At 55.1% G+C, this 135326-nt stretch overlaps 17 protein-coding genes across 17 annotated transcripts in view; 7 read left to right on the forward strand and 10 right to left on the reverse strand.

Moving 5' to 3' along the window:
* The window catches only part of VOLCADRAFT_105672 (uncharacterized protein), a gene marked incomplete at its 5' end in the record, with an annotated part of 26679 nt that extends 12757 nt beyond the window's left edge, over nt 1–13922 (reverse strand). Inside the window, 31 exons of the mRNA XM_002952805.1 lie at nt 1–471; nt 644–733; nt 883–962; nt 1074–1420; nt 1602–1725; nt 1961–2206; nt 2466–2579; nt 2711–3137; nt 3355–3563; nt 3878–4685; nt 5073–5380; nt 5523–5712; nt 6073–6261; nt 6442–6604; nt 6824–7361; nt 7511–7849; nt 7941–8055; nt 8210–8312; nt 8581–9047; nt 9179–9634; nt 9862–10290; nt 10677–10778; nt 10945–11070; nt 11248–11382; nt 11541–11756; nt 11964–12086; nt 12218–12451; nt 12527–12691; nt 12785–12913; nt 13272–13597; nt 13880–13922. The exon at nt 1–471 is cut by the window's left edge and continues 39 nt beyond it. Coding sequence (XP_002952851.1) covers nt 1–471; nt 644–733; nt 883–962; nt 1074–1420; nt 1602–1725; nt 1961–2206; nt 2466–2579; nt 2711–3137; nt 3355–3563; nt 3878–4685; nt 5073–5380; nt 5523–5712; nt 6073–6261; nt 6442–6604; nt 6824–7361; nt 7511–7849; nt 7941–8055; nt 8210–8312; nt 8581–9047; nt 9179–9634; nt 9862–10290; nt 10677–10778; nt 10945–11070; nt 11248–11382; nt 11541–11756; nt 11964–12086; nt 12218–12451; nt 12527–12691; nt 12785–12913; nt 13272–13597; nt 13880–13922 — 7812 coding nt within the window. The remainder of the gene's footprint in view (nt 472–643; nt 734–882; nt 963–1073; nt 1421–1601; nt 1726–1960; nt 2207–2465; nt 2580–2710; nt 3138–3354; nt 3564–3877; nt 4686–5072; nt 5381–5522; nt 5713–6072; nt 6262–6441; nt 6605–6823; nt 7362–7510; nt 7850–7940; nt 8056–8209; nt 8313–8580; nt 9048–9178; nt 9635–9861; nt 10291–10676; nt 10779–10944; nt 11071–11247; nt 11383–11540; nt 11757–11963; nt 12087–12217; nt 12452–12526; nt 12692–12784; nt 12914–13271; nt 13598–13879) is intronic.
* A 1104-nt stretch (nt 13923–15026) lies between these two features.
* Nucleotides 15027–16390, reverse strand: VOLCADRAFT_75495 (uncharacterized protein). The gene is made up of 2 exons (XM_002952806.1): nt 16001–16390; nt 15027–15780 (listed from the first exon to the last, which is right to left on the reverse strand). Exons 1-2 carry the CDS (start codon nt 16328–16330, stop codon nt 15544–15546), a joined length of 567 nt encoding a protein of 188 aa, XP_002952852.1. The 5' UTR covers nt 16331–16390; the 3' UTR covers nt 15027–15543.
* A 317-nt stretch (nt 16391–16707) lies between these two features.
* On the forward strand, nt 16708–23116 carry VOLCADRAFT_93508 (BRCA1-like protein; the record flags this gene model as incomplete). The annotated part of the gene is made up of 11 exons (XM_002952736.1): nt 16708–16787; nt 16868–16921; nt 17158–17306; nt 17458–19725; nt 19822–19941; nt 20332–20480; nt 20950–21227; nt 21309–21477; nt 22082–22199; nt 22456–22811; nt 23036–23116. The coding sequence occupies 11 exons, from the start codon at nt 16708–16710 to the stop codon at nt 23114–23116; spliced, it is 3822 nt and encodes a 1273-aa protein (XP_002952782.1).
* Nucleotides 23117–24383: 1267 nt separating this feature from the next.
* VOLCADRAFT_105674 (uncharacterized protein) lies at nt 24384–27580 on the forward strand. Its single transcript, XM_002952737.1, has 6 exons — nt 24384–24511; nt 24580–24818; nt 25015–25031; nt 25372–26443; nt 26821–26901; nt 27084–27580. Exons 1-6 carry the CDS (start codon nt 24439–24441, stop codon nt 27213–27215), a joined length of 1614 nt encoding a protein of 537 aa, XP_002952783.1. The 5' UTR covers nt 24384–24438; the 3' UTR covers nt 27216–27580.
* Nucleotides 27581–28299: 719 nt separating this feature from the next.
* VOLCADRAFT_121093 (uncharacterized protein) lies at nt 28300–37805 on the forward strand (the record flags this gene model as incomplete). Its single annotated transcript, XM_002952738.1, has 19 exons — nt 28300–28525; nt 28603–28646; nt 28713–28790; nt 28880–29051; nt 29215–29378; nt 29563–29697; nt 29790–29918; nt 31989–32489; nt 32684–32737; nt 33094–33132; nt 33639–33679; nt 34099–34117; nt 34395–34448; nt 35158–35318; nt 35536–35545; nt 35852–35954; nt 36151–36245; nt 36632–36904; nt 37689–37805. Exons 1-19 carry the CDS (start codon nt 28444–28446, stop codon nt 37803–37805), a joined length of 2271 nt encoding a protein of 756 aa, XP_002952784.1. The 5' UTR covers nt 28300–28443.
* A 22586-nt stretch (nt 37806–60391) lies between these two features.
* Nucleotides 60392–64760, reverse strand: VOLCADRAFT_81979 (uncharacterized protein; the record flags this gene model as incomplete). Its single annotated transcript, XM_002952807.1, has 8 exons — nt 64533–64760; nt 64229–64295; nt 63423–63650; nt 62672–62796; nt 62037–62145; nt 61536–61676; nt 60991–61143; nt 60392–60571 (listed from the first exon to the last, which is right to left on the reverse strand). Exons 1-8 carry the CDS (start codon nt 64604–64606, stop codon nt 60392–60394), a joined length of 1077 nt encoding a protein of 358 aa, XP_002952853.1. The 5' UTR covers nt 64607–64760.
* A 171-nt stretch (nt 64761–64931) lies between these two features.
* Nucleotides 64932–67695, forward strand: mitc14 (mitochondrial substrate carrier). Its single transcript, XM_002952739.1, has 9 exons — nt 64932–65028; nt 65434–65583; nt 65786–65941; nt 66070–66168; nt 66271–66335; nt 66459–66561; nt 66665–66762; nt 66909–67042; nt 67114–67695. Exons 2-9 carry the CDS (start codon nt 65434–65436, stop codon nt 67209–67211), a joined length of 903 nt encoding a protein of 300 aa, XP_002952785.1. The 5' UTR covers nt 64932–65028; the 3' UTR covers nt 67212–67695.
* A 3768-nt stretch (nt 67696–71463) lies between these two features.
* nvlA (uncharacterized protein) lies at nt 71464–73717 on the reverse strand. The gene is made up of 6 exons (XM_002952808.1): nt 73517–73717; nt 73365–73443; nt 73109–73257; nt 72751–72966; nt 72317–72520; nt 71464–72149 (listed from the first exon to the last, which is right to left on the reverse strand). Exons 1-6 carry the CDS (start codon nt 73691–73693, stop codon nt 71964–71966), a joined length of 1011 nt encoding a protein of 336 aa, XP_002952854.1. The 5' UTR covers nt 73694–73717; the 3' UTR covers nt 71464–71963.
* A 1153-nt stretch (nt 73718–74870) lies between these two features.
* On the reverse strand, nt 74871–78991 carry VOLCADRAFT_81984 (uncharacterized protein). The gene is made up of 11 exons (XM_002952809.1): nt 78643–78991; nt 78495–78551; nt 78329–78391; nt 78070–78161; nt 77790–77874; nt 77349–77426; nt 76454–76643; nt 76179–76302; nt 75871–75970; nt 75647–75739; nt 74871–75576 (listed from the first exon to the last, which is right to left on the reverse strand). The coding sequence occupies exons 1-11, from the start codon at nt 78757–78759 to the stop codon at nt 75493–75495; spliced, it is 1083 nt and encodes a 360-aa protein (XP_002952855.1). The 5' UTR covers nt 78760–78991; the 3' UTR covers nt 74871–75492.
* Nucleotides 78992–80867: 1876 nt separating this feature from the next.
* VOLCADRAFT_121096 (uncharacterized protein) lies at nt 80868–84406 on the reverse strand. Its single transcript, XM_002952810.1, has 6 exons — nt 84279–84406; nt 83845–84021; nt 83372–83482; nt 83186–83246; nt 82215–82519; nt 80868–82045 (listed from the first exon to the last, which is right to left on the reverse strand). Exons 1-6 carry the CDS (start codon nt 84393–84395, stop codon nt 81464–81466), a joined length of 1353 nt encoding a protein of 450 aa, XP_002952856.1. The 5' UTR covers nt 84396–84406; the 3' UTR covers nt 80868–81463.
* A 4812-nt stretch (nt 84407–89218) lies between these two features.
* VOLCADRAFT_105682 (uncharacterized protein) lies at nt 89219–100813 on the forward strand (the record flags this gene model as incomplete). The annotated part of the gene is made up of 25 exons (XM_002952740.1): nt 89219–89365; nt 89449–89558; nt 89642–89756; nt 89869–90189; nt 90320–90525; nt 90630–90708; nt 90859–91071; nt 91169–91242; nt 91410–91518; nt 91650–92243; nt 92474–92626; nt 92753–93467; nt 93804–93981; nt 94302–94438; nt 94487–94635; nt 95096–95158; nt 95397–95511; nt 95883–95911; nt 96223–96345; nt 96949–97101; nt 97527–97650; nt 98616–98713; nt 99077–99147; nt 99572–100287; nt 100453–100813. 25 exons carry the CDS (start codon nt 89219–89221, stop codon nt 100632–100634), a joined length of 4974 nt encoding a protein of 1657 aa, XP_002952786.1. The 3' UTR covers nt 100635–100813.
* A 3221-nt stretch (nt 100814–104034) lies between these two features.
* On the reverse strand, nt 104035–106627 carry VOLCADRAFT_93520 (uncharacterized protein; the record flags this gene model as incomplete). Its single annotated transcript, XM_002952811.1, has 5 exons — nt 104035–104166; nt 104608–104684; nt 104823–104933; nt 105404–105611; nt 106364–106627. 5 exons carry the CDS (start codon nt 106625–106627, stop codon nt 104035–104037), a joined length of 792 nt encoding a protein of 263 aa, XP_002952857.1.
* A 323-nt stretch (nt 106628–106950) lies between these two features.
* On the forward strand, nt 106951–108859 carry VOLCADRAFT_93521 (uncharacterized protein; the record flags this gene model as incomplete). The annotated part of the gene is made up of 6 exons (XM_002952741.1): nt 106951–107091; nt 107449–107526; nt 107678–107770; nt 108102–108188; nt 108533–108628; nt 108752–108859. The coding sequence occupies 6 exons, from the start codon at nt 106951–106953 to the stop codon at nt 108857–108859; spliced, it is 603 nt and encodes a 200-aa protein (XP_002952787.1).
* A 374-nt stretch (nt 108860–109233) lies between these two features.
* Nucleotides 109234–111707, reverse strand: VOLCADRAFT_105683 (uncharacterized protein). The gene is made up of 6 exons (XM_002952812.1): nt 111473–111707; nt 111289–111400; nt 110653–110818; nt 110307–110437; nt 109945–110000; nt 109234–109761 (listed from the first exon to the last, which is right to left on the reverse strand). Exons 1-6 carry the CDS (start codon nt 111536–111538, stop codon nt 109690–109692), a joined length of 603 nt encoding a protein of 200 aa, XP_002952858.1. The 5' UTR covers nt 111539–111707; the 3' UTR covers nt 109234–109689.
* Nucleotides 111708–112091: 384 nt separating this feature from the next.
* Nucleotides 112092–121484, forward strand: VOLCADRAFT_105684 (uncharacterized protein; the record flags this gene model as incomplete). Its single annotated transcript, XM_002952742.1, has 16 exons — nt 112092–112136; nt 112288–112741; nt 113142–113288; nt 114000–114232; nt 114477–114635; nt 115360–115583; nt 115981–116140; nt 116526–117080; nt 117229–117348; nt 117839–117953; nt 118352–118506; nt 119018–119168; nt 119294–119509; nt 119764–119918; nt 120160–120368; nt 121125–121484. The coding sequence occupies 16 exons, from the start codon at nt 112092–112094 to the stop codon at nt 121204–121206; spliced, it is 3180 nt and encodes a 1059-aa protein (XP_002952788.1). The 3' UTR covers nt 121207–121484.
* A 3545-nt stretch (nt 121485–125029) lies between these two features.
* On the reverse strand, nt 125030–127491 carry VOLCADRAFT_44554 (uncharacterized protein; the record flags this gene model as incomplete). The annotated part of the gene is made up of 6 exons (XM_002952813.1): nt 125030–125177; nt 125247–125350; nt 125778–125900; nt 126170–126250; nt 127075–127173; nt 127417–127491. Coding segments are annotated over 6 exons (630 nt in total), but the record flags the coding sequence as incomplete, so codon positions are not given.
* A 5104-nt stretch (nt 127492–132595) lies between these two features.
* On the reverse strand, nt 132596–135034 carry VOLCADRAFT_93525 (uncharacterized protein; the record flags this gene model as incomplete). The annotated part of the gene is made up of 6 exons (XM_002952814.1): nt 132596–132907; nt 133302–133499; nt 133769–133849; nt 134246–134344; nt 134554–134626; nt 134922–135034. 6 exons carry the CDS (start codon nt 135032–135034, stop codon nt 132596–132598), a joined length of 876 nt encoding a protein of 291 aa, XP_002952860.1.
* Nucleotides 135035–135326: the final 292 nt, after the last annotated feature.

The following is a 135326-nucleotide window of genomic DNA, read 5'->3' on the forward strand; positions in this document are numbered from 1 at the left end:
ATAGGTGCTCGCCTGCCCAGCAACCCCAGAGCGCTGGCTGCTGCCGCCCAAGGCACCGCTCGACCGAGAGATGTGCAGCGCCGCGCCCTTGACCTCGTCCTCGATGCCGGAGCTCGCGCGGCTGGCAGGCCCTTGGGTCGTGTGCGCCGCAGAGCTGATGCGTTCCTCGGAGACGGACTTTGACCACCGCGAACTGGATGCCGGTTGACCAGACGTTCGTTGCAGCGTGGATTGTGAAATTTCGTCGATGACGGAAGATGACGATTTCGCGCCCGGCAACGATGGTGCAATGGCCTCGGTAATGGATCCGCTGCCGGCGAAGTCTTCCGAATAGGAGTACGAAGTGCCAGGCGTGCTGTGCGACTGCGGAGGTGGCGCCGCTTCTGCTGCCTTACCACGCGATTCCGACGTGGTAGAGAGCGGGGCTTTTGAAGCTTGCGATGAAGGTGCCTCAGCTCTGAGTGATTTCAACTGCAGGTCCAGGACAGGGACGATGCAGGGCACAAGCAACACACCAAGGCATGCCAAGTTTACCAAAGGATTGTAAATAGCCGTGTACATACGCGTTCTGAGGACAGGTGAATTCGTAGATATGCCCCATCACTCCATCTTGCCTCTTGTAGTCAGTCCTACATAGACATACCTGGGCCTCTAGCTTGACTTTGTGGCGCTGCATCGCCTCTATGCGCGCCTTCTTCGCGCGCCGAACCTCCTCCTCCAGGACCGCGACCTCCTGTCACGCCGGAATCCATGGGCAACAAGGTAAATGCATGCGGCCTTTGTGGTGGCGACCGATCGTATCCGAGGAATGCCTGGACACATCGCCGCCACAATCCACTACCAGCGCACAACCCCTCTGGAACAGGTGCGCATGGAGCTCACCCGTTGCATAGCAGCTACTTCTGGATCAACGGATGGCACTGTCGATGTCGTGTGCTCCGCGGATGCGCTTGCAGCTGTACCTACAATTGACATAACAGATGCAAGGGCTGTTAAATTCGCGTGAAAAGTGCAGACAACACACACGCAGTACCAAGATAAAGAAATGGCCCCTGGCGTGCTTCCCTTCCCACCGTTGCGGCTAGGCATACTGCTCTGCGTAGGTTGTTCTTCATCTTTGATGAAGTCGTCGTCGTATCCATCTTCTACCTCGTCGGCCACTTCTGATTCCTCCGTGGACGCTGCATCCTCCCGCGACGGCACCTCGGAAGCGATTGAGGGCACTTTGCTGCCCGAGTCAACGACGTCCGGCTGTGACGACTCGCCAACCTCATCCTCAACAACGGACTCAGACTCCTCCTCTGTATAGGCCGAGGGTTCACGCTTCGGTGCTGCTGCTCGAGGCGCAGGTTGACCTTTGAGGGCCGCCAGCTTGGAGCGCAACCGCTCCACTTCCGCCTGCTTAGCAAGAACCTTGGCCCTGAAAGGCACATGGCGCAAGGAGCAAGAAGTTCCGGACATGGCAAGCTTTAGTGTTGCGCTGCTAAGCGCCTGCAGCGGCCCAAGAGGCAGGCCAAGGCTCTTCACCCGTGGGCCCAATGCTGGCCCTGTGACATGCAGTCTTAGTGGAAGCTCTCGCTAAAGCGTAACCTGTACTGTACCTGCGCCGCTCCTTTTCCTCGCGCAGCTTGCGAGCCAGCTCGACCCTCTCGCGCTCGAGCTTCAGAGAAAGCACCGACAGCTCGCTGTCCAGGTCGTCACTCCTCGCCATGCTTGCGCCGGGACCTGTGCACACATTGAAACATGCAAATGCACATCAGAGGACAGTATGGGCGAACAAGTCACTATGGTTGGGGCACCTGCAACGGGCCAGCAGTAGCCACCACTTCCCATACACGCTTAACTACAAACCACCATGGTAGTAATGCCGAGATCCCGCAAATGAGACCAACCTCTTTGGTTTCCAGGCATGCAAGAGCGACCAGCCCGCCCTAAAGGCTGGTCGCTTATTTGAACTTACGTTCTGCACTGTGTGACTGCAGCGGCCTTGCGCTGGCGTTGGCCCCATAACCGGCGAAGTCTTCACTGTACGGGCTTTCAATTGCCGCAGAGCCACCGACTGGCTGCCGTGTCTTGGCAGGAGGGCTTCCGGATGTACTGCCAGACCGCCGGAAGGTGTCCTCGGTAACCACAGATTGCGACTTGCTGCCGGAGGTTCCCAGGCGACGGCCAGAGAGGTTCTCTTCGATGTCGTCGACAATGCTGCCTGCTGGCACAAAAAAGCCGACATCAAATGCGCATTCATATGCAGTCGGCATCTGTGTGGCCACCTCCATGGCCATAAAGAATGTCAAGCTGCAAGCAAGCAGGCCTGCTTGCAGGCCACGGAAGCCATCTGTGCATCCCCTTCCATATTCCGCTGACAAGCAAACGCCCCCAAGATTACTGCATCTTCGAGGCACGGTCTGCCCCAAAGTCATGAATTAGCACAATTCCCACATGGGTCACGCTAACACCCAGCTCACTCGGCTGTTGGCTAGGGCGGGATGACCGATGCAGTTGGCTCCTCGATGACCGCTTTAGGCTTGAGGGCTCAAACTGGGCACTGTACTCCTCCGCAACCTCTGTTGCCCCGGAGCCTGCCACAGGAGGAGGCCGCAAGGTAAGCAAAACCCTTACCGCTGAGCCAGAGTATCATTACAGCTTATTCCAAAAATAAAGCAACCAAAGGCAACCAACAACAAGCTGATCCATGAAACTCATGGCTCACCTCCCGGGATATCTTCGGCTACGCTGCTTGAGCTGGATGCCCGCCGCACGTGCTGCGAAGGCTCCTCTGCAATGCTGCTAGTCGTTGAGCGTGCACGGTGCACACGTACCTCCTCCGCCAGGCTACCCGACGCAGACGGCTGCTGCCGCTGCACTGCCACATCCTCAACGCTGTATGAACTGGATGCATGACGGTCCCGGTCCGCTGCACGCGGCTGCAGCGTTTTCGCCGACCCTCTCCCGCGATCTGCATGGCGGCTATCACCTGCTGGCGTGGCGGCACCGCGTTTTCCCGCCAAACCAGTCCCCGAGCCCGTGAGCTGGGCCAGGCGGTACAGACGCTCCAACATGAGCCGCTGACGTGAGTAGTCGGCCTTAATGGCGCTAATTTGCCGTTGAATGTCCGCAGCGTCGGCGTCGTGTTGAACCTATCAGCGTTGGAAACACAGAGGTTAAAACGTAGTTACGGAGTTATGGAAGCCGCGACAAGGGGCCGTAACCACTGGGCGCCAGCGGGTTGCCTGGAACACAGCCGCACACATGGCCGCGGCTACACAGCGCAACGAAACGCACACGCCAAGGGTACATGTGTGGCATGAAAAGGGTTTAACGCTGGCCCATCAGCAATATCGTTTAGTCGTGTACCTGCAATAGTCGCTGCGCACGTATGAGCGCCTGGCGCTTCTGCGGTTGCCTCTCCGTGGACAGCTCTGCTTCCAGTTGATCCATCTTCGCGTCCGCGCGCCTGTTCATGTCTTTCAGACGGTCCTGCAGCAGCGCTACCTCCTGCCGCATGCGCCTCTCCGCGTCCGCAGCATACGATGTCATCACATCATCATCCAGCTCCAGTCCTCCTACACAAGGCCATAACGACGTATGCACAAATGTGGGTAGCAGCAGGGGACCTTTATCGGGGCAAAACATGTATATATCACAGTTGTCTCATCAGCTTGGAAAAGGCGGTGTTGCTGGCGTCGGTCAGGGGCTCAGGTGCAGCAAGCCGGTCAGGGCGTCAGAAGTAAGGGAAGACAATGTGTATACCGCACACTTGTACCGCATGCATACTGCGCTGTGAGGACCACGACTCCCTACACAAGCAAAAAGCCTATGCGTTCCCCTTAGCCAAATCATTAAGCTGCACGCTTCACTGCAGTAACAAGAATCGCACCGTCAAGGGAAGCTCGCAGGCTGAGTGGTGAAGCTCCCGGTACCAAGCTGTCGTCACGACGTGGCAACGTCCGAACGCTCGGCGGTGTGGCCATCACACCGGCCACGTCGCCGGGGCGCTGGGCATCCCTTGCCGTCGGCGCCGGGGAGCTAACCAACGCCTGTGGTCGACCGGGACCCCGCTGCATGCTGAGGCTGCTGCCCGAGGCAGCCAGGCCTCTGTCCTCTTCAACGTCCTGGCTGTAGCCTGGGGAGGTGCCACTCGGCATAACCTCTTCCACCTCAGTGGACTGCACGGAGGCAGAGGCGGATATGCGACGTCGCTGGCTGGAGCGGTGGCCGGATGGCTCACTCTGCACCTCCTCAGTGCTGTAACCTCTGTCGTCTGTGCGCATGCCCGTCCGGCTGGATCCGGCTTTCAGCTCCTCGGAAATATGTTCGTCCTCGTCTTTTTCAAACGTGGTGCTGTAACCGGGTTCGCTGGGGATCTCCTCAATCGCGCTGCGCGGGCGGCGTGAAGTGCCAGAAGCGGTGGACGACGGCCGGTGCAGGCGACCCGGGGAATGTGAAGGCAGGCTCTCCTGGATGGAGCTGTAGGGCTGGGTGGTCTCCCCGCCGGTGATGGAGGAGTAAGGGACGCTTTCTGTGCCACCACCGCTGTCACCATGCGGCGTCGTGGAGCGTTCGTAGCCAACGCTTTCAGGAACGGAAACAGTGCTTTGCTGCCGCAGCGCCGAGCGAGCCGGCTGGTGGCCGTGCAGGGAGGACGGTTCTTCATCGACGCTTTCGGGAACGGAAAGCGTGCTTGCCTGCGCGGGGAAAATAGATTTGGATGTGTGATAGGCGCTTCACGGACGCATCTGGTTTTGTCATTTGCCGATGTTATATGCGCGGATGTAGGGATGCAAGGGGCCTTGTGCAGCATACATAGAGGACGACGGAGGACCTACACATGGTGGCCCAGAGGGAACCTAAATACTATTTTTTATATATCAACCGAGTAATTAATTTTTTATGCAATCTTTTATAACGTAAAATTAAAGTACATTTTTATTATGTAAAAATAATTTAAAAAACAGCTTTCTTGTGTGACTCTTTTAATTTGTTTCAGTAAAAATGGGCTGCTCGCGGCGGATCGTGAGATGTAGGAGCAGCGCTGCTATGATGCAAGCCTGTTGTGCCTTAATAGAACTAACCTGCTGACGAAGCGCTGATCTGGAAGGTGGGCGCTCGGAGAGAATGCTCTCAGCGACGGATGCGAAGCTGGTCTCGGGCTCGGTGGCGTGCGAGGTCTGGCGGTCACCACGGAGGTCCAGAACGCTTCCGCGCATTGACGTCGCCGTGCCGGTGCGCAGTGACGGCTCGTGGCGAGAACTCATTTCCTCTTCAATCTCGCTACTGCTGTCGCTCCTCTTATTGTCCTCCTCCTCCTCCTCCTCCGAGATGCTCTCGGGCACAGACGCTTGGCTGGCCTCTCGAAAGGTTACCCTGGACGCCGACCTCCCTGGGGTAGGAGTACGGGTTCCTCAAACCTCAGCTGCCAGACGTAACTTTTCCGGGTTCACGCAGCGGCCCCTCTTTGCACTATTTGCACACGACTAGAAAACGCATCAAGAGACATAACGCGGACATGCCAGGCAGCGCACCTGAGATATAGCTGCTCTGTCGAAGCTCGCTCTCCTCGAAGTCCGGGGAGTATTCAGTCGTCGGGTTGCTGAGGTTTGAGGAAGGCCGCTGGAAAGAGACGGAAGAACTTGGTTTGCCACTAGGCCCGGGACTGCCGCCCAGGTTAGATGGCCTGTCGTGTAGCGCAGCTGGCTGTTGCGAGGCTGGTTGCTGGGGTGGTGAGGCACCCCGGAGTGACGTCCGTGGAGGAGGTGAAGGGGATCGTGAGGGCCGCGGCTGGGGACTGCTGCTCCGTAAGATGGAAACAGGATGCTGCCCCAAGGGTGCCCCGACCTACAGCACAAGAAGTTGGCAAGCTAACGTTGCAGGAGTTGAGGGTGATCGGTTGGTACTCTAGAAGGATGGAATGTGGTGGGAGGAAGTTTTGCCCGTCAACAAGGAGGAGTTCTCGATTTTTTGAGGATTCACTCCTGCACGTCCTGCATTCAGTGATATGCGGCATTACTCTAAGCTCGTAACCCCGACTACGTCACCCGCTCACGCCCCGAAGCAGTGTTTGCGTTGTGGTACCTGGACGCCAAAGTTGGGTCTGGGAGGCGATGGTGGTGGCGGCGTCGTCTGCACCATGCTGTGGGTGTGCACGACCTTGTTGCGGCTGAGCTGCTCCACGAACAGCGCCGTCACGTCATGGAGGTGGCCGAGGCTGTCCTTGCGGACTTCATTGCGAATGTTCTCCTCAAATGCATGGAGTTTCGCGTCCTGCCAGGGGCAAAAGGAATAAGTCCACACCGCACAGCTTAAGACCAACGAGTCGCACACTTGCAGGCACAAGAACACATGCCGCCCCAAGGTAAAGCGCTGTTAGTCGGTTGTCGTGTCTACATGTCAAGTCCGGCAATGATAGCTCATCCTGTCGGCTCGCATTTGCGTGCCACCCACCATTTCAGCTTGTGTCTGGGCAATCAGATGCAATTGGGCCTCCGCAGCGGCAGTCTGGTCAAGCCGCTGCGCAATGCGATGTGCCTCGCGCTGGACAGCAGCAATTGCACGTGCATTCTGTAGCTGCTGCAGCTCCAGCTCTGCCGCGTCGAGCTCCTCATACCTAAATGCACAAAACCAAGACGCGCAGGACAAACTAGGAGCCAGGGCCTACGAAGTATTATCAAGCACTGCATTACGTTTACGAAGCTTAACATGCCATCGTGAATTCAGACGGGAAACAGGCAACCATTTCAACATGAGTGTCGGCGCCAAGTCCCCCAAAGTCCAATGCCACAATCACCCCCTAGATTGTGGAATTCATAAAATTGCCGACACCTACGTTTTCAGCGTGGTCTGCATCTGGTTGAACAGCTCTCCAGGTGCCAGGCGCACGCGCTCTGGGGGACCCTGGGCCTCGTCCAAGAACGTCACCATGCGGGGCCGCGGCTGAGGGCTGCCCATCGCGCCGAGCAAGCCGCTGGCCCCGTCATCCGGCCCTTCAGCCGCCGCCGCTGCCCTCGCTTGCACAACTCCCGCACTGCTTTGCTGATGCGCAATGGCGGCCACAGACGACTCAGACAGCCCCCGTTCCTCAAGCTGCTGCAGATGGAGCTTCCGCATGGCGTCCACTTGCTGCTGCATGGAAGCAGCCGGGCTGTGTGCGGAGGACGGTGCAGCTGACCCACTGGTATGATGATGCATGGTGCTGCTGTCGGCTGGCAGGTGCGGGCCCTGCTGCGCCACCGGCGGCGGCACGGCTGCCACTGATGTCGCCGCGGCCGTTACTGAAGTTGTGACGATGACGAAAGGAGGTAGGCTGTCTGTGAGCTGCTGCGCGGATGACCCGTTTGGGTCACCATGACCGATGCGTCCTGGGCCTGTGCAAATACACAAGACACCAAATTCAGGCCTCACGATGTTCCAAAAATCCAACCAAATGCACGCAAACACACCCCAGCCCCGAGCTCATTTTGCTTCCGGGCCGTTCCCCTCAGCAACACTTCGGTAGGCTTGCGAGCTCGCTTACCAGGACTTGTCTCTTCGCAGGTCTTCCTCGACGACAGCATTATCCTGGGCTGTTGCTGCAGCTGTGGCGGCGGCGACTGCGTCAGCTCACGTGACAGAACTACTTGGGGCCTTTTGGACCCGGACGTGAGCAGCCCTTCGCGGCCCCGATGAGGCGATGGCTCCTGCGCAGGTCCTTCACCATCACCTGACCGTGGTGCAGTTTGGGTTTCCTGCTCCGTTCTGATTGGTGAGTGGCCGTGGGCCCCAGGCACTGGCGTTTCTGTGAGCTGAATGATGGTGGGCCGAACCGGCAAGCGGCCCTTGTGTGCGATTAATTTGATAACGCTCAATGGATCGTCTGCGCAGGGACCCAAGGGCACGAGCTCATGAACTCGCGACCATGGGAACAACGGGAATAGGCATAAGGTCGCGTCTAGCAGGAATCCTACCTGCTTTCGGAAAGGGCAAGGAGCTGGGGTTTTCGGGCTCTTCGTCCGTCTCCGATTGGCCCTCTTTCGAGTCAGATCCTTCGAGCCGCTCCTCGGCACGCTTAGCAGCCTGCGCCTGCATTTGCACAGCATCCGTAAGCCCGTACAAATTACTGGGTTCACACCTTCCGCGCGAGCCATGAATGTATAGCCAAAGACATACGCAAATGAATTAGGCCAATAGCTCTGCAGGGCAGACCCTATCCCATCGCTCCAGGCCCTTTCCACACCTTGAGAAGTGCAAGCTGAGCTGGCCGGGGCCTCAGCAAGCTATTCGCCTTCTCGTACTCGTTCACAATAGCGTCGCAGGGCCGGGGTGGCGTCCCGCGGTCACTGCATCCAGGTCCCGGCAGATGCAGGGAATCCCATTATAACGGTTGTATATAGCACAATTTACAACTGCACCAATGCGTCACTGCTACTGGCGTCTGTGCAGTATCATGTACCCAGTGCGTATTGCATCCATTCGCCTGGAAAAAATAACTTCTTGTTTTGTTAACATGGGGCCGCTGATTCCTTGTACAAGCAGCGGATGTAACACACACACACACACACTGCATCCATTACGAGTCCAGTGCACGCAGCAGGCTAGACACCGCACCTGTCATCCGAAGTTCTTCCAATCGACGGGCTAGACGGAGCAGCCTGTTGCCAGTACCGCAGGCCGTCCGCGTTTCCCGTGCTTCGCCGTAGCATAATGCCACTGGTCCGAGACGGCGAGCCCGAAAGGGCATCCTCCCATCTATCCCGTTCTCGATCCAGCGACAGTCTCTGCGCCAGGCGAGGATTCTCATCCAGCACACCGTGCAGCTCCGCAATGGTCAACACACGTTGACCGTACATCGATTCCCCGCTGCTGCTGCTGCCGTCGTCATCCGCACTCTCCGCACTGAACGTTGCGTTATCGTAAGGCAGCCCGGACACCGCGGGCTCCACGCCCTCGGCTGCGAGGTAAGAAGTCGCTGTTGGGAGCGGGATTTGGATGATGGGTGCTGCTGGAACAGCCTGTTTACTCGGCGAGCTAGGAATGGGGGCCGAGGAAACGGAGCGTTTGCCGCGCCGATGATTCTGCACGGAAGGAAACGGCGCGGGGGCAGGAGAAGTCGGGTCGATTCTAGAAGGAGACAGTCTGCCAGCGCCTCATATCTACCGCCCGGTAGCTCCAATCCTGGCCCCCCCGCCACAAAGCATCTCCATACCTCAATGGCGTTCTTGGATAGCTGGGCTGGGCTGGCTGGGCCGCTCGTGCCATGCAGCGAAGAGCCGTCTTGGTCACGACTGTGCGTGCTGAAGCTGCTCTGGCTTGGCATGGAGGACATATTTGCCAGGAAGCTGCGCGTCGTTCCTACGGCAGTCGCACCACTGGCAGGGTGCAGGCCGCTAGTCAGTGTGCTGTCCACCTCATGCATGGCTGTTGTGTCCTCATCCGAGGCAAACACACTGCCGCCTTGCTCTCCACGGCTCTGGTCGCCCACGCTGCTATCGCCGAACGTAGACGCCCAGCCGCCGCCGGTACGACCGCCTTCGCTGCCATCCGCGCCGACGCCCGCGCTGCTGCCACCTGTGGTACGCGGTTTCTTGTGCGCGGCGACGGGCCACGATGCCTCAGTATTGAACTCGATGTCCGCTTCTACGGCTTCGTCGTACTGTTGCACCTGCCGAGTACCAGCCAAGTCCCGCAAAGGCGAGTGACAGGATTTCTGGCAGGTTGTAGTATGCTTAGATGCCAGGGGGCAAAACCTTGCTCGGGCTCCTCTCGGGCACCAGCTGAAAAAGGTTCCTATTAATAGGTAAGCGCCCGGCCCTTTGCACTTATGCATGCATACTAGTTCCTATTACTTCAGGGGGTTCCAGATCTGGGCCAAACCTGTGTTCCTCGCACCTGAAACTCTGGGCCGAGCTCCATCGGCAGTCCTGTTGGTACGACAGCAACTGGCGGCGGGTACGGCAGCAAGGGGCCGGCCATGGAGTCGCGGAGCGAACCGCCTGGCTGTTGCTGCTGTTCCAGCTGCGCACTGGGATCCGGCCAGGCCTGGATGGGCTGCTGAGGCAAGCCTAGCATCCCCTGCCGCTGCAGGGCTTCGAGCCTCACACTCAGCTGCAGAGCTAGGTCCCACAGGTTACCCACGTGCCGTTCGTTGCGAGCCTGCTGCAGCTCTGCCTGCACAGCTGTGGGATAATCGTCTGGCATCCGCTGCTCGGGGTCGCGGGGCGGAGCTGCATTAGGCGGGGGTTGCGGAGCGGGTACTCGCCGGTTTGCGGACCCCGTGCGGGGTTCGGAGCGTGCGCGGCGCATCTGCTGCTTCACCCGCTTCGGCGGCGAGCGGGAACGGGAATTGAGAGAGGCGGCCTCGTGCTTGCGGCCTGCGATTGGACTCCGCTGACGCCCGCGGGAGTTGCCCCGACCTCGCGATGTGTCGCGGCCGCAGGATATATCACGACGTTCCGCCTGAAGCAAGGTGCATACGCGCATTTGGGTTTCGGGCGCTTTTGACTAGCGTGCCGGGTGCTTGCCAAGCCATAGTCTCAGATGACAGATTTTGCGATGTGGGCCGTGGCATGGAAAGTAGTGGAACGCTTTTTACTCTCGAAAGGTTATAAAGTGCGAGGACATTTTACGAGGACATTTTACGCATCACGCGCCTCCCGAGACGGAGAAGTTCAGCTTGACCGCTTGTGACCCAAAACCCTCCTCACCGCTTGGACCTCTCGCTGGTGCTGCTCGTACTTCTTGCGCGCGGCAATACGCGCCTCAACTTCAAGCGCGCGCAGAGTTTCCGGCGCGATGGGATACCCCACCTACGGCAGAGCGACCAGAGCACAAACAGGGCTAAGCAACTGGAGTCATGCTGTACGGAGACGCAAATATTGCCTGTGCGTAATGAACACAAACACAAAACCATCGCCAACAATGCCCAACAATGCAACATCAACGCAGTGGAAGCCTGACATGCGCTCGTCCCACCTGCTGCCTTGCAGCGATCTGTGCGAGTGCTTGCGCGGTGTTCATCAGCGGCCGGCCCGGACGCGCGGAGCTGGATCGGTAAACCCGCGCCGGTTGCTCCGACTCTGGGTCTTGGACACGTACCACCTGAAAGTTTAGAAGTTCAGCCCAGTACACTTGAGCAAGCGGCTAGCGCCGGGGGTTTAGGTCCAGAAGAACAGTAGGGCTTGGCATATAGGCCACTGCGGGCTGCCTGGTGACAGCGACTATTCATCCCTTCCGTCGCGGGAAGTCGAATGTGCAAAAGAGAGTTGACTGCCCCACCTGAGGCCCGCTGCCCAAGTCATCGTCGCCTATGGAATGTCCGAAGTTGTCCACCAGCACAGGATGGCCACTACGCGTGCGGTCCGGAGACGACAAATCAGCTCGCCTCTCTTGCCGCCGGCGTTCTGTCGCCTCCTGCGCAACCAACCGTGAAGTGATAGTGCTATTCCAGGCCGTAAGCTCCAATCACCCCTCCATTTGCTCTTAACCGGTTTGGCCCTACGAGCCCAATGGGAAGCCATTATAGGGCAGTAACTTTTCTTTTGCGACACTAGACCCGTTTGTTATCATACCATGCGCATGGCATCGCTCATGTGGTACGGCATCGCCCTCTCCGAGACCAACTCTACATCTGGTGCCCCCGCAAGGGGCCGCCGCGATGGTGCAGTACGCGCCAGCGCTACCGCTGCAGGGCCGCCCTCCGGCGGCACGATGTCAACCCATGGAGGGCGAGGCCCCTTAACGTCTGGCGGATTCTCCTTAGCCGTCTCAGCGTACTTCTGAGCCCGCTGTAGGAGTTAGCAACCAAACGCATTGATAGGACAAAGGAACAGGGCCAGCTAAGCATGGCTACTTTTGCTTGCGTTACGGAGAAAGGAACAGTCACATTTACAGCAAGCAGAGTCCGGACACGTGCTCAACCATACGGACGCGGCAACGTTGACAGGTGAACAACAAAGTTTAGGCTCAATCCGATGGTCGAAAGAACAACTTACATCTCGCGCCTTGGCCATCTCCGCCTTAAGCACCCTAAGCTGTGCTGTCTTCGCCTCCAGCTGGGCGGCCCTCTCCTGCTGCTGCTTCGCAGCTGTTTCCTTGGCTTTTCGCTCCATGAATTCCTAAGGAGTTACCAGGGCGCAAACAGCAAAGGGCAATAGTAGAGCCATCCGCAAAGTCATAGCTTGCCGCAATTGACCTCCATGGGCTTCGCAGGCCCTTCGCACAAAGACTCCCTTGGCCATAAGCCCACCTTGAGCTGTGCGCGGGCCACCGGATCTAAGGTCTTCGCCCGTGCAGCGGCTGCGCCAGGGCTAACGTTTCGTGGCGGTGGCGGCCCCGTGGCTGCCCTGGCCGCAACCTCCCGTGGTGCACCAATGGGCGCTTCACCCGATACAGACGTGTTCTTCTGTTTCCGCATGTTGTGCCGCCAAGGGCGCGGGTCGGCCGGCTTCTTCTCAGGGACATCTGGACCAGTCGCAGAAGCCTGCGGCAAGAGTGCGCACCAACACATTCTTAAGGAACTGCAAGCGAGGAAGAGAGCCCCGCCGAGTCTGTTTACCTGCAAGTCCTTCAACGCTGCGTTCACGCTGCTCAAAGCAGGCGCTGCCTTCTTACGCCTGACAGAAGCATGTTGTGCTTCAGGGACACGCGTAACCTCCGCAGCTGCTGTCCTAATTTCTTTCGATTCCTCGTCGAGCTGGGCAGCCAACGCATCTTGCTCAGCCTGGAGCGAGGGCACCGAAGAATTACTTATTATTCCGTGGCTGTGCCTGCGCGTTTCGTAGCTTGCCAAAGCATCCCCTGGCTGCCTACTCACCTTGAGGCGCCGCTCCTTCTCCGCGCGGAGGCGATCCTGCTCCCGTTGAAGCCGCTTTACATACGCCGACACCGCAGCCTGCCGCTGTATCACCTCCGTTTGCTTCTGAGCCACTGGGTTTGGCAGGATCTGCACACCAAGTTGTATCGCCCATAAGGGTTAAACATAACTAATCAAATCATGTGCTTTCCTGAATAAGGAGTTTTAGTGCTATCGGGGGAACAGCAGCACTGCTTACGTTGACGTCGCGCTTTATTACCGCCCCTTTTGCAGGGGCAGCTGGCAGATGGCGTGTTGCTGATTGGGACCGTATCCTGCCCGCAGGCGCTGCCATGGGCGGGCCTGGGCCCCTGGTTGCGTCTGCCGTTGACGGACGGACGGGCCTGAAATGGGCAGGCTCCAATGGCTCCTCCGGTGGAAGAGCCCCACGCCTGCTCCCCGTGTACTCCGCTTCGGCATTCAGGGACTGCGCGTTTCTGTCACCTACCCTGTCCCCTGCCGCGTCTACAATCTCCACAGCCGCTGCAGCTGCTGGTGCATGCGCTTTTCGAATCCGTGCTTTCTGCTCTGCGGCCTTCAGCTGGGCAAGCTCAAGCGGTGCAAAGCTGGCCACCAGCTTCACGAGCTCCGCGTTTATGGGCTGTGGACGCCGCTGAGGAGGAGATGCTTCGTCAGAGTCCTCGCTTGAGAGTGCCCAACCCGACGACGCTGTGGCACGACGACTGGGCCCGCTGCCAGCCGACGCTGATGCGCCGGGCCCTGGAAACCCCAAATAATGCTCCACAGTCCTCCGTAGCCTGGGCCGCTCAGGGTCTGCGGTGTGGCAGTAAGCAGCCAGTATGGTTGTGCTTGACCCTTCCGCACAGCACCCCATTTTGTGCTCCACGGAGAGAACGGAGAAAGCATACCTTCTATAGGCCCCGTTCGAGCTGATATGCCATGGACAACACGCCCTGACACGTGACCTGACTTGCTCCGAGTGCCTGCTGTCCGAAGGAGGTCCGCACGGCTCCGTCAACGCTGTGAATGACACAACTACGCTCCGGCCCAAGCCAGCGCAGCCACCCAAATACAGTGTAGCAGCAATGTTCTTACCGTCTCCTTCGCTATGTCGCACAGGAAGAGCCTGCGACGGCATTGCCGCGAGATGTTATTGGCTACACTGTCATACTTGCCTCGGCTCAGATGCATTAAGCAGACTTGACTACTCCTTTGAAGTATGTACTGTTACAAATATGCATTTATCACCATCTGTGCATGATAGGCAATCAGCTGCCTAATAATAATGTCACAAAGAGCCTCTTTGCCACTGTATGGGTCAAACACTAAAAATCGCATTCAACAGCTTTGTCGTCATGCAATGCAGCATGGGCAAGACTGCATGGAGAAACGAACAATGTACGGGATCCACGTTTTAAAAAAGCCAACGTAGAGCCAAAGATGTCTCAAAGAAGTTGTATTCAGCTTAGTTACATCTCAACTGCTTATGGACGCATCAAGGCGCTTGTTTCCGCTATCCGTTTAATGTCAAAGCCGCCAGCAAGGCACGAGTTGCGAAACAGCATGGATTCAGGCTTGATGTGGATCCTCCATTGGCAGTTCATGCCATGGTTATCATACTCTTGAGGTTTGAAACATGGTTGGCACTCCGGTTGGCGCTTTGCCAGGGACGTTGCCTATGTTTCCAGAATGGACCTCCAACATATCTTTGCTAGCAGTGTACAGTGGGCATCATGGTGTTTAATACTTCACATCACTATTAAGTGGGCGCCAACTTGCTCATTTGACTACGCCAACTTGCTCACTTAACCGTCGGCTGCGTACGTCGACAGAGCGATATCTTCTATCTACTTGGCCATGTCGCTCCGCTGTGTGAGCTTGTATTCTTCGCCGAGATTTTAAGCTGTATGTAACCCAAATTCAGTACAACAGGAAGTTTTCATCCATAACCGTCGATTAGCGTTACTGCAACAGGCACGCGTTATCGGGTCATAGGGTGTATTACCCGTAGCAGGCTCTCCGCTGCGACTCGTCTTTTTCACAACCATTAATGACATAAATAACACAACATGCATGACACCATGGCGGGCCTGGGTGGTGGAACTGGATGATAGAAAACCATTTTCGTTTGTTGACCAACCGTCGACAAGACACACTTGATGTCACCTCATTGAGAGCAAGCAAAAGAACACGAAATGTACCATTAATGACCCAGGTTGCAGCGATGGAACTCAGGACTGCTGTTGGGTAGCACTGTTACAGTTTAAAATCTCTGGAGCACGAAAGGGGACAGCCCACCATCAACGTAACCGAAAGCATTTCTGACTAGGGAAATGATTTCGATCAGAAATGTTTTCGTACATTAGCTGCCGCGGCACAATCCTTTGCACCATGGCCTCCTTGCAACATATTTACGAGAAAGCATAACAGGCAGCCTGTACGTCCAAGCAGTTGGGACTAAATGTCCAGTTGCGTTAATACCGACATCCCGCCAACATCTACAGACTGCATGCTGTAGATTATTCATGCACATTCCTTGATGTACCGGTGTTCGGTTTCTGTGCATATCAAAAACACACCAACGACATAACCCACTTCTCACCAGTCCCACGACAGCAAAAGTGCATGCACACGTGTGTGTACTCACAACGACATACCATGTAACTCAAAAACGCAAACAAATTAGCAAATGCCATCCCTCTGCCGAAAGGGACATATTACCAAGCTGCCAGCTGCCATAAGAGCTCTATCGCCTGTGATTACGCGGGAACAGCCCGCGAGTCCTTCCAGGCCGACAAAAGGGTTTTAGCCTCGTCCTTGTACTTTTGCTGCTCCTCGGGAGATAGTTGCTTCCAGAGCGCGCCCATAAGCTTCCCAACCTCCGTCACGGACTTGTTTGGGTTCGCCGCCACCACAGCAGGCCGGTTCTTCTTAACGAACAAAATGTAAGCTCCAGGCGGGCGTGCCTTTGCCTTTTCCGCAGCCTTCACCTCAGCCTGCGACGGAAACGCCAACCGACAAGCGGCCAATTTGAAAAACAAAACGTCAAGTGGCGACAACGCATGGGGAATGCGCCGATTGAATAAACAAAGCTCTATAGAAGTTGTTCGCATGGGTTGAGGAAAGCCACGTCTGCAGGAGCAGCCGCCTTGCGACGACATCATGCCGAACAGCTAGAAGATTGCATTAGTGATGCGATAGCTCAAATTAACGTACCCGTCTAGCAGCCGCAATCGACTTTAGCTTAGCCGCCTCGTGCTCGTAAGGGGCCCGGACATCCGCAGGCGACGACAGCCACATCTCCTTAACCTTCTTGGATACATCCGCAAAGGCAAGTCCTTGATTCTCCTTCTTAATTGCGGGAAACATGTCCTTAACGAATAGGTTAAAAGCGGACGGAGGCCGCTTTACTTCGGGTTTCGCATCCAAGACTGCCTGCTTCACGGTTGCCTTCTTTAGGACGCTGGCAGCATCCTTGGCTTGACGGGCAGCGTGCACACAAACAGTCCGCTGTGGCGCAGGGGTGAACCGCAGCAGCGATCGCATTTTGTTGTGTCGGAAGTCTTGAACTTTGATAGGAAGTACAAAATCCCTGCTTCCGCGAAACAGTATATATGGACACGCTTATGATCCGCGTACCGCTTGCCGTGTAAATGCACAAACATTGAAAAAACCCGCGAGTGGTTTCGAAGCGGATTGACAGGTCGATTTTCAGTCGTCCAAAATCAGAAGACCAGGCGCAAACGATGTTTCAAATACAATATTACCTAATTATCTAACTGGAAGGAGCGGCAGTCCGCCAATTATTTACTGATTATCAGATGATAGCCGCTAATCCGGATCCTGCTTGCACCCGGCAAGCTTTGGCAGAAGCAAGTTTGTGCAGGAGGTGCTGTTAGCTGAGCCAAGCCACGGGGTTTGACATGTTTACGTTGGCGCCAGACATTCGCGCTTTGCAGGCAGCTTGCAGTGCCTTCGTTGACGCGTGTAAATGCCCTCTGTGGTAAGCTACTTGCTGTTTGCCATAATGTATGGGCGCATACCCTGCTTCACCCCTTGGTCCTTGACTCACCTTACCCGCAGTGGCCTACCGTGGCGGAAGGCCTCCACCTTCCCTTGCGGACACACGTTTTGCTAGTAAGTTTTTCGGGGGATACAAGTCATACCGCCGGCACACGCATTATGTGGAGATGCGATATAGTTGTCTGCCGGAGCGCCGGTGGCGATGCTCCACGGGCACCTTATCGTACTGATTGCCCAGATGAGCGGGCTCAGGGACATACGTTTCCCTCCTGTGCTGAAATGTGTGTATGACCCAGATGCTGTATACCTCTTTGCAAGCTCTGCGCACCTCTGTTGCTTGTTGGCCTCAGTGAATGTGCCATCGCAACGCTCGAGGGCCCCGGCATCAGCCAGTCCGAGTGCCCAAAATGCAAGGCCAAGTACTGGAAGCGGGATTTGAAGCCCAACCCTCAGATGATGGCTGTTGTGGAGCATACGCAGAAGATTCTGGGCATAGGAGGTGGGGTAGGCGGATGTATGCACTTGGTTCCTTGCTGGTCCCAATCCCTGTCGAGCTTTCCTGTTTTAGGAAACAGTATGAATGCAATGTGTTCAATTTCGCCGTAAGTGCTAAATCCCGCATTTGCTGTTGCCGATCCCGCCACAACCAGCGCTGCACGCGGCGGCGGGAGCTGCCGGCAACCGCAGCAGTGGAGCGGCCCCCGAAAGTGATGCAGGCTGTGAAAGCCCGTTCAGAGGCTGCAACAGCGCTATTGGCCTCAGCCTTTTAGCCCAAGCACGGGCCTGCACTAATGCGGCTGGCTCGGCAACCGATGCCGTGAAGACACAGGATCATGGGCTTGAACAAGGCGGAGCCGGCGCAACTTCACCGGGACTGCACAGCACGCAGGCGGCGGCGGCGGACCGGCACAGGGCTGTGGCACTGTTGCCGGCCATGGCTGGTGAAGCAGCACTGCAGCCACTGCATGCGGGATCTGCTACTAAGGCTACTCCGCATCCTTGCAATCCTGTTGATCAAGGCAGTGAAGGCCAGAGTGCCGGCACGGTTCCCATGCTGCAGCGGGCTGATGCACTGCCCACGTGCGCTGAGGCAGCCCCTCCTGGGCCCGCGCCGGGGTCGCCCTGGGTCGATCCAGGGGCGCGGCCGTTGGCGGCGCAGGATGCTTCCCGATACGACAGGCTGGGGCCTGCTGGCCCTGGACACGACCTGGCGTATGGGGAGTTTGTCACACCCAACACGGCGGAGGTTCACGGGGCCACCGGCGGTCTGCCTGATACACCGCCAGTGCTGCGACCAGTAAGCTTGGCGACAGGCCATCATGTGCTGCCAGCCGCCGCTATGCATGAACTCCCGCACACGAGCCATGGCCCCCTGGTGGGAGCGGGTGGCGGGTGGTGGGAGTGGGTGCCAAGCCGGCATAGCGCGGAAGGTGCGCTCCAGGTGCCGCCGCTGCTGCCGTCAGTTGTAGCCACGACGCCGCTTGCGCACGGCGAAAAGCAGGGGCCTGTTGGGCAGGAGTGCCGCCCGAACCGTTCCTTAGGAGTCATTGCCTCTTCGGTCGCCGTGGCGACGCCGCTTGAGCAGCTGGTACCGCAACCGCGATCACAAGCTCCAGCGGCCTGGGCGTCTACGACGCTGTTGAATGGGGGCCCCACAGCCGTCACGGCCTCGGGTACAGGTACGGGCGGCGCCCCTCCTCTCCGCAGCTCCGTTGTGAGCATCCGACGTGGCACCCCCAGTGTTAATAACGCCTATCTGGGCTTCCATGCGCTGCTGGAGCACCCTTTGGGCTGGATCAGCAGGTCGCAGCCCGCAGGCCAGCTCTTGGAGGTTGCCCATGCCGGTCGGGCGCGTGCCGGCCCTCGCTGGGGCGACGACGAGATTGGGGAATTTGACGAAGCTGAGTGGTGGCTTCGCCGTCTTGGTGAGCTAGCTGGACCCACTGATCAGGAGCGCGAGGCGCTGGAGTTTGAGCTTAGTATCGTCAGTACATTTCTTGGGGAGCTGGGGGAGATGATGGCGAAGCAGCTGCATCCTGGCTGCTGCGGCGACGTGGTGGCAGCAGACGGCCGCTCTGCCAGAGCAACAAGCGGAGAAGTGCCAAGAGGAGATGCCTGCTTGCCGAGCCTCTCGGCCGGAGTGGGTCTGCCAAGCGAGCAGGGCTGTGAAGCGCGTCATGGCACACTGCCGGGCGCTGATCTTTGCCAAGGGGACGCGACTTGCCCAGTCCAACAAGTTGGCGACAGTGGCATTTGCCCGCCTCGGCACACAGGCGATAAAGCCGCAGAAAACGAGGCACCGGCTGCATTCGACGGTTTCAAGGCAGACCGGCTTGCAGCCCCTGTCGCACGTCAGCACCCGCCGAAGCCGCATCGGGAGCTTCCATCCCAACAGCGCATGGATGGCGATGCAGGGTATCCGGCGTTGACCAGCGGCGCAATTCAAACTTCTTGTTCCAGGGGAGTTGACAAGGAAGACAGAGCCGCTGCAGCATGCAAGATACCGACGTCAGAGGGCATAGCCGCGGCCACAGGGCCTCGTGGTGATGGCGCCGACGAAAGGAGTTTTACGCACAGAGGCCGCAATAAGAGCAGCGTCCAGAAGCAAGTCGCATGCGACGGTGGCACAGGAAGCGGCCGTACAAGCTGTACTAATGCGATTGGGTGCGATGGCACAGGCGCAGCGGCCGCGTGTGCAGGATTGGTAGTGCTACCGGCAGCGTGCGAGACGGGGCCGGCATTGCGCTGTGCACACGGAGGCATGGCGCCGACCTGCACGAATGACGCCGACGCCGATGATGTAGAGGCGAGTAGGCGTGGAGCGTGCTGCAAGAGGGCCCGTACTGAGGCCGTCAGCCCAAGGTTGGCTGCGCCGCCAACGTCGACGCCGCCGACGCCGACACGCATACCGGAATGCGGTGAGGCGCTTCCGGCTACTGTATCGCAAGGCCGCACGGAAGGAGCCGCGGTAAGACAACCGCCCCTGGCGTCCCCGCTGGTGTCATCTGCCGCAGGCATTTGCCCTGCTGGCCTGGCTTCTGGCCATAAGCATGAAGGGGAGGCAGTTGTGTTGTATCCCGGCTGCGGCGATGGTGAAGTGACGGAGCGCCCGGACGGAAGCATCGCTAGGCCAGGTGGGGAGTGCTGCATGTGTGCCGGGCAGGGCGGGATATGGTATGTTCATGCCCGTGTTCAGGTACATGGCGTGCACAACAGGGTGATTGGCGCAGCAGTATTGGTTCCGTGAATTTTACGTGAGGCTGAATCGCTTGAGGCAGCAGCGCAGGTGTAAACTTTATGCAGCAGCAAGGATGCGAAAATGAAGGAGCAGCTCGCAGGACGCGGGAGCGCCTTCGAGGCGCCACTACATCACGCTAACCCACGAAGCTCCCTTCCGTCACACCCACATATCCATCTCATGGTCCAGAAGGCACGGAATCAGGTGGCTTGTAGCCATGCAGCGTATGGAAATGCCTAGAAAGCCACGAATCCCGGTGCCGCGTGCTCCTTGCGCCTGAATGTAGGGCATTCAAATGGCGCCAGCGCTGTCCAGTTGCAGGCGCCGCCTGCTGCGGTGTTGCTCCGACCGCCGTCACCCACGCCTTGCCCCCATCAGCTGCCCGAATGTGGGGTGGACGGGGCCGCACCTGTGGCAGGGCCCAGCGAGCCCAAGGTGAGCCTGTCAAATGCGCTAGCTGAGGTAGCTAAGCATTGAACAGCATTGTCCCCTTCCCTGGAAATGTATGGCAAATATACGAAAACGAACTGAACAGGGTGCATGGTGTTGCATCGTATGATGTATGATGCTCCCGGCTTCAGAGAGGTTTCGTGCGTGTTGCCGGGTACATGTCGTTTTCTTGCGCCTGCGCGTGCCTGTGATATAACATCCTTCATAGACTGTAAGCCCTCTTGCTGTTGCATGAATGGCTTACAGCCCAACCCGGCCAGTCTGCCTCCGATGGCAGCTTTCACAGCGCATAAATTACAGCTATGTATTGGATCGTAAACATGTGCCATATGTCCACTGTGCACAGGGTCCGGCCCAGACGAACGTGTTTCGGCGACGTGACCGCGGGTCTAACAAGCGGCACCGCTCGGAGCCTGTTTATCTTCCCCTGGAGCCGCTGTCTCTCAACCCACAGATACCGCAGCAGCCACAGCCGCAGCCGCACGTCAAGAACGCACCGGCCAGTCAGAGGCTAGCACGCCGGCCAAAGCCGCGTGAGCGCGGTTCCGCGGCAGCAGCCATGGCGTCACCAGAGCCAGCGCTGATGCACGAGCTCTCAGCTCCGGGACCCTCAGCACGCCGCCCCAAGCTGCTATACGTGCTGCCAAGCGGTCTTGGCCCAGAGGAGAGGGCGAAGGTGAAGGAGCTGACGAGGAACGTGCGAGGACTCGAGCTGCTGAGCGAAGTTCAGCCGTAAGTAGCTGACGGGATGGCTCCGTTTTTTGCACTTCCTCCCGACTGCGTTCACCTGCCTCCCTTGTTCCTGACCCCCAGACATCTGACGCATTTGGTGGTCCAGCTCAATGCGGAGCGCCGAGCTGTGGGCCGCACCATAAAGTACCTTCGAGCAGTCATTCAGGGCTGCTGGGTGGTGGGCATGGACTGGGTGTGTGAATGCCTGGCTGCCGGAAGGCTGCTGCCCGAGGGACCCTTTGAAGCAACGGTGAGGGGAATAAGGAAAGACGAGCGATCCCCAAAGGAGCCAAAGGAGCCGAAACGGGGAGGCTCGGGAGGTGAATGCGAATGTGCATCTGTGAACTGTCGTCGGTACCCAATAAACAAAAGCATCAAAGGGAGGGAAGGGGGAGGGAGGTAGGGTTCGTGTGCGTTGAGCGGCATGCAGCTGGATTGTGCCGTGGATGGGGGTTCACTGATTTGCTTCCTGCCGCAATGCAATTGGTGGGCTCCAGGGTAGGCGTGACTTGAAAAAATTACTGCACGGCTGGGTTCTCAACCGTTCCGTTGATTTGCCACATGAGGTGTGCGTGTGTATGTTACACCTTGTGTTGCGTTTCCCTCGAAAGGTGTAACAGGCCCACACGAGCCATGAGGGGACCCTGACCAATCGTTGACGCTTTCCTCAATTTCTTTCCAACAGTTGATGTAGTAGCCTGCGCCTGCCTGTTTTTCATACTGTTTAAGCGAGCCATGCTGCCTGTTTTCATACTGCTTATCGCAACAGTCCTCCTAGGACCCTGCTTGCCTACTGTTGTCATCATCCACCGCGGGGGTCCCTCTTGGGCTTACCTCCTCACCTCGCCTTGTAGGGTGATGCAACGCACGCCGGGACGCCGACCACTACACGGCTGCGACTGGAGCGTGGCGACCCGCCGCTCTTCAGCGGCCTCAAGTTCTGCGTCACGTTCCTTAAGGGCAGCTTTGACCGTTGAGTAATCCTGCGTCTGCTTTGTTGCGGCTGTGGGGGCATCGCGGCCAGCAGCTGCTTAGGGCTAAGCCAGCCAATCCCCAGTTTGAACAGAGACAACAGCGGTAAAGGGGCGTATGCGCCTGGCGCAGCAACCCAGCTGGCGGCATGCTTAAGGCATCGGACGGCGCCATTGTGGGGTCCTTCGGGGGTAACGAATACGAGGATGGCCATGTCGCCGCATAACCTTATTGACCTCTAAAATCCGTCCTACAGGGGGGATTACCAAGCCTGAGCTGGAAGCGTTGCTACTAGCTGCTGGTGGCACTCTGGTCCGCCGCCCGGTTCACCGTGGCGGCGGAGGCGGAGCTGCTGCCACTGCTGCCGCTACACGGGTGACTGCAGCGGCAGCGCTCTTCGGCGCCGCTGCTGCCGCAGACCTGTACGACGCCGGCCCAAGCACGAAGCAACCATTTGACGGTGAGACGGACGGTGGCGGCGGGTCGACGCCGCCGCTGCCGGGGTTCCCGCAGGTGCTGGTGCTGGTCACTCCGCAGTCAAGTGTGGACGTGTCGCGGGTCCTTCGCGAGTGGGGCTGCGCGCCAATCCAGACCCAGTGGGTCTACGACTGTGTAAGTGATGGATGCTTGCTGAGTCTGTATAGTGGGGGAATCTGCAAACACCGTGCAGGGGATCGCGATTGCCTGTATGCCTCGTGGTGCAGGCTCGTCAGCATGTTCCATCGATGTTTCATTTGGAGGCATCCCGTCGAACCTCTGTCTTGCTCTCGGCCGCAGCTTCACGTTGGAAGGATGTGCGACTTGTACGCATGTGTGTATATGTGCGTGCGGTGCAGATCTCGCATTACAAGCTGCTACCGTTGGAGGGCTTCACTGTTGGCCTTCCACCGCACGGCAGCACGACGTATGTGTCCTAGGACGCCGGGGGGCTGTATACTGGAGGGCGCGCCTACGTTAACTACTACGACACGACGAACATTGTATTTGAGCTGCTTTGGGGCAGATTTGCATAGCGGTGCCGCCGCCGGGGCGGTATTAGTCTCCCTTGCTAGGACTGGCATTGTAGATAGGAACCTGATCTCGCGTCATATGACTGTAGCATCGACAAAACATGTGCGCACGGCAGACTGATGATACACTGAAACACGTGCATTAATGTGCATTCGGTGCCGCAATGCTTACTACGTTTTAACTCCTTGGTCTTAGGTGCAGGTACAGGTGCAGAAATTGCAAAAACGTGCCTTGAACGACGTCTCTTCAGGGGCATTATGGAATGGGGCTGTGTGTGGGAAGCTTTACAGACGCCGCTGGTTGCGCCTCGTCTCTTTCCTTTGCCCTGCACGTGCTTCCGTAGCGTTTCACAGTAGGACCCAGACTGCGATCCAACGAGCTGCGTGCGTGTCTCGTGGCACCTGAATATGTCCATCATCGGCATTAGATGTAGCACGCATGCCGTGAGGTATGAAATTTCTATGCAGGTGGCCAACGGGCATTTGTGGCAAGCCGGCAGGGCCGCAATGCCTATAATTGATGTGCTATACTCCTGCTGGGCGGGCTAGGTTTTAGATGGGGACTAATTGGGTGTCCTATTTGGCTCTTGGAGATGTAGAGACGGACGGGAGGAAAAGGGTCCACTCCCTCTGCCATTTCTTAGCTTAAGGACAGGAAAGGGGTTGCGGAAAGCAAGTGGACGAAGCGTTCAATTCAGTCCGCCTGATATACTTCAGGTCATTGAGGTGCAGTGAAAACAGCGGCACCAGAGTATCTCTGCGCAACACCGAGTTGCCCAGGGGCTGTACCCATAGAGTTAGCTCTACGACGCTTGGCAGACTATGCGGAGGTCCTATAAAAATGCATTAAATGCATGGGTATATATCCACACCATTATCGTGAATTTGTGCCACTTGTTAAGCAGCCCCTTCGCACAAATGTGTCCGGTCGTACTGTGCCGAATAAACCCTCCGTACAAGACGCCCAAAGCCAGGAGCGAATTGTACCGCGCGGATGCGCGCGTGCGATTCAAAATGCGCGCGTACAAGTGTATGTATTGCTGAGATGGTCAAATTCAACAGGCAAGGTCCTCTCGTACTGTAAGGTCATGCCACGCACGTCACGCACGACGCGTCCTTCATGCAAGCTGTTTTTGGGGAAGGTTGTGCAGTCAACTTACTCTGCTGAACATATATCCGGAATCATGTCTTGTATGAGACCGGTCAACGCGTTGTAACATGAAAACAGTATGATGCACATACGACTCAAGTTTGGCCAGGGACTGAACTTTGCAGCTCTGGGGCTGCAAAGCGGTGAAGAGTGTAAGCACTTATTTAAGCAAATAGCTAGCATTGGGTTACCGGCCCCATTTTTCCTTGCTGTCTTGCAGGGACGTTCCATGTGGCACAGGATACCTCAATTGAGGACCTTAAGATTGTGTTGTTACAGCTGTGCGGTAATAATCTGAGCTTTGGTCAGCTGCGCCTGCGGAGAAATGGCAGCCCAGAGGAGCTCGCGGAGTACATTGGTGCTGAGAAGCCTTGCACCTCGACATACCGACCGCGACCATGCACTCTTGCACATCATGGGATCGTTAACGGAAGCATTCTGGAAGTTGATATACTGCTGGTAAGGGCTTGCTGAGTGGACCTGTCAGACCACCTTCTTTGGTTGTGTTTCTACTCGCTAAGAGTTACGGCTCCCCAAGCTCGGTAAAGCTATGCAAGGATGCCTGGCAAGTTCTGTAAACCAGCCTTGTTGCCATATCCAAGCCTGCTCATGCTTGTTGTTTAATGCTGTACACGGTGGTTAGCTTGCCACGCAGGGCCAACCTTGGTGTCGGTAAGGTCAGGTGGTGGCAGTTATGCTGTACTGACAGCTGTACTGACCTTCGTCGGCCCATGGTTCGGGGTTGGGCGGGGACGGCTAAACTGTGACGACAAGGTGAACTGAAATCTTACAGCGTCTAAGAGGTTCCAATCTTTGCATGTACGTATTCCCAATCAACGTTGCGTTCGGTGCGGCCAAGGCAAAACGCCCTGCTGCTGCTATGCAGTCAGAGGATGAGAGGGCGGCGGTTAAGGATATGCATGCGCAGGCGGAAACCCCTCCAGCTCCACCTGCAATAGCTCAGGGTAAGCCAGGCGATGGCCAGGTGCTTACGTAAGCTGCTTGGCCACAGGCTTCTATGTAATCAGCATAAAGCTAACAGCATGGCATTCTGGTCCCCGCAAGGTGGCCGGCAAGATATAGATGGCAGCCATGAAAGCGACGATGAAGTCGTGATCCTCGACTCGGGAGCGCCTACCAAGCATCGGAGGGTCAGCGTCGCAGAGCACAACCACGATGCCATAGATTTGTCCTCCGGTCAAGATAACCAGGTTCCACGGCAACCGGTAGGGGCGCCTTCGCATCGACAACGTCGCACGGTTCCTCAGGTATCCGACGCATTAGATGACAGTGATGTCGAGATCCAGGAGCCACCAAACGTTGCGGCAAGGCCTCGACGCGTGGCACCAGTCCAACGGAACCATCCAGCACAGGGTATTCAGGAAGAACAACAGCAGCAGCAGCAACGGCAGCTGTCCGTACCACAGGCGGCACCGGCCCTTACAGGGCAGCAGCCGCAGCAAGCACCGGCGCCTCAGGCGACGCGGCTGCCCCTTCCACAAACGATGCAAAGGGAGCTGCGGCCAACGGCTCAGTCACAGCAAGGAGACCCAGGACGGGAGCAGCCGCAAGGGTTACAGGGCCGGGGGCAGGAACCTTCAGAACGTCAGCAGGGCCGGATATCGCAGCGGGAGCAGGGCCGCTCAAATGGGCTGACGGAGCTGCAGCCGGGTGCTGGGGACCATCAGCCTCTGTCCCCGCCTGGACTAGAGCAGGAGAATCAGCCGCCACATGAGCCGGAGCCGCGGCCATCACAGCTGCCCACGGTGGAGCGACAACCGCAGCAGCAAGGGCAGGTGATCCAGGAACCACAGATGGATGCGATGAAGCAGCAGCAGCAAATAGACCCTGAGCAGCGGTGGCAGGGGATGCCTCCGCGGCAGCAGCAGCCTCAGCGGCAGCCGCTGCCAACAGTTGTTGTTGGACAGGCGAGGGGTGCGCAACGGCAGCAGCCTGGGACTGCTGCCGGCACAGGTGCCTATGGAGGCGGGGACGCTGCTGAGCAGAGAGATGATGAGAGACCGGCCAGCCCATCTGCGCACAGGACTATAACAGGGCCCTCAAAGCATTGGACAGTTGTAGAGGTACGATATCGTCACGGGTGGAAAGTTTCGTGTACGTGGTGACGAACATTTGTAGATTGCAGCATTGATAATACTTATTATTATTATTATTATTATTATTATTATTATTATTATTATTATTATTATATGAATGGATTTTGTGCGATATCCGGACCCGAGAGCCGGCGCGTCATGAGGAGCAGGGGCTCCACCTGGAAGGGTTCGCACCCAGCGACAGATTGCATCCTTGGTGAACCTGCGCCGGAGAACGGGCATGCCTGATGCCTTGCCTTTTGAGCTGCAGACTATGGTGTCAGCTGCTCACACTGTTCCCTGTGTTGTTCATTTCCTTCAACGACGGCCCTGGCCTGTGTCCACTATATTGGCGATCTCCAAAGACCCAAGCTCTGGCGGACGCTATGGAAGAGCACGGCAAGCGCTGGGCCGTCATTGAGCGGGAAACCAAGCTGCGCGACCAGGTACATAGGGAGGTCCTGGACCGGTTGCCTACAGTCTGCTTTGCAGAGAGGTCTTTCGCTCCCCCATAAGCAAGTCGCCAGCAGTCCTTTGCATTAGACTGCATGCTGCCCGTGCAGTGCGTCCTTTCATGCCGACGCGGCTCTTTTGTATAATGATTTCCCACGTTGGCATGCGGTTGCAGAAGACGCTACGCTATAGGTGGCGCAACCTGGTGTCAGCGTGCAAGACAGGATGGGTGGGCACGCGTGGCACACAGCTGCCGAAGAGCCTTCGGGACCAGATCACGGACTTATACAATCGCCTTGGTGCTTGAGAGGCAGCACCAGTGACGGGTTGGATGCAGGTGTTGGGGATGTAATATCTGGCCCTGTTACAGCAACCTGGGACGGGTACAATGGGCAGGACCCCTGTGCATTGTGTTGAAAGTCCACGTCGAGGATCTCCTTGTGGATGTGTACATAGCGCTTACAGTACCGAAACCCATAAACAAAGCCGTCCTCACATGGTCCTAGGTTTACGTTCGAATGCACAACTTAGGAGCAAGCAGCTACTGGGAAGGGTTTTACCATCTCCCCAAGTAGCAGCATCTCCCCAAGTAGCATCCGTGCCTCACCGGCCTATATTGCCTGTAGTGGTGACGAAGGCTACAAAATGCTTCTGTAAGCCTTTGCCAGGTTTTATCCCGCCACGTCCCGTCCCAACATAGTCGGTACGTGTTATGTGAGTCTCGGAGGCTTTCATACACGCTGGCTCTTCAACAACCGCTATAAGAACGAGGTCTGGCTTCTGGAATGAGGCCCTGTGAACTACGCCTTTAGGCATAGTCGTAAGGGTGTATAGATCTCTCTATCTCTCCGCCATCACGACCAAACATTACATCTGTTACCCGTAGCCTTTGGCCATTTTGGAGCATATAAATTAGGCCTTCGACTGCCACGCCTTACTGAGCCTAAATCGGAGACTGGGGAGCGGTCGCATGGGAACAAGTCGTGGTCTGCGTGTCAAAGTTTTAGGGTAGGGGCAGAGTCACGTCGATGCCTCACGCAAGGGGCATCTGCCACACCAATCCACTTCATATGTGGCTATCAAGCCAACGAACCCCTTAACCTCTTAATGCATCTTTGCGTAGACACGCCGCATCCCGGGTGGCACACTGTTTCAGATACTGTGTTTAGGCACAGCATGTATGTTAGAAGCATTCCCCTCAGGTTCTGATATGCAGAGATCGGGTGGGGACAAAGGTGACACTTAACTGGCAATGCACAAAACCTCATGTTCACAAGGTCACGGTCGTACCAAATTCACCTGGCGGCAACTGACTCACGGTAAATTCGACGGAAGGCATAACTCATAACTCCAGTATTTAATTAGTTATATGCATGTACTTTGCCCTTTCCCACCACTTCGATGAATTTGAATTGACAGCTGTCCGGTGAATAGACTGAAGTGCTGGATAGATAGCAGCTCTTCATTGCAATATTTCCATTAAACATAACGTTTCAGGCTGGCAAGAGGTCCAGGTGTGAGTGCTGGCACACACGATGGACAGTTTGGCTGATTTGGGTGCAGCATTATCCGAGCGCATTGCAGAGCTTCAACGTCTCAGCTCTCTCCGTTTGGATGGCAAGTGTGCTCAGAGTTGTGAGCGCAGTGGCTTGCCGGGTCATGCGATGATCGGCACCTGCGCCTTGTTCTCATAGATCAAACCAAGGAGTATTATCACCAGGATCTGTTAGGCCTCGAGGTGAGCTTTGCTGTGTAGACGGGAAGAGGTTGATGCGTAAATACTGATATTCTGATGTTTCCGCAGGCAAATGTGCAGGCCTTGGAGGAGCAGGTCGCGGCATTGAAGGCCTTTGTTCAGAGCGAGTTGTCTGTCATGCCGAAGGTGTAACCATTGCAACGTCACGGGAGGGTTTACGGTGTCCCTCCAAATATTGTTCACCTTCCGGCGTGGAAATCTACTTGTACGCACAGGTGGAGGCCCTGATTGAAGCCAGCCGGATCCAGAGCGAGCGTACGAACATCGTCGCCAAAAACCTGCCTGCGCGCCTTCCACGGCAGGTGGCCTGCAGCGTGCAAGGTGTCTCACTTGCACCGTCTCGCCCCGGGGCGGTTGGAGCTGGGCAGCTGGATGCTTTGCAGACAGGTGACTGTTTCTCGTCTGGGTCCGTAAAATGGATACAACAATGAGGGGATATAACATAGGCACAGCCGAGTGCCATGCTATCCCTTCCTATCCAGGATAGGGCCCTGGATTTTTGCATAATGCTGTTGAGACCTATGCCTTTCATGTATTCGCCGCTTTGTAGGCTCCAAACTGGCCGCGGGCGGAACTGCCGCTGGTACGGGTGTCACTGTAAATGGTGGTGAAGATGCCGGCCGGCGGCGGAAAGAAGCGCCACGCTGGTACGTCACGGAGCGGGAGTTCGAGGCCGCGTCGTCATACCTCCGTGGCCGCCTCCAGACCGATAAGGTGCGCTGTGTTGGGGGCAGGGCGGAGGGGACGCGGGCAGAGTTGCATGTATAGACCAGCGATCTCGCTGTCCTGAGTGGATTTCATGATTGTCTTTCAGGTTGTCAACTGCTCGCAAGGACATTGCATTGTGGTTAACGGAATTCAAATATTCCATCAGCCTTTCTTGTGTCTATGCCTTTAGGTAAACGCTGCACTGGATGAGCTTGCCGGCCACGCACTGAACAACTCCAAGTTAATCGCGGCGGTTAAGGGAGGGGGGACTAAGCTGGCGCCGGCGGATCGCAAACGAGCGACTGAGCTGTTGCACAGCGTCGCGGTGCGTACGGTTCTAAACCGCGTTTTTAGTTTCTCCTGATTCGTTTCTGCGTGTCTTACGCAAGGGCATGCTGGCATTGGCTATAATGACAGATGAAGGATGGCATCAAGGGTCACTACTGGTTCCTGGAGTCGGACCTGCGCGAAGGCACGGCGATTAAGCTGGATAAGACGGGCAAGTCGATGCTTACGTTGTTGCGACACCTCGGCCGCCTACAGGAGGTAAATATGTTAAATTATGTGTATGTATCGTTCTGATCCTACATATGAACTTGTAGTGTGACTGACGCTTCGGGGAGGAGTAAATAGTGGGCCCTTTTAGGTGGCAAGTTACCCGCACACAGACCTACACCCGAGCTGCCGTTCCGACAGGTTCGTTGCAGTATCGATGGTGCCGGCACGACCGTCTACGTTTTGGTGGAGGATCCTCGGCGGCTTGGACCATGACATTGGCCTCAGCGGAACAAAGCTGTTGCTCGGAAATCAAACATGTTCTGAATGCAGGATCAGGTCGCAGGCGTCGGTGCAGCAGGTTGTGGCTTGGCAAGGGCGGCGACCATGTGCCATGGGAGCTATCACTGTGTCAAAACTTATGGTGATTATTAAGTAGCAGGTGGTGATAATTTGCGGCATTGTAGCACTAATCGTGTGGCCGGCGATGACCGTTATGCAGGCAAACGGCTCCATGTGACGATGGCTGAGCGGACATATGGGCCACGGTAAACATATGGTGTTATATCTGTAGACCCCTGGCAGGCATCCCTGCATGGCCCGTTGGCCAACAGGAGCAAAGGGAGCAACACTGGGTTTGTCTGGTCCTGTCCTCTGCACGATAACCACCAGACATTGTTTCCGGAACTCCTCCTTTTTGACACATATATGAACGACGCCGCATGTGCACCCTGCCCAAGCAAGTGTGACGGTACGTGCAGCTCTACCAGTGACAAAAGAGTGGCAAGCTATGGACAGAAATGAAACGAATGTCATGAGTAAACGTTCTTGCGGCTCGGGGGGTTCGGCCTAATCGTGTTGGTTAGTACCCGTCCCATTGGGAATACTGATGCCAGCGGCGACCTTTTGCAAGAGTGAAGAATGGTGTTTAGCACCGCACTGCACGTCCGAAGCAAGCCGGAAGCTTGCGTCCCCTCGCTTTTTTTCTTCACGGGCATCATGGCATAAGCGTATAACAGAGTTCGGCTGACTAAAGCTGCGTGCAGCTTATTAAAAAAATATAGATGAACGTGCCTTACCAATCACAACATATTTGGAATGCAGGTTGAGATTACTATTTTTGGACGAAAGATTTGTTGCGAGCCGAATCTGCCGTAGACCGACTACACAAAAGGAAAGGCGACAAGTTGCTAGAAACGTTACATGCTTCACTGACATTGACTTGCGAGGCCTTGCTATGCGTGTTAGTTCTATTGGCGTAGCTATCCACTTTGGTTAGGATACGTTCCCTTACTAACTGCCATTTGTCCCGTACATAGATTGCAATCTTTCCCATAAGCCATCTCACCCTTTCTCGTGTGTAGAAGTTGCACACCGGGAACATAGCCACATTTCGAAGTACGGCAGTGAAACCGTTGTTCCCTTTGTCTCGTACCTGACCTGACCGAAATATCTTGCCATTCGCGTAGACAACAGCCCTGAGGCTCACGGTCTGTTCTGAACAGGTGCTGCGGCAATAAAATTTTGTGGAAGCGCCTTGTGGCGTGTATATGCTTCACCTCGTTTCGTGACCTATCGGACTCAACATGCCTAGTGGAGGGGCATTTTTGGGTTCAATTAGATTGCTATTCAAAACATCGCGCAATGGATGTCAAAAAACGGAGGATTCCCTTACTGCTATCGCGCCGCGTGCAGCGGTAGCAAAGGACACAGACGACAGGTCTCCACCATTGGCAGCGACAGGCAACCAGTACACTTGCCAAATGAAGTCTGAAACAGATTCGCTTCAAAACGGAGACAACATGCCGTCCTCATCGGGAGCGTCGCCGAAAGCTCTCCATCGTAGGCTATTCTCGCCATCTTTCCTTCGGGTCAGAAGTCCGTTGAGTACTTCAGAGGTATGTGGTTTATTATTAACTGTAACCATCGGCCTTCAACGCCAACTCGTTCGGGTTCGGCGACGACAGTTTCGTCTTTCGCAGCCCCTGTGTCGCATTGCTGCAGCTCAACTTCTAGCAGCTTTCGTCTTCTGCCGGCCCCTACAGCCGTCCATGAGACAGACATCCCGTTAAGTGCCACTCGACCTGCCTGCCGTTTCTTTCCCGTGGCTGTCCTGGATAGGCGGCGATCTGCCACAGCCTCTCTGTGCCGCTTGAGGATCCATCCAGCAAGGACGCTACCCAGCCACGGGGCACCGGCGGCCGAACTGAACGATCCAGGCCGCCAAACATGTCGCGACTCGTCATGCGGACGCGAGAGTGCGAAAGCAACGTCATGCCGTCGGCAGCGATGAATACGGCATCATGCGCTACGTACGACAACGCAAGGCGTTGCTTATCTCTAGACATCCCAGCGGCCGCATTATCATCGCCAGCTTCTCTGAATTCCTGCCGCAAGCCACGAGCACTAGTACCGTCATTGATGGCCAGCGCTGATGTAAGCGGGGAGATCCGATCCTCAGAGCTGCAGAGCCTGTCCCCCCGTTACTCTATGGATATGACGACTTTGGAGACGCCGTCAGCCGGTGGCGCACCGCCGGGCACCCTGCCATCCCACTCGACGCTGCTGGCGCTCTGTCCCGGTGTTCCAGGTGCCATGCGCAGGCAGAGGTGGTGCATCGAGGTGAGAGAGGGAAAGTTGGTGGTAGGCGTGGTACGTGTAAAGGCTTTGCTCTGGCCCGCCTGCTCCCTTGTTGGTCGGAGCTCTAGCTGCCTACTGTTGTTTGTAACCCCAACATTCGTCTCTTTAATTCCGTTGTTGGAAAACATATGCCATGATGACTTCGCGGCTTACATCGCAATGGCCCTCTCTCACAGGATTACCAGATAGGTCGCAAGCTGTATAAAGGCGCGACCTCATCCGTTTACAAGGTGCGCAACATACATGTTCACCAGCGCACGCACACCACACCTAGCTTTTAACTTCGCAGGCTCCGTTTCCGGCGTTTTAATGCCGTACTAGGACGTTTGACGGCCGTTCTGGCGGGCGGAACCACTATCTTGGATCTTGCAGTGAATGGGGATTCGCCCATCATCATCGAGCACTGGCCCGCCGTGTCGACCCTCGCTAGTTAGTCATCAGGAAGCAGCGTGCAGCTGAGATCTAATAGCATGCAACTGAAGCGCATCAACCGAAAACTGTCGGCTGTAACCTCCTGCCGACGAAACTCCCTGTCTGGACCCACCCTAATTGTTTCGTATTGTATTGTTATTTAATTGTGTTGCAGGCCACTTGTCGGCACTCCTCTCTGCCAGTGGCCCTCAAGGTCAGTTTGTCCGTGTCGCAGTAGGCCCTCCAGGCCGCTACATAGATAGATAATTCGCAGAAGCTTCCAGGAGTATTGAGTCGTGCAAGTGCCACGGTACTGCGTATCCCGCTGCGCGCCTAACAGGGCCGTCCGTACTTGCATGGCTTTTGCGTGCATATGTCCGGTCATGCCCGCAATGCAGTTTCAAAGTCGAATCCCTTTTGTTTCCAGCCACTGGTCCACACGCCGAGGATTTGTGGCACGGCGAGATGCCGCATGTGTCCCGTAGGTGAAGATGGCTGCTATTTTTTTCGTTGACGCACCGCCTCCCGAGCTATGTGTGTATGATGATTATTGAGGAATGGCTCGCGCCTGAGGTGGCTCCTGTGGCCCACTGTGGGAGGGACACGCCCGAAATGCGTCATTCCCACCGCGGCATCCCCTCGATGAACCCCTTTTCCCTCCCTCCCTCCCTCCCTCCCTCCCTCCCTCCCTCGACCTCCCTCGACCTCCCTATCTCTCAGGTATACTTCCTATCTAAGGTCCCCCGAAACGTCATCCACATGTGAGTGCTCTGGGTTGTCTTGATCCGGGTTTCTGCCTCTTCTGGGGTCATTTGCCATTGGTTCCATGATCGTGTTGTCTTTCTGGTAAAGCCGTTTGCGTCGGCATCTTTTGGCTGTTGGTTAATTGGAAAGGCCGTTGCCGTGTGCAGATTTTAGTGCAAATTTCCAGCCAGATTACCCTGTTGCGCTACTTTCTAAAGCACTTTCATTTGGGCTGTCTGCACGTGCCTTGGCGGTTTCTTGACATGGCGGTTAAGTAAGCGTTGAGCAGCTTGTTATTGCCGTTTTGTCCTGCGACATCGCGTGGCCTTCACTGCATGCTGGCAAAGGAGGTGCACCTCGGGCTCCTTGCGTTGATTGATTCCCTCCCTGCTCCCCCGACCCCCGACCTGGGACCTGGGACCGCACGCGAACGCAGGATTGTGCGCGAGATTAAGGTGCGTCGGCTCCTAGGGTGTGGGAGCGGCACTTTGGCCGAGGCCTTTCCTTGTCTGTCCTATTTGCAATGCAATGCTCGGGCACTTGACGCAAATGCTTCTCAGGCGCCTGTGTGTGTGTGTCAGGATACTAGGTAGTTGCACTCGAAAACATACCTGTGCGTTCAGGACCTGGCCCAGTTGCCTTGTGCTGCTGTCCCGAGGCGCCCTAAACATCATGTACGGCCCGTACTGACCTGTGCACGAACCCCTACATGCATGTACGAACTGAACCCAGATCCACGTGGAGCTCGTACACAAACACATCGTTATGCTGTACGGCGCTTTCCAGGTGAGTGCAAAGCGCGAACCTGATCTTGTGTCACCACTGACTGATTCGCGTTGTCCGGTAGCCGCTAAGGAAGGTAATTTGCTTTTGACTCCCGAATGGTTGCCTGCACGACACCGCCATATCGAAGGCCAGGCTGTCGACCAGTGAGTGAAACTGATCAGTATCCTGCTCGACAATATAAAGGAACAGAGAATTAATGCATTGCGCTAGGGCTGGTCCGCCATTACCAAACTGCCAGTCCCATCCTGCCCCCGGCCGTATGAACTGCCTCCGCACGTCCGTTGCCTTGCGTTTAAAAGCTTAAACAATGCTAAAATAATAAAAACCTCCGATTTTCAATTACCCTCATGGGTCCGCAGGATGAGGTACGCGCTGGGTTGTGGCGGGTTGTGGCCACATCATGGCGGGAGATGAGATGACGTCGTACGGTTTCGGAGGGGGAGTCCGTGAGGTCCCGGAATGGGGATGACGTGGATGGGCGGATGGATGCTGACTATGCGGGTTATAAATGGAGGAGTGCGGCCGAAGCTCTCAGTAGTAGTAGCAGCAGCAGCAGCAGCAGCAGCTCCCGCACTGTGCTGACAGCTCAGTCAGGCCGGTCGCGACCAGGCCCGCAACCGATAGGTGGAGATCAGCTGAGGTTCTGTCCAAATCAACATCGGGCACCGGACCATGTGTTGCGCGCTCGGGCTTCCACTACCCAATGCAGAAGCGATTGGTGCTCGTCCAGGAGTACGCCGGGCGGGGCGACCTGTACGGCATTTACCGTTCACTCAACCGCCGCATGACGGAGGCCCACCTGGTGTTTCTGGTCCTGGCGCCCTTCATGGACGCACTCTCGTACCTTCATGCCAAGGGCATCTGCCACCGGTGAGCAGAAAGAAGTTTGAAATGTAGTTCATAAAACGAACTCTATTGGGCGTCGTATAACAAAGATGTCGATCTTAACGAAAAAGGCTGTCCGGGGATCAACTAACGGTGTGAATGTCGAGAAATCATTGACCCGTCAGCAACTTGACATACGTTTGAAGTTTACTTGCTTATTCGTCTAACTTAGGGTTTTGCTTCCGGCTTGCTGCTTTTGCAGGGATATCAAGGTGCGTGGGTGTGGGTGTGGGTGTGTTGTGTGCGTGTGAGTGTGAGAGTGTGAGTGAGTGTGTGAGAGTGTGAGAGGGAGTGCTGCCCGGCCTACAGTACTTCATTCCTCCTGTCACGGTCCTGGAGGGGAGACGGAGAGGTAGAGGTGCAGGTCGACGGGTAATGCGCCTCGTTTTGTGTTTGAAGCTGATCACCTTGCACCGACATGAACATCGCTGTGCCCGCCCCGCGCTTTCGATTTGAATCTTGCTTAGCAATCCAGTAGAGCACCTGCAGATCACTCTGGTTGTGTTCTTCCTCTGCAGCCTGAGAACATTTTGTTCACAAACGACTGGCGGCTGCTGTTGGCGGATTTCGGCGTCAGCATTGACCTGAACCAGGAGCGAGCCGTCACCCGCGCCGGCACATGTAAGTCGTACAAAACCCTGTAAGAACCCCGTGCATTTAGAGACGAATCTGTCTCTTCTGTGCTTATCTTACATGTTTCACTACGGTAATCCCATCCCCATTCGTCCCCATCCATTATCCCTGCCCTCAACCTCCCTCAACCTCCCTCCCTCCCTCCTCCCTCCCTCCCACACACCCCCCTCGCCCCTCGTTTCAGTGGAGTACATGGCGCCCGAGGTGGAGCGCTGCCCCCTCAAAATGCTGCCCGAGGAAAACAAAGAGAAAATGGACCTGGCGTACACAACAGCCGTGGTGCGTGTGTGTGTTTGGGGGGGAGGTTGCGGTGTTGGCTTGGACCGCGTGGTGCGTGACTGCATGTAGAAATGGAGCGCAGTGGGGGGTCCTCGCGAACTGGAGATGAGGATTTGCCACGCGATATGGCGGGCAGAAAGATATCGCTTTCGTGTGTAGAGTTGATGCCCTCCTCTCACAGGCTCCCAAGCCGTGCAAACTCTGAAACAAACGCTTTCGCTATTGTGTTGCGTTCGGACACTGCCGCGCGGATGCACCCACTCCGGGGTCCGCACTTCCGGGGGAAGTCCGCTGCAACACCCAACGACAGCGCTCTCCCCCACCCTCACCTTCACGCCATGCCTAAGACTCCCTTCCTTCCCTGAACCCGTGATTCCCCGCCACAGGACATTTGGGCTACCGGTGTACTGGCGTACGAACTGCTGGTGGGCTTTGCCCCCTTCGTGGGAGAGCGACCACAGGCGCCCACGACCACGACGCACGCTGCTGTGGGCCCCATTTCGCCCAAGTTTGCTGGGGGGAAGAACATGAGCTTTCCCTCGTCCACCTCCCCCCACGCCCGCGACTTCATCAGTTTGGCGCTGGCTGAGGCCCCGGAGGACCGACCCACATCACTGCAGCTGAGCCGCCACCCCTGGCTCGGGTCGCTCATGCAGCAGGTGGGTGGTATGTGGGCGTGTGCGTGTCTGGGGGTGGGTGGGACAGAAGGGGGGAATGCGTGTATGCATGTCTGGAGATATCTATGTGTTTTTCGTTTGTGTTGTGATGGGGCGGATATGTAACTAAGGACGGATATGTGGGCCCTGTATGTGCAGTGCAATATCACTCGCAAAATGAAGCGTATCCTGGAGCTCCTCTACCCTCCCTTGACACCAAACAAGCAGTGCATATGTAACGTTTCTTCGCTAACCGTTCCTGTAACCGTTCCTCTAACCGTTCCTCTAACCGTTCCTGTAACCGTTCCTGTGACACTTGTCGTCATCGACGCCGTCGCCGTCCCCGCAGTTCTGAGGGCACCTTCGGGAGCAGGGGGCAACCGGTCGCCTGATGTGGGCTGCGGACAGTCTGAACCTGCAACTCCTCTTGTCCAATACGGGCTGATGGTGATGGTGACTTCGGGATGCCGGGATGCTGGCTGGCTGGCTGGCTGGTGCCTTACAAGACACCTATCGACATATACATGCTGGTTGATTGTGATGTGAGGACGTCGGTACTCGTACATGTATCCGTACCCAGCTGGGCGTACAGTATCCGTATCCGTACCCAGCTGCCCGCGAAACACATGGTCACTTCGGTCGTCGTCGGTCGGTCCAGTTGGATCCCGAGCAAACCGCTTTTAGTACTGCTGCTGCTACTATTGCTGCTGCTGCTGCTACTGCTGCTGCTGCTGCTACTGCTACTGCTGCTGCTACTGCTACTGCGGTTCCTGGACGGGCCCAGCAGGATTCCCTCAACCCGTTGGAGTCGGTTCATAGCCGGAAGTCCACGGAAGCTGTCCGAGTCATCGAGGGCAATGGTGACCGCCGGCGGGCAGGTCCAGCAGCCGCTGATCGGATCTGAGGGGCACATGAGCCAATGCCGCTGAATGAGCACCACCACCACCACCACATGGACAGCAGCACATCGCCCGCCCGTATCGTCCTTTGTTGGCCCAGCATGGTCGCTGCTGCCGGCTGCGAGGATGCGGTTTTTCACCCTCTTGGGGTCACCTGTGGTGTGGTTGTGGGTGAGCGGGTGTCGTATCACGACTACAAAGAAAAATAGTACCGATTGGCGGATGTCAGATCCCGTGATATGCCCCCTACATAATACGACTCTGGGAACATTTATGTGCATCCATCATGACTGGAGAAGAGGTACCTGGGGAAGTGAGGTTGAGATGGGTGTGTGTGTGTGTGCATGTGTTTGTCTGTGTGTTTGTGTGTATATATAGGCCGCCGGAAGTTCCGGAAGCTCCGAGAAGCGCTCCTTTCCTGAAGAGCATGACTGGAGGAAAGTCCTTTTATGAAATGTTTTGTTGTTATTCCTCTTGGTGGGTAAGGAGCTGTGTAGCTTGCCTGGTTGTTTTCAAGATGCTGTTTGTTGCTGATGGTGGGCTGATGCTGTCATGATGTTACCCTTACTATTAATATAATAATAGTGATGCCGGTGAAGACGCTGGTGCTGCTTCTGGTGTTGGTGCTGCTAAGGATGATAACTTTATGCGGCAGGATGGTGGAGGTTCCCTTGGTTGTGGTGATATCGGTGTTGATTTCGCAGTGGCGATACCACCACCCCCGTGAAGCGATACGGTTGTGAAGCAGCAGCTTGTAGTTCGGTCTGGACACCCAAGCAGCATTCGATTGGCATTCGATTGGCATTGACCCATTGTGGCAACGCGACAGCGACAGCGGCGGTGCGCGGTGGCGGCTGGCACTGAGCAATATCGGCGCCAGCTGCTGCTTTTAGGTGTACGGCGTTGCGTGCACGACTGGGCGAATGGTGGAGGAGGAAAAGCGAGGGGCATGCTGGCGTGTGACTGTCGGCTGGCAACAAACCGCACACACATACATACATACACAGGCATATGCAGTACATTATGGTGTACAGTATGGTGGATGGTTATATGCGTGAAATGTTCATAGTAGTGCGGTAGTAATGGTGAGTGTGGTGGGCAATGGGTGCGGCTAAGCGGGGTAAGATCGAATGACGTTCTGTATGAGAATCAGTCAAGATCATCACACGAATACTGTTGTTGCTGCTACTGTTACTGCTACTGTTATTGTTTTTGGTATTGTTTTCGGTACTGCTGGCGCTGCTCTTTCGGCGGTGATGGGCGTCGGGGGCTCTGGGCAGTGCCAGGTGCTGCGGCCCGCTGTCGCGCACTGTCTTGCAGCATACCGTTCGGTTGTCCATGCATGCAGTGGATAACGGAGTGCATCGGACGGGTTGTGTCACACGAAACCTCAACTGGTGGAAAACAGGAGCCCGAAGGGTGCTACCTGTCGGTGAGGGTGCTGGTGCTGTCCTTTCCATGCAAAAGCCGCGACGCACTTGCAGGTCCGGACGGACGGTCTTCAAGGACTGAGAGGGTGAGGTGCTCGAGATCAAAAATATACCCCTTTGTTATGGAGGGGCAAGCTGTGACGGTAGTCGAAAATTTACGTAAGCTATGCATCAATGGTATAATCCGCAATGAAAGTGCGCCGGAGCCTGCCCAGCTAGGGTGGCGCTGTGGAAGCCGAAAAGAAGTAAGAACTTACGATGTGCTTTGCTAACGGTTAAACAATTCGTTTGTTAGTTGGCTAGTTGATTGATCGGTTAATTGGTTCACTCCTGGCCTTGTTGGCTGGGGTTTGTTCGATGTATGGTTGGCTGTTCTGATATAGCGGGTTTGCAATTTTGCTTGCAAAGCAGGCATCTGGAAGAGTGTGAGGACGCGTATGTTCTCTCGTCCGTGTTGTGTTTCTTTTGGTACCGTTCGGTGTCCCCGGAAGAGAACCCGCCCACGGTGTCCACGCCCTCTCCGTCGGCGGCGGCCCCGCCCCGCCTGTGGCGTGTGACCACAAAGGGCATCATTTCAAACTGGCTTCTATCTGGATTTGATTCAAATTTCATATCTGCACTTCCGGTCATCACTTGAGTGAGCTGCCGTGCTACCGGTTCCGGTAATGGAAAAGACAACGCGTTCCTATCGTGAACGGCGTTTTCTCGACGAATCCGAGCATCTTAAATCCGAGCGGTGCTTATTGTCTCTCCGTGTCTTCGTGGAGGACATTCTTGCTTGTATGCTTGCATGTCCAACACGACGGTTGCAGCTGTGCAGTTTTGGCTAGCCCGGGGGGCAGCTCCTCTGCGCGGCATTCCGTTTCGCCGGTTTCGTGGCCCATCATCAACCACACTGGGTGTATACACACACGCAAACACACACACACAGATGACGTCAAACACATTTCTTCTACGACTGTGCTGCTGCTGCTGCTGCTGCTGCTGCTGCTGATGATGATGATTGCGCGGTGGTGTCTGACCGAACTGATCCTTTATTCAACTCCTGGTAGCCCCGCGACGTTGCGTCGCACTCCGGATTGGCTGTGAGCAGGTCTTTAGTGCTGGACACGGGTTGTGTTCTCGGCGCCTGTGTGTATGCGTCTAAATGATCTGAGTCTGTGTGTGTCTGTGTGTCTGTCTGTGTGCGTGTGCGCGCGCTGTTAGGTAATCAAGCTGGTTTAGGGATCCCGACCCTTTAAATGTATGTCCTCTGTTGTCGGCATGCACGCATATTCGGAGGGGGCGAGTGCACTGGGGGGAGGAGGGGAGGAGTCAACACGCCTGCGACCTGCAGGTCGGCCTCATCCGGAAGCGCCATTCTGCTCACTCTGTGCTCCTTACAGCGCGTTCTCGGCGTTGTGCGATGACGTGCGATAATGCTGTGTGGAGAGTGGTGTGGCCTGGGGTTGACTGTTGTGGTCTTTGGTGTGGTCTCTTTTGCTCCCTAGGTTACATTTCGTGGGGACAAAGGTGAGGAGCGCGCAGTGGATTGGGCCAGTCCTTTCCCTGCCCGTCCAGGGAACCTTTCCAAATGGGTCCCGCTCTCCTGCTTCGTCTGGTAACGCCCTGGGGGCTGTGCATTCTCGCTGTCAGATTGGACACGCGTACAAACATGGCAACACATATTTCATTCCGCAGGCTAGGGTTTACGGTATGTGCATCCGTACGGTGCTGTACATTTCGCGCCGCCGGCAATGCCGTAGCCAAGAAGCAAGATCGATTACCTAACATGACATGTCTTGGCTTTTTATGGCCAAAATGATGCGACTGTCACAGTGATTCGCTGTTTGGAGCTTACTATATTGTTATGTATTGCATCCCATGTGGTGGTGTCTATGTTTTGTACGAAATGCCATGCAAGCTGCGCATCTGGGTCCCAACGCGAGTATTTGTTTACGGTGCGAACTTCGAGATGTTACGTTGCGGCCGTCATAAGCGCTGCTGTTGCGACCTAAAGGTTTGGAAAGCCAAAACTGCTATGTTTTCTGCGGACCGAAATGATTAATTACTCTGTGCGATTGCTGATAAGCCGTTCTTTATTGGTCGATGTCAAAGGCTGTTAAAAATTCCAATTTGCATATATATTTGTGTGCGGGCCAAAAGGGCCAACCTAGATGCGTTTGCAGGGCGTCGTACTGCATCGCTGCAATGAATAACCCCTGGATCTTACCTGGCTTTTAGCCTTCGCGGAATGCAAGATGGCATGTTTCCTTCCAGTCCCGTCAAACAGGACGGGCCCAGGGACCAGTAGTGCATGCTCGACAAGGGAAGGACCAAACGCGGAAGGCCCTGGCTGCTGGCTGGCTCAGGATGTCGCAAGGCAGAAGAGGATAGCAGTGCGGGACCCTGTGGATAATTGGTTGCAATTTATGGAGCCCTAGCGGCAATTTATGGAGCCAAGGCGGCTTCAGGGCTCGTCTGGGTCACCCAGTGGAGGTCCTCAGCAGGCACCTGAGGGGGCTGTGAGAGGAAATCGATGAGGCCGGGATGGGGTATCTGCATCTCAAATGAGTGTTCTGGACGAGGAACCTTCCGCGCTACTTATCGGTTCCGACTGCTGGGATTGGCGGACCGGACCGTGCGGTTGATAACCGTGCGGCGTTCAACATTTGATTGCCAAAGCTTTGCATGTGCGTCAGCGAGGGTTCTGTAGATTAATTATATCAAATATTATATATCAATGTATATTATATTGTTATACTTATATAGGTATAGATATACGCAGTGATAGTCGATTTCAATTTTTAATGTGACGCACTCCGCTGTGGTAATCGTCGTCTGTAAAATAATTTGAAAGGAGGGAATAAACCTTTTGATAGCTGTATTGAGGACGAGGTGCAAAACGGGAGTTGATGAATGCCTGGCCGTGCTGCTGTCTGCAGCCGCGAGCTTGCACAACCGATCACCAAACTTAACGTCGAGGATTTGAAACCACAGCGGAGCTAAGCTACGTTACATATCCAAGTGGGAGCTGCTGCTGGTGCACCGGTAGACAGCCCCGCGCCAGGCCCCATTTTCGGCTGCTCTGAATCGGGTGCTGCCATACCCACACCAGACCGTCACCAGAAACATGCGTACGAACGGCACAACGTTCACTTTCTATGGGGTTCTAGGAAGCCCCTGCACGCAGCGAAGTGTTAGTTCGAGCGGTCCGGGATACCCGCAGCTGTGTGTGGGGCCCCAAATTGGCAGCAGGTGGCTAATAACAAGAGAGGCTAACAGTATCCACCCCAGGATGGAAGGGTCGCTCGAGGTGTGCTGCCCACACAGGTCGGCCATCTGCAGATCAGCACCCCTTCCGCGCCGGCAGTAGCCGGTAGCCACCGGGCAGGAGCGAAACAAGGTCACATGCGGAAACCCCACCGGACCGCGCGATGCGTTTGTTATTAGTTCCTAACTAGGGCCGCAAGTGACTGAAACAGGACACACGCAGCGGGGGCTGCTTGGCACGTGTCCTAAGGAAGCTGCTGCCAATCAATCAAAAAGGGGACAAGGCACCGGAGGCCTTTCTCTTTGCGGGCCTGCTGGCTCGTCTGCATGCCTCGACTCAAGGACCATTGCTCAAGAACCACACTCGTGGCGACATGTGCATGTTGCGGTTTGCGATGTCTCTTGGTTCGCTCCAGATAACGCCCTTAGTACTTTCGCTAGTGGCAACGGAGACGGCGAAAAGAATTGCTCGGGCAGTTGGCTGCCTTATTAGCTGCCTTACCATACGCGCTCACTAGACAACGTTTGTATGTGACGTGTACGGGGGTGTCCGCTACGGATGCCGCATGAGTGGCTTGCCGGAATCCCTCCAGCCGTCTGCAGGTGCGGCAGGTTGTCTCAGCTAGGGCCTTGGAGTGTGAGGTATATACTACTACAGGGCCCACGTCCAGCCGCCTGGCGATAGGTGGGGATGTTGTCGCTGGTGGAGACCTAGGCCAAGGCCATTGGGGCTGCCGACCACATTGCATTAGCCCATGACATTTATAAATGTCATTCGAGTCATGTGGGGCTTCGCTCCCGGCCCGGGTTCCATCACCTTATCGGCTTGGAATGTAAGAAGAGTCGGGCGTCTCTGGTTGGGCGTTGTGCGCCCGACGCGCGGCGCCTCTTGCAGCTACTGTTAGCCACTTATGTTGGAAAGTGACTGACAGCCCAGTGTAAGTGAACGGTGAAACCAAGTTCAGGTGGTGTCGAGGGGTCTGGCGCTTTGCCATATCTTTTGAGCCCCTATAATGCATGTCGCAGTGCACCGAAAAATCGCCGATTCGACTCCCGCTTGCTGATATTGCCCAAGAAAAGAAGAATTGGGAAGGGGCACGAGGAGACGGCCCGAGCGAGGGGATGACGCTCTCTTGGGGATGCTAGTAAAGCACCATCAGTCATATTAAAGTGAATGGTGACAGCAAATAGGACTCGGGGGGAGGTTGACGCTTTGCTTATTGAGAGTTTTACAACCTAAGCATGTAATAAGTGAAGGGTACCCTAAGTTACTAGACTGTGATGAAACACGTCGTGCCTTGGACATATAGTTTGGTGGTGTTTGGTGGTGGCCCTGCCCGCATTCAACACTCCGGGAAATCCAAGGAAACCAAAGGCTTGTTCGTTGTTGTTATTGTTGGTTTTGGGATCCCTCCCCCACGTAATGCCCGTGTTACATCTTACAGGAAGCAGCCATGTCGAGCCACTGACAGCAGGGTTTTGTTCTGCCATTCAGCAAGCAGGGAAGGCGGCGTAGCCAAGCCTCGGCTCGTAATCCTGCCTTCAAGAGGTAATGACAAGGTTTACCATGCGCGTTTGGGTTCGCGCAGCGCTGGTAATCCAGTTGGACCCACCATAAGGCCAAGGAATCACTTATTGGTCCATGCATACATACATAACTTCAAGAAAGGGACAGACTTTGCCATCCTTGGCCAAGCCAGCAATTTTGGTTCAGTAGGTCAACATGCTAGGCGTGGATTATCGCAGCGCAGATTTCGTTTCCAATATGTGTGTGTGTGTGTTACATGGTTGGGGGTGCGTGACCCCATACCTGTAAGACTACCCATACGAGCCGAGGGCCCAAGGGCAATACTACAACGCCTAAAAGCCACGGAGAAAAAGGAAAAAACACCGCACATCAGCCCAGACTAACGTCCAAAGGGGGTAATTGAGTTTCGGTGAGCCCACATACGTTCCAACATCCTCGTCAGACGTGCGGGTTCCCATTGCATGGCCTCCAACATACTCTGTTGATGATCGAATCCCTCTTCAGCACGAATATCATTATAGGCTGGGCATTCCAATAACACGTGTTTTTCATCCTCAATTCGGCTATTAGGACCACAACAGTGGCAAAACCGCTGCCCCCTGGGGACATGGTACTTGCCCCTTCGTGCTCTGTTCGCCTCCAAAGCCCAGCAACATAAACGAAACTGCATTAGCTTACGATGTGCTAAACGAGGAATGAAAACCTTAGCATGTGTTGGCCACATGACGGCTGCGGCTCCCGAAAAGGGCAGCCCCATCCAGTGCTTATACTTCGCCATTTGCACTCCCGGTTGCTTCCCATCTGATGGGTACTCCTCTGGCAAGACAGTCAGACGCGTATGGTCCCAGCCGCTCATCAAACGCTCTCTTAGTGCCGTTATTATCGCTCCTTCTGGTAGAGGTCTACTCAACAACCAGTCAACACGCTCCTTTACCCCCACGACTTCTTGCGGTATTCCGCTCCAAATGTTGCACTCCAAGAAGGAAAACAGTCGTAACATTGAGATTCCCCAACCCTCCCATTCCGGGTTGGTCAGGGCATCGGTTATCTCCTGCCGTAAAACTGCATGAGCAATGGATCCCACTTGCTTTTGGAGGCGGTTCCAGAAACGGAGGATCTGCTTCACCATGTAATATTGTAAGGGGAGTTCAGCCAGCTCCGCGTACAACAGCCTGTGGGATGGCCGTGCCGTCCCCACTACCTGCCTCATGAATAAAATCTGCAGCTGGACTGCACTATCCTTCAAACAGGCTTCGAACATGCCCTCCGCAAGGTTGGCTTTATCCCGCCGCTTTCCCGCCCTGTCCACGACCTCTGCCAGCGCAAAAGGGCCCCACGCCTGGCAGCCATACAACAGAATTGCTCGGACTTGGATTGCAAAACACCGCATTCGCACATCGGGGGCAAACAGCTTCATTTTGTCCAGCTTTGCGCTTAAGGAAAACATAGCGGACCGACCTGTATCACACAACTGCTGACGGCACGCACTAAAAGGCCGTTCTGGCCCATATACCAAGCCCAGATAGCGAGCGCTATCTTTGGCAGGTACTACCTGGCCTGATAGCCGTAACTGTTGACATCTCCCGCTAAGTTCCGACTGCTGGGTGCCGTCACATGCAAAAACAAGCCTTTCACACTTTGAGACATTTGGTCGCATCCCAAAAGCTTCACAAAACAAGTCCACAAGATGTAGCAACTCAGACATTCGCTCTACTGACGTCGCTAGCAGACTAACATCGTCTGCATACAACAGTATGGAGACGCGCTTGCTGTCCACAAGGGGTGCGTCACACTTACGTGCACCAGCTTCTACAAGGTCATGAGTATCAATCAGATCGGCTAGTGTCTCGATGAAAAGTCCAAACAACTCAGTAGATAAAGGACACCCTTGCTTCACTCCTTGCTTAGACTCAAACTCTCCCCCCACTTTCTCATTTACCTTCATCACCATGGACACCTTCCAATATGTCACTAGCAGTCGTTTTTCCCCTTCTAAAAGGAAGCTGAAACCTGCTGGGGAAGCTTGTCCTCCTGGCCTGGCAGAGACGGCTCATGTTGTGAGGGGGGAGAGGTGTGTTTCCAGCGGCTTAGTCCCCGTTTGTGGTTTATGGATTTTGCTTGGTATCATAAGGTGCCAGGGTTGGCGGCAGCTGGCACTGGGGCCTGCTCGCGGCCTGCTTTTTCATGTCCCAATGACCATGCGCACCTTGCCTGGACGCTTGAGTTTTCAGTTCCCGATCTTCGTTGGGGCCGTTGGATTGGCTCCCAATTCTGTGCAACGTGTGGCAGTGGGAAGCTCCGTACGTATGATCATCCCAACACCACATCGGCAGAAGTAGGACAGTTTTGTTTAAGAAGGCGGTTTTCAGATTTCGGTTTTACGGTGGGTTTGGCTTTCCGTGGCTTTCCCATCCCCACCTAAGCTCGCTCCAACTGCATATCGTACCTTTTGAATGTTTCCTTGTCCGAAAGAAAACCATCGACACAATTACTAAGACGGAATGTGGGTTTACAATGCTGTGTTTTCCGTCTGCATGGCATGGTGTGTGCTGACGGCTCGGAATCCGCAATCATGACTCTGGGAACAAGAGCTACTGTGCATGCAGCCACTTGCAGCAGCAAGCCAGGTGAAATGTGTCTAAGAACCTGAAGACTGAGCTCAATCCTCGGGCACAAGCTGCTTTCCAAGGCAATCCAAGAGGCCATGTCAGACATGCAGCAGGTACAACGTTGAGTAAAGCAGCCGTGGCCGGTTCCGAAAATTTTGGCATTGCAATAGAAGGGGAAGTGAAGTTACCACGGTCCAACGGGGTTTATCCATGATAACTTAATTATATGATTTTGTGCACGAAAACGCATACGGAACACGCTTTCGCAAATGGCGCCGCAATTCTTAAAATTGCGGCTTCATGGCGAGTTTCATTTTGCATGTAATGCAACCTAATGCAACTCTTCAAGGTAGCTCTTGTCTCTACCTGCTTACCAGACATGAAGTTCACGAATCCCGTGATGTGAGTACGAGGCGTTATCCTGACGTCATGTTAGGGAATTATCTTTATACACAATGTACTCTAAATGTTTCGAGCAGTATCCCAACCGGGTGGAGTAGAAGTTGCATTTCGTAAGGACTAACTGCCTTCCCGGTGCAAACGAAATTGTGGCGGTTAACAAGTACGTCCTTAGGTGCTTGGTTGTCTCTATTAGCATATAAGCAGTTATGTCCGCGCTCTGTCGTTCACATTACACAAACGCTACGCTGAACGGATTAAGCACAAGCTACAGGCTAGTGCTAGCATTCTTAGGCATAATTCTCATGACCTATACCTGTGCCTCTGAAGCAACTGATATTATTTATATATTTGCAGGCTGCTGACGTTTGACACTACGCCTTTCCTTCGCAAATCAGCGGTTAGGCACAAATATGTCAACCGTAGGACTCGAAACAAGAACAAGCCGGCCGAGGAGCAGTAATTTCATTGGCACATTGAAGCGCTTTTTTAAGGCGCCTCATCGCAGCGAAGAAGGTGCCCGCGTAGGTGGTGCCGGCGTACCGGGCGAGACGCCCGCAAACTTGTCGCATTGTAGAGCTCCACAGTCAGAAAGATGCAGCCTTGATACCCAGACCTGTCAGGATCTCGGAGCTAGCGAGGCGTTTGCGTCGCCCTTTACTTCACGGAAGTCAGCCGACCGCTCACTCGACCGTCAGTTCTTCGCAAGCAACAGCGGGCCCTTGGTGTCAATGATTCACCGCTTTACAGCTCAGGCAAGTCACGGTGGCTCAACGTTTGGTCTCTCCTTTGGTTTCGCGGCTGGCAGTTGGGCTTTTTTATGTTCGACCTCCGCTTGCAACGGTCGGACATGCACCATATGCCTTAATTTGTAAACTCAGCAAAATAGCGTAGTAATCTTACTCTACGTAGCCGCCGCTGCTGGACGGTCAAATTCGCCCGTCACTTTTACCGTATGCGAATGACTAACAAGCGTATTTGCGTGCTTTTTCACATCCCGTTCTATCTTTTGTTGCTGCAGGCTCCCCTACACCACAGCATTTCAGATACTTGCGAGAGTCCCTTTGTTCAAGTGAACTTGCAGCGGCAGCAAGCGGACGATGCAAACTGGCCTTGCGAGCAGCATAAGCAGCTTCACGGGCGCCGTGTCCGCGGCGCTGCACTCAAGTTAACTGTCCACTCCGATGCCTCTCTACCGTCGCTTTCCAGAGGCGCGAGCCGCTCGTCCTCCCTGGACATCCAGAGCACAGCCATTTCGTCGCCTGTGGCTGTAGCAACTAGGCCGGCTGTGCCGGTGTCGCTGCCGAGCGTGGAGCCGACCTCACAGGCCCGCATGTCAGCTTCACAGTATGTACAGCACCTCACACACCAAAGCACTGAAACGCCAGCCGCGGAGTCCAATGCTATCCCACCCAACACGATTTTGCTGGCTTTCTGTCAAGGCGCCCCAGCAGCCATGCGGCGACGAAACTGGTGCCTGCAGGTGGTGGTGGATTTAGGGGAGGAAAGAGGAAGGTGGAGGGGTGGATGGTCGTGTTTAGCGGTTTGGTGTTTCAGAGCCTGGCAGGCGCACATGCATTGCAAAGGGAGCCATGCTTCGCCGTGCGCTCTGGGCTGCTGCCGTACCCATTGGGGAGTTGTCCAGTAAATAGCCGTTCAGCACCCGTTTAGGAGGTCGGTTTATGACAGGGTGGTAAGTGAGGATAATTCGGGGAAGTGTTATCATTCGCACCCTGCTATGAGAAAAGCTTCACAAAACTGCACAACTTTGCTGTGCCGAATGATCAACACAGTGCTCCCGTGCACTGTGCGCTCTGGAAGCTGTAGCGTCGCATGCTTAAACAGGCAACCCGACGTATTGCACTGTTGCATGAGTGGAACAATATACAATAACAGTCTGGAGACAACCTCTGTATTATTATACGTAAAAAATATCATACTGAATTATAATAAAGGCACAAAAAGCTGCCAAGTAACCCGAGTGCCTGCGCCGCCGAGCAAGCCGCGTTGTGCCTCCCGCTGTGCCGCGATACGCCCGTGTTCCGTGCTCCCGTAAGCTTGTACTCGTATGCTGTTGTACATTTGTAAGCTGTAGGCCGTATGCTGGGAAAGGCCACGTTAGGAAGGCTTTCATCTATGCCCCTGCTCCTGTCCCTTTCGCCTCCCTGCAGGATTACGAGGTCATCCGCCGGCTGTACAAGGGCTCCAGTTCCGCCGTATACAAGGTGAGAGAGGGATGGACTGCGGGAAAAGGGAGACGCCTTCCCCAATGGCGGGGTCAGTGACGGCTGCATGCAAGCTGTTGGGTCCCCCTTCCCTCGCCCCACCACTTCTCGGCTACCCACGTAAGAGCGACCACATGCTCGGTAAATTGCACACATACAGCGCATTACTGGCCTGAATGAGCCACGTTACCAATGACTTCCTACTGGACTGTGTGATTAATCCCAGAAACCGCTACCCTGCCGCCAGCGTTTAAGTAATATATTACTTAAAAGGAATAAATTGACATTTTGGCCTCTGGAAAAAAGGAATAAATTGAGGCCGACCCGTACATTTTCATTCCTCCAGCCAAAAATGTCCATTGCTGTCAGATTGCTCCGTAGTGTGCAGAACTTAGGGTTTGCAATCAAAGAATAGGTATGAGGGGCCGCAAGAGGGTCAAGCCCGTGAGTCAACGCGGCATAGCAGCATGTATGACCAGTTCTCACATAGCCAAACACGCACAAGGCAATGACTCGAACGTCGAATAGACAACTAAACAGCAAGATAAGCCTGGAATGTTTCCTGATGAAGCCATTTGGGATGGCGTGCTGTTGTCGGTAACTCAGTGGTCTACAAGGGGAGTTGTAACTTATCGGGGGGGTCTGGGGGGGGGGCGGAGGACCCCCCAGCGCCTCACAATCAAGGAATAAATTACCACAAACCTAGTAAACTTGTTACTTAGGTTGGAATAAATTGAGACTCGTCCTAAACGAAAAGAAATTCACTGCCTGCCGCAGGCTACTTGTCGGCGTTCCGGCTTGCCAGTGGCCCTCAAGGTGAGCAGTTCACGACGTGTGGGGGAAGACAGGACAGGACGGGAGCGGATGCCACGGCGGCACAGGACGCGCTGGGGAAAAGGGCTATGTGCAGCAGTAGTGGAATAGGACGGATACGCGTTCCGCGTCTGCAGCCGTTGGGCAGTTGGGCCTCACACGCGTCGGGGCCTGGGAGGTTAAGGGCGGGCAGCCGACTGAAGTGGGGGCGGCTCCAGGGGAAGGGAGGCAGTGAAAGAACAGGGTGTTTAGTGCATCGCCGGCAGGATTGCTTGCAGCTCGCCCTTCCACTCCAATAGCACCAGCAGCACCAGCAACTGTTGCGGTACAAGAAGACATGCATTCGCCGGAAGGAGGCCCGCTGGTGAACCGGCATGCAGGTGTCCCAAGGTGTATAGCCCCGCCTGCCGCTTCCCGTGCAGTGCCTCTGTGGCATCAATCTAAACAGTGCTCCAGAAGTTTTCTAAAATCACGTTGGACCGCTTTAAACGACGAATGTTGAATTGTGGATGGAGGCTGACACCGCCCCCGTTCGATTTCTGCCTATGCTACAACTCTGTTGGTTGTTTGTTTGCCGCAGGTTTATTCCTTGTCACGAGTACCCGCCAACGTGGTGCACATGTGAGAGCGTTACCTTACGCCCCGGGTCTTGTCGGGTCGTTGGGGTCGTGTTGACCACCTCCTCCCTCGCAAACAGACCGCCGGTTGGTCAATTAGCCAGCTGGTCAGTCCGTTCACCTGTTCGCTGGTCACAGCTGTACTGCTGAAGTTATATCAGCGGTCATGTGCCGCCGTGTGTATTTTCAAGCGCACTCCAGGAGTGTACGGCGCATCGTGAGTCCATGTAAGGCCCATTAGGTGGCTGTGTGTACCACCGACACCAGAATGCTGAGTCCTTTGTGGCCGTTCTGGGCCAATGACGATTGAGCAACGAGCACCTGATACAATAGGTGCCAACCGCCAGCGGTTTTCATCTGACGCGGATGGCAGCTGGCTCACTTGCTGTAATAACATGCCTTGCATGTCTCTGCACGGCTTGTTTCCTGTTTTCTGCCGGCCCCCAGGATCGTTCGTGAGATCAAGGTGGGTGGCAGCTGGCGGATGCTGTGGAAAGAAATTCGACCAGCCTAGCACTCGTGCCTGGCGACTAGGGCTGTTGACACCACAGCAAGCGCAAGCCTGCATGGTTGCATGGCTGCAAGGGGCCCCGCCGTACAGGACAAGTTGAATCATATGCCTGTCGCGTGCCGCGGTCTATGCACACAGCACGAGTGATTGTCGTGGCGATTATCACGCAACGTGTGAATCAAAGCAAACATACAAAGCAAGCAACACGGACATGTAGTTGCGACCACCATGGATCAGCTTGTGAGTAGTCGGTCATGCTAACCACCGGCTTAGCGCGGCAATCCGATCACAGGGATAGGCGGAATGAGACGGGGCCTTATCCGTGCCCTTGTTATTGCAGTGGCTTATTGCTAGTATCCCTCTGACAGAAGTTGTGCCTGATCACTTATTTCACGGGGAAGCACCAGATTCCAAAAGTAGTCGGACCACCCGGCCTGTCACGCGCGCATGAATGCACTCGGCGGCTACTGCTGAATGGCGATGCATTTCCACGTCTTTTGTACGATACGACTCGTACTGACCTGTGCACGAACCCCTACATGCATGTACGAACTGAACCCAGATCCACGTGGAGCTCGTACACAAACACATCGTTATGCTGTACGGCGCTTTCCAGGTGAGCGCGAATGCGACCCCGGCACATTATCGTACATTTACGTATGCTTTATGGAAGCCACCGCAGCAGCAGCAGTTGTCGCCACCGCCACAGCAGCAGTTGTAGTGAGAGTGGCAACTAACTCACCGCGACGTTGGCAGCAGAAGTGGCAGAACTCATGTCAGCAGCTAGTATTGGCAAGATTAGTGATAATGGCAGCGGTGGGGCCGCGGCCAGCCACTTAAGCGGACATGTGCTTTACTATCGGCCTTGCTACCAAATCTTATCCCTTAATTTTTTGCCACACCCCTTATCGGCATTTCTCCTGCGGGTCGTGCAAGGGTCCATGCACTAGCTGGCGGGGCCTGTTTGCTCACTCACAGCTAACTCACCCCCTGGCGCCCCCCCGCGCCCCCGACCCCGCAGGACGAGGTACGTGGGGTCGGGCGGCAGCAGCCAGCCTGGACCGTTGGGTTTCGGAGGCGCGGACGATCGGCACGGTTATTCCATAACCCTTTCACCAGTCGGTCTCCCTGAGGGCAAACACTCGCCAGCTCGTCCATCGAGTCTCCCGCAAGAGAAGCTGAATGCGGCACCTCAAGAGGCCCTATGGGACCACCCTAGATCCAATGGAATAGTTGTAGCGACACCCTGTGCCCACACGCTTGACCCGTTTCGTTCCGTTTCTTGCGCCATCTTGCGTACTGCACCGCAGAAGCGATTAGTGCTCGTCCAGGAGTACGCCGGGCGGGGCGACCTGTACGGCATTTACCGTTCACTTAACCACCGCATGACGGAGGCCCAACTAACGCACCTGGTCCTGGCGCCCTTCATGGATGCGCTGTCGTACCTGCACTCCAGGGGCATCTGCCATCGGTGAGCGAACGAATTCTTGCTTTGTTTGCATGGTTCATACATGCATTGGGATGTGTCGATCCAGTACGATACGGGAAGTGATCATGACCCCGAACCCAACGCGCGGCAATACGTAATATATCCTAACAGCGGGTTTAGTCTCCAAACCTACAAGGTATTGTCAAGGTAAGTGCTGCCCCATTGTGGTGTGGCACATATAGTTAGATGTCGCCCCCGTTTACTGGACCGAGGGCGTACTTGGGCTAGGGGCTTATTCGTAATGATTAACGCATCTGCGGCTGCATGTCTTTCAAACAAAGGAGCCATCATTTATGCGCATGTCGGCGTGGTTCTTCCTGCCAGAAGCTGCGCGTATGTAAGGATATAGATGACCGGTACAAATTGATCATCATTTCCCACTTACCCACACACCTCGCCCCTTCATCACCCTGCCCTGCTCATTACCTGTTTACGCATGTTCCTGCTGGTTCCGCCACCATGCTGGCTTTGGAACTGCTGACGCAGAGATATAAAGGTGCGCCTGGTTGAGTGGCTTAGGGAGACTGAATGCTTTGCTCAGCGCTGTGCGTCCTTTACTATCCATCCCGGTTCTTTATTGGGGTCCGCATGGTGCTGTCCGTCCGGCCATCCCTTGGTTGGCCGCAGCATTATGGGGAAAGAAACTGGACCGTCTAGCCGGCAGCTCGGGACACAACGCTTTGATTGATTGATTGATTGATTGATTGATTGATTGATTGATTGATTGATTGATTGATTGATTGATTGATTGATTGATTGATTGATTGATTGATTGATTGATTGATTGATTGATTGATTGATTGATTGATTGATTGATTGATTGATTGATTGATTGATTGATTGATTGATTGATTGATTGATTGATTGATTGATTGATTGATTGATTGATTGATTGATTGATTGATTGATTGATTGATTGATTGATTGATTGATTGATTGATTGATTGATTGATTGATTGATTGATTGATTGATTGATTGATTGATTGATTGATTGATTGATTGATTGATTGATTGATTGATTGATTGATTGATTGATTGATTGATTGATTGATTGATTGATTGATTGATTGATTGATTGATTGATTGATTGATTGATTGATTGATTGATTGATTGATTGATTGATTGATTGATTGATTGATTGATTGATTGATTGATTGATTGATTGATTGATTGATTGATTGATTGATTGATTGATTGATTGTGTGTGTGTGTATGTGTGTGTATTACGTTACTCTTCGGGGGTATAAAGGGCCCATACAAGCCGGAGGCATTTATCACCGAAGCATTCATGCAGAAACGGCTGTGGCAGATATGTAAGGGGTGCTTTCAGGTTTTGAGCTCCCCTTGCACAATGCTTCTGCGTATTGGACATCATGTATATGTGTGGCACGTGACACAGGGGATCATGCACGGACTTCTGTGGTTGTGTTCTTCCTCTGCAGCCTGAGAACATTTTGTTCACAAACGACTGGCGGCTGCTGTTGGCGGATTTCGGCGTCAGCATTGACCTGAACCAGGAGCGAGCCGTCACCCGCGCCGGCACATGTAAGTCGTACAAAACCCTGTAAGAACCCCGTGCATTTAAAGACGAATCTGTCTCTTCTGTGCTTATCTTACATGTTTCACTACGGTAATCCCATCCCCATTCGTCCCCATCCATTATCCCTGCCCTCAACCTCCCTCAACCTCCCTCCCTCCCTCCTCCCTCCCTCCCACACACCCCCCTCGCCCCTCGTTTCAGTGGAGTACATGGCACCCGAGGTGGAGCGCTGCCCCCTCAAAATGCTGCCCGAGGAAAACAAAGAGAAAATGGACCTGGCGTACACAACAGCCGTGGTGCGTGTTTGTGTTTGGGGGAGAGGTTGCGGTGTTGGCTTGGACCTGTGCGTGACTGCAACTACGGGGCTCGCACGCCCCTGTTTCCTGTTTGGCTCGCTGGACACCTGAACGGCACATGTGTGCCCGTATCAGTTGCCACCTCCGACCTCCGCTGCTCCCAATGCCGCTGCTCTGTCTGAAGCACACGCACAATGAAACGATCACCGGGGCAAACCTGAGCTCCCGGCACGTTAGTTACAGATACGTTACGTACAGACATCCTCACCGTCATCTTGGCCGCCTTGCGCACCGATAGAAGGTGGCACATGACCAGCTTACAATATCCATCATAAGCGATTCCGCTATCACCGCGAGAGCCCACCACCGCCCGCGCTCTAGGAATGCGTGTGTGTAGGAATGAATGTCATGATTTAGAGTGCCCCACTCCGCACTTCCGGGGGAAGTCCGCTGCAACACCCAACGACAGCGCTCTCCCCCACCCCCACCTTCACGCCATGCCTAAGACTCCCTTCCTTCCCTGAACCCGTGATTCCCCGCCACAGGACATTTGGGCTACCGGTGTACTGGCGTACGAACTGCTGGTGGGCTTTGCCCCCTTCGTGGTGGACAGGGCAGCGGCTGCAGAGCCGGCCGGCGGCGGCACCTTCCTGTCGCAACATGCCAACCAGCGGACGCTGAGCTTTCCCTCGTCCACCTCCCCCCACGCCCGCGACTTCATCAGTTTGGCACTGGCTGAGGCCCCGGAGGACCGACCCACATCACTGCAGCTGAGCCGCCACCCCTGGCTCGGGTCGGTCATGCAGCAGGTGGGTGGTATGTGGGCGTGGGGGGGTGGGGAGGGGGGGTAGGGGGGTAGGGAGGGGGGAAAGGGGACAGGTATGTGATGGGGGTAGGTAATTAGGGTGGAAATCGGTTACGCAACCCGCGAGGTGCAACAACGGGAACAATCCGAAGCACTGTACACTCACACTGCTTCGCGCCCTCCCTGCTCGGCCAACCACCCGCCACACCCGCCCCGTTGGGCAGCGACCCTCCGGAACCACGACGTCGCCGCTGGCCCTGAGGGCCGTCGCCGTCGGCCAGCTGGGCACCACCTTCAACGTGACGCCCCTCTACCCCTCCAGGCTGGGCAGCGCCTCCTTGGCGTCGGGGCCCAGTAGCGGCGCGGTGCCCGTGCTGGCTGGAGAACTCTGAGTCTCCAGCCAGCATGGTTTTCCCCCTTCTCCCCCCTTTTCCACACGCACACTGACTGGCTGTTCGTCGCCGCCTGTTCGTCATTATGATGTCCGTTTATGGGTCTGCAGCTGCGTCCGTTATTTTCCGAGCGTCGTATTCTTGGGTTTATGCACGTTCCCTTTTGTCGCTTAGCTCATATCGCATAGGACCGGACTGCCCTTTCCTTTCCTTTCCTTCATTGGGAGAATGCTGCGCGCTCTAACGCAACCTTGAGGAGGCTACACATTGGGCTATGATGCGAATTTGATATTGCATGAATGAATTCGCGAGCTACAGCGGGGCACGAGGCGTCCGCCCATTGGCGGCCCCTCGTCGGCTCGACTAAGCTAAGAACACTGAACACGAAAAGGGCAGTGATGAGATACCATGACAGCATCGCATGTTTCCGAAGTTGTGGCATTGCACATTGTCAACAAGATTGATCTGCTTCGCTTTGCGTTGTGTTATTTTACCAGCATTGTTGTCGCTTGCACACACACACAAACACACGCACAAACACACAGACGCACAGACACAGACACGCATGTGCACGCGCAGCACAGCGGAACTTTTTAAAGCCCGACATCTGGGGTTTGCAAGCCGTTTATTCCTTCATTGCAGCCGGGGCTGGTGCTTTTCTAATCATGATAGGCACTCCTGAATGCCTTGATCTAAACACGTGCCCAGCCATTGCGGGTCGATCGCACTGCACTGTACTGTACGGGAGCTTCTGTACGGGAGCTTCTGTGTGTTATAGCACTCCTGCATTCGCCTTCACATCCTGGGGGCGACGGCACTGCGGGTCTTGCATTTCCCTTCGCCAGCATATTCCGTTGGCGATATGCGGTAGAACGCGCGCAGGAGGTCCCCCCGCGAGTGGAATTGGTTTTTTTTTGGTTGCTGGTCTGCTGCAGTCGAGTCTATGTGGAAAGATGGTTGGCGATGTACGACAACCGCCGTACGGCATGCCATACACTGCATAGACCTTCAGGCGCAACTTCTCCGTATAATAACCTTAGACCTTGATGCAGTTATGACCCATGTCGCCGTGCGCTAAGCGCCGTGTTTTGACTGGGGGGATGTCCCCTTCGAATGCGCATAAATGCGGCTACGGATAGCCAGGTGCTGTATTTGAGCGATGCGAACAATTGGGTTGTGCTGGCGTCCTTGCTGGCGTGGCTCGGAAACGACTCAGCTGCATCGCTCCGTTCCAAGGAGGTTACAGTTTCTGTGGATTCCTTTTTGCTTGGCGATGTGGGCTTATGATTTATACGGCGGTGTCTTGCATTGCTGCGGAAGTCCGGCCGTGCCTCGTGGCACTTTCCCGGCGCGCCTGATGCGAAGCAGGAAGCCTAGCTGGGATGATATGGGCCGTTAAACGAATTCAGATCTGATTCAGGATCTGCGCCGTGGCTGGTAGGGCTGCAAATGAAATGCCTTTTACCTGTCGGCAACCATTTATGCAGGTTTCATAGGATGGGTGCCCGGCAGGGCGGTCCCAACCGGCATGGCAGGCAGGGGGGTACTATGGCGTCAGGAGATGGTACGGCAGGCGGCGAGGACGGCATTTCCTTCATGGCTTGGGACGCGACAAAGCATCTGACTATATTGTGGTTGTATGGGTGTGGCGATGGTTCGCAATCCTTCCTTTGCTGTTGCTTAATGCACCCTCTCCAGGTACTCGTGCTTTCTCCGCCGTTCTTGCCAAGAGGTTTCCCTTTCGCACCAGCAACGTGGCATCTCATGAGGCGCGGCAACGTTACGAACAATTTGGCTTGGTTTGGCTTGGCTTGGCACGGCAGTTGTTTATGTCATCAGTGTTGTTTAAGGCATTCCATGGTTTCGGAAGTGGCGTTGTTCAGTGATTGTGCAGGACAGGCGATGCGATGCTGCGGTGCGTCCGTATCTACGATCTATGATCGGCTAGCCGCGTGATGATGTGAATGCGTGAGTGGGATGGAACCAAGGGAGGGTCGCTGTGGGCTGGCTGGCTGCTGGCCGCGTGCGTAGTTCCCCTCACGCTTACTCTCACCCGGAACCGTACTGCGCAGCCTTCTCGGTTCGCAATCCTCTCCTTTTTGACGAAGACGATAATACGCAGTTCAAGACCTGGCGACTGCAAGCTTTCTACCTTACCTTATGTACGATGTACATCGGCAATTCATCGCATATGGTCGCTTACGTATGCAGACATGTTTGTAGATCTGTATGTGGATGTGGATGGAGAATGAAGGCATGTGTTTTTTTGGTTGCTTCTTTGTCTATGTCACGCCGGCGTTCGAGGTGCGTAACTCCCGTACCTGCAAAGCTGCGCGATACGAGCTATGCGGGGATGCAAGGGTTCCCTTAAGCCTGTTCTTTCTGGTTGTGGCGTAGAGTGTTGTTGCGCGGCCTAACGCGTAATCCTTTCATTTACACAGAACTTGTATCGATAAATCGCAGTATAATTGTATATATGGAGGAACGGCGCTTGTGAGGCCGTGTGCAAGTGCAATCCACTGACTGGATGGCGACCGGCGGCTTCGTGGATGGCGTTCAGAGTTTCAGTGTTGGCTATTCCCCTGTCGGGGTGCTTAGAACCAATTATTAGTTGGCATAGACGTGCGCTCCCAATGTATATTTTGATCTTACTGCCCGCTGTAGTTTCCGAGGCGCTTTCCCCGGCCGTACCAGTCGGTGATACAGCGCTGGCGTGCCCTTCAAAGGGTATGACCGGGCGGATTTGCTACGGTGTTGACGCTGGCACCTGTTGACCCTGGGCCACATTGCATTGTTTGCGGTGTGGACCCGTGCGGGTAAGAAGTCTTCCTGCGAACTAGCATCGGCACTGAACAATTGTCGGTCGTTGACGGCTCTGCCGCCGGCCGTTAGCTGTCCCAGCAGCAGCAATTTCCTGCAAGCGGCATTTGCCCGCGGATAATTTTCGACACTCCATTTCGCTGGCTATGGCTTTGGCTAGGCGTGCGATTTGCTGTATTATGTATACGGGTTTTGTAGCGAATTTGGTTCTGTAGCGAATGCTGCGCCAGCGACTGTTCCTTTTTTCATACCTTTCATAGCTCTGCCCTAATCCACTGACGTATCCTGGGACTCCGCTTGGTTCTGCAATCTTACAGTTTTGGCTACGTATGTCCGACGCATTTCAATTTCATTCTAAGCCGCGCGTTACCATGGAAGGCGTGTGACCATGAACGCGGTGATGTCGTGGTGACGGGTCTTGCAGTCATGTACACTGACGCCTTATCGAGGCCAAACATGCTTCCGCTACAGCGCCGCACCCATGTATTCTCCCGTACCTTTTATGGCCAGGGAGATATGGGGCGGGTTAACCCCAGGCAAATGCTGCAACATGACTACTTTTCATTGCCAACCCGTACAGTTTTGATGACATGTAATCCCCCAACCACCACTCTGCTTTTCCAGCATCCTTTGAAATGTCTCCTTCGTATCCCTCTGGGATCTCTTTCAAGAGGCATGGCAAGTGGCCGCTGCCATCCTTCCGGAAGGACAGGCCGGCAGCCAAGCTTGCGCAGGAGGGTCACGGGGCGAACAACGCCGCGTGCCGGCGCTGACGAAAGAAGCGTGTGCCGCACACGTTTCCACATTCGCGGTAAACGTGAGAGTCCTCTGATTACGGCAGCAAGCAAAGGACGCGAAGGTATATCCGGGCCAGACAGATCCACGTGCCGCCCGGAGGACCCGACCATAAGCAACACGATGCGTGTGAAGTCCTAACCTAACCCGGGCCCGGACAATGCGCTTAGGATGAAACTTGCTCAAGGTTAGAGTCCAAGAAAGTCCAATGCGTAAGGCCATACGGCAACCATATGCGGGGCCCACACCGATAACCATGCAGGGAAAAGCGCGCGGCAAGCAAACAGATTTCGGGAAATTACGACATCGCCCGAACCTAGGCGTTTTGCATTGTCCTGCTCTTCCCAGAGAGCGCACATAAACATGCTTTACAGCCCTAATCCCTGTAATTTGTCAAGGTAACGAAAAAGGGCCATGCGAGGGCAATGGTGCATGGAGTTTTAGGGGGGACCGCTTTTCGATCCCCAACCCCATGCAGGGACGCTGCTAGCGAAGGACGGCACGCCGAACAAACTGTGCGGTTCGCTATGGCTGCATGGGAGCGGGGACTATACCATGGCCGCGCCGTGCCATATGCACTGTACACGCAGGCGGTGGATCAACATGGCAAGTGGCTAATCGTCACAACAAAAGAGGAAACACGAAAGAGGAGCAACTCCCAACTCCTGCAACGGCCTGCACGACCCTTCTCCGAAAGCGCATGCGTACGATGCGTACATGCACAGTCCAATGAGTCCGAAACGTCGAGCGGTCGGTACAACGGGTCCCCCATACCAGGGTTCTTGCCCTACATTCCACGCGGAGTTCCCGATCTGGGTCGTCCGCGAACAAGTCCGTTGATTCGAGTCAGCGAGCTCCTTCCTAACCTTGCCATGTGGGTCGCATGGCGTTGCGTTTCACTCCAGTTGCTTCACACCACCGAGGGTAGCAGCCGGCCGCACACAATGACAGGTCAGACCGAATCCCCAAGGTAGCAAAACCTCCAATACTGCTCGCGCTGGGCTTCAATCCCGGAGCAACGCGCACAGCGCCACAGACCAACCTCCTTCCAAGTAACCCGCCTCCTCTCTACGCCTTATTGAGCTTGGTGGTGATGCCCACACGCACGCACTGATCGAAGGCGACGCACGCAAAGAGGCCCTCCTTGTCGGAACTCCAATCGAATCCGGAGATGGGCTGCGTGCTGAGGTTCTTGTAATTGAGCATCTCCACGGAGCCCGCCACCCCCAGATCCAAGCCATCGTGGTCCTGGTGCGGGCGATGGAGATAAGTGAAAACTCACATGGGGCCACAGAGTTGGATTTTTGCACGGGCTGTGAAAGTGATATTGCCAACCCGAGCATTAGGTAGCGCCAGTCGTGGCGCCCATTATGGTTCAGTAGCGTCGGGCCTTCAAGTTCCTTCCGAACATAGAATACGTGCGAGCTAACGAAGCCATATGATCCAGATAAAGATGCCCTAGGTCTATGATCCAGGCAAGATGCCCTAGGAAACACCTCCTAGCTCCACAGCGGAAGGGGAAGTGTAGAAGCTAGGCAGTGACAGAGTTGAGACACAGTTCGGGCCACCCTTGGAAATACAGACACGGGTGTTCTGTTTATTGCACATTCCGGGCTTTCCGTCACCTTAGTCCGCCCGAGCCCAGCCTTCCTTTTGCGCGCACGCACCTTGACTTTCCGCTGGTCTGGGTAGTGGTACTTGTACAGGTACAGGTTGCCGTCACCCGCTGCCACCATAAACACTTCCCGGTTTTGTGGCAAATGGTGGCACCCCCACACCGTGGCGCCGGCGGTGATCTTCTCTGACACGCATGCGAACCCCTGACCGGAGATTGTGAAAACGCGGGCAATCGGACACAGGAGTTGCATCCAAACATAAGCGCTAATGCCCAGGAATGGTATATGTATATGGAGGTCGGCGTGATACAGGTTACGGCTGCGGCCCTGCGGCATCAACGAGATCTGTTACGGACACACGACCGCGATGAGGGGTAGAGGCCCTAGCCACGGTGCGCGGGATTGTCGGAGTTGAGGCGGCAATCATGAAACCTATCCTATACCACACAACAAATCCCCGTACGTACACAACAGGACCCGTATCGCGCCTAATGTCCTCCGCTCCCAGCTTTGCACTATCCCCTTATTTGGGTTCCTAGAATGCATTCAGCCCGTTGCCTTCAGCTCGCACGGAAGGGCGCGCCGGCGTGCCCTACCTTTTTGGGGTGCTGCGTGCGCGCGTCGAAGACATGGAACTGCGCCTCCAGGCAGGTGACCACAAACTTGTTCATGGCGATGTCCTTGCGGTCAAACTGCACGCCGCAGACGCCGTTCTTGACATTGGTCTCCCAGCGCACCTGCCACACGATGCGTCGCGGAGCCGCCCGATTGAAGACAAAAGCGCCCATGTGGGCAAAGGAAGAGGAAAAACAAGGGAAGGGTGAAAAAGCTGAAGTGGGGCAAAAAGAAAGTACTGGTGTGTAGGTCATACCACGGTATGTGTATATCAAATCGTAAAATATATAAGCTCTGCTGAGCAGCCAGTGGTCTAGACAAAGAAAGAACGGAACGAATGCCGAATGCTACAGAAAAGGCGAATATCAAGACCGCCGCATATTTATGTGCCGCTCCAGTGAAGAAACGAAATGTGCCCCGAGGACGCACACATACAGCGCCAGTGTGCATCCGCATCCACCCATTCGCCCGCAGCCGCCCACCTTGTTCATGCGTAAATCGAACATCTTCACGTCCCCGTTGTCGTATCCCGCCAGCACGCAGCGCTCCTCATCGTTGTACGAATTCCCGAAGGAAACGCACCAGCAGTCCCTGAAGCGGCCAAGACAAATCCATGGATTCAGTTTTAGGTACCATTTGGACTGAGGAACGCACGTGCACTGGCGTACTCATGCCGTGGACCGACAGGCACATGTGCGCTGCAAGCAGAGGGAGAGCGCCGTACTACGTGCATGTGGCTGATGGGATAGGGAGGTAAGGCCGTGCCCAAACAACACCCGAACTGGAGCGGCATAGGAAGGTTAAATGGCTTGGGTGGTTCATCTGACGGTACCACCTGGACTTGACCGGGGCGACCGGCTTAACTGTCCGTAGGGCCCCGCAGGCCAGTGATCAGGCACGAGCATGCGATGATGATATCCAGGAAAACCCTTAGAAACTACAAACCTACGAAAACGCGACAATGACATAACCATGCCTCTTCATGCCATAATTCAAAGGTTGGCAAGAAGAATGTGGGATTGAAAGGGTAAATCCTGGTGCGCGGGAGTGGCGAAGGTCGCCAGCACAGGCCCCGCGCGAAACATCGCAGAGCGCAGAGCAGACGCTTCCCACCCACCTTATGTTATTGGGGTCTGCCGGCTCAAACGCGGCGACGGGGGCATCATGCTGCCTCACATCCCACACGCGCACGCAACCGTCCCGCCCGCATGTGGCGAGCTCAGGTGCGCCGTAGCCCTTGGCCTGCAGGTGGGCATGTGGACAGGGACGCAGTTGCGGGGGAGGCCAACCAGCAACGTGCGCCGCACGGCGTAGATGGCGGGCCTGGGAGGAAAGGATGCCGTGGGTGCCCAGGGGCGCCGGGTCCCGTGAAGTCTTGGGCCGGAAACGGGTGGCATGGCTCTGCTTCCATTGCTCACGCTGGAATGTGCTGATGAGCAATAACACACAACAAATTTCACGGCGTCTTTATAACAAATTCCCTGATAGCTCCCGCTTCCCTAGCTACGTAGCTATCTGGCAGACCTGGAAGCCCCGCGAGGCCGCCTCACAAGGCCTGTCCGGAGGCCCAGGTCCGTCCCAATCACCCGGAGGTCCTCCGGCAGCTCTGTCAGACCTGGGAACTCCCAACTGCCCTCTCAGCGTCTCCTTCACACTCGGGTACCTTACTCATGCTATACTGGGTGGAGCCCGGTGGTGGCCGAATTCGCCCCAATCAAGACCCAAACCAGTCAATGTCACCCGGCATCGCTGATACCGCATACTGTGCACAGCAATCCTTTCCATCCCCCTTCTGCTGGGCCCCGCGTGTGGGTGCAAAGGTGCTGATTTACACTTCCGCAGCCCACGCATACATCCCAACTGCCCACCTGGCCGCCGCAACCGTCGATTGCGTTTACAATGGACTGGTGAGCCTGCGCAGAGAACACCGGCTGCGCTGTGTTTTCAAGGTCCCAAATCTGCACCTCGCCGCCGAAGTTGCCCGTGGCCAGGCGCCGCTCGGCGAGCGACGACGCCCCAAATGTCCCGCACTTGAACGACAGCTTCTTCTCGCTCTCCTTGACCGTTTTGAGCTCAGGGCCATCCAATTCGTACACCTGCACTTGCGTCGGTGGATAGGGACGTGAAACGAGCGATAAGCTGATAAGCTCGTGCGCCGGGTCATGCGAAAGTAAGTCGATCGTGGGATTGAAGCTGGTAGGGACACCGGAAGGAACGGCATCCATGGCGCGACGCTTGGCGTCAATATTCTGTGCATGCCCGCCCGCCCGGGGTCCCGGCCGTCGCTGTCGGATGAGGGTGGTCAATCCTGGGATCAAACCCGCTGAGTCCCTCTTATGAATGACTCCATGTGGCCCCGTGTATGCGTGCGCCCTTCACTGCCATTTCTGCTTCGCTGCACCCCTTGTCGGCTACCTGCAGTGTTCAATCCTTGCGGCGCGTGCGGTTGCACGCGCATGGTACCTTAAGTCCATTGTACAGGTCCGAGCAAGCTGCATTCCGTGGACTGGCGGGCACGAATCGCCCCAGTTCGCGTGGACAGAGACCGGTGATGGTGGTAATCATGGTGGTGCTTTCTGCTAAGTTGGTTTGGCCATATGGGGGCGACTTTGACTTGACCGCTACGTTTCACATGAAGAGGTTCTCAAAGTGCGGAGTGGAGCCTGAGGCCCACCTGAAGGCATCCTGTGTTCCGTGCATAGGAGCCCAGCGTTACAAACTTGGCGCTCCCTGGTATCCATCTGCGAACACAAATGTTTGTCCCGCAGGTCACCAGCTGCCCCCAACGGCTTCAGAGGTGGGTTCTAGCAGCCGAGCGACACGCAAAGAAACTCCCAATGCAGATTGGGAATTGCAACATGGTTTCACTGCGATTGCGTGTCCTGGAGGGTATGCTTGCAGCAAAGCGGGAGAACAATCTGGATAACAGCTTAGCATAGGACGAGACAATAAACCACATGAAACACTCCCAGACTGACTTGCAATCATAAAGGGTAACCGTTAGGCTTTTGTGCAGGTGTTCTAAAATCTGAGGCTTGTTCTGAGCGTCCATGGCAAACTCTTTGACTATACTGGTTTATCCTGCATCTATAGATCAACTAATTCAGCTAGCTAATTTACAGAAGCTCATGAGTTTGCGCATTCAACGTTTTAGCAATATGAGAATTTATGCCAAGCAAGCCTCCCAGTAAAGTTTTTGAGGACGGCATAACAGGGATTCAATCGTGGGGTTTTAGGTTCCTAAAACGCCAGCATGCAGCTGTGATACTGCATGCAATGGCTGGGGCTTATGTGCCTTGTAAACTCGTTGGTACGGCATTGGTATGATTTCCTTTTTAGAACTGGCGCTTTCATTTATGACATTACTCTAGCCTTCAACGACTTATCAGGGTGTGCTTACGTCGGCTATTCCGTTGGGTTAGCGTGCTCGGAGCCTTCCGTGCGTGACTTCGCCGACCTCTCCGCGTGCGAAAGGTGAGGCATGACCCAGACACCACCTTTGGGGCTGGCCAAGGCATGTATATATAAGCATCCACTTTGTTATTTTTGTTGCATGATGAAGCCGCCGGGAACTGCAACGGCCTCTTAATCGTTGCTGAGGCAGACGTGATGACCACGCACGCGCTTGGGAAAACGTTTTGATCACATGTTTCCTTTGGATCCATATCGTCTGAGCTTGTTTCTTTGAACTCCTATCATCACTTGCTATTGGGTTACGTGATGCCTCTTCTAGGGAGATGAAAATGGAGATGTACCTTGAAAAAATCAACTCCTGGCACCGGTGGCGATGCAACGCCATGGCCTTCTATTTAATATTTGCATGCGCAGTACTGGATCTGGACACATGACTCCTGACTGGCTTCGCCCTTACCCGTGCAGATGTCTGCTCAGACTCAGCAGCCTCCCGCGGCATGGAAGGCCGCTAAGCCTTTTGTCAACGGTGGTCTGTCGGGTATGATGGCGACCTGCATCATCCAGCCAATCGACATGGTGAAGGTCCGCATCCAGCTGGGTGCCAAGGGTGGACCGGTAAGGATGGGTTTTCGCACGATGGGTATACGCTCTTGATGCATGGCCGTTGGGGCAGGGGCCTGTGCGCGCTGGTCACGGTCCATTTCCATTCCTATGTAGTGGGAAACGGGCAGACCCGAGCGCATTGCCAGGGCGCATCGCAGCTCGTTTTGCTCCACCGGTTTTCCAGGTTCTGTTTTGCTTGCCCCGATGATTGCAGTTGGCTGTCGGTGCGGAGATTGCACGCAAGGAGGGTATCGGCGCTCTTTACAGGGGTTTGAGCGCCGGATTGCTGCGCCAGGCGACGTATACCACGACCCGTCTCGGGGTTTTCAACGTTATGTCTGAAGAGCTGAAGGCCCGTAACAATGGCAAGGTCAGCGGCGCATGCTTAACTCCTAGCGACTTTTGTACTAAGTCATTATTTTGAGGCCTGATGGTATGGAAGGTCCCCTTGCTTTTTTTTGCAATTGAAATCTGTTTGCTGTCGCCTTTGTCCTGCAGAACCTGCCATTGTGGCAGAAGGCTGTTGCAGGTCTATCGGCCGGCGGCATTGGCGCTTTGGTGGGCTCGCCCGCTGACCTAACGCTCATCCGTATGCAGGTGCGCTAGTGCAAGGACTGCAAGCGTAATTTCTAATCCATAAAAGTAACCTGTTTCAGAGCCTGGAAACCTGGCCGCTGTGTACGCTGTCCTAAACAACAGGCGGATTCAACCCTGCCCGTGGAGCAGCGCCGTAATTACAAGGGCGTTGGTGATGCATTTATTAGGTGGGTGTTCTTGGGCTATGTATGCCTTGCATTGCGTCGAACCTGGTACCCTGCATGTTGGTAATATGCAGCGCATCATGGTTGTGCAATCGTGTCCCCACAAATGTGTGCAATGTCGCTCAGGATCGTCCGTGAGGATGGTGTTGCCGGCCTTTTCCGTGGTGCTGCGCCGACGGTGGTCCGTGCGATGTCCCTGAACATGGGTATGCTTGCGTCTAACGACCAGGTGAGAATGGCGATGCTGATTGGATAAGGGAAAAATTATGATAGTTTCAGTCTTGCTGTGCAACTGCCGTTTAAAAATCTAATACGCTGGTATTCTTGTTCAGGCAAAGGAGATGATCGAGGCTGCCGGATTCGAAAAGGGTGGCAGTGCTGCCGTGCTTGGCGGTGCATTCATCGCGGGTTTCCTCGCGTCTGCCTTCAGGTATGGATGGTTAGGAGTGCTGTGCTTTGCGATGTTAGTTACTGCTGGCGTTGTGTAATCCCTGGTATTGCTTTGTGCCTTGCAATGGTCCCGCCTTGCCCGGTGACAAACGGTGCGTCCTTTTCATGCCCACAAAACCCACACAGTTTGCCATTCGACTTCATCAAGACGCGCTTGCAGAAGATGACTCCCAACCCAGATGGCTCGATGCCGTACAAGGGTCCAATTGATTGCGCAATCCAGACGCTCAAGAACGAGGGGCCGCTCAAGTTCTACACGGGTATGTCGCTTTTGATGTTTGGGGCTTGTTTTGCTTTGCTTTAAAAATCTCGCACGCTCCTGTTTTTGCAGGTTTCCCGACTTACTGCATCCGTATTGCGCCTCACGTGGTGTTCACATTGGTCTTCGTGGACATGCTGCCAAAGCTGCAGAAGCCCTTCGGCCTATAAAAGGCAGTCAGATGGTTATCCTTGGCTTGTCGTCATCCTTTTCGTGAATGCATGTGTACATGGCGGTGCTGTGCCATCTAGTACCAGCTTGTGAGCACTGCGACTTGACTGACGAGTGACATGAATTTCCTGCTATCCTCCTAAGTTCATACTGCAATACGATGTCCGATGCTGCTCCTGTAGTCGCACTTGACTTGACACCGTAACACGGTGGACGGCTGTGAGTCTACATTTCGAGGCGTTTAACAAAACATGAGTTCTAATTTTTGCTGCGGAGCTTGCCGCCCGCAGCCAATTTTTATCTGTGTTCACGCAAATTGCGTGACGTTTGAAGTAGGGTCGCTCCAGGATTGCCTAGAAAGGTGTCCATTCCTTCAATATAGTCGCCATTTTTGTTCGTGTTAAGTGTAAAATTCGTGTATTCCGTCCGGACGTGATCGTCACTTGCGTGAAAGGTCATGGTGTAACACAATTGTCCGTAAAACCTTCTGGCTTAGGTTGGATGGTTAAGTTAACTCAGGAAACCCATCAGAACTGCAATTCATGTGTAAATCCTGCTAATATGTCAGCTGGTATGTCAGTACTGCAGAAAATCTTGCTTTTGTGCACAGGCTAGAATGTACGAGCCTCGCGAAAATGGCTATTTAGCACCGGTTGGTCTGTCTAGGAGGGTACCGCTCTCGAAACTTCTTTTTCCCCCAGTGTCAAAAGTTGAGTCAGCTACCTCATGCTTGGGGAGGAAAGCCTGTTTCTGAAGCCTGTTTGTTGACCGTGGCGGCTTGATTGATTGGACAACGCCTAAATCCAGGACAGCAGAAGATTGTATGTAGTGAGTCTGTGTATATTATTGTGTAACGGTTATGTAGGGAGTCTGTGTGTATAGGGGGGCGTACAAGATCGGGGCTCCAAGGGCCAACTGAAGGCTGTCCGAAAGAAATATCGTAGAATCGCATAAGGAAAAACCTAAAACCTCAGCAGATCTTTTGCTCGCGCGTGATTTCCCCCATAAGCGCTACTTGCTTCTAGCGGCCGGATAAACGCAATGGAAACCGATGCATATCGAAAGGACTAAACATATTGGCATGCGGCAAACAGCTTGCCCGGCTGCTTTCTCAAACCGCAACCCCATCCAGTGCTTGTATTTAGCCATTTCCATGCGTGGTTGTTTCCCGTCCGAAGGGAAATTATGTGAAATTGCGCCAGCCTCTCGTGGTTCCATGACGACATGACGAAGGCCAGAAAGGATTGGCCCATACAACAACAACGATGGCCTCTCCTACCAGCCGCAGGCCCGCACCCACGCACTTTCCACCTTCTTGAAGTTTGCGAAAACCTCGAGCTCGCACTTAATAACGTTGTGTATGAGCCCAGAAACGGAACTGAATAATTTCATGTATAAGCCCATAAACGGATCCTGACGGAACTGAAATCCCTAACAACATCGAGCAGGGCCAGCAGGCAGCATAAAGCAATAGCGATACCTATCGCACCATGGTAGGATTTCGCGCAAGGGAGAGGGGTATCCCCTGGTTCGCACCTTTGTGTTTGCAAGGACACCCCACGTCCATGAACGCCCAGCATTACAAATGGGCAGGTCCATGCCTGAAGGGGCATCGTAGGCAGTGCGTACGGTGCTGTACGGCGCTGTTTTCCGTGTGTGTTCGGGCTGCGGCACCAGACCGCAAAGTCAACAGGCTGAAGGCTGGCAAGCTGCGATTGTGTCTGCTGACCGTTGAGCATCCGGCCTAGACCGCGGACTTGGGGGCCGAGCCCCTGCTGTGTGCCGGTAACGGCACCTCAGACGCATACGTTAACGCCCAAGCAAGGGCTCTCGGTGGCAGGTCGCGGACCTCCCGACTACATGTAACGGCCAATGGCTCTTAGCTACAAGTTACAAGTTACAAGTTCCGCACACAAGTGCGGGTGTGTCCGTAAAAGCCGGGGGGGCCATGGACGTTGTGTTGGTATTGATGCGGGTACGCGGGAGGTCATCTTCATTCACCCTCGTCCGCTTCAGGGCGAAGCGCCTCAGCGCGACGTGCCTGGCCTTCCAAATTTCCGAGAGGTACCTGGCCAATGCCAGGGGTGTCGCCTCAGTCATAATGGTGCGCATGCTGCGCCCCGTAAGGACTAGGTCACCATCATACTTAGCCCGTATGCTCTTGTAAGCGGGACATTCTTCGAAAACATGCAACTCATCTTCAACCGCTCCACAGTCACAAAGCCTGCAGGTACGCGCGGTGCGCTCACGCCCATTAGGCCTGTTAACCTCTAACTCCCAACAGCCTAACCGAAAACGCATGAGCACATGATGAAGTCGCTGGGGCATGGTCCCTTTAGTGTGCTCCAACCAATCGAGACGCGCACCCCTAGGCGGGGCAGCTCCCATCCAGTTCGTATAGCGACACGCCTTGGCTCCGGTAATTCCTATGGGGAAGACGCGGGGGTCACCCAAGGTATTCGGGCACTCCCACCGTGCATCAAGCCGCTTGGCAAATACCTTAAGAATGTTCTCAACTGGCAATTTAAGGGTGGTGTAGTACGCTATAACATCATTACCGCGCGTATTAGTGGGGGGTTCCACTCCTAAGCTAGTAAGAAAGGCTAGTACCTTGCTTGCCCAACACTCAGAGACGCCCCCAAGTGCCAACTCCAGGTCGGCGACAAATGCCCGGTGACACAGCGTTCCCGGCCTCTTAACCACAGAGTTCCAAAACCTAAGTACAAGATAACCGTGTCTGCTAGGTTCCAGAGAGACACCGTCTCCTCAACAGGTTATAAGCCCCGGCTTCCTGCCTCCCGCGCTCTGACAAGCATAGCTCCCACAGCATCAGCACTGCTGCAACAAGCATAGCTCCCACCACGTTGACAGTACCCTAGCTACCGGCCTGTACGGATGCAGGGGGACCTCGCCCTTTTTCCGGCTTCGAGGAAGCCGACACCCGACTTGTCTTCGTATCAGTACGGTGCCTTCCTATGTGGCCAGTTGATAGTGGCCCATTCGACCGTGCATGCACTGCAGTGCAACTAGGATGATAGAGTAACCGGATCGGAACGGCCCAGAATCCGAAGCCCGTCGGCCGCCTCTTCGCCCCTCCAATTACAGAGTACCCTGAAGTACACGAGCAATTAGGCCGCTGCTTATGCCCATGCTTTCTGGAACGCGCGCAGACGAGCATGACTTCAAATATCCTCTTGGTACAAAACATTTGTGACAGGAAGCGTGTCGTGTGGAACGATTGCCTTTGGTGGTTTGTGTAGCTGGCTTCGGTTACTCGATCCATCGACACGTATCCGTCTCTTATTCTTGCTGTAACTTCTGCGCAGGGAGGCAGGCAGGCAGCGACGTGGAATAGCACCCCGACCTCAGGGGTTCCGTACCCGGCCTGCGCGCAAAGGGATGTCGAACACTTCTTACTTGGTAGAATATACTTAGGTTACAATTATAGTGTCCGCACAAGTGCGGAGGGGTCCATCAAAGCCACGGGGGCCATGGGCCGTTGGTGAAAGTTAATGTTACGGTGTCGGGGGCGACTGCCGTCATCCTCCCACTTAGGATTTCAGTTCTAGAAGGTTGACACGATTTACGCACAAGCTTTGGGCCTGGAGCCAGAACTTTACGGGCACAGGAGCTCATATGCCATCGATCTGCCCGTCTTCTTAAAGGCTGAGAAAGAAGCTGCGATGCAATGCTATGCATAGGTCGTGAAGGGATATAGCAAGGTACACAGGCTTCTCAAGAATGAAAGGGTAAAGGATATCTGAAAGGTAACCTCTGGGAACGTTACACGCCAGGATCAAGATGTCCCGATGCCACGTCGGCTCCTTCGCCAAGTCTACCAATGGTAGGGAAACCTTCAAGTTGAAGGTGGGTGCAAAAATATACAACACCATAAGCACATCTATTGCATGAGACTAACCCAACTAACGTCCCAACCAGCCCACTGAAGCCCTAGCAGCCACTTTGAAAGTCGATTGACGTGTTTACTTCCGGTGCACGCATTTGGCCGCGTCTGTTTGTACTATGCATACGAAGGTACTCCATGTAACCTGCCACAGCTAGATAACTGCCGCAACGAATTTTTGGTCACAATTCCTCTTCAGAGAATATCCGCATTAGGTTGGCAAAGCTAGTGGAGCACTGCAGGAACAAGGCGTTAGCCTATATGATTTTGTTGACTGTAAGCACTTCGTCATATAAGCCAAGTGCTCTGCAGACCTTCTTGGTCAGAACTGTAGTAAGGGGACCTGAGAAAGTCCTTATTTTACACTCTTTGCTTAACTTCCAAATCGCGCGAGCCACAAACGTTCCGTCGTGGACGAGAAGATGAAGGGCTTCCCACAAAAATGCCAAAAAACTCATGCACGACAAAAAACACCAAATGTACGACGAAGTCTTTCAACATGTGCATGTGCAGGTAAGTCACGGAGGCCATTGCCTAACATAATTACGTTCCGAAAGCAACGCCGCCACACTGTTAACTACGCCCACACTGTACTAGTCGTACGTACGAAGTTGAAATGTCCCAGTTCAGAATGTACCATAGTGTAATTTGGCTACGGGCGCAACTGTCCCATACCTTGTCGCTCATCCATCTCATCGCCCTTATGATTCCGTCCATACAATGCTAAATGCACCTGTGTCCGCTACCGCCCTTGAATCCCAGGACGTGGTAAACGTAGTTCGTTGGCTTACTCAAAAAAACATTACTCATACGCGGCGCGCTGCACTAGAGCTGTACATCAACTTGTTCAAGCGTCGTCACTCGCTCCGCCATCGCGGGAGCGTGCCTGGCTGCGCGCCACAGAGAGCTTCTCCGCGATCATTGCCTCTGCAAGCTTCACGGCACTGTAGTTGCCGCTGATGGTGACCTCGCGCTCGTTGGTCGTGGGGTCCATCTTCGAGCGATCTGAGATCTTGATGGTGACGCGCGAGCTCTGCAGACCGGTTCACAGCAGCAACAGCAACAGGCAAAGGAAACATATGAAATATAGAATGCCATGCCACGAGCTAACAATGCCATAAGAAGCGCTAACCAAATTTACGCAACCAACTGATTATCACCCACTTGAACTAGAATTACCATGCCCATTTTCATACCTACCTGCTGCACCTCGATGAGGTTCTGGCCCTTCTTGCCCAGAATGGCGCCGACGTCGTCATCAGACAGGTACAGAGTCAGTTGCGTGCGCACGTTGGACAGCACGTTCTTGGAAGACGCTGCACGAGGCGGCAGCACTACCCCCTGGTTGGTAGCCAACTGCAGCGTCGTCTCCATGTACGACGCATATCCCTCGTGCATGGACAGCTGCAGAGACAAGGAAACGGAGCAGCCAAACCCTCAGACAAAGCAAGTAGACTATGCACCGTGCAAGCATAAGCACAGAGACATTGGCGTTTAAGACCATGTGTACCACGTATGCCCTCGACCATTTCATAAGGTCACTGTAGCAATAGCGCCATTAAGATTACCGGTCCTTCACCTGCCTCCTCAAGGGGAACGTAATCAACTACATCCATGCAGGAGGCAAAGCTCACCGTGTTCAAAATGAGCGCGACGGCCCGCAGGACCTGATCGCGCGCACCCGAAACCGTGATCGTACGCTCGGGATCGCTGGGAGTAAGCTCCGAAAGAGACTGCACCCGGATGGTTGAGCCCGAGTCACCGATAAAGTCGCGCACCGTCTGTCCCTTATGGCCAATGAGGAGGCCACAAAGCCTGCGGGAAAGCGCAAGCTTGACCTGTGCTTGACCCTGCACAGAGAGGATATGCAAGGAACAACCCAACAATTGCATTCAGTAGAAGTTGCCGATACAGTGGCTTGAGGAAGAACACGCCGCCCGGCGGCTTTATAAATAACACCAAACGATCCGGTTACAGACCCCCTCCACCCACCGCCTCTTCCGGCTTTTTGGCGCCTCGCTTGACTCCATTAGAAGACGCACTCGCATTTGCATCGCGCGATATCTTCTCAAGGATAAGGAAAATGGCAGTCAGCACAGCATGAAGAGAACCCGACAACAGCAAGACGCGGTCCGAGGTTCCTGCAAATCACAACAAAAGAAGTTGATAATAGAACAACATTATCCTGGGTTCAGGTTGCTCCAGTTAAGTATGCAGGTAGTCACTCAGATCGATCGCCACAACTTGCCTGGGTAAAACTCGCCGGCTCGTGAGAGCTGTACACGCGCTCCTGATGAACGTTGCAGCTGCTCAATGTTCGCACCGGCCTGCGCGCAAAGGCCAAGGAACTTCAGTGCACGGCCACCGGGACAAAGGACGCCCAGAATACGATACGCTCGCCTTTCCAATCACAGAACCAGCAATCGAGTTGGACACCAATAACTTGGCAACAACTTGCTGTGTGCCCGTGGGAAGGTCCCCCGATGATGAGCCTGCGCACACCGAAGGGAAGCAAAAATTTGGACAACTGTGCGTCGATTGCCGTGGAGACCCCACTCTCTCGCGCACCTGCAACATACTTATCAATATCAGGAACCTCCACGGCCGGAGATTGCGTGTCCGCCTGCGTAGAAGAGGAGGCATGCTGAGACGGGTTGGCCGCTCGTGCTGTTGCGCTTCAGAAGACGCACCTCGGCCTCGCTCATGCTGGCTATATAAGAAAAGGAAATAAAAAGGGTGGAAAAGCCGTGTGAAGATGGCTGGACGACGTCCAGAGGAAGGAGCTAGGTGAATGGAGTTGAGAGCGGGCGCAGGCAGCAAAATGGTCCCGGTGCCGTACTGTATCGTACTTTACAGAAATTTCAGTAACCTGCTCAGGTGGCGCTTTATTATAGGAAACTTAATTACTATCAACGAACAGTTTTAGCATTCATCAGTTTTTTAAGAGGTGGCATTAACGACCTATTGCTGACCCACGGTCGACCCAACTGCAAGCCGATTTGCAGTTAACTCAGTTCAGGATAATTAACTACAATTTTTGGTATTTACCCTTTACCCTATAGTCACTTAACGCTTACAGCAGCGGTTATCTGCTACGGTTGCAACAACAGTTTGTTTGTATTCACTTCGCAATGCCCCGTCTCCATGTGTAAGGACAGTATAAACTTACTAGATAACTTGGCAGCGATTAAACCAGCAAGTCGTCAGTAACATTGGAATGCCGGTCAAGCCCACAACTGGCGTCTCGGAGTGAGCGCATCGAGCATGGAGGCCGCTACGTGATCACAGGAATCTGCATAGTTACAATGCTTAGTCAACCTGCGAAAGTAGTAACCTGGATGGGCTGAGCCACCACCCGCGAAACCTTTCAAGTTACGTCGTGGCTGCCCTGTTTTTGCGGAGTTTCGTATTTCTATTCAACTCTGTACGTCCCACCCTCCATCATGCTTAGCATTGGTGTTACGCGGATGTTTTGCAGATCACAGCCCTGCACTGTGTTTATAGCTTGTCGCTCGGTAGTAATCTGAACGTTCATGTGCTGGAAATGAATTAGGACTGCCAACAAACCTAGGATTGGAAGGTGTGCCCTCTGACCCAACGCTTCGTGACTGATACAGTCTTGGATCGTCCTCGGATAACCCTCAATCCGAGATGTTGTCTACCCTACAGTCCCAAGCAACCCAGGCGCGGCACGGTCAGCCTGGGTTGCTTGCCTGCTTGGGGCTCCCAGACCGTCCGGCAATGGGTCAGCAGTACTTTGGCGACTCTTACAAACGTTAAAGCCGCCCGCGTGAGGCATTTCACTGTACTGCACAGCAATAATAAAACGTCATTTAAATGCACAACACGTCAGCTAAGCACGCAGGGACACACGAGACACACAGCCGTCGTCAAATACGCACCCATGAGTATTAAAAGCGATGCGTTATGTGTGGACGAAAGTCTTGATGCAGCTCATTCTGACAGAACTGAGTAACTGACCCATGAAAGTGCACAGCAGTCCGCTCAACGGACAGGACGCACATCCTGCTAACATCATGCAGGCCAGCGGATGCAGCATGAGGTAACAGGATTGGCATATTCCCGATCGGTGCTTGCAATGTCATCCTGACCTTTCCGGTGGTGTTAAGGTTATAAAAAAACCTATAAAGCATCGACAAGTATATCGGCCACTGAGCCTGCGTTGAGCCAAAGCGTCGAAGGGCAAAATCCAATCCATGCTATGAGGCCAAATGCCACAGACCCGGCTACTTCGAACAGTTAACCTAAAGCAAGGAGGTAAAAACGACTCCAGACAATAAACCCAGGTTGCTGAATCTGATGGAAAAGGCAGGGGTATCTCGGGGGTGTAGGCTGTCTGGCATATCCATCCAGCATTAAAGGATGATAGCGGGTGCCGGAACAGAGTCCTTGATCTCCTTGTGGGGCAGGACAACAGCTCCATTGAGGTACAACTCGTCCTGCGGCACATGGACAAAGGATGGGTTAACGTTGGTCCATAAACCCCGGAATGTTCCAAATCCATCGCACCTTGCACTGCACGTCCTCTCCGAGCACGCAATGATTCTCCAGTCGGCTCCAAGCACCCACACGGCTGTCCCAGCCAATGATACTCAGGTCCACCTGCACACGGCGATTAAGCGCATCGCACCTCGTGAACACCCCAAAGCCAAGAAACAGGAGAACCTTCTGAGAAGAAAATAGCATTTGAACGACAAAGCTTGGGGCGTGAGCAAAAGTAGTTGGCCGCGCACCTTGGTGTGGTCTTTGATTTGCACGCCCCGCATGATGACACAATGGCTGAGACGCACGCCGTTGCCGATGACACATCCGGCGCTAATAGACACGTCCGGACTGAAGGAGCGATGGGGAGCAATTCATGTCATGCATGGGGCGAAATACGCACAAGGATAAAAGGCAAGAGTACCACAACATGTATGACGAACATACGTAAATTAAGTAGCGTAGCAGACAGAGCATGCAACAGTATAGGGAAGGCACCCACGAAACATGTAGACGGGTCAGTGGCTCTGAACCAACCTTATCCGATTACCAGCCTTACCCGATTAGGCATCCCTCCCCAATTTTGGCGGTTGGGTCCACAAGCACATTGCCGGAGATGCCAGGGCCATGCGCCAGGAGGGACGACTGCCTAATGGCCATCGAATCCAGGTAAAGATGGAGGCCTGCAGTTCGGAGCAAATTACGGATCCAGTGCTCGCCATACATCAACACGAATGAAAATACCTGCTGCCCGGGGAATCAAAATCACGGCCACGTCGAGCACCCAATGTGCAGGATACATGCAATAACAAATTTGCAAGCAGATGTGCGCACCCTTCAGGTAGTCTTTGGGTTGGCCGACGTCCATCCAGTACCCGTTGAGAGTGTAGGCATACAGCATATTGTCTGCGGCCACGTGTGGGAAGACCTCGCGTTCGATGGATGTAGGGCGCAGCTCGATACGCTTCAGGATAGACGGGCTGCAGACGTAGATGCCCGCGTTAATCTTGTCACCCACGAACTCCTGCAAGGGGAATTGTCCAGACCCTTTTGATTACGCTTCAGGACAAGGCGACAGAACGCGATCATTTAATTGCTGCCGAGGCATCATATCTACGGAGAACACGCCGCCTTGCCAAAATTACGTGACGTCGAAGCAGGGCGCATGTTGGGTGCTGTCTCCCGACGAGCTGAGATGAAAGCAAGCAACAAGTTGAGGTGGTGGAAAAACAATCGTATCCATGTCTCTTGTGACGCGCTGTGATGCATTGCTGCCTCGCGTAAATGTTTTGAAGCCATGCCGGACGATGCTGCATGAAGCCATGCAGGATGATGATGAGGAAACATGGCGAGGATGTTCTAAGCACGCAAGGAAGCAGCTGGCGTGTTAGGAGAAAGCCAAGACGCACATCTTCCTGAAGGATTGAAGGCCAATAAGAGTTTCCCGAGAAGATATTAAGAAAGTGGAGAATGGTGGTGTACGAGCCAATGCCGCATATAGAGGACGTTCGTGGCGAGTTCAGAGTCGGCGGAAAGGGATGCAAACGGGAGGCCGGAGAATCTTAGTGGTTTATAAGCCAAGCCGGAAGGCATGTCAATGTCAGATCACTGGTATGGACCACAATATTGACGCTTGACATGCATTTATTGGACATATTTTCAGAGCTTAATCGTATTGTCCTTGGATTATAGTATTAGATACTAATGCTCCAAGAACATGCAATCACACCTTTGGCTTCTCCACGAAGCGCTGCACTTGACCGTACTCGTCCATGACGACCACGCCGTACTTCGTCGGATCATCGACCTGTTCAGAAAGAACACACTTGATGTGCGGCCTTACGTGCAGATCGTCTACGTGTGCCACATCCACATCAAGAATGTTACCGAGGCAAGGCCATAAGATAGCATAACCGAACAGCAATCTTTGCCATATGCCAATTCCTTCGCAGTTGCATCAACTTGCCAACCCAAGAACTCCGCTTTCAGCGGGCAAAGCCTTGAGCAGAATGAATGCTGTCTCTCGGCCGGCTCGCGCTCAAGGCATTGTTATCCGGCTATAACCGACCCCCTCCTCAAGGAAAAACACTTCACATAACTGTTGGCTTTGGCGACGCCCCACGATTCTTCATATATACCACGACTGCATTGAACCACCCCATGGCCGCACCTTCGTTACTAGAATTGTCGCCTCAGCACCTCGGGCCTTATGGAAGTCCAACATATCCTTGAGGGGGTAGTCACAAATCACATCGCTGACGGCAACCCAGAAAGTCGGAAACAGAAGGAGCGAGGAGCGAAAGCCAACGTGAGTAGCGGTACGACGGAGTTAATGGAATAGGACCTCAAAGGCCACTAATGCCGGAGGATCCCTCAAACTGACGTGCGAAATGATAAGAAACAAATTATTTGCCCATGAGCTACGCCAAGCGGATCACGAAACAACCCACCTGTTAAGGACAAAGAATGGCGTGCCTTTGCCATCATCGAGGGTCTCACGCGCCAGGGCGAGCGGTCCGGCAGTCCCCATGGGCTCTTTCTCCTGCACGATGCCGTGGGCAACACCTTCATAGCCTGTATGCCTTCAGCGTGATGCTCCTTAAGGACGGCTTCGGTCAGGCCAGTTGCATGGGCACGCCCGACTAAACCCTCCCATGACCACAAAAGAAACATCTTGAATACACACCCATTTCCAGGACAGTCTCATACCTGGGAACAGACAATTTTCACACCCAGCTTCTCCTGCCACTCTTCGATGAAGCCCATCATAACCTGGGATTAAACAGGTAGAAGACGAGTCCCACAGCAGGTGAGTTGGTGGATTAGCGTAAGGCTAGCGAAGCACGCACTGTCCACTGCCGTCATGCGCTCATACCTCGGGCTGGTAGTTAATGGCGAGGACGACCTCAGTACAACCGGCTGACTTCAGCGCCTGGGCACACAGATGAGCAAAGCTGGACACTGCATGGACCTCAGATCCTAGGACCATGTCTCCCTTCAAAAGGGCAAAGTGACATCCGCACCTCGATTTGGTGGATGATCATGGGCTTGTTAGCAAACTCCACGAGCGGCTTTGGGCAGCTCAGCGTAAGCGGACGCAGACGCGTGCCGTAGCCGCCGACAAGGATGAGGGCCCGCATTGTTGTTCGCGCGCTGTTACCGTAACGTGATCGACCAGCGACCAAGGCAGATGCCCAGCGCTTGCCAAATTTAAAATTGCGTGAAGTAGCTTGGAGCGTAAGCTCGTTACGATAGAGTTATACGGTGAAACTAGGACTTTGCTGTTGCGCAATTGATACTGGCTTGTGCGTGTGTGACTAAACTGAAACGTCTACGCTGAATACTGGACGACAAGATCAATCAGCAGAGTTAAATATGGCAGAAAATGATGGCAGTTTAGTGGATTTTGACAGGTTTCAAAGGGACACGTGTACGGCAGACATTTTTTTGACAACCCTGATCGCTGTGCGCCCAGATGGATGCTCAGCCTAGCACATCAAACAAAAATATATTCCCGTTGGATATTAAAACAATGGGGTTTATGGCATCTTCGCAACTGATTCCGAGATTCTGCAGCTCAACGTCGGACAACAGCCCTTTTGCAGGTGAAAGCAAGCCTGCCTGCCCTCTGATAATGCTGCATAAACAATAAGTCTTTATATGCCATGCTCCAAGTTACTGCCCAATTGTGGCCCATGGGACTAATTTTTCGCCCACCGGAGTGTCTCTTGCGCCAAACGCTACTGCGCATTCAGAAAGAACTTCTTAATTTTTATATCTGGGGACTAAAACCTGGCATTTTAGTTCAGAGGATTACTGCGAATTTTGTGGGCCGCCAAGTTAACAAAGCTGAGAGCAGGTTTTGGTTGCTTGCATTGCTTTTAAGCTTTTCCGTGCGGCTTAAACTGGGCAAGCTTAGGGTCAGAATTTTGGCCCCCATGAAGCCTGCACACCCTGATGCAGATGGTTCAGCGGGCTTCGTCAAATCGGGCTCCGTACCGGTGGTGTGCGTTGAGGGTCACAAGCATTGCCCAGAGTGTGTGTGTGGTTGTTACAGTGGGACTAGACTCACGAAGAGGAGAGCCACCGGGCCACCTGGCCGTGCACTGCACTAGAGACTAATATACAAACTAGACAATCACCCAGATGAGACAACTAAAGGCAATTAGACAGTCAAAACCGCGACCAAAGGGAAGGCTCAGGGCCCCCAATTATTATTGAAATAGCCCTGAGCCTCAAAAGTCATCCAATTAAGAGAATAAAAAAACATAGGTGATACCTAATCGTCCATCGGTGACCGCCGCTCTCGTGAGCATAGCAATTTGCCTGACACAATTCGCAAGAAGGGGTGATGTGCGCCAACAGAATCCCAACCTTTCCGTGGAATTCCCCGAGTAGCGAAACCCTGAAGGCGCCCCTTAAAGTCAACAACAACTCGACAAATGGCTCCTTCCGTAAGGGAAGGGCCAGGTATCAGTGCCGGGTTGTTTTTCATGTTTACAACCATATAGCGTCTCCCATGCTCCATGGCTGACACCGCAGCAAGAGCCACAACACCCCAAACACATTGTTGCACTGAGAGTGATATATTCGAAGCTTATGTTCGCGCATGCTTCTATACGCACGCACGCGCATGCAACCTCCTTGCCCCGACAGGCGTTGACGACTTCAAAAAATATATGTAGAGTATGCCTTGGGGTTTGCTAAGCCTGATTGTATTTACCTCATATTCGTATCCGGAATGGCCAAGGAACATCGCCCATGGCAGAAAACACTAAAAGAAAAAATGAGCGATTCGGGTGTGCAACAGCCTTGTTTGCATTAGCCCTTGGGAAAGAAAGGCACACAACATAAAATGAGGAAGACAGAAATTCCGATGCTTCGGGGTCTTGATAGTTACGGAAAAAACTAATGCATGGGGGTAGAGGTCGCGGTGCCACTGGTGCCTTCGACCATTACATCTCATGCACCAAACGATGAAATCCTGTTCTGGGTGTCGGCCCGCCGTGCTGTCCCAATTTGCAAAGCCAAGCCGGAAGCAATGGAAAGCGATGGCTCGGTGTGTAGAATATTGCAACATTGGATAGCGCTTGAGCTTTGCGCGTCAAACCTGACCCATTTGGGAGGTAAAGCCGGCCGCCATCGCACGTGGAGACGTCGCGTCATGCCCATGAGCACCCTTGAGGTAAACCCATAAATACAGCGCATACAGGAAACATGCAATACAGTTCATGCCATGCGGCAAATTGGACATGCTGCGCTTACAATCAGTTTCATCTGTTCACATCGAGAAAAGGAGCCGAAACCGCATTAGTTCACAGCGCAAGGCATAGAGAGGGACCAAGTGACTGAAAGCGTGCCCCAAGCAGGAAAAAGAATTAGCCACAAAGCAGCGCGACTCGCCAGCATTCACTGCTTTGCGCAGGGTACGCGTGGATAGCATCCGTGTAAAACGGCCGTTGCAAGGACTCATAACACAAAAACTTTTGGACACGTAGAACGATGCACGACTCCACGCTTGCCTCCACCGGTACCTGCTCTCAGCCAGATATGCGCCGACGGGTATCCACGATAAAACACCTGTTACATAGATTCATTAAGATCATTTGCGACATTTCAGCAAAACCGCAACGCTTGTGGCGAAGGCCACCATCATGCATGATAGAAATATGTGTGTAGTGATGCAGTACCCGACGAGCTCACCGAGCAAGCAGATGGACAACGCAGACAACACACAATATAGGACACTGTTCACATCTATAAACACTAACCACTCCAGTGCCGGTCATTGCAAGTAACGGAATAGCATGTCATGCCACCAATGCACGTTCCTCGTAGCCCAAATTACAGCTCGGTGTACGTCACGCCATTGGAGGCTTGCGTCGCCGCAGACTTGGAAATAGGACTATTACCCGGGGATGAAGAAACTCCCGTAGACAAGACCAATGGGCTGGGCACATACCCAATTAGGATACCCCCTTGGGCGCATACGTAGCCGCCCTCCCGCCCCAGACCCTGAGGCGCGCGGCGCTCCAACCATAACGCCAGGCCTATCCACCCTACAGCCAAAAGCACTAGCGGCACAATCCACTCCAGCCCGCTGCCGCCGCTAGCACGCCGCCATAGCATTATCCCGATCACAACATTGACACCGGCCATCAACGCCAGGCCTCGCCCGGTCCACCAGTGTACCAGGTTCCACATCCATCTCCGAGGAGTGTCGGGCTTGGGTCGCAGCATAGCAATCGCGATGTGTAGCCCGACAATTACCATCAGCGCGATGGCGAGGGTCATGTGGCTCTCCAGAAGCAGATCGGAGGCCATGCTTTCTTCATGATCGATACCCATGACCTCTTCTTCATCCTTGGAATTAAAGCTTGTCCACGGCAGGATGAAGCCCGTGACGATGAGCATGACGGCAACCATCTGCAACCAGGGCGGACAGCGCATGGAACTCTTGCAAGCGTTTCTCTTCATTGTCGACGTTTGCAATGCTCGCTTGCAAGTGGCAATAGGTCTGAGGTAACACCAGCCTCTAGGTTCTGCCTGCAACACCAGCCCAGAGCTAGTTAACAAGTGATGGCATTATGCCTACCTGGACAGCTCGATGAACCTGAAACCAGAGGCCAACGATGCTGATGGGCGCAAATACCCAGCGGTGGCGCGCGGCAAAGATACCGATGGGTACCAGCACGATCCAGCCTGTGAACTGCAATGCCCCATGGGATCGCATGTAGAACAACCGCTCCTGGAGTACCTCGTCCGACGGGCCGCTGCTCGTATTGGAAGGCCGCCACTGTCCGTCATCTGGGCCCCCAGCAGGAAGAGCAAAATTCACCTTGGCACTGCACAAGTAGTCCCTGCTGAAGCTGTGAGGCATGCCGAACTTGGCCCTAGATGCTGCGTCGCCAAGAAGTTCGTCCATAGGGCACGGCGGGGATATCTTGCACATGCATGGAAGGGCGTGCGTCCAGGGTACAGTACGTCACAGAACATGCGCATGTGCAGCTCCATCCTGCCACCTAATTTCACGCCTTTACAATCGCCAACCGGCAGTCATGCTCCGTTGCATCGATACGTCAGTGTGCCGGTAATAGCTTACGCAAGCACTATTACCGGCACCGCGGGGTAAGCCTCTGCAGCGCAGCAACTTACTTTAGGGGTTCGCTGTGAGCCGGGGTTACTACTTCATAGTCCCTGATACTCCTTGCGACCTCTTCTTAAACGTTTATTAGTAGCCTCATTCTTGCCCTCACTCATGGCAATGCTAGGAGTAATGGCTGCTCCCGTCTTTCCTGGCACCAGTGCCTCCAGGGCAATGTTTTCGTTTAATCTCTTTCATCCATTCACAATCAAGTAAAAACAGCACCCGTGTCTTATGCGCAAACGGGGCCGTCCATGTCCTTGCCTGCCTGGCGGGGTTTATGGATAATCTTCCTTAAACGTTGTGTATGGGCACTGTTTCCTTTAAAAGTGGATAGCTGAAATTGGTGCCACAGGTCCCAGCGAAGACTTAGCGACCAACGGACGTGCCCAACGAACAGGACAGCAGTCTGGCGCGCTCACCCGCGAAGTTCATGTCCATGTTCTCTTGCGTCGAGAGACGGATGCCGGCGCCTTGCCCGACCTGCAGCATGGACGGGCAGCGGCGCGGCGGAAAGTGCTCGAGCCAGGTGGTACACGAAGACAGCTGATGCTGTCATTCACGTGGCGATTGCATGGATTGACACTGGCGCGGCGAGCCCGCCGTACCTGTGAGATGTTGCGAGTGAAGCAGATGGTCAGCGCTGTGCTATTGGCCTCAGCGCGCGTGTTGGTGACGGTCACGGTGCTGTCCGGCAGCACATGGCTCGCGTCCTTGCCCTGACGAAGAAATAGGTGCGTTGTTGCATAGGCATTGGGATGTGGGGTGCAGAAATGAGTAGGATATGAGCGTCCCTGCGGCTTCACTAGCACAGCGGCTCGGCGACCGCGTATCGATGGGTCCCAAGCAAGGTGTGCCCAAGCAAAGTACCCTAATTTATAACTACGCAAAGGGGCAGGAGGTTTAAGGGTAAAGGCAAAGAATAAAGGTCACGGGTAAGCTCTAACCGACGTAAGCCCAGCCGCCGAAGATACTATCACGATATACCACGAGCCACGAGTGCCGAGCAAACTACGTTGCGTGCTTACATAATGGAAGGTAGCGCTCGTATGTTAGCCGCGGGGCAAGAAGCCGTACCTACCGTAACCTTGAAGGCAGCGATGCTATAATTTCCAGGGGAGCTGGGGATTTGGAAACCAATCACCGCGTCTGCGGGGCTCATCCTCCCTCCCTTGGTCGGCCAGCTCAGGGCTACATACTCCGTAAGATCCGTCTGAAGTGCTATGTGCAGCAGCTGGGACGAGTGGTCCGGCGCCGCCTGCAGGGGCGCCACGCAGGATGCAACGAGTCAACTCAACTGCTGTAGGACCATGCTTTACCAAGGTCAGGCCGGGCCAGGCCAGGGCGCCGTTGCCAAACCAAGGCGAATATGGGTCACATGCGCGTTGTGCTAGGGCTAGCGATGTGCCTGACAGAGGCTAATTTTCTGTCGCCCAGTGTCAAAGGAAACCGTACAAGGTGCCCTTTCGCAGCTGGCTTATTCATGCGGGCCCAGGCGTTCAGAGATGCGCTCACGGCGCCGCCCGCGTCGCGAGACAAACGCTGCATAGAGAACAGGAAGGCCATGAGCACTCGCAAACGGCCTTGCCATTCATGTCGACAGTTCGCTTGGTCTGGCAGTTTGGAAATCATCTCAAAGGGCCCTGCAACGATGTGAGGGTGGGTTCCCCGAGAAGTGCAGCTGATTGGGTCTAAAGCACTGATTGGTTCTTCGCCACATGGCGGCACACGGCGTTCGTCCATCCGGATTTGGCATCGCATCCCATTTTCGTACACGCCTTGTGCTATGACGTACGCGCCGTGAGACCAGCTGGGTGTTAAGCTGGCTGTACACAAACATGGTTTCGCACCGTTTCAAGGTAGGTGCACCCAACGCCTGAGGGGGGGATGCCGCCCAGGCTCCAGTGAATACGGATTCGCCCGCAGACCTGCACGGGGAGCCCCTTTTGCCAGGTTAGCAAGGAGCGGCTGAGGCGAAAGGAATGTGCACTGGATGCATCAGACATATATGCAAAGGGAAGACAAATTTGCGATAGTAATACGCCCGGGATCTAGGTAGAAGCCTTATAAGGACAGCCGGCACGTGCCCCCACGCGTCCGCGCGTTAGTTAGCCTTGTTGCCCCCACGAAGACCGCTGCGGACATGCGCAGATGATAGTTCCCGAACATTTGTATTCATTGCCGCGATGCATTCTCGCGATGGCGCTGCCCCTTGCGAAGGCCGCCTCACCAGCTGCGTGCATTGGTATCCGAGCCATGAGCGGGCGCACAAGTTATCGCTTAAGTTGACTTGCAATTGCCTATCCTGAAATCTTGTCGAGGCTGCTAGCTGCAAAACCTCCCTGCAAAAGGCGTGGGAGGACAAGCACAAACGCAGGCGCGGGCCCCCAAACTTAAAAAACCAAATAGTAATATGCATGATAAGCAGACATAGATTGTACGAGGCACTCGATAATCGAGCGCTGTCAGGGGCGGCGCGGTCTCCTCCTACACCATATACCTGTGCGAGTCGCGAAAGCTTTGTGCTGTAGATGGCGAAAAGAAAAATGAACTTGAATATAATAACACAATAATTGCGTAGGTTTGCCGGAGCATCTGTCAGGCGACTCAAAGTCTCAAAGTCTCAAAAGCAGTAACACGGAGTTCCTCAACGACGACGCATCTCCGTCCTAACCTCCAATAATAAATGGGAATCGAAGTGGGAAATTTGTACAGCCATTTCATGTAACGCAAAAGCACTGAAAGGCCCTGTGCGATGGCCCAAAACCATGCCGTACGCGTGCTGTGGATGTTTGCAGCTGATTATCTGGCGTGACTTGATTTCTGCGTCAGTTACTACCAAGGCTTTACTTCATTTTGCATTCTTTTGTTTGTTTCCAGAACGAGCGGCTAGCTTTTTTTGCTCGTATTGGCCGTACAAGATCGAGAACCTTGAAACAATAATGCCTTCCATGATGCCTAGCATCAAAGCAAGATTTTGTGTTTAGCCTACTATAGCAGCTGCGTGCATCTTAAGTCGAATGCTGCGTTCCTAAGTTGTTTCCTTTGGATATAATGCATCTCAAAACTGCCATCGTTGGACGTGACATTGAATGACATTGATTGGTGCAGCATGCGCCAATTTGCATTAAGACATGCATCTAGCACATCGAATCACATGCCACGCTGCCAGGCCCAGGTTCTAAAGCTGCGTGCCTTGGAAATGGAAAATTGAAAGTACACGGAATCGGATTTCTGGTAAACGAAGCTTAGTATGAGGTAATAACAATGTCCGTAGGCCGTGTGGATGCAGACGCTTCGATATGGCTGGGTCTAAAAGACGTACGGCGGAGGTCAATTTGAATGTGGCAATTTTCAAATGCCGCATGTATGTCATAATTTACCATTAACGATAAAAGGTTAATATTTTTGATGGCAAAGGCTACAGATGCCCAGTCATGGGCAAACGTCAAGGCGCATCCCAACCTCTTAGTTGGGGACACGTCGGACAGCATCCTTTGCAATAAGCTAAAGCTTTTAACCTACAAGTCCTTATCCTGCCTCGTTGCCTGTCGCGGTAGCTGCTTCATCTGCTTGAGGTCACGTGTTACGAGCGAACCTCGCGGCTGGGTTCACAGCGTTGAGTATATGCGCGGTCCAAAGCTCCAAACTAAGACGAGAAGTAAAGCAAGTACGAAAAAATCTGAGACAAGAACCAGCAAGAGGTGGAGGTAGCAGTCACGAATGAGTAGCCCAAACGCGTATTAAACAAGTCAAATTTACTAAGTTACTTTATCATCAAAGTTTCCCTCATATAAATTTGAAGTGTTACTAGCCAACCAAAAATTGGGCCACTCATTCTTGACTGGTACCAGGAGGAAGATAGGCCGACGCAGGAAGCAGAGACATTTTTAAGAGACCGCAAAGCTTCGAATATTCAGCATAAACGTTTGAAAACAAACGCAAACGAGAAGTCGGCGACCAGGACGACACAACCCCCTCAGAAGACAACCTCGGCACAACACCACCTCGACCACAACAAAGTCGCTAAACAGTACCAGAACCTCGGCAAGTAACCAGAAAGTATACCGCACGGACAACAAGAATCCGGACACTTATTTACACCACTCACCTCCGCCTTTATTCCTGGCAGCGCACCCCGAGCACAGCCGCAGCGCACTCCACAAGTCAGCCCAACCCAGCCCAACCCAGCCCAACCCACCGCGTTAAAGCGTGGAAAGCAGATGCTTCGTCTTGGAAGTCCGCAGGAACGTTCAGTAAACCTACGTAGTACGGAGGGATGCCCAGCGAAGGGTCGCCCAGCCCTTCCAAAAGCTGCTGCCATTTCGGACTCCGCCTTTGGGGGAGCAAAGCAGTAAGCCCTAAGCAACTTGGAAAGCACAGACAGGAAAGGAGTCCCGCGAGGCTTTAGGAGCAAGAGACTGGTGAGGTCGTGGACTACCGTTGAGGGGTCAGCTGGTGTTGCAAAGCTGGAACGACGAGTGTTTTTTGAGACGGCTTTGCGAAAAAAGTGGGAGACCCGTAGAGCCTGAGGGGCCCTTGTCAGCAGGACAGACACACAGTCCACCCGATCGAGGGCCGAAGATGCTGGCAGAAACGCCACTGACGGCGGCGGCGGCGGCGGGTAGTGCTTATGCTAATGTTGCTGCTACTAATGCTGATGCTGATGCTGCCGCCGGTGGTGGTGGTGGTGGTGGTGGCGAGACTTCAAGGACTGCACGGTCACAGACAGTGTCAGCAGCCTGCAGCTAGTGCGCGCCCGGGAATCCCGGGGCTGGGTAGAGCACTGACTTGCCGATAACCCGTATCCAGCCATGGGGTTCCCCTTGTCCAGTTTATAGTCCCATGTGCATAGGTGTCCCGTGATTTTGGTACGGCCTTGGTACGGCCTCCCGTTGGGCTATGGTCCCTCCGGACCGTTCCGCGCCGTGTCGTCCCTCTGAAGTCCCCAGAGCACAGGCGGCTGACCAGGTTAGTTGGGGCGCCATGATGTCGGGTCGGGGCCCCAGTATGCCCGTGTCCGCTAATAACTGAACAAGCCCGGAACGGTTGTTATGAAAGTGGACTTCTTATTGGGACCAACGCATCTTATTGGGGTGCGTAATTTTAATTTGTGCTGCGCACCTGCACGCTACACGATGTGGCGGTCACTAGCCAACGGCGTGCAAAGGGGTTTTCCCCGGATACCCTTCCGGTTCAACTCTCCATTTATGGTGGGGGATTTGCTTATGCGCTGCCCGATTTCCTGCCTTGTCGTGAGTGCAAGTTGAATGTCGTGAAACGCTAGCTGGCTTCGTGGAATGGCCATGCTGGCTGCCTTGGTGAGCACAGTATTGCACGGCGCTGGTCGTTCACGACCTCATGCTCTTAATCCCGAGTACGGCAGTACAGTAATCGTATTGAAGTAAATGGTCATGCAAGCCTTCCGTTGTGGTCTGGATGTAAGTTGCTGCTGAAGGCCGAGAGGCCAGCAGAGGCCCATGCAATCATGCACGTGATGCCATCTTGGCAAAGCGCCCTTGTCGGTTGCAATGGAAGGCTAATGCAGTTTCCAAAAACCCGTTTGCAATTCATTGTCTCGCCGAAGATCCTGTTCATACTGCTTTCCTGCCTTCCGAAGTTACATATCACTTACCATTTTTATAGGGCTTGGCCCTTCATGGACGCACTAAAGGCGCCAGTACCTGAGACTGCCTGAGAATTACGGCATTTGTAACCGCAAGCTGACTATCAGAATGGTCCAGTGGTTGATACGTTAGGATCCCAAGCTACTATCCAAATAGCAGCAGCAATCCTTTAAAGCGGCTATAAAATTCTTGATTGGGATACAGCTAGTAGTCATTCATTGCTCCTGGGGTGAGCTGCACCCAAGCTCACCGCAGGAGCTGCCAAAGGTCTGGTCTACTTCTGATGAAAGGTCATGTTGAGTAATTCTAAACATGTGGAATCCTTTCCAGCGCTCTATTGCGTAGCGTAAGTGTGCGCCAGACCGGCCGTAGGTACGAACAGTAGGTAGGAACTGATGGACCTCCGGACTTCAGCGAAGCAAAGTTTGATAAACTAAAACTTTAATAGTAATTAAAATCCAACGCAGGCTATTCTTGCGGTCCGACTGCCCAAACCCAGGAACAACGCAGCTTTCTGCCCTCTGGTAAATTATATATTTAATATTGGCGACCCCATTCTAAACACTGATAGGTTGGCTACGGATGTAACGCTGTTTTCTTAAGTGCAGGACGTTTTGGGACGAGAGTTTGGATGTGCCCCGTACCCTACTAAGGGTCCGTCCCTGCTTTCACTATTAACTCATAGTTACAGCATGGTAACGGTATACAAGGGGGCTATGGTAGTTACCATTATGTTCGAATGATTTAGCTCCGTACTAGTCCTCTACTTACAGGCTGCCAAAGTGGACAAGGCCGCCTGTCGTTGCATCATTCCTCCTCACAACCGCAATGAAAATCATTCTAAAGTGCTGCTTGGGTCAACCTGATGCTACTGAAAGTAGTTCCGATACCCAGCATCTGACAGCACGAGCCATCACCTCAACAAGGGACCCTAGTATTAGGCGTAGGAGTACGCCCGCTTCAGGTCTGACACAAGTGAGTATTGGGCTGGCTTCAAGCTGCCATTAGTGTGTTAGGGTTGAGTTTTTACAAAAACTTCCTCCATGGCCCTCACGCAGGCTTGCGCAGTGGCATGCGCAAGCTTGCCGATAACGTCATGCGAACAATGGCCTCAACGGATTTTGAGCGCGCTGTTAAATTTGGAGGCATCGCTCCGTTGCTCAGCCCGGTGGGAAAGCCAAAGCGGCAAAGCGCTAACCCATTCCGCTAATTCCTATACTTAACATGACATCGAGTCATTTTTATCTCCAGGCTAGTCGTTTACAGCTCAGAGGGTTTGCCTTGGATCTTCGCGCCAATCGACTGGCTCGCCGAGGAGTCAGACCGACTAACTCTTACGCATCTTGCCGACGTGCTCGCGCATCAGGTAATATATCGGATGCATAAGCTGATGGGTAGCGTTCGTAAGGCGGTTATTCTGAGTCGCAGCCCCTTGCTTGTTTTACCCTGTCATGCAACACCACGGTCTGCACGTGCAGGCGGACGACGCTGTTGCCGTTGTAAGGCACTCCAGGGATCCCACCCACAGCATATGCCAGGTAATATCATGGTCTCCGGGCCAGGCGCTTGTCCTGGAGCCCGCCGACCATCTTGCGCTGCCCATCTGCCAGCCCGGAACGCACACCAGAGCGGCGCTGCTACTGAGCTGGGATCGGCCAGCTGAAAGGCCTCCCTGGAGTGGGGAGAAGCACGGCAACACTGCATTCTCGGCGTCGGATCTTAAGGAACTTCGACGCCTTGCGCAATTCCTGGGATATGGACTGCTGGGGGATCCTCAGCACGCCAGATACATGCAGCTCGTGAGTACTCCGGGTGTGATGTTGTGGTGCCGCGGCGGGTTCACGACATATGAGCCACGTGCTTGCTCCACAAGATTGTGCATCTGAACCGGTCCAAACCTCCCTGGAGATGTCCCCTCCCCTGTCCCAGAACGATAGCTTGTTGTGGACTTGTGGTTGGTTGGGTGGTGACCAGTTTCCTAATTTGTCGCTTTCAGCAGCCTTCGTTGTTTTTCGAAGCCGTTGCGAAGACCGGTATTCCCCGGATCCACGACCATATAGCGAACGTGGCATGAAGGCCTCCTCGAATGCGTACATCATGCTTGCCACTTCCGCGTCGCCAGCACCAGCGCCAGGGTCAGCAATACGAATCTAACGCGCTGATGCCGTACTTGCCGTGGTACAACTTTGCGTGTCGTTTAGGTGTGCCGGAGTTTGGCACTCATGCCCTCCGCTCCCAGCCTGCACGACCTCATCTTGACGCTGCTGGACGGCATCCACGACCTGCTGCTCACCAAGTTTGGGATCCAGTTCCAGCCCGTACTCGCTGCTGTACATGGAGCCCCGGCGCCCGCCGTGCTCTTTGCGCAGCGGCCCAGCGGCGGTGGTGGCAGCGGCTGCTGCAGCGGCGGCGGTGGCGGTGGTGGCGGCGGGCTGTTGCGCATGTGTGGTTCCGATACACCGGCACAGATGGCGGCCCTGCTCCAAGCCTACGGGTCGACCCCCGGTGGGCCCTCACCTCGAACGAACGGCGGTGCGGGGGCAGGGGCGCTGGACACCACGCAAAGCATCGGCACTCAGCTGACTGGCAGCGGCGGCTGCACGCGACAGGATCCCTCGCGTGTTCGTGCCATCAAGACCTCTCTAGCTCACACACTACTGCTACAAGCTTCCAAGTACGGCGTGCGTACGTACTATCGTAGTATTACCGTGCTATAACGTACAATAGCGTCGACAGAGCGGAAGGCCTTGTCGTACTGCCGCCCTCCTGCCCCTGTAGCACTCTGGTGGTGGATGGGTAATTGGTCGCGACGGTGGTGTTCTGCAGGCGGAGGCTATTTGCGGGTGGTGGTTGTGGGTGTAGCTGTGGTAGCTGCTATTGCTGGGACAGCTACGCGTTTAAACGCGGGCACATGGACCTTTACGTCTGGCATGAGGCTCCGGGGTTGTTGCCGGGCTGGGAGAGGCGCCCCGCCGTTAAGACGCACGGACACGCTCCGGATGTGTGTGTTTTGCTGCAGGTCAACCTGTACTTCACCGTCGCCAATGCGTGAGGCAGCTGCCACACGGGATGCATCCTGCCGTTTCAGCCAGCGAGCGAGCACCAATGATGGCGGATGCTCGCGGGCGGTAGGTCCGGCTGGGGGTCGGGTCGCTCCTGCCCTGGTGCTTGCTAAGGGCGTCCAACAAGAACACACAAAGTACAAGGACTCACAGATCCCTCCGCCCCACCTCTCGGTTGTGCACTTTGTACGGCACAGGATCTTGCCAAGTCGAACATCAGCGGAACCTCGAATGCCCGAGGCTGCTTCGCCGCCGCCGCCGCCGCCGCCTCCATGCGATCCCCAAGCCGTACGGCCTTCATTGCGTCGGTCATCGTCCCGAACGCCAGCTCGCACGTGCTCGAGGACCAGCAGCCCTGCCGGGATGTACTCGTGTGCAGCAAGCTGGCAGGCGGGAAGGTCGGCTCGATTCTGCTCATGGCGGAAGCTGCTGCAGGACCAACAACACCGCTGGAGCCGCACCAGCAGCTACCTATGATGCAGCAGTCGCCTCTTAGTGCAACAAACCCTAAGTGCAATAGCGGCGGTGCCGCTGCGACGGTGGTGGGGCCGCAGACGCCGCCGGAAGCAGCGGCAGGTGATGCAGACGCAATGGTAAGCACAGCTCGCAGTAGCGGTGGTACCGGAGGGCGCAGCGGCTCGGTTTTGGCGGCCACGGCGCCATGGGCGGCTACGGCTGCTGCCGATGCACGGCATGTGCCGTACCAGCTGGCGCTGTACCTAATCTCGAGCGAGTTGCTGCCGGCAGGAGTATTGAAAATGATCGCGGATGAGCTTCAAGCGCTGCTACCGGTATGAGGGTTCACGTGCGGCCCGCGTCTACATCAATACGGACCGATGCGTTGAGAGGGATTGCGGATGATACAGGATGGTAGCCAGAAATGCTGAACGGGGTTATATTCCATCCTAGCTGGTGGGAGGCAGCTCTGTTTGGTGCCGGTTCGCGTGGGGTTAGGCGCCACTGCTGCCCCCCTACAGTTAAGAAATATTATGTCAGCCTGATCTGTGGAATCGCTCCTTAGGGTTTGGATGAAGGGCTACCCCCTCTAAAATGGAAGGAAACGCTGCCGCACCCTGATGGTGAAGGCTCCATTGCAAGGGTCCCTAGGCCCCCTAAGAGCCTACCAGCGGAGCTTCCTTTTGCCGTTTACTATAGCCGCACGCTTCCCATGGAGGTAAGGATATGTATAATGTGCGCCGGCAGGCGGCAATGACTTGCGGCAACTGGCCATTGCCGCCTCCTCCTCCGGGCCTCCCATGACCCTCGCCCTTGCACGTGTCCTTGGTGCGACTCCACGAAGATGTTCTTCGGGACCTGGCGAACGGCACTGTCGAGCTTCGAAACCAGCAGCCTAAGTTGCATGGCGGCGGACTGGCGGCGCCTTCAGGAGCAGCTGCTGGGCCAGCCCTTGGGAGTGGGTGACGGCACTTCCATCGGCACTTGTGGCATCGCTGGAATGACCCGCGCTTCAGTCGCGGGCGGCTGCGGTAACACTGCCGCCGCCGCTGCTGCAGCGGCGGCGCAGCTGCCGCCGGCTCTGCCGAACCCAATACTCGAGTCCGCCAGCAACAGCCCTCTATCTCCCGTCGCCGCAGCGCGATCAGCTGCCTCGACCCGGCTGTTCAAATGCAGTGTTCCAACGTCACCAGTGCCGGCGCCAGTACCGGCCAATAACGCTGCCAGCACGCCGCCGGCGTATTGCAGCGGCGGTGGCGGCCTACTGCCGTCAGCTGCGTGGGCGGCGTCCCGGGACCCTCTGAGCCGCGATGCCGCCGTAAGCAGTCAGGGCGGCGGGTCGATCAGAAAAGGCTTTCTGGCTCTGCTGACGGCGCGGGATGACTTGCAGTACGCCCAGTCGATGCCCGGATCGGCGGCGGCGGGGAGGAGGGACGGCTCCTCCCATGGCGACAGTGGCGTGCGGAGCTTGGGAGCGGTATCCGGAAGACCGCCGTGTAGTCCCACCACCGACGGCCCTGCTCTGATGGCGATGGCGGCAGCTTCTGGCACCCGTACAGGTACCATACTATAACTTTGCCTAGGAAAACATATGCATATGTACGAAGAGAGAAGAAACATAGCCAACGAGAAAGAGCTATTGTCTAAGAGTAGGGACTTGCTGTATCAGCGCTCGCAACGGAGGACGCACCTCTACGTCCGCGCTTTCCCCTTGGCCGCGCTTAGCCGCTGGTCACATAGCTTAATGTTCCAGCCTGGCAACCTCCTTGCTCTCCTTCCCTTGGCCCAGCCCTTTACCTTCACCTTTTCCCAAACTGCCCCACCCTCGCTTCCCTAACCCTCGCTCGATCCAGTTCCCATCCCCACCTCTTCCCGCTCGCCGCAACGTGTCGCAGGCTCCGCCACGTTGCCGCTGCCCCAGGTGGGCAGCGGTGCCGCTGCCGCCTTACTGCACCTGGACTGGGCGCCCCGGGTGACGCTGGAGAAGCCCGCGGGGGCCGCCGCACTGGACATGCTCATCACCAGCATGCGGCAGGGACTCACCGCTGCGGGTGCGGACGAGCAGGGCGAGCAGTGAGTTCTGGGAACCACGCGCGCGGGTGCAGGCATGGAGGGAAGGCGGGCCGGGGGGGATCCCGCGGAGGGAAGGTGGGCGGTTCAAGTTACTGTCCGCCGGTTTGTATGAGCTTGGGGATCACGGCGTCTCAGGAATCCTCAAGCACCGCTTCAACCTGAAGGCGGAAATTCCGTTGCTCATCTCGTCATGGGCAGCAGGCCTCCGAGCCGCATGGTAGATGCAAGTCCGCCCTTCGCTTTCCTTGACCCTTCCCCGCCCTTCCCTTACTTCCTCCTCATTTCAATTCCGCTTTTTCCTTCCTCCTTCCTCACCTCAGAGCCCTTCGAGCCCAGGACCTGGCCGCGGTGCAGCTTCTGGAGGTGCTGGGACGAGGAGGCCAGGGTGTGGTCTTCCGGGGCAGTCTACACGGACTGGAGACGGCGGTCAAGGTGCTCACGGACCCAAGCTGCAGCGGTGCAGGCGGCGCTGCTGGCGGTGGTGGTCCTGGTGCTGGTCCTGCAGGGGAGGCGCGCGGGGCAGCGGCTGCGGCGGCTTCAGCTGCGGCGGCGCAGCCGGGGGCACCAGCGGCGGATGGCGAGGCTGCCGGCGCCCGCAGCGGCAACGACACTTGGAATGTGGACACCAAGGCTGGGGAGGCACGCATGCGCCAGGTGGGTTGAGCTGGAGAGATGGAGGGATGGAGCAGACCGCGCCGTACGGGTTCCGTACGGGTTCCTTGAGCACGCCTACAGCTTTTCCAGGCTGTAGGAAAGGTTGGAAGGGGTAGGGGCCCGGTGGGTATGGAGGTACGGGCGACTGTATGAGGTTGAAGTAATGCACAGCCACCGAGGCACCTGCTCTGAGGTGGGAGGAGTAACGCTAACCCGCTATTGTGGAATAAACTGGGGCAGTGACGGTGCCGGGGCGGTGACCTCTCTGGGGCGACTCCGGACCGGAGCTTGGTAGGTCCTCCTTGCCATTCTTCGCGTAGGTGCCTCGTTGTTGGCTACCGTTGCTGCTACTGCTGCTGCAGCTTGCGTACTGCGGACGCTGGCTCGACCGGTGATGCTGTTGCAACTGCTTGTGCTAATTCTAACGCTAATGCTAATGCTACGGTGGATGCTGATGCAGGCCAAGCGAGGTGCCATGGAGGTGGCTGTCATAGGCACCCTGTCCCACCCCTCCATCGTCCAGGTAGGGAAGCGCATGGGAGCGCGAATGTGCCGGTAGGGAAGGTGGCATGTGTGATGGGCCCCCTCCACAACCTCCATCACCTACTCCGCCCCTCCACAACCTCCATCACCTACTCCGCCCCCTCCACAACCTCCATCACCTACTCCGCCCCTCCACAACCTCCCTCACCTACTCCGCCCCCTCCACAACCTCCCTCACCTACTCCGCCCCCTCCACAACCCCCCGCTAACGGCTTTAGGTCTATGCGACATTTTCCGGCGTGGTGGTGGTCCGGTGCCAGTACCACGACTCCCCCCACACGGAGATGCGGCTGTGCTATCCGGGTGATGACCTCCTGGCAGGGAAGGATCCAGGTACGCTGCACCTTGTTAGTGGACTTGTTTACGTGTGAGTAATGAAGATACGAGGGCTGAAGATAATCTGAATGCGGTCCCGGCCGGGGTTTGAACTGGAGATTCGATGCTTAATGTTCATGGCTATGTGCATCGTTCATTGTGTAACCATGTATCACTATTGAGGGCCTCGAGTTCATTGCCCATGTCGGGTCGGAGGGAAAGCCACGCTTTATTATTACCAGAAACCTCCGCATCGCGTGACTTGGTAAGGGGATATCCGACACTCACTCAAACTCTCCACCGCCCCCTTGCCTTCCCAAACACATCCGGCTTCTTCTGCTGCCCGTCATCGTCCCCCCTCGCGCCATGCCCCCCGCCTGCTGCGGTAGGTCCCCTGAACCAAGTCATCTGTCTGGAGGTGAGGCCACTGCGTAACCCCCGTGAAGCCCTTTGTGGCCTTTTGTAACCTTGCGATGGTATGATGAAAAATACAGTGCACGAGTCCAGGGTGGAGAAAAAGGATTCCAGGGGTAAGGACAAGAAATTGGCTCAAGGAATGGCGTGGAGGGAGGAGATCCGGACGCAGTATAGGTTGGGAGTTCGGTCATGTGGGGTCTCCTTCAGGCCGACCAAGACTGCCGCAGTGCGGCTGCCGGCAGTCCGACTTATCCGTCACGCTATCGTCTCACTCTTCTGTGTTGCTCAAAATGTGTATATTCTGCCGTGCAGTACTGTGATGCCGGCACGTTGCTGACAGCTGCCCGAGCTGGCGCCTTCCGGCTGCCATTCGCCCTGCCGTCCAACGGGGCAGCATTCCCAGCACTTGTTCCCCTGTACAAGAGCCTTCTGGAGGTGCGTGGCGCGGGCATGGCATGATTATCCTGAGCAAACAGGAGTCATGCGTTGGTTTAGAAACAGCCTTTTTGGCTGTCGAGCACTAAGGGTTTTGTCTGTTAAACAGCACCGGCAGATTCCGTTGGGTGCGGAACCTGAGCGATCCACTGAGAAGTTGACTAGGGTGACTGGATGAGGGTGCCCCGAAATACCGGGGAAGGCAGGGTTTCGCAGGGTAGCTGCCACGGGCGAAGATATGAACCCCCTGTTAGAACAGAAGAGCACCAGCAAGCTGCCCGGAGGTCGCCTCACTAGGCAACATGTTGCTGACATTCTACCTGCTAGCCGGCCTGTAGGGAATCGATGAGCGGTAATCGTAGTGGGAGCCGAGCGTATTAATTAGCCCAAACGCGCAGACGTGCAGTCAATTGCTCCCTCCACGTTCCGCCTTCACGCACATCATCATAACCTTTCCGGCCTTGAGCTGGTGCAGACAGGCAGGCGAAACCTTAAGGATAGCCTAAACAAGCCAGCCATGCCCGGTTTCCCGAAGGGCCGCGCAATGCAACGTAGTGGATGTGGCCCTGCTCTTACCGATGCCCATGTCCGTGCCTGACCCAGCTCCCGAATTCAAATCTCCATGAGCATTTGCCATCGCAGGTTTCCCTAGCACTTCGCTACCTTCACGCCCGTAAGTTGGTGCATTGCGATCTGAAGGCGGCGAACGTCCTGCTCAAGAGCAGCAACAGGGACCTCCGGGGCTGGACCTGCAAGGTACGGCACTCATGCCCTGTACACGAGCTTTAATCCTGGTTTTGAAAATGCTGTGTGGACGTGTCAGACGTCTTAGGGGCTTCAGCGTTGAAACCCGCGCAATGTTCCCCTTGTCACATTCCTGATGAAGCCGCGCAGGGTTATTTACCGCTTGCGTGGTCCGCTGTGGCCATGGGCTTATGTCCCCCTGACTGATGGACTGGCGACGCCGCCAGCCGCCTGCCCAGCTTGCTGTCGGCGGGCCCTTTCCCTGAGGGGCACATGCTCACCCCTGGTCACCCAAGCCTGTCGCCAGGCCAAGGCTGCCCTACTGATGCTATGGTCAAAGGACGGGTCGGATGTCTTCTTTGAATGAATGTCGTTTCAAGGATTGTTGGCCCACTATCATTTATGTCGTACACTGCCTGCCGTGTGGTGACCCGCAGCTGTCGGACTTTGGGTGCGCCCGGATGCTGACGGAGACAGACCCTAAGGGCGGGGCCGACGGAGGGGGTCCCGTGGGGTTTCGTACGGCAGCTCCCGTCGGCACGCTGGCGCATATGGCTCCAGGTACGGGTTAATGGCGACGGTAATTGCCGTTACTGGTTTGTATGACATCTCTGACAACGCCGGTGGGGTTGGAAACTAGGACCGGTTGCTGCGGCCACTGGTTTGGTAGTAGGGTTACCGACTGTTGACAAGCAAGGATAACTTGAATGATCGCCATATCGGCACCTGGCCAACCTTTGTATTTCTATTTGTTTTATCCAGGATGCGAGTTTCCGCGCGAATATTGTGAACAAGGTTCTCTAGCGTGTTTTCCACATACATCAAATCTGAAAATGCACACATGGGCAGTTCGGCTGAATCTTCTCAGAGTGGTTCACATGTCGAGTTGAGCTTTGCAAGTCGTTTGTGTGAGCTTCATTTTTGCCAGCTTAGTATGTATTGCCGTTCTTTTTTTACTAACGTTCTGGCCTTACTTGCTGTCCTGCCCACACGGGGCCAAAACGTCGCGTGTTGGCGACTGGTGAATGGCGATATTCCGCAATGGGCCACCGACAACTAAAAAGAGTGCTTCATTAAAAGTAAGATCTATTGGCGGATGGGTGCCTCTCTCTTTGGATAGAGACAGAACGGTGAAGAAATTTTTTTCTGCTTCTTCTAAAAAGAATTTTAATTTTTTCTGATAAGCATGTAGTTAGTACTCGTGTCAACGTGGGATCTAATTGTCACGGGGGACCCGAATCGGAGGGGATGCGTTATGCAACTCTGCTGAATGACGGCACGCTCCCGCCCACTTGATACCTCCGTTTCCTACTTGAGCAAAAACTCGGCAAGCCATCTCCCTGTACAGCCTGCACCCCCCCATGAACCGAATTGTCTGTGCTTACCAACCTACTTACCAAATTATCTACTAACTAATTACCCAACTAATTACCTGACTAATCACTTGACTAATCACTTGACTAATTACCTACCCAACCACCCACCGTACCTACCTACCTACCTACCTACCTATCTCGTGAACGCAGACAGCCTGCTTACGACGTCTGTTGACGTGTACAGCTTTGGCGTACTCATGTGGGAGTTGTTGATGTGCACTACGCCGTACGCAGGGATGAGCGCAAAGGTGCGGTAACGTCAGGAAACCCAAGGGCAGACCAAACCATGCACAGCAGCAAGTTTGCGGGTCAGGTCTCAGACCCTTTGCGGTTCATCGGCATCGGGTATTTAAATTTGGATTGTTACAGAGCGGGAGGCTTCTGGGCCATATTTGAACACATTGTCATTTCTACGATTTATCATACCATACAGCACCATCCACCATTACCACACTGTACTACCCCATACGAACTGGAAGTCCAAGGCGGATATAAGAGGAAAACCTTGATGTGTGCAATGGGCCCTGCTACCGTACCTTGGCAACGGTACTACGATTGCCGTGACGTACGACACCAACAAGTACTCGTACCGCCCATATATGGCCTAACAGGATATTCCTCGCCAAGTCATACGACACCACCTTCGCCCCACCTTTCATCCGCTAGCGCCGCCCGATTACTGGTGAGGAACACGACACGTGTACACACACGCACGTCTCCACTTGCACACCAATGCATGCATACATGCATACATATTACTGCGCTGGGGCTTTCATGCGTGCGATGTTCTTTCCTTGAAAGCACATCAACGCACAAGCATGCAAGCGCATCTTATGTACATTGTTTTGCACCCACGCACCAACACGCACCATCAACACGCACCACGCACCAACACGCACCATCAACACGCACCACCCACCCATGCGCACCATCAACATGCACCATCAACATGCACCACCCACCCATGCGCACCATCAACATGCACCACCCGCACGCATGCCGCCCGCTGGCTTTTGCTTTGCATGACTTCGGTGTGACACCGTCGGGGCTGCGACCGCGGCTAACAATGCTTTCCGTCGCCATCCCTCGGAACGTGCATACTACAGCGCCCTCGCCGTGCGCTGCTGGTCAGCAAAACCCGAGCGTCGTCCGACAGCCATGGAGCTGGTGGGCGAGCTCGAGCACTTGCTGGCAGCAGCTCAGGCCTCCGCAGAGCGGGAGGCGCAAGTCGCCGCGGCCGCGGCTTCAGCGCGGAGTGGGACGTCGCGCGCTGCCGTCGGCGGCGCCTTTGACGGCTCACGACGGAAACCGCTGCCCGATCTCGACGGTGGCAAGGTGCTGCTGCAAGCACCACAACGACCGCAAACACCGCGTAATCTACAACAACGGCAGCTTCCCGCACCGGCGCCCACACCGGCGCTCGCGCTCGCACCTGCACCGGATTCTGCTGTTGATGCTGCTGCATCGCAGGAAGGTCTTGCTGCGGCGGCCAACATTCAGACAGCCGCCCGTCGACTGCTGTTGCAGCCTCGTGAACAGCAGCTGCAGCAACAAATGCGAACCCCACCGCCGCCGCCGCCACATCACCCGCAGGGTCAGCTGCAGAAGCAGCAGCAGGCCACAGCCGCGCCAACCCACCCAGGACGACCGAGTGTCGGGGACACACAGCTGCAGCAGCAGCGGGGCGGCCAATGTCAGGGATCCCAGGGGAAGGAAGTGGGGTCTGAAGTGCATGGCGCTTGCGGCCTGGGCAGTTTGCAAAAAGCGGGAGATTCGGTCTCCCGTACACCTACACAAGGCCCGCAGGCAGACGTGCTACCTGGTGAGGGAGGCCCGGATGTGGTCACGGCTAGTTGCGGCGAGGGCGGCGGCGGCAGCAGCGGCGGCAGCAGCGGGAGCGGTGGCAGGCTGGGCAGTCCCGAGGCCCCAGGGTCGGCAATTTGCCTGTTACCCTTTACGAATCAAGACACCGTTTGACATGGAACAGAAGGAAAAGCATGCCCTGGACTGATGAATGATGGTGTGGGCCTGCTAGCAATGACGTGCCCCTTGCCCTTGCCCTACGATGTTTTTTTGGACGGCGCTCATACGGCATGCAACGTGTACGTGTGGCCTGATAACAGGTTTGGTTACTTGTCGCTGCGGCAGCGAATTACTGGTGCAGGTTGATGATATTTCTTATTCCTTATTATTCGTTTTGCCGACAAGAGAATTTTTGGTGTGCAAGAGTAGATGTGCGCTAACAGGCTTTCCCCCTCTGCGAGCTGAGGCGAGGTGCTGATGATAAGTTACATGCTATATTAGCGATGAGAGCATGGACTTGAAGACTTGGCGTTTTCACACGCAACATTAAAGGTCCCGGACGATGCTTAGGTCATGTTCAGTAGGTTGTCCAGATCTGTACCTATGTTAGGGCAGAGACCCTTATCAAGACGATAAGGGATCAGCCCCGTAGATCAGCCCGTGGGTGCTACCCAACGCATTTTTTACGCGTCCTGCAGCTTTCGATGGGTTGTCATGCGGAATGCGTGGATACTACGTTTTCTGCTGCCTCGCCGTAGATTACTGGGGTTGGACGGCGCGCGACATATCTATGGCCTCTGGTCTTGGTTGCTCAGAACCGAATTATATATTATGTTATTGTTTCCTGCCAGGTGTACTGGTGGGTTGTACTGGTGGACATTGGTCGAATTGAGGTCTGCACACGTCTTGAGGGCAGCTGGAGGGCAGTAGCAGTATCGCTGCCGTTGCTACCGTTGCCCTTGCTGCATTGCAAGGTTGCCTTTGGCATTTGTATGAATAGCTGGACTTTCACTGCAGGCTGGAAGGTTTCCATGCTATTCTATGCATTTATACGTTCATGCGTCATGTTTCACGGACAGAGAGGGACGGCACGTGCCGGCCTCCAACCTGATTCAAGGGCCTTCCAGGCAAGATGCCGATTTATGTTATCTAAGGGTTTTCGGGTTTTGCTTGGATGCCCTTTGCTTGGGCGCCTTTCTCGTTTTGTGTTGGCCAGCAGGGACCCATGAATGAAGCCCATGGCCGCTGGTGAAAAATGATCGAAACAGTGCAGCGCGTAATGCGCGGGCGGAGTCATTGCGTTAGGGGTACTGTATTGAAGATTTCCCTGTCTAGGTGTATCATCGTCTGCCGCTCTCTGCCTGGGCTGCGCCCGACAGTAGAACTGCGATGGATGTGATTTGATTTGATCTATAACTGACGCCTTGCGGCAGCGGTATGATGGCTGGCAACCGCATGGTGGATCTGAGATCTCTCCGGCCGCATACATACCCCACGCCTGTTGTCATGCGCACCAGTCCGGTACCCAACCTGCTGATACACCTGGTTTCAACCCAATTGTGGCCGCAGTATGGCCGTTGCCGTGTGCTAGAGCTACTCCAATTACTGCCCTAAATTCTGAACTTGTGAAAGCTTGCTTCATCCTCAGTTGAAAGGAAGCTCAAAGGAACATTTAATCCCTCTAATCCCGAGCTGCAATCCAGTTGCGATGCTCTCAAGGCTTAGGGGGCGGAGCTCATGTGCGATCAAGGGGGGCCCCGCCAAGAGGGCTCTTGGATATTTTCTGTTTGTAGGTCTTTTTGTAGGGGTTTGCAGCTGTCCCTAAGGGGGTTTGCACATTGGCGCAGGCGCACCATGTGGCCATCTAGGGACCGGCGCGGCTACGTAGGGAAGGGTTGAGGCGGGCGGTGAAGGCCATGCTCACCTCGTGAATAAGCCAGGCAAGGGACGTGGGGGTGCATGCTTGCCGGTGCTGGGCAAAACACGTTGCCACGTACTCGTTCTCGAGTTGGTTATGGCCGTTGGGAATTAGTGCCTCCCCCAAGGAAAGAAGGAAAGAAACGTTGACACCTTTCACAACGGAATGTGTGAGATGTGTGCAATCCTTGCACCGTATACAAGCGATTGGTGGTGGGGTTCGCCCGGTGATCAGAAACGTGAAGGGTGCTGTGTGCGAATGCAACTCTATTTATGTTGGTGGATGCGTAGACAAATGCCTGTGCTTATCTCAGGGACGCGTAGAGACATACGTATGTAGTTGTGCGCGCAATGTCTTAAGGGACGCATAGACAACATGTGTACGTGTACTGTGCGTGCAGCTCTTGAAGGAGGCGAGTGAGTCCGCGGTTGTGAGCGCAGCGGGGAACTAACATGATACGCAATAAGCCGTCAGATAAGTTAGGTTTCAGGATCCAGAGCCTTGCGCAGCGGAGCGCCAGTCGGTGCTGGACTGCGATTTAGCTTTCCATCCTCCTTGCATCCCCTGGACGCATTACATCGTGGCGGCCGTTTGTTTATGCCTTCTCCAGGCTCTCCTATGGCCCTGGAGAATAAGGCCGACCCAAAAGTCACTGTCCACTGCAGTGCAACGCGTGCGCACGGACCCATGTACACCTGCACACACGTATACATACATACACACACCACGAACGCGCATACGTGACATTCTCACTGCTTTGGGCCAGTAATCGGGTGGCGCGATCACGCGGCTACCACGCACACGCACATACACGCGTATGCACAGCCGCAAGCGTACGTACGATTATGCACACATTCTCTGGGGTTTCCGGTCGATGAGCCTGTTTTGGAACGACCTAGGGCAGTTGACGAGATGTCGGCTGGACACTTGAAGATGACAGCTTGCAATTTTATAGTCGCACTATCATATTTAGCTTTGTTTGGATCAAGCACTATTACCATGTATTTATTAAAGGATGGCTGGTCAGTCGGATGGATTAAATCAGAAGCCGACCGCGTGGGCTGCGTTAACAGCCAGCTTCCACGGCCGTACCCGCTTCATCGTGCTGCACGACATCCTACTTTTCGCCAAAACACACATTTATCCATCGCACATCATGCGACATCACATGATGCCACATCATGCCGAATGACATCTGTATGGTAATCTATTAGTGGGTGTGGGACGGCGTGGGCACTGCACGGCTTTTTAATAACGCCTAACGTTGTCCTCTAAGTTGGGGAAATCCCTTGGCCAGCAAAGTCATAGCCGCCCTCTAAAGATATCAGCCACATCCAACCTTAAAAATTTAATACCAGGCACTCCGCTGGCTGGTAGGAGCAAAACGGAGCTCAACCCCAGTCCAGCAGGCACCCCAAAGACAACAGGGGGATAGCGAGAATCACAGATGGGGCCCCATCCATTAACGTACGAGTACTGAGCGGCAGCTCGACCTCACACGAAGCCACCTGTAAGCCACCGTCTTCCTTTTCACGGGACGGTTCAAGCATTTGGATATGCGTTTGGGCTAAAACACATCGGCGCTGCAGATCCTCTGCCCACGTGCAATCCCCATAAGCCCTATTAGTTTCTAACGGCCAGCAACATAAACGAAAGCGCATGAGCAACCGATGTATCAACAGGGATAGACATATTGGCATGCGGCAACCCCGTCCAGCGCTTGTATTTAGTCATTTTCATGCCTGGTTGCTTCCCGTCCTAGGGGAAATCGTAAGGTACTGCAGACAGCCTCTCGTTGGTATAGACACCAGCACAGACGCGGACCTCCTGGCCAACGTATCAGATACATCACTTGGCGGGCGCGGGCGGCTGGTCGATCGTCTTGGCCACCTTCTGCAGATCGGCCATCTCGAAGCGCATGACTGCCTGAGCGGTGGACGGGTCTCGAAGCGCGTCCAAGATCATGAGGCGCGCCACGTCCTGAAGGACAGAGCAATGGCACATGCGCGGGATCACAGCAGTATTGGCATATAAGGGGGGAGAACGCGCCCGGCGTTACAAAAGCGAGCAGCGCCTTGTAGCCGACTAACCGCGCCTCAATGGTCACGGTAGAAAGCAGGTGCGCAGCGAGACAGGGCCACGTCAGGTCCGGACCCGGTTGGGACGGGGCGGTACAGAAGGAACACAGTGGAACAAGTAGTACGGCATCAGGATCCCGACTTAGCGAAGCCACGGACAAGGTGTGAGGCCCACACGCCTTGCCGTGACCTTGACAAAGCACCAGGGCACTGCCATAGAGCAGGGAAGCACTACGGCACTGGGCACAGGTGATGAAATCGCTGCATTGACCGCTGGAAAGGTCCAAACACACGAAGGGCCCAAGTGAGGAGACAGATGAGGCGGGAGCCGGCGCGAGCACACCTTGACGTGTATGGATGACATGAAGTTGAGGGCCATCTTCTCCGCGCCTCGGGTCTTATCACCTCGGTCTAGCAGCCCTGGACGGAAGATGGACACGCGGGGGAAGCCCTCTTGGAGCACCGCCTGCTCTGCCTACACACACATACACGCACATACAGGGGCCATTTTACTCGCTTTGCGTCTATTGATAATTTAGACGATGTTCCCTTACTAACAAAGGGGTGCCTTCCCTATACCACGGGGGCCTAGCCAAGCGGCGGGGTCGCAGAGCACGGTGAGACGGCACACGATAAGCAGGAACAAAGGCACGCGACAACACTTAAGAGCTGGGCAGTGGACACAGAGGATCATTGTGAGAGCCAGTCGGTCATCATCCTCTCGCACGTTCCGTGACATTGCGCGAAAAGTCCATTATCCTCTGTCCTCTTAACCCGGGGATAGATCGTTTTTAAAGTTCTTCTGGACTGTGTGTTCTTTGCTTAATGCGGATTTTCTTTTTGCGTTGTTTACAAACCGGGTTTTGTTTGAGCTGTGCTAAACTATATCTATCACCGATTGAGTGTACCGCGTCTGCCACCGCCGCTGGTGTTTGGCAAGCAAGGGTAGCATCAGCATGCGCAAACGCAAAGCGCTAGACCTCAGCACCCTTTCACGTGAATTCTGACTCGCCAGAGCCCGTCGCGGTCAACAACACAAAACCCAGCATAAGATGCGCCCCTCTCACAACCGCAAACACCCTGCCCATCGTTTCCTATTTCTGCCCACCAACAGCCCCATCCTATCCGCCCATTCCCACCCGCCCGCCGAATCACCCCCACCATTCCCTTAGTCTTGGTGTAGAGCAATGCGTGGAAAAGCGCCAAGTCATTGGCGGGACACTTGTGGTTCGCGCCTTGCGCGGAAACGAGTGAGAAGTGCGGGACGCCCGTCTCCTTGGCCAGGCGTGCGGATGCAGCCACGTAGTCGTGGTCGACCTTCTTGAAGGCCTCCGCACTCCCAGCCGTCTGAGAAGGTGTTGCCAGCAGTGGCCACAGCGACGCGGTCAGTCAGTTTGCAAGTCAGATGCCAAGCGGTCATACGTCTTTCAAGGGAAGGCACGCAATCGCTTGTCCCGTTGTGCAACTTGCTGATACTGGCGGGGACCGCAAGTGCGTGGCCGTGTGGGACCGCAGGAGTTCAAAAAGTAACATGACCTAGTTGCATCCTAAAACCTGTTTCACGGCTTGCTGTAATGTGGGCTCCCGTGGAAATGCCGGTGGGCTCCCGTGGAAATGCCGGACAGAAACTGGCGGACCCGGGGCTGCCAAGGGCCTTACACTGCTGCAGACAGAAAAGATAGCAGCCCCCGGGAGTAACAGTAAGCTCCAGTAGTGATGAGGGGCAAATTGTCGGAACTGTGGAGCTGTCAAGCTAAAGAATTCATAGAATTTCGAAATGACAGGACGGAAAGCTGCCGTACGTAACCTAGCCTGGGAATACATTGACATAAGGTGACCAGCAATATAGTGGCATCTGGCGACGTTTAAAACTGCGTCCCGGGACGATTTTGTGCGACCTCGTGGTGAGAAGTAGTAGTTGGGTTCCTAGCACATGCCCTGCGACATCGGTAATCTGAGGCTTTCACGTGCGTATGGAGCACCACCCGATTGCAGCGCGCTGCCAACTTCGAGCACGTTCGACGCGGGAAACCCTTGCCAAGCAGAGAGTAGGGGTGTTAGACTTAAAACCCTATGGTGGACAAAAGCCAAGCGCTCACCTTGCGTGTTGTGCCCAGCGCGCAGAACACTACATCAGCACCTGTAAATGCTTGCTTGGCTTCTACCTCAAGCGCATCCATGTTAACCTTAGCCTGTACTAGCTCTGCTGTTCGCTCTGACTCAGCCGTGACAATATCAAGTGTTCGACGGCCGACGGTGACGACTTTTTTAAATTTGGGGTGCACAACTAGCTGATTAACAAGAGCCTCGCCCACAGCGCCTGTCGCCCCGAGGACGACTGCAGTTAGGCCGGCCGTCGTCATTGCCTAAAAATTTAACTTCAAGGACAGGATGAAGGCGCAATTGAGGTTAACTACCTGTTAACCTGCTCTCTGTTCACTCTTTCCGTTATTTCCGTTTAAACGTACAGTGCCACTTAATTTGGCGATTCCTTGACGATGCCGCAAGTGGACATTTCGTATACTTTGAGGCTTATTTCTCGCTTTTGCAATATATCCGCTACTCTCACCCTAGAGAAATGGTTGCGGTTATAGGGCACCTTTGTGGTTTCTTGTGTTATCTTCAGGGGCGCACTGGTCGTCCATTAGCATGTTTAGCTTCATGCGGCAGGCTGATGGCCTCTGAGATGCATGTTCTGCCATCCACGTCAGGCGTTGCCGTTGGGCCCTTGGTCCCTTACCGCGCCCTGGCAAGTGCGGCAAGCCCCGAGGCTGAGAAACCTTCCCTGTGGCTGGATGACACGCGTGAGGCATGGCGGCCGACGCAGGTGCGCGGACAGGGTTGCTCCCTCCAAGCGTTCACACCTGGGGCCCTATGTAACCAGGTGCAACGCAGCACCGTGCCAACTGCCGGCCAAAACTCGCCGACTTTGGCCGTCGTAGCGGCAGCGTGGCCTACTCCACGCAAGAAATAGTCATTCATGAAATATATGCGGGCACCGTGTAATACTATGGTTGTGGGCGCTGGTACCTAAACAGACACGCCCTCTGGCGAAGGTTACACACCGGAAGGCGGTCAAATTCAAAAGGAACACAGCGATTGTGTATGACTCCTCTGTCAATTCCTTGAAGTCTCTCTCTCTCTCTCAACTCCTTGGGTGACACTATCTTACTGCCTGCCTCAGGGACCATCCGGGTTTGCTGCTGAGGCAGGTCAATTACCTCGGGTGGCATGCACCAGCAGCAGCAAACACGAAACCAAGGTGCGGCATGGCGCAAGTCCAGGCCTGTGCGAAATGTTTACAGTTCCCTTGGCATATTTGGAACGGGGATTAGCGCCCTTGCCATGCCTGCTCGGCCCGGAATTCGCCACGTGTACGAGTCATGACTAGTATGCCACCATGGCTCCCGCAGGCTGATTCAGATGCTGCAGGATTAAACGGGCACACTAAGGGGGACGTGGCACATACTGCAGCTGAAATGGATGAAGTTTTCAACATTCTCCAGGTGCGCCTCCTTTAAGATCATGTAAAAATGACGTCAGGTAGATCTTATAAAGAATTGAGCTACGAATTAAGGTAGTTTGGTTGGAAGAGGGATTTAACCAGTGCCGGAGCAGGGATGGTATGGCAGTTACGGCGCACACAACACATGGGGCCTATGCTTGTCACTCAGACGTGCTGAACCTTGGATTGGGGATCAGGAGAAATACCATCTGCTCAGGGTAGTTGATGTTCCCTGCAGCACCGTGTGCGGTACAGCTGCAGTACGCTGGTATTGACTGCCCTGTCATGCGCTCGAGTACCCCAAGTGGCCGCAATTGTTATTTACTGCTCAGGAGATGGGGCTGCAGCCTGGCCGACACTGCGTGGTGGGGGATGGACTCGCCGAGGTGGAGGTGGGGCTTTACCTAGACGGAGTGAAGGTGAGTGCGCAGGGAGGGATGCAGAAATTCAGGGTGATAGGCGTTGTGGGCGGCTCGTTTCCCTCCTTTCATGCTGTTCTCTCTACACGATGCATGGAAATGCGGGAAAGCCTTTACGTACTTGCATCTCCCATTGAGGGCTGCAAATGCGCCGGTAGCTAGGACTGTTGAGGATGGGTTAGGCCTTCGCTTTTGCGTGAGCGGGGGAGCTGACTCTTCTGCGCCGACACGGCGATGCTCGCCCTGAAATTGGAGCGTGCCTCGTAACTGCCCCTGCGGGCAGCGAGCCTTATGGCGCGCGCAAACAGGACTTGTGTAATGTGCGGGTGACGCCGCGAACGCAGGTTGCTGTGGACATGGAGCTACACCGCCCTTCGCACACGTTGGTATCAGATGCAAAATCGTATGCACTGAAGCGGGCGATGCGCAGCGTGCTGCAGGTGGGCAGCAGCAGGACCCACAGCGGTTACTTTAACTGGTTTACATTGGATGGATTACGAAAAGGACCAGGGCCCACCAAATCTCTACGTCCTTCAGCCTCATGGCGTCTAAACACCTCACAGGAGGCGTTGGGTTACGAAGCTGCCAGCGCCGGTGTCAACATGATTCCCAGCACGCGTGCTGTCAGCGGTGTAAACCTGCATCCTTGTCAATCCCTAGCTCCGGGCTGAGGTCAGGTTCACCACGCTCCTGTAACGCAACGGTAACAGAGAGCTTAAATGGCCCGCCCCGGGCCCCCGACTTTCATGGCTCTTGCTGCAGGTGCATGGATGGCACCTCGTAACGCTGGTTGCAACCGACTGGCAACAATTGGATGGCCAGCAGAAAGCGCACTACCTGGCGCATTGCATTAACCATGCCTTGGGCATGAGGGCCCAGGGCCAGGTAGGGCACGGCCACAGCCACGACGTCGGCAATGGGCAACATCACCATAATGGCTGCGGGACAAGCTGTTGTGGATCGGGCTGCGGTGACCCCAGCCACCAGCATTAGCTCATTCTGACGTGCAGTGCCGTTCGGAGGCGGCGAAGCGGCGCGCATACCGCATGGATACAATGGATACAATGGATACACGATGAGGCATTGGCAGGCCTTGGGCTGGCGCATGGGCAGGTACAGAGGACTTGGATGGATTTTATACCAAAAGCCATCCGGAACGACAGAATAGTATAGTGCAAAGCTATCCAGGGGCGCTTCACGAGCATTGCACCCCGTGTCACAGTATATGATACGTCGCCAACAGCATACTACTGCCGAACTTGAGAGCACGATGAGCGTGCACGACATGCTGCTTTTAAATACAGGCATAACTTCTGCACAACCCTGGAGCCACGGTATAGGATGATGAACTTGTGCCAGGCGGAACCGGACACGCTTCATACTGGCAAACAGCCTGAAAACCAAACAGCTGAGTAGCCGCTCCCAGCACGCCTTCTGGTCGGAAGGTAGCGGAGAGCACTGCATCTGTCCCCATCGGAGCTGGTTCTGTTGGACGGCACAATCACATCTGGGTAACAGACGCCACGGCTGGGTCTCGCCCGCTTCCATCCACATAGCCGAAGACGTCCATGTCCTGCAGTACAACCATCCGATGGGAAAGGCGAGGACGTATGCGACATCTTGATGGGGCACTTAGGAGTGGCCAGCAACACCTAAGGAGTATTATGGAGTGTGCGCAAGCAGGTACTCAGGCACATGCTGAACCCTGTAGATGGCGACACTTGAATCTCACGTAGCGCCAAGGTGCCTAACTCACCTTGGTCAGGAGGTTGATTTGCACCTTGACGTGGCCGCCGGACTGTACGCGCGTTACTGTTGAGGGGGCACAATGCGCGGTGTTACTTGTGAGTCACTCTTAAGAGTTAGCACCTTTTACAACAGCCATGAGGCTGTCGGGTGGAATCAGGGGCGTAATGTAACGTTGGCCTATCGATATTCATGATGGCATGTACTTAGGAAGGAGCGGGAAGGCTGCAACAACTCCCGCGGCGATGCCGACCGTGTATTTCACTCGCCGGACCTTCAGGATGCATGGCCATCGTGTCATGTGTTCCCGGGAGCTCTGCTGGTCCAATGCCCTGGTTCCTTCTCAATTTGGGTAACTTTACTCGATCTCACCCTCTCTGCCCTCGCCGTAGCTAGGAAATTTAGGGTCTGAAAACTCCGCCGGCATGCCTGACAGCCACGACGTCAGGGACTGCAAGGCAGAAGCAGACCGCGGCCTGAAGAGCCGGAGGGTCAGTTCGTACCTGCGTGGGGCATTGGCACGAGGTGGAGGGACGCGAAGGCTCATTGAGGGTATGCCGACACGGTCTGTGTGCAGAGCAAGTGCAGTCTTCGCAGGAAGCTAAGCGTAGAGGGCCAGGCGCGGTCGTGCTCTGTGATCCACGCAGCGGTGCCTGCAAATTGCTTGCCATGCCCCTTGCATCATCGTTCCACGGTCATCCGCAGTGCCAACCCCTACCTGCCAGCCGACATGGGTAGGTGCATGCAGCCGTATCCTTTAATGACGTCCCGCCCAAACATGTCGAGTCCATAGACAGCCACGACAAGTTGCGGCCATCCAAAGGCGTTGGTGGTCTTGTAGGTGATGTCGATGGGGAAGTTCCACACCAGCACGCCGTCACGCCCTATCGCGGATGGCAGGATGGAGGGCATTTAGTAGAGGGCACTAGCACCAGGCTACGTGTCCGGGACGGCAAAAAGTCTTCCAGGACTGGATTTAGAAATTTCATGGATAGCCAGTACAGACTACAGCTCTGGGAGACCCGGGAGCTGTGGGTGGTGGAGATACATTGGTGCGTGTGAGTTACATGGTCGTGGGGTGCGTTCCTTGTATCTGCAAAACGCCCATTACGAGCCGAGGGCTCTAGGGCTGCAAGATCGCCTACAAGCACCGTCCTACCTCGCACTTCAGACAAAGCAAGCGATAAAAGGAGACTAACGGCCAAAGCGGGCGATTTGTGGTTGTGATGGGTCCGGTATACGTTCCAGCATCCTTGCTAGACGTTCAGGTTCCTACTTCAGAGCGTCTTCACACGTGTTGTGTAAGGCAGGGGGCACGGGCGGGGTTGTCAGGGCACGGGCGGGGTGTTCGCACCTTCGGGTACGCGTGCTGCCTGTGTGATGCCCTCCTCTAGGCCGTCCAGGAGTTGCCAGTCCTCACCGGCGACGAACTGAAACTTCAGGTATGCGTTCGTGCAGTTCGGTATCTGTGGCAGCACCTCTACGTGTCAGCCACCGAGGCCCCTCCAAAACAACATTTACCTAGCAAACGATCCCACCTGCGCACACTCTATTTGCCCCGTGGCCAGAATTGTAAACGAGCTAGGTCCTGAACTTTCACCCATTCAGGAACTTGGTCAAGGAGGACCTTTCGAGACCGGCGTCAAGAGGCAAACTATCTGTTCATGAAGACAGATAAGGAAGAAATGTAAGGAAGGGGCCCGGAATGCACGATCTCGTTTAGGTTTGCAAAGTACCAATCCTATCCGCTTCTCGCGGGGGCGTGCGCGTTAACTTGCTGGACTGCTAAGTAGTTACATTAGTGGAATACATAACCTTTCTTCAAATTGATATGATGTCGGCATGCTAATGCACTCAGCACCTGTCCGTGGCGGAATTCAAGTGCAAGCGTCGTACTTACTTAGAAGAAACGTTTGGTCAACACTCTAGGCGATACGGGGCCAGGCTCTGACCTTCGCTTTGTTATTCTGAATTTCACAACGCATCTTTGACCACATCCTGGTTACGCGCAGTCGACCATCCTTACGCATTTCGCCCCAGTCTTAGCGCGGACGATTTCCCTGTAGCATGTGAAGATCTCCCAACTTCATAATTAGGATGGGAATCCCACCTTGGCTTTTGCACCGACAACCTTGAAGGCCAAGGGAGCGCTGGCTTATGGGAGACGAAGCATCAGCAGGGCCTCCTCCGGTAAATCGCAACGTTAGTTGTGCCTATTATTTGATCGCCTGGAACAGAGGCAGGCTGCGGCGCGTCCCCAGCCCAGCGGAATCGCTTTCCACATGGTTGTGAGGGCGCCAAGTATCCCCAGTCGTGTCGGAATGTTTGACATCCGCAATTACTACATCCGCAGGCCGAAGAGGGGGAGGTCCCTGTAGCACAGGAGGCAACCGTTGCAGCGGCTGAGGACCAGTCCGGTGCTGCTGCGACTGAAGTAGCAGCGGTCGATGGAGCAGCGCCGGCAGCAGATGCGGAGTCTGGCACAGGAAATGCCGAAGCCGACGGCGGGGGTGATGCTGCTGGCACGGGCGCGGAAGGGGAAGCAGACCCCGCAGCTGGCGACGGATCACCTGGAGCAGACGGAGCAGAAGGGCAGCCCTTGGAGGCTTCAGCCGAGGGGGCAGCTGCAGACGGCGTCACAGATGAAGCCGCAGTACCCGCTCCACCTCCACCACCGGTTGAGCTCGAACCTTTGCCCGAAGACTATGTCCCAGTGAAGGACCTGCCCCCTCTTCCGGAGGCGTTTGCGCGGAATGAGGAGGGCAAGCCCATCCCGCTGCATGGCGTTGAGTCTCTCTTCCTGACAGGTATATCACGTATAGTACCGTAATTGCTGCAGGGTTCCCTGACAAGGTGACATTGTCACTACGGGTTCAACTCCGGGGATTGTGAACGCTCTCAGTGGGCCAAGCCCAGGAGCAAGACAACACACAGCTCTTAACCTGACGCGTGGGAGAAGCACAAAAAATGCGCGTGGCAGCAAAGGGGCTGAGCCACAGGCTTTTGGGAGCGACATCCAGTCCGCCGCATCGCCTGTGTCTCAGCATGTTTACAACATGCCCTGCCTTCTGCTATTCTCTCTATCTCGCTCTACATTGTTTTATTTTTCATGACATGAAAGATTCATGGCCAGCGAACGGGACACAACTCTGTCACGTCAGTACGGTATCACTGCATTCTGCCCTATGTCCCTACCGTGCTGCGCAGGCACCACTATCGAGCTGGTGGGGTTGAGTGGCCTGGGCCCTGGCCACATCATGGGGGAAGTGACGAAGGAAGTGCTGCTAGGCGATATCCAGTTCCGTGGCGCCATTAGCGACTTCCACGCACTCAAAGCTCGAATTCAGGCTGCAGGTAGGTAGGGAGCTACGGGAAACAGGGGGAAGAGAGGAACGGCGCTACAGGCGAACGGCACCGCAAGCTAGGCCCGCACAGCGAACCTATGGTGGACAGGGTGCGGGTCGCATGCGAGGGAATGCAACGGCATAATCTGGTAGATATCGCGGATCCAAACATGACCCAAACGAAGGTCATAAGGAGGTAGAGGTTAGTTTGGTGTACAGAGGCAACGAACATATGGCACGACCCAAAGTCGATGGGCGGACCGTCCTCAGGTCAGGTCAGGTGCTCGCATGCGGACGAGCAGCGACACCGTCCTACTGCCCCCTCCGTGAGGATCACCAGCAACGGGGAAGGACAGTTACATGCATTTGCGCTCGCGGCCTTAGCATTTTTGTTGCCCGCGGTAACTATGTAACCAGTATGGTGGGGCAGAAGCGGTATGTCCACGATTGAAGGCAGAGGGACCCTCGCTGGGGAAGGAGGATTTGCAATAGCGCCCTCCCGCCCTCAGACAGGATAAATAGATGGCAAGTGGGTGTCGTCTGTATGTGTGTGTACGTGTGCTGCCAGCCAAGGGCAGGTGCTAGGTAAGGGACAGGAAGGCGCACTCGCCTTACAGCCCCGAGCAGGCGGTCACCTCGCCAGCTACAGGCCCTACGGCGGAGGTCTTGGCTTGCGGACCAAAAAACTTGCAAAACACTGCCAACCGCCAACTGCCTGCAGACTATGACCCGCTCCTGATCCGCATTATCGAGGATGATCTGTACGGCGACGGTAACAACTTCGAGATCGCGCTCGCGAAGGAGGCGGGTGAAACGTGGCGGGCGGTCGTTGAGGAGGCGGAGCGGCGTTCCAAGCTGTTGGAGCTGGAGGCAGCGCACGCGGCGGCGGAGCGTGCAAAGCCGCGATCGAAGCGTGCAAGGAAGGTCAATCCCTGGCAGAGCATGGGGAGCGAGGTGGGTTCAGTATTGTGTCCGGTGGGCTGAGAATTAGGCGAGGGGTAAACACCGCCTCGGTGTTTTTGCGTCCCTTTCCTGTTTATACCCCTTTTGAGGCCGCTGGCTTGTGTGTCCACCTGCTTACTTGGCTGCACTCGCTTTATACATTTTGGTGTAAATACCATGTTCCCTTTCCGTTTCAACACATGGTGGACCCATTGTAACAAGTTTTATCCAACCGCTTGCTGCTTTGCCCGCGCAGTTGGACATTGAGGAGGCTTCGGTGCGGCCACGTCGTGAACCCATTCGGCTGGTGGTCCAGCGGAAGCGGCGGGAGTTCCACCAGAGCGGTATCAAGCTGGCGGACAAGGACGCGCATGAGTTGTGGAACAGCAGCCAGATGGAGTGCAGACCGTTCAAGGTAAAGGGGAATGCAAGGGTGCCCCGGCGGTATAGGGAAGGAATGGCCTGAATGCCAGCGCTTCGTAGTGGCTACGTTTGCATCACCGTCAGGCGGCGATCAGTAGTACTATCAGCCGCGTGACGACGACAAGCGGACAGGAAGGAGAAGGGCAACATGCAGTATATGCACACACGCGCGAATACATGCGTCCGTGGTTACGTATATGGTGGACGGGGAGACGAGGGAGAGGAAAGGAGTGATGGCGACTAAGGGAGGTAGCATTGCCTGACGCTTGCTTTGCCTGGGGATGGAACACAGAAGAAGCATGAAGCCGCAATGCATTGCACACGTGGTGGAAGAGGAAAGGGGGCGGAGGGAGGGAGCTGAAACGGGGGAAGCCACAAGCCCAAACAAGGCCTTTACCTGATTTGGAGCCCGTCCTGAGTCCCGAGTCATCTTCGCCCTTGTCGATCAACATGGTCAGATTACGAAACTGCCAGAAACGGCAAAGTCATTAATAACTTTGCCATCATCAGGGACGCTCTCTTGGAGTCCCGCCCCATCCTTCTGAAGCTGTTTTCTTCCAGTTCAAAGACCTTCATCCCAATATCCGCCTCGTGCCGGGCAGGCTCCCTGCAGGACAGATTAAAACCTCCTACACATGCTCTATAATCACGGGGCCACCACATGGACCTACACACGCCTGACTGGCTAGAGCACCCCCCTCCCCACGGCCTTACAGGACCCCAACTTTGACATGCGGCGTATGGAGCAGGACGTGGGCGTGCAGGCAGTAGCGCCGTTGCGTGACGCCAGCACACAGTCCCGTGGGGCCATCCCGCCACGCCCCGCCGCTACGCAGACGCAGGCGCTGGACATGGATGAGAAGGGCAAGCGGGAGACGTTGCAGCGGCCGCGGGGCTCTCCGGGAAGCGTGGCGGACTTTTTGGAGCGCGTGCGAGACCAGTGAGTGGGTTCTGGGACCTCGGGAACTAGATTTGAACTGGTGCGTGGGGGAAGGGCGTGGGGGGCCCCCACCACGGAGCGCGGCTGCTGAGAAGTGGATCCTTGGCCTTTGGGTACGTACCGCATTTTCAACAACAATTTCCCTCGCGAAATGAAGAAATCTGGCTTTTTTTATCAGAATGTTAGCAAGTTATAATCTCAATTTCCATCCACCAGATATAGCGTTGGGCTGTATTACTAAGTGGCGTGTCAAGGGGCGTCCATAGAGCCCCTGGCTACACCGATGGCCGGAACCCACCCGCATACCCCGCGCTCCAGGCCAAGTACTTGCACGTGAACGCCCTTTTAACCTCTCGCCATGAACCCAATCCAACCCCACGTCATCACCGTCTCGTAGATGTGAGGTAGCCCTGGTGCAGAACGAGATCACCAACATCTTCCGGGACGATCTGGCCGCGCTGAATGACGAGGCTGATGGTGGCGGCGGCGGCAGCCGCAAGGAGACCCTGGTCTCCGAAGCACAGTCCTTCACGCACCTGACATACTCCAAGAATAAGGTATTTGGGACACGTCCTGCCTTTTCCCCGTCCGCCAGCTGCAGGCATGCCTGTGCGCAGTCCCGCCCTCATACATCTGTCAGTTCTACGTCTGGTACACTCTTGCCCTGGCAGCAGCTTCACCCGTTCGTGGTTCGTCCTTCCCCCCAACATCTCCCGTGTGGCAGTGCACACGCTGCTGCTTTCCTTAGTCCCTGTCCTGGTACTTTAATGACCTTCTTCCGTCCTCCCCGCCCACCCCGGCGTTTACCCCGCACCATTTAGTTCCCTTCGTGGCCCTTCGTCCCGTCCCACATCACTGCCCCTATCTCAAACCGCTTTCACCTCATGTCGTTCCACGAGCCCGTACTCCTGTACCCCGCTCTGCGCCGCGCCACACACGCAGGTGGTGTCCGCCATCCAGTGGCTGCCCCACCGCAAGGGTGTGGTAGCAGTAGCCTGCACGGAGGCGCAGTCACACGCGGAGCGAGTGTCGCGCATGGGCCGCACCGCCCCCGCGCACATCCTGCTGTGGAACTTTCGAGACCCCATCCATCCGGAGCTCGTGCTGCAGAGCCCCTGGGAGGTCTTCGCCTTCCAGTTCAATCCGTTGCAGCCGGATCTGCTCACTGGCGGCTGCTACAACGGCCAGGTGGTGATGTGGGACCTCAGCACGGAAGTGGATCGACTGGGCCGGAAAACGGCTGGCGGAGCCGCTGCCACCACTGGCGGCGCAATCAAAGGCGGCGCGGATGGGGCGCCCAAGGCAGCAACAGATCTGACACCGCCGCCCTCGGCGGCGGCTACGGCCGCCGTTGGCGGCGGCGGAGCCGGCGCTGCCGGCGGCGTTGGCAGCAGCGGAGCCGGAGATGCGGGGGCTGGATCGGCGGCCGATGGCGATGCACACATCCCCGTGGTGAAGCACCGCTTCATGACGGACACGCAGTTTAGCCATCACCAGGTACATTGTACGGCGCAGGGCGGCAGCGCGCCATGGCTTGGTTTTCCCTTTCCCGTCCCCGCTGCAGGCCGACTTTCCTTTTTACCCTTTCCCCTCTCCTCTCCCCTGCTTGGCCCGTCTGGTCTGGTTCGATCTCCCTCCACCCCAGGTGGTCACCGACCTGCAGTGGCTGCCCGGGGTGGAGATCAGCCACCGTGGCAAGGTGACCAAGCTTGGGGAAGGATCCAAGGAGTGCAACTTCTTCGCCACCATCGCGGCGGACGGCAAGGTACGAAACAAACCTATACTTCAGCCAAAGCCACACCCGCCTGCAAGTAACCTTGGACCCCACTTCCGAGGGACAAGACTGGCGGGCTGGGCGGAGCCCGGCAATGAGGGGGCGGGCATGCGACTCAGTCCGTTTCCCCCAAGGTGTTCACCCCTGAATAGATGCCGCATGGCCCAGAAGCCTCCCACTCTGTAACAATTCAATTCAAGATGCCGCAGTTTGTTGTTGGGTTCATAGCACTGCAGCCTATCAGTCGCATGCCTCGACTCTTGGGACCCCACTTTGTGTGAGACCTCTCTCCTGCAGCACAGTCCTGGGCTGCGCCGCCCGGCGCATTCTTTTGCTGTACCGACGAATGCGCGCGTATCCTGTTCCATCCGCCGCTCCGCCGTTCCGGCCTTGCCGGATCTTTGCCTTCGTAACTGACGTGACCCTGCCCTCCGGCCCCACGGTTACGCACCGTCACTCGGCCGGTCCTGGTCTCGTGCAGGTGCTGTTTTGGGACGTGCGCGTGGAGAAGCTGTTGAAGAAGGGCAAGAAGGCGGATGACCTGTTAGACCTGGTATGGAAGCCCATACACAGCGTGCACCTCATCAGCCTCATCGGTGAGCCTGGAGGGGGTTCGACGAGATGAGCGGGGCGGGTTGGGATGAATGGGGTGCGGTGGTGCCGGCTGCAGTTGCGGGTGTCGGCGTTCGCCATGGCTATGCGCTTTTGTGCGGTTGCGTTCTTCTCATGGCAGGCAAGCAAGGACGAGGACTGCGTCGCTTTGCGTGGTAGAAGAAGAGGCGATTTGCCGTGATCAAAATGCGCATATGTGCGCGTTTTTTTTGTTTTTTTTGTTACAGGGTGGTTAACTTTTTTGGTTAACGTTTTTGTGTGTTAAGGAGAGTGTGTTGAGAGGAAAGCATTTAAGATGCCATGCCGACGGAGAAAGCTCAAATCAACAGATGATCGCCGTCCAGTGTGACGACTGTGAGTGTTTGTCCGCCTGCATCCACAGGCATGGACCTGGGCGGCACGCGCTTGGCGTTTGACTTCCGGCGTCTGGAGCAGGGTATGTTCTTCGCGGGCTCCTTTGACGGAGAGCTGGTGTATGCGGACTTTATCAAGCCTGAAGGAGAGGAAAACCCCGACTATGCCAAGAGCTGCCTGCAGGTAAGCAACCCACACCGTACAGTCCACTGTACAGCAACTTTGCAAGCGTATACCGCCTGCTCACGGATTGTGGCCTTGGAGCAAGATGATGCGTTCTGGCGCCTGCTGGTGTCGGCGTACATTCCGTGCAACCTCATAGCTCTTCTGGTTTGCTGCTTCTTTGTGTCCTAACCCCGTTCATCATTCATACCTGTTTCTTATACCTGTTTCCTATTTCCGTGCAAGAAGCCCTGCATGGCAAAGATCCCCGTCCAAAAAACTGCAGCTGCGCACCAAGAACACGCATGCCCACCACAGCGATTTTGCAATCCACGTTCCTGCCGTCCCCTCACGTCCGTCGGTCTATGCCAAACGCACCTGCACGCTCCCTCCCCTCCCTAACCACGCTCCCTGTCCCTCCCTGCCCTTTTTATCCAGTTTCATTGCTCGCCATCATCTTGATCCATATGGATCGCTGTCTGTCTTCCCCTCCCGCTTACCGCGCCCCCACCTTAATCCTCGGCCCCAATAGGCCCACGTGGGTCCTGTCATCGCCCTGGAGCGGTCGCCCTTCTTCGAGGACATCGTGCTCACGTGCGGGGACTGGCAATGGCAGTTGTGGCAGGAGGGCTCATCCACACCGCTGTTCCAATCCGGATACGCACAGGACTACTACACAGCAGGTGCGGTGCGATTTCGATATCTGCATATTAGAGCCCCCGAACGCTAAAAGCTAAACCCAACACAAACCAGCAGTACGTACTATTACATGAGCTCAGCGCACGTATCCATTCTCCGCCCCTCGCAGCCTGCTGGAGCCCCACACGTCCCGCCGTTCTCTACCTGGCCGACCAGTCAGGCAGTCTGGAGGTGTGGGACCTCCTGGACCGTTCCCACGAACCCTCCATCCGCGTCACACTGGCGGCCACACCCATCATGTCGCTCGCCTTCAACCCCATGCCGGCAGCGGCGTCGGCGGCGCAGCAGGCGGCCCAGCAGCTGCTGGCCGTCGGCGATGCGACAGGTGGGTGGGGACCGGCGGGACCGGGGACCGGGATGGGGACATGCGGATGCGCATGCATCCCCAACGGTCATGAGCTTGCATGAGTATGTGAAATTCGGTCTAGTACCACAAGGCTCTACCTCATTCATTGGCACTGGTCTGTCTGTCGGTCCCCGACTTCATGCTGTTTTGGGTATCTTGTCCTGAATCATCGCTTCCTATGGGTATCTTATCCCACCGAATCCCGTTACCCCCATTCTGCCGTCCTGGAATAGGCGTCCTCCGCATCATGGAGCTGCCCCGTAACCTACGGAGACCTGTGCACAACGAGAAAAAGCTGATGGGCACGTGGCTGGAGCGCCAGCAGCTGCGGCTGGCGGACGTCGGGGCCAGGCAGCCCACACGCGCGGCAGCGCGCAAGGAAGCCGAAGTAGGCTCGGTTGTGCATGTGTGTGTATGTGTGTTTCCGTGCGCGCATGCTGAGTTGCGCGTCTCAAGGCCGAATCTTCCATGTGCTGCTGACGCGGTCGCGTCTTGCCGTCTCTGGAAAATGGTTACAACCCACTAAACCCGCGCCATGGAGCCGACCCTCTCACCCACCCACCAGCAGTTCGTGCTTTGAACCTAGGTAATTATATTTTGCATTTTGGACTTCATCCGCATGCATACAGGAGCGCAAGAAGGAGGCGGAGGCAGCTGCTCTGGCGGAGGCGGCGGCGCGCGAGGCGGCGGCCAAGGATGCCGCCGCCGCCGCGGCCGTGGGACTGCCGCCTTCCACCGCCGACCGCAAGGACAGAAAGGGGCAGCACCTGGCCGAGTTCGACGAGAAGGCTGAGCAGGAGTACCTCAAATTGGAGGCGCGGTTCAAGGCACAACTTGGGTTGGTGCCGCAGGATTCGAACGGCTCCATGGCTGGAGGATTCTGAGGTTGCGGCTGCGTGCAGGCGGGGGCGGCGTGTGGCGTTGTGGGCTATGTTGTGGCCGTGGGGGTCTTGGGTGATGGAGCAGTGTATATGTTTTAGGGGAACATCGCTCGTATCTCCCCCACGTGATAGGTACGGCACCCGTACAAACTTTTGGGCTGCGTTCCTTCCTGCCTTCCCTGTTGAAGGGCATCGTATGCATTGCAAACTGTCTAGTTGTGTGGTGGCTATGGAGCTGTCGATCAGGAGTGTAGTGCGAAGCCCTGGTCTGCGGAAAACTTCGTGCGGGTTAGTTGCTCCGTGCCCATTTGTAAAGATCAACAGCTGACCCAAAGCCGCGTGGGAGCTTGGAGGGCCTGCGGTATGGCTCGGGGCGCCCGATGGCATCCCAGCTGGCTGGCGACGGTCGGCAACTTCGCCGTGCGAATGCTATGGCTTGGAGGGCCTAGAGGGAGTGGGGGATACGTCCTCTAGGTGAGCCGGACATAGGCCCACAAGGCCTACACTGTAGGGCCTGCTGGGGCCGGAGTTGCTGCTGATGGTGCCGTGGGAAGGCGGGATGGGCCGCGACGCAGGGTGAACGCGTTACAGAGGCCTTTCCTTCGGTGTTTTCACCTTGACTTCCAAAGCTCCGGCCAAATGCATGCGTATGCGCATTGGTTGCGTGTGTTGCACTCTGCGCTTGCCCGTCCGCGGCGTCCATTGCTGCGTAGGCAGCCGTCTGGTGGCGCTTGTGTATGGTGTGATGTCAGGGAATCTTTTCATTCAGCAGGGCAGTCCGTGCTTCCTGGGTAGAACGAGGCCTGTTGGGTGTTGCGGCGGTGATGTGGTGTATGGCGCGGATGAGAAAGCACAGCCAACTAGACAGCCGAGTGCACCCACCGCGCCCTCCACAAACGGGTGTTTTTGCAACGGCTTGAGGCGAGGGGGCCGGTTGGTGCTCTTGGACCGGGACGCGGTAGTCGTGAAAGGACTGGCGTGGTCCTAAACACTGTAAACCACACCATCGGCTGTGAAGCTGCCGAGACGCTAACAGTTCACTTACGGACGGCTCTTGTAAGTAACATATGTGCACGTGGCAACCGAGCGTCATTAAGGAGGGCCTCCCTTGCGTTCCTTTTCAGTACCGTATATGTATGTGTCGGCCACCTCCTAGCGTGTCATGCATATGGGATCCTTGCACTCATCCCTCTTAAAGAAGCCTATTCGGTACGCCCCTTCGCGGCAGCCGTTTTCGCCTAGTGTGTGCGCACATGCCATTGCTTTATGAATCTTCATCATCATCATCATCATCCGCCGCCGCGCTCTGCTTGGCTGGGTTTCGCTGATGTCCGCACGCGTGGCGAGGTAAGGCTGGTCGCAGGTCCGTATGGTACGTTTAGCTGCAATTCGGGTCCACACCCGCCCATGCGGAGGCGGGCGTACTTGGTGCAGACCTTTAGAAGCCGCAAGCAGATATCCGGAGTTTTCCGGAGGAACGCCTGCGTGGTGAGGTCCACGATCAAACGAACGTCGGGCTGCGCTTTGCATTTATGATGGGAGGCGCTGGCAGGCTCTGGGGGCTCGGGAGAGGGATGAGGAGGAGAAAATCGTGCCGTGGGATAACGAACGACGACGGGTTACATTCGACACGCAGTCTTTAAGATTTTTTACGGAGCCTCACCAAGGGCTTTTAGAACCTGTCATTGCCTATCGACAGAATGAGTCGAGAGCACGATGTACCCGCAACTTCAAATTCGTACGCGTCTGTGCAAATGGTAAAACAGGGACTGCTATGTATTGCCGTGCAGGCCATCTGCAGGCGCGTCTCTAGACACAGCAATTACGCTAAGGCGCGGCATAGTGTACCTGGAAGGACCAGAATCGATCCCGACATAGAGCATGAAGGTTGTTACCTTCGACCGGTAAAAGGATGATACACACCATCATGCCGATGAAAGGTGATGGCATAAGTAACCTGTGAGCCAACCAGGAGTGAAGTAGGCGCTGCCGATTATCCGGCGTCATGACTTCGCAGAAGTCGGCATGGGCGAGAAGGATGCGTGTGACCGTAAACATTGAAGGTAGGGACTGCCAGGTTAATGGCAACGGGCGAAGCTATAACCCCCCTACTTCACACAAACACACATAGGGTTGCCAACGAAGCCCCCGCGACCATAGCGGGCTTGAGGAGTAATAAAGGACGGTAATGACATAAGATGCCGTGTGTGATGTTCCTGGCGCATGGGCGCGTGTGAAAAATACGTAGAAATGGAGACCGGTGTTATCAAGCACAGCACAGCTCTCATCCTCTCACCCAGACAAGAGAGCAAAATGCAAACAACAGACACGGCTAACAGCGTGTCAACAAGAAGACAACAAGGCCCCTCTGGTGCAAATAATTTCCTATGCAGGCTCCGCAGCGTCTCATGCAGAGATAACCTCCATTAGATGCAGCTGTCACTCCAAGAAACACATTACCACGAATTGCGGGTTGCAGAATCCGCATGCGCTCAAACGCGATTAAAAATGCAAACCAAGAATTGTCAAATTGCAAACAGGCCATGACCTTTTGGACAATGCCAATAGGTTTCAGAGGCACCTGAGAAGAATTACGCAATCGCTATTCGCAACGTGATATAATATGGCTTTAACTCAGCCGTTCTCACCGCCACGCAATCGTGCGTGCTGCACTGTGACATTTCGAAGCAAGGTTGCCCTGCCTGCACATACCAACACATATTTCTCACTCAGCATGGGCTAGCAAAAAAGCAGTAAGGCGGCCCTCCGTCCTTCAGTGCCGGCCATGTCCAGCGCTACGGAGCGAAAGGCGCCGGACCGCACTTCCAAACGTCCCTATCCTAACTTAGTTCCAGTTCCATCCGTCCTGTCCTTACATTTACACTCCGCCTTCCCAGGTCGGGCCCGGGGGCGCGCCGAACGGCGCGCGTCTACGCGGACATGGGTCATAATGTTAAGAAGGGGCCGATCCTATGGGATTGCAGCCCTTAACCCCGGCAACGCGTGGAGGGGTCGTGCAGAAACTCTCCGCTCTCATGGCAGCAGCTCACAGCTGATGGTCGCTCGATCCAATAGGAATCCTAAAAACAACTCTATCAGGCATCAAAACACACAAGCAGATCAAAGATCCTCTCAAACTGAAGAATTACGGAGAAGGCAATTACGTGTGGCCCTGATACCACTAAGTGCTCGACCAAAGCACACAGCGGTATGCCTCAATTGCTACGCACACATTCTTTACGTCACGACATCAAACCGCAAATCCTGGCGGATGGGATAAAACGGGGTTGTTGGAGTAAAACCATCCTAGTAGTGGATACAGCCAGCAGGTTGCAGGGGAAGGCCAAACTCTGCCAAACACATCACTAATGCTCGCAGCACCGACACCCAACACCTCTGCCACTCACAGAGATAGAGAGGGATAGAGCACCACTCGAAAGGCAAACACAGTCTATGCAAGCGATCCAGGAAAAGAGGCGTCGAGTGACACTCAGTTTCTAGTGGTAACGGAACGGCAGAGCCCGGTGCGAGAACAATACGCATAGCACTATTGGCCACCCTTGAACAGCCATAGACTTGATATACTTCATCATCAAACCCTAACATTTCCGCGCGCATGCGCATCTCATCAATGCAGGCGACATTCTGAGCTGTCGCAAACAGCGCCTCCAAACAGGACAGGAGGACAGGTAGCCGCGCTATGCAAGCACTGTGATAAATGAGAAATACCAGATGCATTGCATTTCCGGCAGGCACATCATAGCTATATACTTGATTATGATACCACTAAACGTCATCTAAACAGTTTCGACAGTAAGCCATGGCGCAAACAACCAACACCAGAGCTCTAGCTAGTACCAAAGAAGGCCATCGGCCTACAGCATGCCGCAACTTGGCGCGTCAGCTTCTGTGGCTTGTTAATATAGTTAAGAGTCATTCTTTACCTGCTTGAGCGCAGCACGCAAAAGGTCAAACTGTTTTATGGACCTATTGCGTGAACGATTTATCCACGAGAGCATGAATTCTGCGAGGCAGAACGTTCCGCAACCAACCGGCAATCACACCTCATCAAACAGCACAACCCTGCAGCCCGATGCGCGCAAATCACTACGAGCATCATCCTTGAAGAAAACACGCACACGTACATCACATTCTCAGGAACTCCCAAATCCATATCCACAAACAATCTTTCCCAGAATCCACCTTCCCAAACGAAATGACCCCGCCCACGCGGGTCTGGACAGCCCGCAATCCTACCAAGATAGGCAAACCCCCACATTGTGTGAAGCCGCAAGTCCCCCCCCCGTCCTCCTCCATGATCTACGTCGCAATGGAGTTCCTACTGAGGTAAATCCCAGCTCGTGTGAGTAGCCCCGCCCGTGAAAGCGCCTCATGCAGGTATGCAGAGGGCCGACTTTGCCGGGCTTCCACTTCTGACCACCGGCCATGACCCCCCCGGCGCCGAAACGACTGCTCCAGGAGCCCTGGGAACCCTCAGATCCGCCACATTCCGCACGCACAGATCTCCTGGGGATGTCCCAACCGCAATTTCAGCGGATGCAGATATGGCTTCTGAAGGAGATTCTGCTGGTGGTAAAGGCACCACTGCTTTGGGCTGCAGCCATGGGTGCCTAAGGAGCTGCGCCGCGGTGGGTCGCTCCAGGGGGTCTGGCGCCAGCGCCGCAATCACGAAGTCACGTGCGGCGGGCGGCACTGAGGCGGGGAAGTGCAGCGAGGCAGGGGTCATCTGGCTGCGGACGAAGCCACTGACGGAATCGCCGTCCGGAACGCTGCGTTTGTCAGCTGAGGAAGCGGCCGCGGTGCTTGGGGAGGACTTCACTACCGGCGGAAAGCCCACCATAAGCTCGTACGCCAGAACGCCGCCGGCCCAAATATCCTGTGCGGGGCGGGGGCAGTGTGGTGGTGTGTGCATCATCAGCTACTAAGAACTGAAGTCACAAAGAGACAGACATGCTTGCCAGGATTCAGCCTTGTCCTCAGACATCAGCATTGCACTGTGCTAGCCCGGACAGGATGCGCCGTGTGGGTTTCCAGAGTTCCTTCGTCGAATCTTCGGAGTCCGGGCGCCGCGCTGTGATGCTGCAAGGGACACAGCTGCGACATCTCCAGCACCCAGCCTAGCTAAGAGGGTTATTTGAGCTGTCAACTACGACTTTGATGGCTGGGTTGCCCCTCGACCGACGGAATCGCACCATCCTAGCCGTTTCCAGCAACCCTTCCTTTTGCCACACTGCGAACTTTCCTCACTTCCCCCTCCCCATCACACGCACCACTGCTGTTGAGTAGGCGTATCTGGGGTCGTCCTTGTTCTCATGCGGCGCATGCTTGAGGGGGCATCGCTCCACCTCGGGCGCCATGTAGCCCTCAGTGCCGGCACGGGTGACGGCTCGCTCCTGGTTCAGGTCGATGCTGACGCCGAAATCCGCCAACAGCAGCCGCCAGTTCTGAGAAAGCAGAATGTTTTCGGGCTGCGGGTGCAGGGTGAAAGCCACGCGTAGCAGGTTAGGGGGATGAAGCCTTGGAGTGGTGCCAGAAGCAAAACAGGGCATGTGCGAGTCCTGCTGTCAATCAATTTAGTAGAGCCACGTTTACGTATTACTTGCCTTGCACGATGTCGCGTGTGCTATTCGCTATCGTAGTTGCAGGCATCCGCCCGCGTGAGTCTAAGTCCAAGCAGCTTGCCAAGATACTGGCAGCTTGCACGTGTAACTGCATTACGAGGTGTGTGCCTTCCTACCTTAATATCCCGGTGGCAGACTCCCCTGGAGTGAAGGTAGGACAGGGCCTCCAGGAAGGGCCGCATCACACCGTCAGCAACCTGTGTTGTGAGGGGAACGCGGTGAGGGGAACAAGATAGGAGAGAGCCACCATGGGGTGTTAAAACAGTTTAGAGTTACGTTGGTTGAAAGATTTTGGATCGGCTCTGTTATCGAATGCTTTGTGACAAAGAAAATCAGCGGAATCGGGTAAGGAGAGATTGCATCGTAAAGCTGTTCGCTTGGGATGCAAAGGAAAAATGTGGCTTTAGAGGGTTTGTTGGTACAGATTAGTATTATTCGTCCTTAATTCTTTATGAAAATATTTTAGTAGAAAGGCATACAATTTTTGTCGTTTGGGGGTAATTATCGGCTTAAGTTTGAGTTTCGACACGTGCATCGCATTGAAGCATATGAGTATGGTCACCCTGGCTCCGTTCGTAACTTCTGTGTTATCGTCACAGTTAACCCCGGAAGCGGACTGGACTGAAGTTGCTGACCTGAGGCGTGACAGACGGCACCACCAGCCTACCGTACGCACATGCCCGTTGATCACAGATAATCGCAGCACACGACGGGCCAAACGGTTCCTGTTTCGCCAGCAGCTTGCAAGCCTCACCCTCAGCAGAATGCGCTGAAGCAATCCGATACCGATATTTGCTTGGCAACCTTGCCAGCGCCATTTACGTATGGATGGGAGCTTGGTGCGACTATCTTTAAAACACTTACAAACACGTATTCGTGAACTTCGCAAGGTTTTTATGCACTCCGCTAGTTTGTCGCACCATCTCTTTGCCTCATCACGTGTACCTGGTCACCCGCAAGAGCCCGTCCGTTTTAATCCCCCCTAACCGGCTACCCTGCCCTGCAAAGCAGCTCACCGCACCTGTTCAGGTGGCATGCGGCCGCCGCACCGCTGCATGAAGCCGTACAGATCGCCCTGCGCCGCATACTCCTGGACGAGCACCACTCGATCACCCGCGTCCTGCACGGCACAACAAGGACCTTTGTGGCTTGGCAAGAATTTAAAACTTGGGATACACCAGCGCCCAAGCAGCACCCACCCTCGCCAAGCAGTCCTGGCCTGTACATCCCAGCCAACATCATCCCGGCATTCATAGTGGTCTTTTTCTGTAACCAGGTAGGGGCTAGCAGAAGTATGGGCTAGCAAAGCAAGGCCGACGAGCTCATCCTGTGATATTGCTTACGAACGGCCTGCTCAACGCACCATGAAAGCAGCGTAGAGACGGACCACGTGTCTGTGGACGAGTTGTACGTGGATCTCGATCTCTCGCTTCAGCCTGCCCAAGGGCACACCCCGAGTACACATGGCCATGCAGGTCTGAACGGAAGCACTTCCCGCTCTAAGTCGTATAACACAAGCGGGTCATGGTCCCAATGCCGCAAGACGCCCAATTCAGTACGGTAAACTGCGTTCTTCACAATTCCGCCCGCTACCCTTATATCCTAGGACATTGCAGCACAAGAAAATTCGCAGCATCAAGCGGTCTGCCTGATTAAACAGTCATGGAAGTGAGTTCAGGTGGGAGCAACCAGAAAGCGCTACCAGAAATATTGCCACGGACCGCCATGGTTCGGCGAGGCAGGGTGAGAACCTAATATCGGTCATGCCTAGGGTAGTCAGTGCGGTACATCCGCTGGGGCTTGCAAGCCACGCTACCCCACTGCCGTACACTGACATTCACTTACATGTGCACCACGTTCGCAGGGACACGCGATAAGAAGTAGACCTGTGCGGGGTGTGCAACCCAAAACGGCACAACAGTCAAGATTCAAGATATAGTGCAATACCTACAGCTCATCACACACAAGCTAAAATGACTCACGAAATGCTGCACAGAATCAGAAGACAGGACACGCATATTTTCACTGGTGCCCAACTCCGACAAGCGATATGCAAGGATGGGCAGGCAGCAGGCGGGTTCGTACGTACGGGCCGCACTACGCGAAGAACATGCAGGGGTACCTCAGCATCAATTGTGAACGGTCTAGCACAGCTTAACTCCAAATAATGGGAGGACTTCCTAGTGGCGCAGGTATCTGTGCGTGCCTGTGTTACACTTCTGGAGTTGCGCTACCCTCCGAGGGTGTAACAGGCCCATACGAGCCGGACACCCAATGGTCAGTCTAGGTCTGTCCGATATCGACAGATGTCGTAAAAGCGCGTAAGGAGAACTATTATCATATCACTTATCAAAGAGAATTTAAGTGTATGCTTCCTCGTGTTTTAATTGCGTAGACGAACCTGACCTCCACCCGCAACCTGGTAGGTTTCCTGAGATAAGTCTGTTGCAAACCTTCAAAACCCTACCCAAGGTGCCCTGCCAAGTACCCCACCTTGAGCGCCACTGGCAGCCCCGAGCGCCGGCACGTCGCCTGTGCAGGGAGATGGAAACGGAGTGCGTGTTGGACTAGTTGCAGTGAAGGGAAGGCGGGCAGGAAACGCTGAAAGGGAAACCCCGAAGAGCCGTGTCCACGACAAGATTGCCGCAGAGGGGGCAAGCCGGTTGCAAACGCTTCTGCCATTGCGGCAGCCCTCGGTCCCTAAAACGTTCATGACGCGTAAAACTCTGGCAATCTTCATAGATTCATATATGCCTCACTCTGTACACGGCGGAGGAGCTCCCCTTGAAGATCCTCCTGGCGATGGAATAGTCCTCCAGCGCCCATACTGAGCGGCGCATAGCGCTCGGAAGTGCGGGCGATACTGCAAGTAGCTTTCTGTTAGCCGTTGGGGCGACCTCTGCCGTCGCCTGAGGTGCACAATTTTGAGCTTGATAGGAACTATCAACATGCGGAGCAGGATCTCGGAAAGGAGGGGACGGCAGCTGGGTCTCAACCATGCTGGTGGCCTTGGTCGTTGCGTTGGAGACTGCGCTACCGGAACTGCTACTTTGCCCAGTTGAAAGAGCATAATGTGGCGTGCTTACTCCTGTCGGAGATGCAGCTCCGGAGTCATCCTTGGCCCCCGTTTGTTGAGTGCACGCGCCAAGCGAAGCGGTGTCTTGGCGGGCAAGTCCGCGCTCCGGGCTGCTTCCCGGTAAAAACATGCACTGGGGAGGACTGCACTGTGTGTGAGTAGACCGTTCCGTGCACAGCAATGTGGACTGTGTTGGCGGCGAGATGGAAGGCGGTGCGCGGGCATCTGGAGCGGCCGTAGCCAACGATGACAGGTTATTGGCGCTCCGGCTGGTGCTTATAGAGCCAAGCTTGGACTTTAGAGATTTCCATAACGCAGGAAGCCGATGACTGTATGCTTTAGGACTTCCGTGGGGGCTGGCAACAGGGACACAGTTGCCATAGCTGCCTTCGGCACCTACTTCAGCAAGGGTAGTCGAGTGAAGCCTACGAATACTCATGACTGGTCTGTTGTGTCAGCGGCGTGTATTTATCGTTTCTTAACAACCTGCAGCCACAATGACCTCTGGAACCCAGAAAAAGCCAGGAATTCGGACACCTTACTAGTTAATGCAAATAAATCTAAATAATATTACGTCTCCTGATGAGCCATTGCAGGAATTAAAGTACGTCTTCCATAATCACGTGGATCGTATCAGGTGAAACTTTTTTGGCATCTTCCTTGCACAGATTAAGTAAGCGGTTTATTATATAATGGATTCAATTTGTTACTTGTTTTTGTATTTAATGTACTGTTTCTCCGTTGTTTCTCCTTTGCTTGTGTTCCGGCACACCCTCGCCTGATTAGGGTAATAATATATTACGTTACACATCATGCGCAAATACTTTGGGAGCTTACAACATGAGCCTGGTAAGTCAAGTTAATTAATACCACTTTGCATAGAGGTTTCAAGAGGGCGGGCGCCACTTCTGACCATGTTCCTGAAGGCGTGCCGAACTGGCTTTCCGTGATGGAAAGCCTCGTTTGCGGTTTGGAAAACCAATCTTCTGGCATATTTTTGGTGGATGGACCTTTTTACAGTACGAGAGCTCCGATTGATTTACTGCCATCCTTTTAGCCTACCTGGCAGTTTTGATGCTAGAAGCCGCATACCTTTTGCGGTCGAATACCAAAGCCACTCATACAAATGGAAACATAGTTTTATAGAAGATGCGTAGATTGCCGTTGCAATCACCCACCTAGGCCTAGGCAGAAGCTAGCTTGGAACAGTCGAATGCTTTAGAGTCTTAGACAGGCTAACGCAACAGAGCTTCGTACTAGTAGTCATCTCGCCTGAAAATCTCAGCGCCTGGCCCCGTTTCAGCCCTCAAGCTTCGGAAAGTCAACACTTTTGTAATCGTAAGTGCGCGGTACCACGGTTACTGGTAGTCGTCCGGTACGGGCGAAACAAAGGGCTCCTGGCCTGCGTCTTTTCGAGGCCCAGCTTTCCTTGGCACCTCATCAACAGTCAGCGCAAAATACTTTCATCCGTTCCATAACGATATAATCTCCCAAACATGCAATCTGGCTAGCGACACGTCATATGCATCCCGCATATCTCGCCACGCTAAGATTAAGGCGGGGTTTGATGTAAGCTTAGGGTTGCTTATCCCCATTATACCTCATGACGCTATCTCACCTCAGAGGCTGCGCAAACCTTTAGCAGTGTAAACCTCGTTACCACGCACGGGCACTACGCCGAAGCGGTTATCATCTTCAGCGAGGATCTGCTCTTAGGTTGGAAGCCGAGACGCAGGCTGGAAGCCGAGACGTACACATGCGCAGCATCTAGCGTGTGCAGCATCAGGTGGATTGGATCTATGCGAACAACAATCGACAACGAAGCCAAGTAACACATCTACGGACGCCTCGCCTGTTCGCCTGTCCATGGACCCCTGAATTTTCTTCAGTTAGACGTCTACCTCGCTTGTTTTTCGCTGTCCTCGTCGTTTTAAGCTGTGTGTGCCTGCCGTAGTGCTTTGGCTTGCCTTGCCTCGCTCATAAGGGCGAACTGGGCGAGTACTTCCGGAACGTGCCATCATGTCGCGTCATCTCTTCTGTTGAGTGGATACCCTGCCGGGTGGGCGGGCTTGCGACTGCGGATTGTTTTTAGTTGCATAACCTGCCTTCCAAGAAAACCCACATCCGCATATGCGGTCCGACGCAAACGGTATTCCCGCCCGTGCAACCGATGGATGATGTCCTAAGACGCTTCGGGTTCAGTTTTGACCACACCGCCACCAGGAGACGTCCAAGTCCTGAATGTCGTACATACAGACCATCACCAGCCCTGGTACGCAGCAGCTACTCCCACTGATGTCACGTCCGATCCATCTTACGCCACAAACAAATGTGGTGCTCTACAGACACAGCAGCAAATAGTCAATAGAAGCATGTCAAGCCCTAAACCCCACCTATGCAGCTACGTGCACTCTTCATCCAGCCCCGGTTAAAGTACTGACTGGTTGACGTTACTGTCTTATACCGTTTAAGGGCTTTGGTCCGATTCCTGGGGGGAACCCCGACATTGTCGGGAGCGTAAGATTTTGGCTAGCTGCTGAGATGTGGAGTTGAGATCACAGTTGATGGATCGAGAGTCGCACGCTGGATTGGTGGCGATTGATAAACTGTCTCTACGGATGTTCGGGTGAATGGATGAGGAGGGATCTTAGAAGGCAGGATCAACCGCCTTGGACTTCCAGTTCTTATGGCGTAGTACAGTGTGGTAATGGTGGATGGTGCTGTATGGTCTGACAAATCGTAGAATTTACAATATGCTCAAGTGGCCCAGAAGCCTCCCACTCTGTGGCAACTCAAATTCAGATTCAAATTCAAATTCAAATTCAGATTACTGACAAAATTGACTGTCCTCTTTTATGCAGGGCGGGCCAATACTTCGTCTCTCGATGTGGGTGCATTGAAGAATAGCAGCAATGTACCCGTCAAAACTTTCGCGACAAAAATATTAAGCGCCTGTCAAAGCAGCCCGAATACACGTACAGACAGTTATTGAGGGTGCTGTGTGAAACAAATACCTCAGCCGCGCAGCCATGCGCCCTCGCCAGCCGTACTTTCCATTGCTGTCCTTTGCCTTCTCTCTCTCCCTTTCTTCCTAAGTCCCCCTACTTCTTCCTCTGGCTCCATCTCTCCTTCCATCTCCCTCTTTTTCATTCTACCTACTGTCTGTTTGCATGCTCACCTACCTGTACCTCTACCTGCTTACCTGCCACGCCGATCTGCAAGCCAAAGCTCAATCCAAACCGCCTGCCTGTCCTCTCTTTTACCTACTCCCATAAAAAAACGCAGTATGTCGGTGAATATGCGAATGGAAGACCATACGCGTGAAATAAACAAAGATGTGAACGGCAAATCGAATATATTCCCGACCGGGCCCGACCAGCTTTCCTGATGCAGCAAACGCCCTTTTACAGCGTACAGGGAACACAACATACATTTTATGTGCTTTGCATGACGGTGGAAGCCTTCCCTAGTCTGCCTCCACATCATCCGCCTTGGGCTGCAGCCATGGGTGTCTCAGGAGCTGCGCCGCGGTGGGTCGCTCCAGGGGATCTGGCGCCAGCGCCGCAATCACGAAGTCACGTGCGGCGGGCGGCACTGAGGCGGGGAAGTGCAGCGAGGCAGGGGTCATCTGGCTGCGGACGAAGCCACTGACGGAATCGCCGTCCGGAACGCTGCGTTTGTCAGCTGAGGAAGCGGCCGCGGTGCTTGGGGAGGACTTCACTACCGGCGGAAAGCCCACCATAAGCTCGTACGCCAGAACGCCGCCGGCCCAAATATCCTGTGCGGGGCGGGGGCAGTGTGGTGGTGTGTGCATCATCAGCTACTAAGAACTGAAGTCACAAAGAGACAGACATGCTTGCCAGGATTCAGCCTTGTCCTCAGACATCAGCATTGCACTGTGCTAGCCCGGACAGGATGCGCCGTGTGGGTTTCCAGAGTTCCTTCGTCGAATCTTCGGAGTCCGGGCGCCGCGCTGTGATGCTGCAAGGGACACAGCTGCGACATCTCCAGCACCCAGCCTAGCTAAGAGGGTTATTTGAGCTGTCAACTACGACTTTGATGGCTGGGTTGCCCCTCGACCGACGGAATCGCACCATCCTAGCCGTTTCCAGCAACCCTTCCTTTTGCCACACTGCGAACTTTCCTCACTTCCCCCTCCCCATCACACGCACCACTGCTGTTGAGTAGGCGTATCTGGGGTCGTCCTTGTTCTCATGCGGCGCATGCTTGAGGGGGCATCGCTCCACCTCGGGCGCCATGTAGCCCTCAGTGCCGGCACGGGTGACGGCTCGCTCCTGGTTCAGGTCGATGCTGACGCCGAAATCCGCCAACAGCAGCCGCCAGTTCTGAGAAAGCAGAATGTTTTCGGGCTGCGGGTGCAGGGTGAAAGCCACGCGTAGCAGGTTAGGGGGATGAAGCCTTGGAGTGGTGCCAGAAGCAAAACAGGGCATGTGCGAGTCCTGCTGTCAATCAATTTAGTAGAGCCACGTTTACGTATTACTTGCCGTGCACGATGTCGCGTGTGCTATTCGCTATCGTAGTTGCAGGCATCCGCCCGCGTGAGTCTAAGTCCAAGCAGCTTGCCAAGATACTGGCAGCTTGCACGTGTAACTGCATTACGAGGTGTGTGCCTTCCTACCTTAATATCCCGGTGGCAGACTCCCCTGGAGTGAAGGTAGGACAGGGCCTCCAGGAAGGGCCGCATCACACCGTCAGCAACCTGTGTTGTGTGGCGAGATGCACAACTTCTGGTGGCTTGGAACTTTGTTGATGTGCATAGTATACCAACCCCGACAACCCTGGCACGGGTTACTACCAGGCTCAGCGACGATTGTTCATCTTTGATGTGACACCAGCAGCCGCCAGCAGCAGCATCTCCCCCGTGGGCATACCATAGGACCGGAGCGGATACACTGTGCGAGGTACCATTCCGGACTGTAATATTTGCCAGAAGAATGCTCAGTCCTGCATCGTCTATATGGCTGGTAGATTCTGCCATGTCTTGCAGTAGTGCAATCATTCGCCATGCCGCCCGACCTACCCGGCATCCGAGCCTACGGCACCCCGGCCTGCCCTGGCACCTCCTCCATCCTCCCCCTCACCTCCACGCACCTACCTGTTCGTGCGGCATGCGGCCGCCGATCTGCTGCAGAATTTCGTACAGGTCGCCCTGCGCCGCATATTCCTGGACGAGCACCACCCGGTCACTCTTGTCCTGCAGTGCAACAAGACGCGCGCATCACCGGTTCACCGCTGAAATTGAGTTGAAACCCGCCCATTTCACGGCATCGCGATCTCAACTAAGATAAGCATTTTCCTAATCCAGTTTGCAGTGGAACGAACCAATTCGGGAAATGCAATTTGTCCCCAAGGAAACTTCTGGTCAAAACGCTGCTGCCTTAAAGGAGGGATTTCCCAACGCACCAAGAACGCAGCGTATAGGCGGGCCACGTGCTTGTATACGAGGTGTAAGTGGATCTCGATCTCGCGCTTCAGCCTGCGATTTACAAATCGGTGGATGGAAAATGGCCAGCGGGCTCAGCGGCGCGTCAACCGACTCTACTGTTTTCTTCTACTATTGCAACTACTAGGGAACTACCCGGCTCCGGACCAGGAACCGGATTGCTGTCGGCGGGCTCAGGTTTCGGAGCAGCATGCACGCCTTCCCTTTTTATCCTCCCTTGCTATGTGCTGGACGCTAGCCTGTCACCTGCCCTGGCAGTTCACCATTGCCACGCTGCCCCGGAAATCGCGAGTGCGTCGGAGGACACCACCACATGTGTCGTACTCACATGTGTCGTACGTTGGATGGCATCCGTGTAAGAAAATAGACCTGCAAGGCCCATGAGGGACGGTCACGGAATAAGGAGGCCACAGACACGGCGGGGGCGACGCTGTGGTGCATTCTGATTTGTGAAGGCGTAAAGCGCAGAGGATGCCTGCGTGCTGAGATTGGCGTGTTTAAACTACGCTGAAGGAATTATTCTTAACGCAGCTGTAAGGGATTTTGCATTGGCCATACGGCATTGCGATCTACGCAGCATGGTATATCTTTTTGTACTCGTGAGGCTTGGGGTGGATTGGGTGCTAAAGACGGCGGGTCTGTGAGGTGGGCTGGGCGCACTTATGTAGCGCGCACCAACACCTGCACCGTTGGAAGGTTCCTTGCAGCCCGCACCCACTAGAGCACAGCATGC

The sequence above is a fragment of the Volvox carteri genome (assembly GCF_000143455.1).
Source record: "Volvox carteri f. nagariensis unplaced genomic scaffold VOLCAscaffold_32, whole genome shotgun sequence".
In the NCBI taxonomy this organism is placed as follows: Eukaryota; Viridiplantae; Chlorophyta; class Chlorophyceae; order Chlamydomonadales; family Volvocaceae; genus Volvox; species Volvox carteri.

Bases quoted from the DNA above. Each gene is read 5' to 3' on its own strand.
- VOLCADRAFT_75495 (XM_002952806.1), bottom strand. From the start codon at position 16,330: ATGCGATCGCTGCTGCGGTTCACCCCTGCGCCACAGCGGACTGTTTGT. The intron at 15,781-16,000 runs GTACGTTAATTT...TTTCCGTCGCAG, and splicing joins CGATTGCGGCTGCTAGACGG to GCTGAGGTGAAGGCTGCGGA.
- VOLCADRAFT_105674 (XM_002952737.1), top strand. From the start codon at position 24,439: ATGATGCACATACGACTCAAGTTTGGCCAGGGACTGAACTTTGCAGCT. The intron at 24,512-24,579 runs GTAAGCACTTAT...GCTGTCTTGCAG, and splicing joins GCTGCAAAGCGGTGAAGAGT to GGACGTTCCATGTGGCACAG. The intron at 26,902-27,083 runs GTACATAGGGAG...ATGCGGTTGCAG, and splicing joins AAACCAAGCTGCGCGACCAG to AAGACGCTACGCTATAGGTG.
- mitc14 (XM_002952739.1), top strand. From the start codon at position 65,434: ATGTCTGCTCAGACTCAGCAGCCTCCCGCGGCATGGAAGGCCGCTAAG. The intron at 66,336-66,458 runs GTGGGTGTTCTT...AATGTCGCTCAG, and splicing joins GTTGGTGATGCATTTATTAG to GATCGTCCGTGAGGATGGTG. The intron at 66,763-66,908 runs GTATGGATGGTT...AAACCCACACAG, and splicing joins TTCCTCGCGTCTGCCTTCAG to TTTGCCATTCGACTTCATCA.
- nvlA (XM_002952808.1), bottom strand. From the start codon at position 73,693: ATGTTGCAGGTGCGCGAGAGAGTGGGGTCTCCACGGCAATCGACGCAC. The intron at 73,444-73,516 runs GCGAGCGTATCG...CTTTGCGCGCAG, and splicing joins CTGGTTCTGTGATTGGAAAG to GCCGGTGCGAACATTGAGCA. The intron at 72,967-73,108 runs GTGGGTGGAGGG...CTCTCTGTGCAG, and splicing joins CCAAAAAGCCGGAAGAGGCG to GGTCAAGCACAGGTCAAGCT.
- VOLCADRAFT_81984 (XM_002952809.1), bottom strand. From the start codon at position 78,759: ATGCGGGCCCTCATCCTTGTCGGCGGCTACGGCACGCGTCTGCGTCCG. The intron at 77,875-78,069 runs GTGGGTTGTTTC...GGTTGCCGTCAG, and splicing joins CCATTCTTTGTCCTTAACAG to CGATGTGATTTGTGACTACC. The intron at 76,303-76,453 runs GTGCGCACATCT...TCCGAACTGCAG, and splicing joins ACCCAAAGACTACCTGAAGG to GCCTCCATCTTTACCTGGAT.
- VOLCADRAFT_121096 (XM_002952810.1), bottom strand. From the start codon at position 84,395: ATGATTTCCAAACTGCCAGACCAAGCGAACTGTCGACATGAATGGCAA. The intron at 83,247-83,371 runs GTACGGCGGGCT...TCCATGCTGCAG, and splicing joins TCACTCGCAACATCTCACAG to GTCGGGCAAGGCGCCGGCAT. The intron at 82,046-82,214 runs GTAGGCATAATG...CCCTGGTTGCAG, and splicing joins AGGTTCATCGAGCTGTCCAG to ATGGTTGCCGTCATGCTCAT.
- VOLCADRAFT_105683 (XM_002952812.1), bottom strand. From the start codon at position 111,538: ATGGGTGAAAGTTCAGGACCTAGCTCGTTTACAATTCTGGCCACGGGG. The intron at 111,401-111,472 runs GTGGGATCGTTT...GTGCTGCCACAG, and splicing joins GGCAAATAGAGTGTGCGCAG to ATACCGAACTGCACGAACGC. The intron at 109,762-109,944 runs GTGAGTTAGGCA...GTTGTACTGCAG, and splicing joins AAATCAACCTCCTGACCAAG to GACATGGACGTCTTCGGCTA.